Source organism: Physcomitrium patens, chromosome 2 (assembly GCF_059467195.1).
Source record: "Physcomitrium patens ecotype Gransden chromosome 2, ASM5946719v1, whole genome shotgun sequence".
Classification (NCBI taxonomy): Eukaryota; Viridiplantae; Streptophyta; class Bryopsida; order Funariales; family Funariaceae; genus Physcomitrium; species Physcomitrium patens.
This window is the reverse complement of record NC_143411.1, coordinates 16,881,136-17,025,314: the sequence shown is the minus strand read 5'-3', so window position 1 is coordinate 17,025,314 and position 144,179 is coordinate 16,881,136. Positions and strand designations below refer to the sequence as shown.

The following is a 144,179-nucleotide window of genomic DNA, read 5'->3' as shown; positions in this document are numbered from 1 at the left end:
GGCATCATCGTCCAGACTATCACCCCCACCCCACTCCCGGACCCACACGCTGCTCCCACTTGCCACGCTCACATTCCTCCTCAGTTGCATACACAGTGCTCACTACTTCTTCTGTAAACTGATTCATCCTCCCCGACGCATTCATCACCCTCGTTGTGGGACCCTGCTGACTACGACTTCAAGCCACAATACACACACTTCCATCCCCGAAAACTAACAAGCACGCGCCTCGTGCTCAAGAACGACAACACATTCCGACCACGCCCACGCCCACGGCCACACCCCCTATACCCGCAACCTCCTACACCCAGATCATAACCCGAAATAAATGCGCATATACCAGTCAACAAACGAAACGCAACTTCACAACCTTCTCTTCTCGCGTTTCCTAATCCCACAACTTCACCATAGGTACCCCAATACCGCTACTCCAACCATTCCCTCACAAACCACGCCAGTCAAACAACCTTCCCACATCAACCAAACTCCAACATTCCAACCGCCCCCAACAAACATCCCTCGCTACCGCGCGACCACGTTCACCACCCACACACCAGCACCCGTGCCTCCACCCATGTCAGCGCTCTCTGTTCTCACCCCCTATCCATCCAACGATTCTGTACTTCCGCCTCACAATGCATTCCATTCCATCCCCACCCGCAGCACAAACATCCCACCCTCCATGATAGAACTCACCCGTTCCTCCGCACCTCAAGCCACTTCTTAACTTCTACCAAAATTCCCCACCCGCACAGCCCATCTATTCCACCGCACACACCTCCCCGACGCGCTTCACACATGTCCCACGACCCAAACCATCAATGACCCTCACGCTGTTCCTCCAGTTTACCACAATCAGACCACCCCACAACCATGCGACCAAACCGTGCGTCCAAAAGCCACTTTATTCAACGATCTCTTCCCCATCAAATGCTTACCATTATCACCTACACACTCTCCACATATCCACAACACAAAAACCGCAAAATCCAGCCAGACACGAGATCCACACATCCCCCCCATATATTGACATACATCGAGGCCCCAAACTCCCAAAAGTTCTCATCTCAGAATCGGCTCAATTTTGTATCACCTATCTCAAAATTCTACCTACTCGCCAGAGACTTGCGCGTCCGCCGCTCTGCTCCAACCGGACGCCACCCGCAACCCTCCCACACCTCCCCGCTCGCCACCTCTCCTAAAGACTGCCACCCCGACGCCCGTGTCCCTACCATGCTACTTGTACATTTGTTACAAAGAATTCTTTCAGCACCTCCCTGCCACCTCTTAAACTCTCCTGCTCTGCGGGCCCATCCCTGGCTGGGCCCGCTCTAGCCTCTTATCCCACTAGCGGGGCCCAAATCCTCTCGTTTCCTTCCGCGCCTCCTCCCCCACGTCTTCGGAGCTCCACCCGCCTCACATTCCCTCCAGTAGCCTGCATATTCGGCCCGCGGCGGGACAAGACAACTCAAACCCTCTCTACCACACGACCCTACTTCAGCGCTTCGCAGCCCGTTGCTCGCTCTCGCCACCTTCCTCCCTTGCTCTCTTCTGCTTCGCAACCTCCAGCTCCTGTGCCGTCTCCACCACGTCGTCTTCTTCGTCCTCGAAATCCTCGTCCTCCACCTCTTCGTCCTCACCGGGCTCGAAGTCGCTAGCTCCCTCATCTTCCTCCGCCTGCGCGATGGGTTGCACCAGGTACTTCGTCCCGTACTCCTCTTCCTCGTCCTCGTCTTCGTCCTCCTGAGGATAAAAACCGCACCTTATGCATTATCAGGTACCCAGACACCACAAGGACCGCCAAGACCACCAAAAACCTACATCTCGGCCCCGCCAATACTGCTCACACCGTGCGCTATGCCCTGCACTCCACCTGGCTCCAACGAACTTGTCCGCAGAACAAACAAACGACCCAAATATAAAACAAGCCATCCCAACAGTGCGTCCAGACATCTACGGCACCACCTCTCCCAGACCAGGACACTCCTGTCTCGCGAGGACTCCTCCAAACCTCGTCGTCACTCCCCTAAACCCCTTCGTCCATCATCCACCCGAACCCCGAATGCTCCAATCTCCAGGGTAAAACGCTCCAAGCAACCCACCCTCCAACCCTCACACCCCCTCTCCTCGTTCCCACACTTCAAGAGCCACTCAGTACCTCCTCTTCCACCTCCTCCTCGTTGTCCACCGCGTCCTCCTCCTCCTCGTCGTCCTCCCCCAACTCCCCGTTCTCGTCCTCCTCGTCCTCGTCGTTTTCTTGCACGTCCAGCTCGCCCTCCGTGCTCACTACTGCACCGCTCGCTGGCTCTGCACACCACATACCACCTCGCCCTGTATCAGCCCACAAACAGTACCTTCCCCGCCCACGTTACCCCACATCCACCGGCCCCCATAGCCCCCCACCCCACCCACACACCTGCTCGTCTACTCTTCACCCATTCTCGTCATGCATCTCAACCTCACAAACCACCACCACTCCCCCTGGTGCATACCCACGCTAAACCGCACCACCCTCCTCACGCCCACACCACCACGTCCCCGGCTGCACCCTCACCCCTCCCACCACAGCCTCCCCGGCCGTCACCACATAACTCATCAAAGCCCCCGCGCCTCCACGCATCTCTCTCCGTTCGCGTTTGCGTTCGCGTGCAAGGTTCACGCACGGCGCGCCACAAACCACCCTCGCTACCGACCCAACGAGTAAGCCACATACCCTCTTCGTCGTCCTCGTCCTCCTCGTCCACCACCGCATCCTCGTCGTCCTCCTCTCCCACCTCCTCCTCGCTCTCCTCCTCGATGTCTTGCACCTCCACATTGTCGTCCTCTTCGTCCTCCTCCTCGCTGCCGTGCTCGTTGCCCACCTGCCCCGGCCCCGCTGCGCCGCGGTTCGACGCCATCGCCATCTCTTCTTGGTAGCTCCCGCCCTCGTCCTCCTCCTCGTCCTCCAACTCCTCGTTGTCCTCGCCCTCCTCATCCTCCTCCCCCTCGTCGTCGTCCTCCTCGTGCACGGCCGCGCCCTTCGATTCCCCCTCCACGCCCTCCTCCTCCTCATCCTCCTCCTCCTCGCCCTCCACGCCATCGCCATCGCCATCGCCATTCATGTCGTCCACGTCCTCCTCCTCCGACTCCGACTCCTCCTCCTCGTCCGACTCCGGCCGCTCGTTCCCGTTCGCGTCGCTCTTGTCCAGGAACCGCAACGACTTCATCATGCCGAACACCTTCGCCCTGTACCCCGCGCTGCGCGTCACCGGGCACTCGTACAGGTCCAGCGACTCCAACTTCAGCTCCGCCAGCGGCTTCAGGTCCTCCACGGCCTGAATTTTGTTGTTCGACAAATCCAACTCTCGCAGCGACTTCAGCCCCGCGCCCACCAAGTGCTCCAACCCCGACGCGATTCGATTGTCGCTCAGTACCAGCTGTTCCAGGTGCGCAAGCGACGGAAAATCCGCCAAAGACGACAGCCCCACGTTCGCGATCGACAGCCGCTTCAGCTGCGACAACGAAGCCAACACCTTGGACTTCGGCAGCTTGCCCTGCGCGCACTTCACCACGCCATCCAGCGTCAGAGACTCCACCTGAAACGCAGCCTGGCCATGGCACGCCTGCTCCACGGCCCGCTCCCAAGCCGCGTCGTCCATCCCCTGCATGGTGTGCTTCAGAGGAGCGACCCACAGCATCCACCAACAGCGCGAAGGCCAAGTTCGGCGTTCACGCCTCGACGTCACGCCTGCCCTCCCTCGCGACCCCGCTCGCTTCGCTTCGCTTCCCTTCCCTTCCCTTCCCTGCCTGTCTGCCTGGGTTGGTTTCCCGTCCAGCCCCGCCGCTTCTCCCCGTCCAGCCGCGCCCAAGCTCCCGCTCCGCTGCCCCTGCCCTGGCCTCCCTCCCTCGCTCCCGCCTCGCAGATCTCCCCCGCAAGCCCCGGTCACGAGATACCCGGCGGATGTTTTCGGAGGGGCGGGGAAGTGAGGGGAGTAGCAGGGTATAGGGGGCGGGGGCGGGTAGCGTAACGGAACCCCCGGAGGGAAGGGCAGGGAGGCAGGCGGAGATCGTCGGCGTCACGACTCCAGCGTGGCGGGAAGCAGGGCGGGCAGACGGACGGACGGACGGACGGGTGGACACAGTTGAGGAATCATCCGTGGTGGGGGTGGGGCCTGCGCGTGGACGTGCGGGGATGGATGGATGGTGGGTGGATGGCTGAGAGATAGTGAGAGTTCGTTGGATGATAGTTCGAAGGGAGGGGAGGGGAAGACAAGAAGAGAGAGAGAGGGGGGTATTTTGAGTAAGGCATGCCTCGCTGTTGAGCACAACGAATGCTAGGCATCATCTCTTGTGTGCTCATGCGTCATGGCGTTTTCATCCTTTGTAACGCTAAAGCTCTCTCGATTTAGGAAGTTACAAGAAGGGAGGTCAGTTCCAGTTGGAAACGAAGTGCTGAATGCTTCGTCGGAGTACCAGCTGCGTTGCTCTCCTACTTGTCATTTATTACTATACTATTAGTTGGCTTGTGTTAAAGCCTTGAGACCAATTATAACAAATGAATTGTTCATGTGGGTTTTTTTTTTTTTTTTTTTTTTTTTTTAAAAAAATCCTGTCTATGGATGGTTGCAAATTTTGCAACTATGCAAACATCCAGCATAATACAAGCCATTAACCAGTGGCTATGACATAATATTACATAAATATGAATCCACCATATTTTCAGGTTTCAATAATTCTATGGTGTAACCCATTGTTTAATATTACATGTTTTAAATATATATATATATATAAATTAAATTAAAATTTAAGTTTGGTAAATACATATGTTGGATGTTTGCAAAGATTAGTCGGCATTTTCTTAAAGACTGATGTTTAAAACCATTATCTCGTTATTTACTTTATAACATCATGTGAAGGAGATAATGCCATGATTATCACTAGATGATGACAAAGTCAGATGCAAGTTTATGTTCAATAAAGACTTTAAATTTAGTTTACATTGTGTCTTTCTACTTATTAAATGTTGAATTGTGTTGAAATAAAATTATTGGTAAGATTCAAGATCATTATGCTGCCACTGGATTTAATTCTTAAATAATTTTACATTGCAAAAGTTTTGCAATATAAAATGTTATGCAAAATTGAAAATCGTTTGAATGAATTTCATTTGAATAGGTTCTCTAATATTAAAAATTCCTTAGAAATTCACATAACCTATATATGCCTTTTAAGGCAATTGTTCATTGAATAGAAACCTCATGGATTTCAGTTTGTTAACAATCCTGCTTATTATTAGCATCAGAGTAAGAGCTGATTTTTACAGTTTTGTATCAAGATTTTAAACTTTTCATGAAACGGTTCAAATTTGGCACAAGATTCAAGATTAAACTCCAGTTTTATTAAATATAATAAGTACCCATGTATGTGTGTAGAACCTCTTTTTACTTCTACAATATATATATATATATATATATACATACATACATACATTTTATTTTAAGAATTTTGGTGTAATCCTATTATTGCAATAAATACAACAGATTGCCAAGTGGACACCCCATTTCACAATGGTAACACCCTTGTTTTACTACATCAACACCCTCCTATGCCACACCAATAATACACCAGTGATACAAGTTTGTTAACAAGCTGGACACTGATGTGGCTAAAAGATAGTGTCTACCTAGCAAAATTATTATCTAGACATCTCCTTTGATTTATTTGCTTTGTTTAGCCTTTGAATTGTTGATGTTCATAAGTTGTCCATTGAGGTTGTATATTGTTGTTTTTTGGTGTCTTTTTTACCTTTCAATCTCATTAATGTCTAGCTTGTTACAAGAATTGTAGTAATGGTTTATTATTAACATGGCACATGGATATCCCTAAACAATACACAGAAGGCATCTACACAGTAAAAGGGGATGTTCATCTAACAGTTCTATAAATATAAAGATAAAATGTTTTTAAATTATTTTTATAAATAATAACTTTTTATGCATGTTAGCTAACTGGATTTTATCATTATTATTGTTTTATTTTAATTTCACAGATGTAAACAGTTAAAGTTTTCATCAATTTAGTTGTAACATTGATGAAAATGGTTTTGATACATACATTCTCCAAAGGCAGCAGTTGTTTCAATGTTGGAATGTGATTCATTGGAAATGGAACTGTCATGAATCACAGATGTTGATTTTAAGCCAGTATGTGTGTATATGGATGTATGTATATATATATAAACATATTTTTAATTATAAATTGAAACTAATAAATTATTTCAATTTTCAACAACTCATTCTAAATACAACACTACATGCTCTCACAATTATAGTTGTTTTAATGTAAGAGTAGGCCGGAATTGATGTATGAGAGAAAAGAACTCATTTCCAAATGAATTTGCTTGTTTTTGTTTTTGTTTTTTTTGTGATTTTTTTCAAGGAGGAAACAAGAGATTTTTTTGTGTGTACTATGATAATGTTTAAAAAATTGTAATAGTGTTAAATATCCTAGTATATTTTTTATTCATAGTGAAATAATCTCTATGATAACCAAATGATCATACTTTTTCTTTATAAAACAAATTGAACTGAACATGTATAAAATTTGTATCCAAATCATTAAAAAAACATATGGAAGCTTAATTTTATAACTTCATTGTTAATATTTGTTAAGCTTTGGCCATTTCATTTTAATATAGTTTAATTAGTAAAACATCTGGTGGTAAAGATCAAATCTGCTTTTCTACTCGATATGTAAAACTAATAAAAATAATTTACATGGAAAATATCAAAAATATTATAACCTCAATGTATATCGTTTCAATGCTAATTATGAGAATGAAATTTTTTGGACTTTTAGGTGCCTTTTATATTACATGATTTTATTTATTTATTTATTTGTTTATTTCATTAGGGACTATTTTTATTATTATTTTAAATTTTATAATTTAACTTATAAACTCACTTTATTTATTACACTAATTAAATTATGTGCAAACACTTCTTCTTAGACACACAAATGCAAGAAAATAATAACCTGGTTTAAGGCCCGTGGATGCTTTTCAAAAAAACAAAAGTTCTTAAATCATACTGATTATATATATATATATATATATATATATATATCATACCAAGAATGCATGATAAGTTTTGATTTTATTGTAGAAATAAATATTTTTAGATAGGTCTCTAAAAGCTTTAATAAATATTTTTCTAAAGTATATTGTATTAAGCTAGTTAAACTTTCATATTATATTCATTGAACTCAAATCTAATACATAAAGTCTTTTCCAATTACACAACTTAGTTGCTTATATATATATATATATATATATAATGGAGTAGAAATCCATGCCATTAGGCACAAAAAGCAGATACATTTTAATTTTCTAAGTCAAAAATTACCATCTCTAAAAAATGATGTCAATCCAAGATAATAAAAATAATAATAATGATATAATTTTTTAATATTATTGGAAAAAACAATTCTTATTTACTTCTACAGCTAAAATAGTTATTTTAGTAAAATTTTAGATACATATATATATATAGATATATATATATTTTATTATAATATTTTTAGCTTTATTATCTTAATAATGAGGAATCTTGATAATATTTGAAGAAGTGTATCATAAAAAGAAAACATACAGTTCTCCATGTATAAATATACGGGTTTTAAGATCTAATAGGATAAGATTTAATTATATATTCTTTACTGATTTTCCTTAGAATTCGTTAATTATTATTATAAATGTCAATTTTATTGAAAACTTTCTTTGCTAAAACCTGAACAAAATCTTTGCAAATCATGGGCATAACATGATTCTTGGAAAATAAGCCAATTATTTTTTGTAGTCTCTAATTAAAAATCTTGCTTCTATAACGTAATTTGTTAGATGTAAAATGATTAAGTGCAATCTATTATAAATTATTTTATTGATAATAATAATTAAAAATGTTTTTGAAATAAATATTTAAAAATCAAAAATAAATGAGACATCTAACTTTAACAACTTTATTAAATACTGGCAATCCAAGTGAACTTAAATTATTCAAAAATTCACTTGAATTATAATTGTTATTGTAGGCAATATGTTTAATTACATCTATATTTGTATTGATATAAATACGTAGAATTCTAAGAAATATTTTCATAGTACATTTATTTAGATTATCAAAATGATTGTTTTTTATACGAAAAAAAATACTTTGATGAAATATTTATCTCTACATATCTTGACTTCTTGTGATTCTAAGTATACAACTTGAATTATAGCCTTTAATATTGGGCTTACTTTCATATGTTTTGAAGAATCAATTTTTTTAATTTATTAAGATAAAAATATTTTTTTAAAAAATAACATAAATATTCAACACATATTTTTAAGTATTTTTTTAGAAAATATCCAAGTTTTAAAAATTTATCTTCTAATTTCATATTTTTTATTAGCTTGAATATTTTAGTTCAAGATCAGATTTTGAATTGTTGCAAACAAACATCAAAAATCACTATTTTTGAGTTTTTTACAACAAAAAGAATCTGTCAAAAACATCATCTAAACAGTACCATAATTTTCATAATTTTTTTTGATATTGGGTATGTTCTAAAGTGTCCTATCAATTGTGTCAATATAATAAAAATGTTATATTGGTACTTCAATTCTAATAGCAAGCATTATCTTACTTAGATAACCAATCTATAATATATATTGTTATTTACTCAATCAACCATATTCAAAAAAATAATATATTGCTTATCATTCAACTATTATTTCTTTTAATTTATCATGATTATAAATTATATGCTTGTAATCAATTGATTTATAACATTCTCATTTTTTTTTTTTTTTTTTTTTTTTTCAATATAATACAGGTAAAAAATCAGTAAGCAATTTGCTTGAATCATGAAGATTTCTACTAAAAATTAAAGCCCATAATATATTATTGATATTATGTATAAATTTGAATTGCATAGGTTTCAACAAATGATAATACAAATCATTACTAAAGTTACCTTTAAACTTTTTTATAGCTTTTTTAAATGGATTTTGGTATATTAAAGAATAATAATAGCAAAAAAATCTTTAATTACTTCTTTGTTTTTGTTTTTGTTTTTGTTTTGTTTTTTTTTTTGTTTGTTTTTTTTTTTTTTTTTTTTTGTTTTGTTTTTTTTTTCCAACTAAATCTTTCTTCTTGGTGTCTTTTAAAAAGTCAATTGTTGCATGCAATGGCTTAAGCAATAAATAATTCCAATGAGTTTTCTTTTGGTATTTTTAATTATAAATCTTCAACATTATCTTGTAATCCATATTGAAATTGTATAATAAAGTCATTATCATTGTAATCCATGTTGTAAGCAAGGTTTTGCAATTCAATAGTATATATAGTAGCTGATTGTGATTTATATCATAAATATAAGAATTTTTTCTTTGTTATCTTTTTGCAATCACTTTTTCAAAATATATTTATAAACCTTTTTAAGAATGAATTTAGATCATATAAAAGCCATAAATCATTTTTTATCAATAATACATACCAAGAAAGAACACTTCTAGATATGAATGTGCTTATGAATCCAATTCAAGTAAATATATCAAAAAATTGATAAAGATGCAACCTTAGATAAAACTTGATTTTTTGTAAAAATTCTTGAAATTTTGATCTTATCCCATCAAACTTCTTTATCATACTAATTTTTATTTCTTTTATACTTGAATTATCACGGCTTTTTTGATTGAATTTAAAGTCAATCTACATGCTTCTTTCAATTATAGAACTTCTTAGCATAGACATTAGACCTCATTGTTAACTTCTTCTATAGATATAAGAATGGTACTTCCATAATTGAGATTGGTAATATATGAAATTATGACCTTAAAAGTATTGAAAAGCTTGTGAAGATTTTTAATAGTTGCAAATCTATTCTTAATACTAATAAGTGTAGCTTCCATAATTTTTTCTTTCATTTCTATAATAGAAAAGTTTAAAAAAAATCTATAAATTAAATCAAAAGATGGTTATCTCCAACCTATAATATTAAATAAAAAGATTCAACAAAAAAGATATTTCATTCTTTTTAATAAAAATAATAATATTAAAAATAAAAAATACTAATTTGAAGGTAGGTAGTTTGCAACTTATAAAATACAACAAAAGAAGTGAATTAATCCACTCACTTTTAAAAACAAAATAAGAATAGAAAATTAGAACTCTTGTCAAATTGTCAAAGACATGAATCACTAACAATAAAAATTTCCATATATTCTTGTTTCACTTTAAAGAAAAGATATTTATTTTAAAATAATATAACATGAAAACTAAAATAATTATTACCAAAAATAAAAATAAAAACTAAAGACTCTTAAAGCAAGATTGAAAATAAGAAAGACATTGAGAAGAAAAGAAGGCTTTACTCTTTTTAGCATATATATTACATAATTAGGAGTTATGTATCATTGTTTTATAAGTCCTTAGATGCATGTCTAATTTATAAGATATAATTTAGAATTATAAGACAAATTTCCTACATGTGCTTGACATGACCAACTTATTGGCCAAGTTTTCAATCTACATACCACCTTCAAATATGTATAAAGTCAAATCCATATCTATGAGGCTTCTAAAAAGCTTGTCTAAAAGATTTTATCAAGTTTACTTTCTTATATTTATTTCTATTCAATTCCATCAATCTAGTTAAATATGTATATGAATAATACTTATCAACTACTTTTGTAGAAAAGTAAGATAAATATATGTAGCAATTATATTTTAATGCATCTTTAACTTCCTCTATATGTCATCTATGCTTCTTATAGAATTTGTCCTTAATAGTAGGAATAATGTTACAAATATAATCAACACTTGTAATTACCTAGATAAGAAAAATAAGCTAGATGTAAATAAAAATAGATAAAATTATAAAACATCTTGTGAAAAAGATCCATAAAAGCGTCATAGACTTAGATTTAACTTTATATGAATTTTTAGATAATTAATAAATTAAAAACTTGTACAACAAGTTGGCTACATATTACACATGTTGGTCTTTTATGGTACAAGTTGGCTATGTGGAATTCATATAGAATATTTGTATTATAAGATTAACATGTGTCTTATAAATTAGACATGTATTGAAGATCCTATAAAATATTTTTATGTAATTCTTAATTGGATAATATATATATGGAGGTAAGAATAAGCCTCTCTTTATTCTAATTAATGCCTTTTTTTTCTTTGTGGTGTTTCAAGAATCTTTCGTCTTCTTATTTTTGTGAATGATCATTTTACTATTAATATTATATTACATTTGAGTGAATATATATTCTTCTTAAGTGGCACAAGAGTATATTTTCTCTTTGGTTATTAGAGATTCATGTCCTTGATAAGAAGATTATAACAAATAATATATTGATATAGAATTTATTATAGCTACAAAAAAAATATGGTTTTTTTTAAAAATAAAATTACATGTAAAGATTCATAATGTCATATGAATAGCAAAACATCTTCTTAGAATGCATCAAGTAATTTTTTATCACATTGATTATGCAAAAAGAATCTTTTCTTGTAATAAAAATTGAAAAATAATTTTAATGATATTTTTTAAAATAAGTGATTTGATAGAGATTACCAATAATAAATATATTAGGAATTTCTATTATATCTTATGTAGAATAAGACCACAAAGAAATTGACAATAAATTAATACATATTTATAATTAAAAGGTTATAATTTTCTGATTATGTTGTAAAAGAAAGATTCTATTATTTGCTTTATTTAACAATTACATATTGACCTTAATTTTGAATATTTGTAAATTATAAATAGAACATTTTGTTCAACTTTTAAGAGTGCATGCTTGATAATGGGATTATTAGAAGAAAATTTAGAGTGAAATCAATATTTAGATATAATTTTAGTATTAAGTCATGACAACAATATTTAAATTTTTAGAAATTTATTCACCAAAGCCAAATCCTATGCAAATTAATATGATATGTTTTAAACTTCTATTGAACAAGAAAAAACTTATTGTTATCAAGAAAAATTGTGCTTATATTATGAAGAACCTAAATACACTACTTAATATTTTTCAAAGAAACAATATAATCACAAAATAAAGAGTGTGGTTGCCAAAAAATATAATATATTGGAAAATAAATTTATCTAAATATAATAGGGACCAAGTCTTTAGAATCTTGTGTAATACACAATAAAGGTCTTATTTTTTTTATCAAATTCCTTATCTTGCTTTATAATAGATGTTTGTTTCTAACCAAAAAATTACAAAGTCTTTATCTTATTAGATTTGAGAGCCTTAGTTTATTTTATAAACAAAGGCTTTATTAAAAAAAATATACATATATCCTTGATAAAAGAAACTAAGCTTATACATATATAAGTCATAGATAATCATTTATATACTTATAGAGATATATTCTATGAAATTATTTCTCTAAATATTGCAAATAATGGTTGTTATATCTTATTATTATTTAATTTTATAATATTTCTCTCTAATTAAGTTTTTTTTTGGATTATTATGGTTATATAAGTATAATACTTAAATAGACTAAATTTCTTATAATCTCTATTTTTTGTATAGAATAATTTAGACTTTTATTAATTAAATAGAAATTCATAAGTCTAATACATCCAAATTCTTATTGATATGTACAAGAACATTTATGCATGCTGCAAAAAATGATTATTTATTTTTATTTTATGCTACATCAATTTTTATAGTAAAAAAACCTTAAGCAAAAATTTGAGTTAGTATAAAGATTATCAAGCCATTTTTTAAAAAAATTATGGAAATATTCTTCCAAAGCATTGTTGATATGACTATTTAATTGATTTTCAAGAAGAAACTCAATTACTATGTTGATAAATCTATAATTCATTGCAAAATGAGTTGCCTACACTCAAGGAATATATTGATGAGAATCTTGCAAAAAAATTCGTATGTTGTTGAAAATCTCCAATAGAAGTTTCTATCTTATTTGTGAAGAAAAATGAAAATTGCAGAAGATGTATGTGGATTATCAAGAGCTCAACAAGATCACTATCAAGAATATATAGCTTGTATAATTGATACTAGAAATTTATAAAGGTTCTTGCACCTAATAATAAGAATTTGGAATTGGCACATGAAATTCTTTATTGGTAAGTGCAAGAACTTAGATTATAAGATTAAAAAAAATCTTGTGTTTCTATTTTTATTTTTTATTCATCAAATATTGCATAAACTCTATCATAAATAATTTCCATAAAACAATTATCTTTTATTTTACTTTTCATTTATCTACAAATCAGTATAATTTTAAGCACAATGAACTAAAAAAAAAATCGTTGTATAATTAAATTTTAATCAAAATATGTATTATAAATAAGTAATTATTGAGTGTTCATTCATTGATTTTGAATTAAAATAATTACTGTTCTTTCTATGGTTTTATAATAATAGTACTCTTTTATATTTGTATATATTTAAAGATAAATAAAATAAAAGATAATAAGATATATATATATATTTTGGTATTATATTATTATATTATATTTTTGAGAAAAACATTTTATTAATAACAAATTGTAACATATTCAATAACAAACACTTCATTAATCAAACATAGATTCAGTTATTAAATCTTTATATAATGCTCTAAATTTCACACACACACACATATATATATATATATATATATATATGTTTCAAATATAAATTCTAAATAATGGTAGAATTCAATTAAATTAAATGAAAAAACATGTTCTTTAGTAATCAAAGAATTGTTTTTAGTTTAACACATGTAATACATTTCAATTGGATTTAAATGTTAAATTCAAAGTTTTTAAGTGTTTATATCTTATATAAATAAAAAGCAGTAACAAAATCAATATGTAAATGTATTAAAATTTTATATACAGATATAATAAAAAATATTATGATAATTTTTATTATTTTATTTTTAAAATTTTAACATCATTATTACTGTTAATACTTATATATTTATTATAAATCATTTTATGAAGTTCTTATCTATAATCTAAAGATATTTTGTAAGAAATTAAAAAAATTTCATGAGTAAATATGTAATGACACTATATAATGGAATACAACTCAATGAAAATCATTGTGAAGTTTACATTTGTTTGTTACCTAAATAAAAAGATTTAAATTCTTAAACCAGATAACATGATTAAAGTAAATTTTAAAATCCTTTAGACTTTCTATATATTAATAAAATTTTGAAAATTCTAAAAGATATATATATATATATATATATATATATATAGAATTATTTGGATTGTGATATTTTTTACAAACATATATTTTTTAAATAGAAAATATTAACTTAAGTTTTAAAGTATCACATATTATTTAATAGATCCAACAACCAATGTAAAACAAGATAATATTCTGATTTTTTAATTTTTTTATTACTTTTATTATTTCTAAATATATAAATATTTTAATATCAATAAAATTATTTTTTAAAGAATAAATTGGTATATTTAATTTATATAATTTATTTTTAAAAATATATATATTTATTTAATATCTAAAAAATAAGTTTATAAACAATGTAATCATATAGATTATGTATTTTTTCAAATTCAGTTTTCATTTTATTTATTTATTGTGAAGTTATTATTAAAATAAAAAAATCATATATATATATATATATATATATAATAACTTGAATATAAGATAAAAAGACAAAAATATATTAAATATTGACTTAATATTTCAATAATTTAAACGTATATTTCAATATTGAAAAAGGGACTAAGAGACCTTAGAGAACACAAAGACCTTAAAATCTGCTAATCATAGATTTTTTTGAGATGTGAGGATTTCCAGTAATTGCTTCTTTGCCCTCAAAGTCTATAGCCTAAGTATAAAGTGTTGTGCTTGCCATTATGTTGTACTTTTCATTCTAAGTTTTAATTCACTTTCTTTTCTAAGTTGTATTGTATTCTTCATTTTAAATTATGTTATGCTCTTTGAGACCTTGTAGTATGGCTTATAATAACTCTTATAAAAAATAATAATTTCTCTTGGATTAAAGTTTCTAATTAAGATAAAGATATACATTTGTAATTTTTTAATGAAAGATATGAATTTATTCCATACTAGATGGACCAAAAGATGGATGTAATATCAGTTGCAATGACATATAAGACATACTCTATGGAACAAAAACAAATGATAAATAATATAACTTATATAAGGATAATTTTAGGGCATTTAAGAGATTCAAAGTGTAAGATGATATGCACTCAAATATGTACATGTGCAAGTATCCTCATATACATAGCTATGATGTATATCCCAAGTTGTTGCAATGATAGATGAATTGGCAAATGTAAGATAATATATGGCTTTATGGCATGATCTTACTGGAAGTAGCATTATTGTGATATAACATGGCTAATAGATAAAAGAGTGAAGAAAATATAATATTATAATAATATTTATATAAAAATATTGTAGCAAATTATGTTAGAAATATAAATAATAGTTAAAAGGCAATAAAATTAAAAGTGCAAATGCTGTCTTTTTGCAATGTAGGCTTCTATTTATTTTTTTGGGCCATAAATAAGACAAAATAAGATATATTAGAAAAATAAAGAATAAAGGTATATGTTCAAAGTAATTAAGAGCTGATTTTAGCAAAAATTACCTCAAAAAAATAAGAATTGATATCCAAAAAGGACTAGTTGCCAACTAGGGTTGAAATTAGACTCCAAAGTACAAAACCATGCACCTTTGGTGACTTCAAGTTTTTTTTGCAAATCAAAGGGTGGAATTTGGAAGAAGACTTTATAAGATTTTTTTAAGTATATATTTTGAGCAATTTGAGTTTGTAATGACTTTGTAAGAGCTTGGCAAAATTAAAGTTGTTTCATTGAATTTGATTTTGTAAAATAAAAAATAGATTTACATTTGGAAAAATTTTGTGAGTTTCATAGTAGATCTAAAGAATTTTTTTTTTTAGGTTTGTGGTTATAGTTGACTTTATTGCATTTTATAAATTTAAGCATGATCAAAAAATTAGATTGAAGATTATTAAAGTTCAAGTAGATTGAAGTCTTAAAAATGAAGTTTTGAAGGTTAATAAGGATTTCTAAGATCTTCAGCAATCTATTAATTGGTTTAAGGTGAAATTTACATGCATGGATAGTAGACTTGATTTTCAACATATATATGAATTTTTAGAGGTATTTAATGGTGGAATTAAGAGTTTTTGGCTTGAGAAGATTGATATTAAGATTGGAAAAGGTGGCCAACCATCATCCAAGCAGATTTTAGGATTTATCTTCTATTTATTAAATTTGATTTTCTTAAATATATTTGTGCTTCTTGCCAATTTGTTTGTAAAATTTGAATTGAAATCAATGATTTGATTGTTAGTCATGGAGGTTTTAATTTGCTGTATGATTTGTTAAGGATATGTTTAATATTTAAGATTAGTTTAAGGTCTAAAATTTAATTAGGATATGAATAGGATTTATTTAAGATTTATATAAGATGTAATTAGAATTTGATTAGAATATTTTAAAGATTTGATTAAGATATGATTAGGATTTATTTAGGATTTGATTAGGAGTTGTTTAAAATTTAATTAGGATTTTTTTAAAATTGATTAGGAATCGTCTGAGATTTGATTAGATATTTTTTAAGATTGATTGAAATTTTTCTAGGATTTGATTAAAATTTGTCTAGAATTTGATTAAATTTGTTTAAGATTTGACAAGAATTTATTTAGAATTTGATTCGGATTTGTCTATTTTTTTTTTAGGATTTGATTAGAATTTGTCTAGGATTTGGTTAAGATTTGTCTAAGATTTTTATCATGATTTTATTAGGATTTAATTAAGTTTTAATTAGATTTTTTTTTTGTATTTTTTTGTAATTTATTTAAAAAATTAATTGAACTTGATCAATATTTGATTAAATTTTTTAAGCTTTTATTGTAATTTATATATAATTCTATTAGAATTTTTAGGACTTATTGTTGCAATTTTTTTAATCTTCTATAGCCAAGTGCCGAGCACATTCTCAAGCAAGTTTTTATACAATACAACAATGCTATTTCAAATTCTTGATAGAATGCATGAACAATAGGTAATGGCAATGGTTTCTTTTTACAAATATGCAAACAAGCAAAATAGGCAAATAGTAGTACCAATGAATCATGAAGCAAGTAGAAGTGATATAGAGCAATACAAACATACTGAGATTCCGATGGCCTAATTAGATAATACAAGTTTTGGCAATGATCAAGGCAAATAATAGCATATCAAAGATTGTATCAATGTAGTGCATTTGTGCAAATTTGATTAAATTGTGGAAGTAGTTTAAGAGAATAAGTGTGGTAATAGTAGTCTTTGGAGTGATAATAATAATAACAATTTAGGATTGAAATGCAAAAATGGATGGTGTTGTAGCAAAAAAACATATGATGCTGAAAAGTCATCTAAGGAGGAATTTATAGATTCAATTTATATATAAAAGTATGCATCTAATTAGTGATAAAATACCTTTAGTAAATTTATAATTCTGATATATTCTATAGAATTGTAATATTACTTAAAAATAGATGATTATGAATTGTATTACATGGTCTAAGGGGAGAAGTGATAAATTAGAAACATATAATATTGGACTTTCTTTAGAAGCAAAAATCACTTTTACATATGTCCAAATCCTTCATGTCTAAGCTTGATATTACTTCAAACTTTGAAACATACATTGAAGCATTTTAATTGGTCTAAGTATGTCTCTTTTTTAAATTGAATTTTATTTAAAAAATTACTTCTTCAAAATCTACTTCCAATAAAGTTGCAGAAGGTCCACCTTTTATTATCAATATTGAAGATAAGGTGAGAGCAGCATACAAGTCTATAATGCTCTATATATATTCATCCTCTACGTAGAGAAATTACAACTAAGCTTGGATAACATAGTAGTTGTATCAAAGATCTTCTTAAGGGCACATGGATTATCAATGTATCTGTATCAAACATTCATGGAGGATTGCAACTAAGTACTATTTGGGGTGTCACTTGAAATGATAAACATAATTTTTGCATAGGATGTTATTATAATATCCAACCAAAAAAACAAGGTTGCTTCAACTCCCTAATACATACAATGCATGCTCAAGAAAAAAATTAAATATAAATCTTGCATTGACATTCAAATAAACTAACATACAATTTTGATTTAATGTATTTTGAAGATATTAAAATATGGATATAATTTAGACACATTCCTAATGAATTTACTCTTAAGAGCAAATTTTGAAGTTTATACAAAAAATATATTTTATAGAGATCAGAGTCTAGAAATATAAACACAACTTTCATTGCAAAGGCTTAAAAAATGTGGAAGATGAAGAAGTAGAGGGTGATGAAGATGAGAATGTTAGAGGCTAGGAACATGAGGAAGAAGAGAAGTGGAGAAAGAAAATGAGGAAGTACAAAAGAAACATAGGAAGAGAAATTCAAATTGCAAAAACAATATTTTGAAATGAGAGATAATGATAGAGTATAAGTTGGATGCCTCATATATTAATATACATGGATGTATGAATATATATGATCCACTTCATCAATTCACATATTAAATCTTTCTTGATCAAGAATAAATACAATGCTTAAAGAAAGTTATAGCTTTATAATTATTTTGTGGCCAATACCATGAGTTTCTACTAATAGATATATAAATAAATACAAGGTTATTAGATTATATTTAATAATTTTTTTCTTTATATATATATATATATATATATATATATATTAAAAGATGGAATAAAAATCAGGCTTAATAAAGTTTATTAGATAGTATAAAAATAAATTAGGATATAAAAATCTATAAAATCAATCATTTCTATAAAAAAGTAAACAATAAAAAATATCTTAATCTTTCAAATTGAAATATCAACTAAATTTAATTTTATCATTTATATATAGATTTTTTTTAATGATGTGATATTTTTTAATTTTAATAATTTACATCTTTAATCTTTAAAAATAACTATTGGTTGTTTTATTATAAAGCCAAAAATTAAGTACTTTTGAATAATTTATATATATATATATATATATATATATATATAAACTTATGAAAAAAATTCTTATCTAAAATCAACGTCTTTTTAAAATTAAAATGAAAGAAAATTCTAAAATATAGATATTTACTTTAATAATATAAAAAAATATTTAAAATATCAAAATATTTTAATGAAATTAAAAGAAAACTATGAAAATACAACATAATAAATTATTAATAGAAATCTTATAGTTTTTGTTGTTGTTGTTGTTATTTTTATTTTTATAAATTATTTATAAATTTTCTCTCTAAATCAAAACTAATATTTTTACATGGTATGAAAACTCTCTTTGGGCAAGAAGCATGAGATTAGGTTAGTACTTTTTTGATATATCAAATAGAAAAGATTTATACATGTGTTTTGGTCAGATGTATAAGGAATTCAAGTCACATGAGAATTCCACCTCCATGGTTACACAACATTCAAGAAACTAAAATTAAATTAAGTATTAATTCACGTGGATTGAGTCGCTTCTGCATCCACACAGGCTGCTGTGCTGTTTCTTCGTTGGATGATGAGAGCCTTGTGAGGAATCTCACATTAAAAGAAACAGAAATATAACACAAAATAGAGCTGGGCTTGATCCAAGAGGACTTACTAGCTCAGTCTTGTGGAGCAGAGAAATTCGCTTTCGTCGTCTTCGCTGAACAGGAAATTGGAAGCATTGAGGGTTGCCGCTGGTAGGTTTGCTACCAATGGATCTAAACCAGTCACTATTCACTCTCCGATAGTGCCTCAGAATCGACGCATCGGCGGATGTCACTCGCCTGTGGCCCCCTTGCATGTCGATCTGTGATGTAATTTCAGGCAATTCCAGATATCCTACACCAGCAACTGATGGATCGGTCCTTGCGAGAGCTGATGGCCATTTCTTTGACGTATATCCAGGCTTCACAAAGGTGCAAGAGAGTTCAGTGGATTCAAAAAAAATCTCACTTGTAACGTTGAAAAATATGCTAGATCGTCAAGAAATGTCCGGTTGTACACCACAATGTTACTCATTTCCACTTTAATACGTGGTACTGGCTATATGTGGTGATTGAGCAAATTGTGCTAAAACTTGAATTCACCTATAATATGTGTACTAACAGTTTTTCTCGAAAGACCATTGCTGCAATTGGTAAAGCACAAGCAACAGGATCTGGTTTCCAGGATGGAACAGCAAAACCATGCCGCGCGAAAAGCCTGCTGTGATGTAACCATCCAGGGATTAGACTGCAACATAAGCGATTACCTGCTACAGTAGGATTATCTACAAAATACCAGCTCCATGGAAATACCTCGTGGTAGGGCTGGATTGATGCTAAATTCAGTACGTTGATATTGAGAGAAGACTAGGGCTGATGTCCTCCGCAGAAACACCGTTTTCATTAGTATGCGTGGCAACATTTTGGTCAAAATTTGGGTAAAAGACACCGGACCTTTGTCGAGGTGAAACCCAGTGGATTCAAACCTTGATGTGATTCTGCAAATGAAGATGCATCACACAAGTCGAGAGAGTACTGAAGAATGGTAGCTACTTGCATGTTGGAATCTATATTACAACTAACAAAGATTGTACGATTAGCTTCTCATCAACGATGAATTCTTGAAATTTCACTTGCAGCAAACGAGAAGCATAGTCTATGATCTTTTCATAAAAGATCAACACTTTACCGCACCAGGTTCAGAACGCCAGAAGCTTGGTTCCTCAGTGTGTGTATCCTTCCTCCTGCAATAATCCTTAATTCCCAAATCCTCCATCGCTCCACATACCTTTGCAATGCTTCATAATACCTCAACCCCCCCAAAAAGTGCCTTCAGGATTCAGAGGAAATTATCTCAAATGTGTGAAAGCTACCACGTGAAAACAAGTTTGGTAGTAAACCTATGCAAAACTGAATTCTCGCAATAGTCTTCACAAACAAATACATCTCATTTGGGCAATTTAGAAAATATATGAGCAAATTATAGCCTTCTAAAGTTTTAAACTCGTTTTCAACATCTCTTCTTATCACTGCTCCTTGAAAGTGTTCTTAAGCATGCATGCTTTAGGTTCCCCATACCATAATTCTAACATACACCCATTGTCATGTCAATTATTTGTATTTATGTTTAATTAGACCCTTAGACTTGGAAAGTTTTTTTTTTTTTTTTTTTTTTTTTTTTTTTTTTTCATATGTATAATTTAATTAATAGGTTGTTTAGTTTGTCTACTTGTGTCCTACGGATATGATAATTATTTCACTTCCTAGTTAATCAATCATGTTAAAAGATTAGAATCATTTATGTGATTATTTTATTTATTTAAAAGAATAGAAACAAATTATATTATTTGAAGATATCTTAGAATCTATAATGAATAATAATATATATGAATTGAGCTAAAAACATTAATTGTATTTAAATGTAATAAATATAACATATTACAAATAGAGTTTAATTTATTGTATGATAAATTTACTTCATCAGTATTACATTATATTCACTACTTTATCTAAGGTCGGATAACATACAAAAATTTAAATTCTATTATAAATTAAAAATTTATTTTAAATCAATTGTAAGCATAAACATGTTTTATCCAAAAGATATAAAGTATTGGATCAACTTTGCATCTCTTTCTTTATGAAATGTTTAAATAAGAGCATAATTATGCTTACAATTGATTAGACTAAAAGCTTGATATTATACAACAAACATGTGTTTGAGCTTAGAATTAGTTAATATATATGAAAAAATTATCACTTTTTTTTAAAAATATATTTATGGTCATTTTAAGTTTAATGATTTTAAGACAATAATATATATATATATATATATATATATACATTTTTTTTAATACAATAGATATTTTACAATTTATGCATATAGATTTTATAAATAATGTTTATCTAAAAATAATCACATAAAAGTATTTGATATGTTAAATCAATTCAATAATTTTTATAAAAGAAAAAAGATCATATATACCCTTAAAATATGTTGAAATATCAAGAATACCCCTATATTATTGATAATAGTTAATCTATCCCTCACTTTTGTGCTAATATCAAAACTACCCATCAACTTGATAAGTTATCACAAGTATTGTTGCGGAGAAATTGGCCGGCCCTCTCCCCCACTTATTGGCACAGTACGCCTCCTCTGTTTAGCATGGGGGTTGAATTTTGCTGGGATTTTGGTTGAGATGTGGAAGCATGGTGCAAAGAGAGCTCGAATTGGGCTTTTCATAGTCTAGGGTGGTACCTAGGTTGTAGACTTTTGCGACATTCGGATCGGTACTAATCCGACCTAGACGTGATTTGTTTCAGGACTGCTTAGGTAGCGCACAGACTCATCAAGTTCTGAGATTTTCTGTGTTCATTTTTTTAATACGAGATTGCATGTAGATTGCAGTATCTTTCCTAGAGCAGTTGCTGCAACATTTGAGAGACCAGCATTATTAGCTCTGCAGTTTGCCATTAAAGGTCGTATGAAGCACTTGCAGGGGCGGATATTGCACGACGTTGTCCTTCGGGAGAAGCGTTTTTGTGCAGCGTAGCCCAATGCAATCGGAATAGCTCAAAACCTTAATGTCGGTTTTTATCTTTATTTTTAAAAGAAGTGATTTCCTTCCAAATAAGAACACTTGAGTCACGGCAAAACTAGAACTACATTTAAGCAGAAGCCTTGAGAGCTTGGGTTCGCTTCTTAGCCTCTTCCACGATTGAAAGCTTGATACCCTTGCCACAGGGTAGAGTGATCCAGGGCTTGGTGCCCTACCCAACAGTGAACCTATATCCCATTCAGGTGGCAAACTGCTGCCCGGTAGAATTTGTGATGTGAATGATGTCAAAACTTCCTTTGTGCTTCTCACGGTGTTGAATCACACCAATGCGCCCTCTGTTACCATGACGATGTTACCAATATCAAATTTGAAGAACTCGACAACCTTTCCAGTCTCAGGTTGATATTGACGGTGTCATTGGCCTTAATAAGAGAGTCGGGATATCTAATTGTCCGACCATCGAAAGTGGTAGTGTGTGGAACGCCCTTATCACCAAACTGAGCAGACCTCACCTTGCACAACTTGTACTTCGCCTCTTCCGTGCTAATGTTGTGCAGGGTGAAACGAGGTTTGTTGTCATACAACAAACGGAAGTTCTCGTTTGTCTTGGCAATGGATATCATATCCATAAACCCTTCTGGATAACACTTATTGGTGCGGACCTTGCGGTCGATGGAAATAAGGCGTTGCATGACAATAGCAACCACTTCATGGTAAGTCAATGCATACTTGAGCCTGTTTCTTAGCATCACTACAAGAGGGTAAACATTCCCTCTCCTTGAGTGATCCTGGAGATGGGTTGGGGGCTAATGCATCACCCACCTTGTCTAGCATCCAATGCCTAGGCTTGATATTTCAACATATTTTAGGGATACACATGATATTTTCTTTTTATAAAATAGTTTTAAAAAAACAATAACTCTTAATTTAAAATAAAATTCTAATTTTGTGAAAGACAAATTATTCAAATGCCTATTCTGAATTTTTGAACATAAAAAAATACTTATATATATTTATACATATATAAATTTATAGAATATATATGTCAAAAAATAAAATAGTGAATCTAATAATTTGTACTCATCAATTTATAGTCATATTACTTTTTTAAATGCTTGTATATTCTTGATAATGTTTTTAGTGGTATTAAGCTTGGTATATATTATAAGAATCATATTATTTTCATATTTAGCAATTAAGTTTTATAAAATATCTATAATAATGTAATATCTTTAATAATATCACATATTGTGAGGTTCATAATAGTATGAGTAATAATACTATTTTATTTAAAATAAATAAGATATTTGATGATATCTTTAAAATATTCATTATTTAATTTTCAACAACTTAGTTGGTTTTTTATTGAAGAATATGAAAGGATTAGTTTCCAAGAGGATCATTTATATTATCTAAATAAATAAGAGAATTCCATAACAAATACTAATGCTTTTGAATATATATATATATATATATATATATATATATATAAATTTCAAATAATTCATTAAATAATTTTGTTTTTCTAATAGAACTTTTTTAATCATAGAAATTTATAGTACATAATATATGTGTTCTTTTAGTATTATTTAAAATAAAAATCAAGTTATAATTTAAAGACATAATTTAAGATTTTTTAAAATAAATAAAATAAAATAATCATTTACCAATGTCTAAATTTATATCATGTTTAATTGTAATAAAAATATAATTAAGGTTTTTTAAAGTAAAATAAATTTTAATATTACAATATTACAGATTCTTACATATTAGTGTTAGGGACATAATCCTTAGAACCTTCTAGAGACAAGTTTCTAGAACCTTCTAGAGATAAGTTTCTAGAACCTTCTAGAAGCAAGTCTCTGGAACCTTCTAGAAGCTTCCTAGTTGGTAGAAGTTGCTTGAGAAGCTTCCTAAATAGAAGTATATATTGGAATCGAGGCTGAAGAATTCTTCAGTCTCGACAACACATCTCTTGGAGCTCTAGCTCACCTCTCTAGTGTTGTTCTCATCTGATTAATCTAGTTCTTGTAAGTTCTTCCTGAACTTCTTCTTAGATCTCGAGTCTGTATTTCTGTGTCCATGACAATTTGTCGAGACTGCACCCACCTCAGATATCAGAGCTAGTTTCTTCTTTGTTAGAGTGTAGATTACCTCTCTGCTTGAAAGTGTACTAGCATTTTAGAGGTTGCAGATTACCCTCTTCTAAACTGATACTTCTTTTGTTACAATATTGGAGCCTTATTCTTCTTGGAGAGAGTGGATTACCCCTTTTCTTGAAGCTCTTAAGGCATTTTAGAGGTTGCGGAGTACCCTCTTCTAAACCAATATTGTCTTCTTGTAAAGTCATTTCTGCCCTTCTCTTAGAATGGCTGGAGGCCAAGACATTAGTATGACAGAAAGTTCAGAGTCCAAGTTGGATGCTATCATGAATGCCCTCGCTACATTATTGCAAAGAACTACAGAGATTGAAGGAGTCGTGGCAAGGCTTCATAATGATGGAACATCTGGAATGGCACAATCTAGGTTGTACCAGCCTCAAACTTTTGCACTTGGAGAAGCAACTTTGCCTCAAGTTCGACAAGCACCACTGGTTCTACAACATAAAGAGCCCCGAGTTAGCCTTCTAGACAAGTTTGATGGTACGCGTTCCAAGTTTCAAGGATTTGTCAACCAAATCACATTGATAACAGTTTTACAGCTCGAATGCTATCCAATGGAAGAGTCACGTGTTGGGCTTGTTGGAACCTTACTTACAGGACAAGCTCTATCATAGTTTGCTCCTTTGTTTGAGAAACGATCGTCCATACTAAACAACTTTGAAATCTTTTTGGAGGCGTTTGCGGAAGCATTTGGTGAACACGACAAGGTTCGATGGGCTACAACAAAGATCCGGTCACTATGATAAGGGATGCGCTCTATATCAGTCTATGCATCGGACTTTAGGCAATTATCATGCGACATCAATTGGGATGAAGAAGCGTTGATGAGTCAATTCTATTGGGATTTAAGGGACGATGTGAAGGATTTGTTGTTAATTCTTTCTGATCCACAAACGCTCAACGAAGCTATTAGCCAAGCTGTGAAGTGTAATAACCACCTATTCTAACATTGCCAAGACCAACATTCAAGACAACATACGATTCACCATGCCCCAACTATGTCGGCAAGCAGCGTGAATTCACATTCAGAGGTAGAAGACATGCAAATTGATGCGGTACGTGTCAAATCCCTTACTCTAGAAGAAAAAAAGCGACGTATGGAGGAAGGTCTATACTTGTATTACGGTGAAGAAGACCACAAAGTTGGAAATTGCCCCAAGAAGCAAAATCGACGTATTGTCAAGACTAAGGGTGCGTTTATTCAGGAAAACGAGGATGCCAAGCCACAATAAGAACTGTGCGGCTGGACAGTGAAATATCGCAACAACAACTAGGTTCCTTTCTTTCCGCTCAACCTGCCCTTTGTTTTACAATCCCTTTGCTTATTGGCCCTCAGAAATTGAGAACCTTAGCATTATTAGATTCAGGAGCATCTGCTTATTTCTTAGACAAAGAATTTACGAAGCATCATAAGATCCCTTTAGTACAAAAATCCAAATCTGTTCATGTTGAGGTCATAGATGGGCGACCTTTATTGTCTGGTAGTGTCACCCATGAATCAGAACCTATAGAAGTGACGTTTAAGAGCCATAGTAATCATATTATTTTTAATATTATTAGAACCCCATCAAATCCTGTTATTCTTGGTCTTTTCTGGTTGGAAAAGCATAATCCATCCATAGATTAGAAGTTGCGGAAGATGACCTTTCCCACAAAATCATCCAAGAGCAAGCCTAGTAGAAAACCCCGAATAGAGAAATCCTTATTTATTGGAGCAAGAGCGTTTATAAGATCGTCTAAGGAAGGCACACCGTTTGTCATTTATGTGGCTCCAACTATCGGGGAGAAGATCTCGACAGCAAGTATACCGGAGCAATATAAAGATTTTAAAGACGTATTTCAAAAGAAAAATGTCGACATGCTACCGAAACACAGACCATATGAATACGCCATAGACTTATAGGAAGGAGTACAACCGCCTTTTGGCCCAATCTACAATCTATCGCAGATGGAATTGGCGGAGTTACGGAAGTACATCGACGAGAATCTAGCCAAGAACTTCATCTGTCATTCAAAATCATCAGCTGGAGCACCCATCTTATTTGTGAAGAAGAAAGATGGGTCATTGCGGATGTGCGTGGACTATCGAGGCCTCAACAAGATAATAAAGAAGAATCATTATCCATTACCTTTGATTTCTGGTCTCTTAGAATAACTTGGACGTGCAAGGATTTTTTACAAAAAATTGATCTAAGGAGAGCTTACAACCTCGTACGAATCAAGGAAGGAGATGAGTGGAAGACAGCGTTCCGTACAAGGTATGGCCATTTTGAATATAATGTCATGTCCTTTGGTCTTACCAATGCTCTAGCGGTCTTTCAACATATGATGAATGACATTTTTTGAGAGTACCTTGACGATTTTGTTGTCATCTATTTGGATGATATTATGATATTTTCCAAAAATGAGGAAAAGCATGAAAAGCACGTTCGTTTGGTCTTGGAGAAACTATGCGAGCGAGGACTATATGCCAAGTTAGAGAAGTGTTTATTTCACCACATAGAGATGGAGTTTTTGGGGTTCGTTGCGACTACATAAGGCTTGAAGATGGACCCCAAGAAGGTAGAAGCAATCGTGTCCTGGAAGGTTCCGAAGACGGTGAGAGACGTACAATGCTTTCTTGGCTTTGCCAACTTCTATAAGATCTTCATCAAGAATTACTCTCAAGTTGCTGCTCCTCTCACTCGATTGACATGCAAGGATAAGCTGGAATGGGGACCTCTAGCAAAGAAGGCGTTTCAAGACTTGAAGACCGCATTTATTATGGTTCCAATCTTGGTACATCCAGACTTTACAAAGGCCTTTTATTTAGAAACTGATGCTTCGGATTTGCTTTGGGAGCTGTACTTTCACAAATGGAAGAAGACAAGAAGCTCCATCTGGTTGCATTCTATTCTCGAAAGTTCTCTACTGCTGAAATCAATTATGAGATCTATGATAAGGAACTTCTTGCTATAGTGGATTCTTTCCAAGAATGGAGTCATTTTCTTAAAGGAGTTGTACACCCAGTGATCGTATACACAGATCACAAGAATTTGGAGTATTTCATGTTGGCTCGAATTCTAAATCGACGTCAAGCTCGATAGAGTATGTTGCTATCTAGCTTCGATTTTGTTATCACTTATCGACCTGGAAAGCAACAAGGACTATCTGATGCCTTATCGAGGAGATCGTATCTTGTACCAAAGGTTGGAGAAGCAGCGTTTGATCAACAATGTATGATGTTGTTGAAGCCAGAGCAATTTCGGCCTTGCGCTACTATTGTGTCAATTGATGCTGACTTCTTGAATCAGATACGTGTCACAACCAATAAAGATTCAGTAGCCATTGATATCAAGCAATGTGCCAATGACGACAAATTCAAGGTGGAAGGAGATCTTTTATACTTTGAGGAGCGGTTGTATATCTCAAAAGGACCAGCACGACTCCGAGTTCTTCAATCTTGCCACGATTTTCTAGCTGCGACATATTTTGGATTCAACAAGACCTTGGAGCTTATTTCTCGAGATTTTTGGTGGCCCCAAATGTGGAAGGATGTGAAAGATTTTGTCCTCTCTTGCGACATCTGTTCAAGATCCAAGAATCCTCGGCATCACCCTTATGGATTCCTACAGCCATTACCGATTCCACGTCGACCATGGTCTTCAGTTTCCATGGACTTCATCACGGACCTTCTATCATCAAACTCATTTGATAACATCTTTATCGTAGTAGATCGGCTTACAAAGATCGTGCACTTTGTTCCTTGCAAGAAGACATCATCCAGAGAAGTCACAGCAAGGCTCTTTCTCGATAATGTCTATCGATATTATGGACTACCAGATGATATCGTATCAGATCGAGGAACCTAGTTCGTATCAAAGTTTTGGAGATCTCTCTTTGAGATACTAAAGGTGGATATCAAGCTTTCTTCGACTTTTCATCCTCAAATTGACGGCCAAATGGAACGGGTGAACTAAGTCTTGGAACAATACTTACGATGCAGCATCAACTATCAGCAAGACGATTGGACCACATATCTGCCGCTAGCCGAGTTTGCATATAACAACACCCTCCATGCGTCGACTCAATACACACCATTCTTTTCCAACTATGGGTATCATCCGAAGCTTGATTTATTGAGTCCGTCAACAAATAACAATCCTGCAGCTAAAGGATTTGCAAAACAACTATCAGAGCTTCAAAATACGTTGAAGCTTCAATTACAATCCGCTCAAGAATCCTATAAGGCATCTGCAGATAGATTTCGGAATCAAGCACTTACTTTCAAAATTGGAGATAAAGCGTGGCTTCTTCGACAAAATATCAAGACCAAGCGACTATGTGATAAGTTGGACTATCAAAAATTGGGACCATTTATCATCCAGAAGCAAATCAATCCAGTGGCGTACCATCCGGAATTACCGGCTTTTATGAAGGTACATCCAGTCTTTCATGTTTCTCTGTTAGAGCCTTATCGAGAGTCGTCTTTTCTTGGAAGAGTACAATGTCCGCCATCTAGTATTGAGATCGAGAACCAGGAGGAATACGAGGTTGAAAAGGTACTGGATTCACGGCAAAGGTGGGACAAGTTGGAGTATCTTGTTCATTGGTGCGGCTACGATATTAATGAGCGAACGTAAGAGCCAGCTGAAAATCTCGCCAATACGCCACAAAAGGTACAGGAGTTTCATCAACAACATCCTCATAAACCTAAGCTGGTTCGACGATAGCTTCCTTTTGAAGCTTGCTCACCCAAGAATATAAGAAAGGGGGAGAGCACCATCAAAATTCGTAGTTGACGTAGTTATTTTTTCCAAGATAAAATAGAATTTTTTCAGTAGCCATAGTTTGGTCTTTTGATATGGATAGCCAAGAGATAGATACTATGTCAGTCAGATTACCTCAACCGACTAGCTCACGAAGGCGACCCCGAGATGAAAAACCACCTACACTATGACAACGACGGAGGATACCGAGTAACCAATCATTGGTGATTGTATTTGAATCCGAGCTTACTTACAATAGCCAGCCAGAAGGCATATTTGCAAGATAATTTCTCAATGAGGACACGGAAGTTCATACTTAGTCAGAAGTTGAAGGAGTGGGCCACTACCGTTGGCTTCAAGGGCCGATGAACCACTTGCCTCGCGAACAACAGTTGGAGTTCATAGCAGACATTATGCGACAGATCTTCACTTTCTTGCGTTGGAACTGATCAAACAACATTGCTTCTCAGAGACCTCGAAGCTTAAGGAGGAGGTGATGTTAGGAACATAATCCTTAGAACCTTCTAGAGACAAGTTTCTAGAACCTTCTAGAAGTAAGTTTCTAGAACCTTCTAGAAGCAAGTTTCTAGAACCTTCTAGAAGCAAGTCTCTAGAACCTTCTAGAAGCTTCTTAGTTGGTAGAAGATATTAGAGATATAGTCCTTAGAACCTTCTAGAGATAAGTTTCTAGAATCTTCTAGAAGCAAGTCTCTAGAACCTTCTAGAAGCTTCCTAGTTGGTAGAAGTTGCTGGAGAAGCTTCCTAAATAGAAGTATATATTGGAATCGAGGCTGAAGAGTTCTTCAGTCTCGACAACACATCTCTTGGAGCTCTAGCTCACCTCTCTGGTGTTGTTCTCATCTGATTAATCTAGTTCTTGTAAGTTCTTCCTGAACTTCTTGTTAGATCTTGAGTCTGTATTTCTGTATCAGTGACAATTAGTCATCTTCAATTAGTAGCTAATAGATTTAGTAAATATTTTTTGATATTTCATCCTAGCAAAAGACTTTTTTTTAGCTACCTTTTAGACTATTTCTTATGATTTTAACTTTTTAATAGTTTTTGGAATAATTATTCTAAATCAAAAATAATCTTAATTAGATAAGACTTTAAAAGTATACAAGTAAGATAGATATATTGCTTTAGATTTTAATAAATTGTATTTTGAATTCTTTTATAAATTCTAAATAAGTATTTTTTAAATTTAAAAATAATTATAATATCAATTTAATAATATGCATTAAATTAATTTTATTTATTTAAATTAAAATTTTGGCTTTTCAAATAATTGTTTTATAATATATCTATCTTTAAGTTAACATCACTTAAATATAACCAGTATAAAAATATATGTAGAGTTTTCCTAGTAATAATATATATTTCTTAAATCCAAATATTTAATAATGTAATATAAATTTTCTTTATCAACGGTATGGATCATATTGCTTTATTTCTACAAGTTTAATAAAATTTTATCAAAAATAAATTTATCTTTTATACTTTAGAAAAAAATGCTTATCTATTTATTTTTTAATATATTCTTCATTCTTTATTAATTTATATTGAATAAAACTAGCAAAAAATACATTGCATCCTTTTTCTTTTTTTAAATACTCTATTTAGACATATGAATAATAAGTAGAATAATTTGTGATATTTTAATATAATATTTGTTTTAAAATATTTAAAATAAACATACTTAAATTTGATATTTATAATCTTTAAGGTTTTTAAACATAGTTGTTGTATCTATTTTAATGATTATCTATATGAAACATAAAATCCATCTAAAATAGGAATATTATATATTATATAAGTCTCTTAAAATGCTTTTAAGTTAGAAGCTTATAATCTACCATGATATGCACTTTTGTCTTATATTTTTTTATTTAATACTCTACTCTATTGCAAGCACCAAAAATATCCACTAAAATAGATAATAGTTAATATTAAGGGAGTATTAAATAGACTCATATATTTACCAAATAGATCCACCTTTGATGAAACATATGGTAATTATGATGAATGTAGTTGGTTTTTATTGGTTATAGATCAAATAATGAGGAATTGAATCAAGATATCCTTATTCTTTTTATAATAGTTAAGATAGGTGGATTGATTTAGTAAAAACTTGGGTCTATTTAACATTCTCTTGATATTATAATAAAAGCATTATATTCTTTTTTTTTCTTTGTATGATTGAAACATAACCAAATATTATGTAAAAAATTATATTATATAAATAAACAAATATTAGTACATAGAAATTAGATTTAAAATTCATGTTACTTTAAGTAGCCAAGTTAATAAAGATATATAAATTCTTATTATTTTATTCCCTTATTTGAATAAATTATCTTATACAAATTATTTGATTTAAATTCTCAATAGTTAAAATATAAGAATGAAATAAATTAAACTTCCATTTGGCCAATCCATCAATAATTATTTTTTTTCCTAAGAAATAATAATTTTAGATAATTAAAAAATATAATAATACATTCAAGAAGATTACCTATGTTCTTAGAATTATTAAGACCATATAATTCAAAGCTAAGAATGTTAAATTTTATAAATTTTAAATTAAAAAAAGATTTTATAGTAATACTAATAATTTCTTTAAATTACAGAGTTATTTTTAATTGCATGAAATTAATATCTTTTCAGTTTAAAGAAGACTTGTATTATAAAATTTATCTTTTTGAGTAAATAAAATATCATATTTAATCATAGTAGTACATTTAAAAGCAAAAGATTTCAAAAGAGCAAATAAATATAAAAACATTAATGTCAAAGAGATAAAATTATTCATGCTTACTTTAATAGCTATAATATAATTTTTATAAGAAACATTAATATTTAACAAAACTTGTATTTCTATCTTATTATTTTATACCATAATGTGTTTAACAATTTGCAAGCAATAAGTCATTGCTATTAGATTGTAAACTCTTTTAGTAACTTTGACCATCAAGATATTTTTTATTTATTTTTTAGCTATTTTTTATGATTTTAAACTTAAAAATTATAAATTGAAGCATTTTTTCTTTTAAAAATTTCTTTTAAATTTATTGCAATGAAAAATCTATAAAGATATTAAATCATTCAAAATTTTATAGTTTTGATAAGTTTAGAGATATTGATATAAATATCTATTATATAAAATACATCAAGAGAGAGTGATATAAATCAATGAAATAAACCATGGAAATAAATTGACCTTTTTATTGGTTGGATTTTTCAATCATCATTATTTTCATCAAAAAAATTGCTTCATTATTTTCATCAATACTTAACATAATTTAACTTCTCAATTTGCAGGGCCTTGATAGAACCAAAGTGACAGCTCATATTAAAGATGAAAATGTTAGTAAGGTCCAATCTCTTTTTGTTAAGAACTTAAATTTTGCAACTACAAAGATTTATTTGAGGAAGCATTTTAATCAAAAAATTGCTCATGAATTTGTCTAAAGTATCATAGTATGATTTTGTTTAATAAAGTTTTATTCAAATTCTTCTATATCATCAAATGTGATTTTACTTTATAAAAGAATAATTTAATTATTCTATCCAATAAGCTTGGACAATGATTGGTGAGCTCTATTTGGTTTTTCAATTGTTTTATAAGAGTTCTTCTATGATAACTTGATGATTAGTAGCCAACAACAATGTAGCCAATTAAATAGGTCTAATATGGATAAGAATAATTAAGTCAACATAAATATTTGAACACAAAAAAGAAGAGGATTGTGGCAAGTCGAATGACAAGAAAGAGGATTCAATTATTGTAACTATTATTGAGAAGGGTTCAAAGTGCAAAGCTTATGTTGAAAAAAAATTCTAATCTTCTACAACTTCATGATCAAGGTAGACATAATCAGATAAAGAAGATGTTAACAAGGATGTTTTGCATCACAACCATTTTCTCTAAATTACAACATGCCTCAAACAATCAAAGTTGGTACTATAGATGTAGCTTCTATTATAATTGTCAATAATAGAAAAGAAAGATTTAAGCTTTTGGTTGTAAAATTATTCTTTTCTAATTCAAAAATATATTTTTGTATTCCTTTAATATCACATTTTGTAGCTTTATCATCCCGTCTCACGGACATATGCATGTAAGCCATCAATTACATATATAAATAGGTAGAAGTAGGTAAAAGTAGATAAAAGTAAGTTAATTCTATAATATTTACTACGAAAGCTTCCTAAAAGCTTCATAGATGCTGCTTTGACTTTATAGGTGTCTTTAATTGATTCTTTGGATTAAAAATGTAGTTAAAAAGTTGGCCATGTGCTACACATGTTGTTAGCTTGAAGACCAAGCTAACTATGTGGCCCACATGTAAAAAAAACTTACTTTGTAAGTCAAGGCATGTGTCTTACAAAGTCAACATATATTAGAGGTCCTATAGAACGTTGCCACATAGCCCCTAGTTAGATAGTATACATAGAGACAAGAGTGAAGCCTTCTTCACTCTTGTCAACTCTTTTTTTGCTTCAAGTCTAGTTTCAAGGGTCTCTAGTTTTCTTGGCTTTTGGCAATAGCTATTCCGGTTTCTTTCTTAATATACATATCAAGTTATTTCTATTTTGTCATCTTTCTCTGAAAAAAGTCTCACTTATTTACTTGTGTTTATCATGTTTTTATCCTTGTACTTATAATAACAGAGCTTTGTCTAATCTTGATTAAGAATGGATTACTCTTTTCTCTTGATAAGACATAAGCATATTAAAAGTTGTAGATTACCCTCTTCTAAACTGATATTGTCCTTAGTATTTTCTTTATTCTCAAGTCTTCTCTTGTATTTGTCTTGAGCGATATTAGACATCTTCTCTTTTTTAAGTGTTATCATGGTAGAACTTCTTGAAATGAAGAGTGCAATGGCACAAATGCAAGAGCAATTCAGGGAGTTAGTGCTTGTAATACATCACCTCAATTTACCACTACAATGAGCAACAAGATTGGCAGGAAGTGAAGATATAGAAATGATTGGAGCTGCTTCAACATGTGTACCAAATCATGCCCTTTCTCCAATAGTGGAACATCCTTTCAGTATTAGAGAACTAAGAATTACTTTACTCGATAAGTTTGATGGTACCAGATCAAAGTTTTGAGGATTCATCAATCAAGTACAACTTGTGATTGAACTTCAACCTCAAAGCTATTCAACTCCAAGATCGTAAGTTAGATTTATTGGTACGCTTTTTTCAGGTTCAGCATTATCATGGATTTCAGCTTTTCTTGAACAACGAGATCCAATATAGGATAATCTAGAGGCTTTTTTGGAGGAGTTTTGAACCATGTATAGAAAACATGATGTAATTCGTGTTGCAACCAATAAGATCTGTATTTTGCGACAAGGCAATCCATCAGTAACATTGTATGCTTCACAATTTTGAAAACTTATAACTCCTTCAAGTGAGATGATATTGTACTTATAAGCCAATTTCTCTACAAATTACAATATAAGGTAAAAAAATTAATGCTCAACTTACTTGATCCTCAACCATTGAGTCAAGCAATTGACTTTGCTGTAAAGTGTCACAATCACTTTTTTGAATTTCGATCTCAGGACTGTATAAGAAGACCTCAACATTACTATGAATCAATGGCAATATCAACATCTCTTCAATACATACATTTGAAAGTAGAGGATATGCAAATTGATGTGATAAATTTCAAATCTCTTAATAAGCAAGAAAAGACTCATTTTCATCAAGAAGGATTGTGCTTATATTGAGGAAAACCTAAGCACACTACTCAACATTGTCCAAAAAAATGACGCAACCATACAATGAGGAGTACGGCGATCAAAGAAGATAGCGTGCTAAAAAACGAATTAATCCAGCTATACTAGAGACTATGCGGTTGAAACCTTGTACAATGCCTAGAGAAGGTCCTATTCTCTCTTCAGAACCCTCTCCATGTTTTACCATAAATATTATTCTAAGACCTAAATATCTTAAAGCCTCTCCCTTGCTAGATTCAGGAGCCTTAGCATGTTTCTTAGATGAAAAATTTGCTAAAAGACATAATATATTTTTAGTAAAGAAAACTGAACATGTTCATGTAGAAGTCATAGATGGTCATCCGTTGTCTTCAGGAGATGTTACTCATGAAACCCTTCCTATAGAAATAACAACTAATGGTCATAAATGTTTTATACTATTTCATATCATTAGATTTCCTTCTAATCCAATTATTTTAGGTCTATCATGGCCAAAAAAATATAATCCTAAAATAGATTAGACTTCTCGTAGTCGTAAATCTTTTGAAAGTATAACTAAGAGTGTAGTTAACCAAGTAGAAAATAAAAAGTCTAGTATAATTAAACCTATAATTGTAGGTACAAGAGCTTTCTTCCATGCTGCAAAAGAAGAATCACCTTGTGTCATTTATGCCACATGTATTTCTATTGGTGGAAAGACTTCAAGTCACATTTCAAGCCAATATCAAGATTTTAAAGATGTATTTGAGAAGAAGAATGCAGATACTCTTCCGGAATATTGTTCCTATGACTACTCAATTAACTTTCAAGAAAGAGCACAATTGCCATTTAGACCAATCTACAATTTATTTTGAAATGAATTGGTTGAACTCAAGAAGTATATTAAAGAAAATTTGGCCAAGAACTTCATATGCCATTCCAAATCTCTAGCAAGAGCTCCAATTTTATTTCTGAAGAAAAAAGATGGATTATTGTAGATAAATGTCGATTATTGAAGACTCAACAAAATCACTATCAATAACAAGTACCCGCTACCTTTGATATTGGAACTCCTTGATCAGTTGAATTAAACTAAGATCTAGACAAAAATAGATCTATAAGGAGCATTCAATCTAGTATGCATCAAAGAATGAGATGAATGGAAGACTGTGTTTCCAACAAGGTATGGACATTTTGAATACAACGTCATGCCTTTTGGACTTACAAATGCACCAGCAGCATTCCAACATCTAATGAATGATGTCTTTTGAGAGTTTTTAGATGATTTTGTTGTCTGTTACCTAGATGACATCTTAATCTATTCTAAGAATATAGAAAAATATGAACTTCATGTTCGTCATGTATTAAAAAATCTAAGAGATGCGGGACTCTATGCTAACATAGAAAAGTGTGTATTTTTTACTACTCAAGTCGATTTTTTAGGATACATCATTTCAAATGATGGACTTATGATAGATCCTAAGAAAATTCAAACTATTATGGATTGGAAGATCCCAAAAACGATAAGAGATGTCCAATACTTTTTGGGATTTATCAATTACTATCGGATTTTCATCAAAGACTTCTCTCAAGTTGTATCTCCACTTACACGTTTGACTTGCAAAGACAAACTTCAATGGAATCAAGAAGCAGATGTAGCATTTGAAGCTTTGAAGACAACCTTTGTTTTTGCACCAATCTTGTATCGCGTCAATTTTTCTAAGCCCTTTTTTATGGAAACAGATGCATCAAACTTTGCTTTGAGTGCCATATTGTCACAAATGGGAACATATGATAAACTTCATCCAATAGCTTTTCATTCTAGAAAATTTTCAGCAACCGAGATCAATTACAAGATCCACGATAAAGAACTTCTTGCAATCATGGATTCGTTTCAAGAATGGCACCATTATCTAGAAGGTGCTTCTAGTCCAATCACAATGTATACAGATCACAAGAACCTTGAATATTTTATATCAATGCATGTTTTGAATCATCACCAAGCCCATTGGAGTATGTCTTTGTCAAGTTTCGAATTCAAGATCACTTATCGACCAAAAAAACAACAAGGTTTATCAATTGCACTCTCTAAACGATCTTACCTTGTACTGAAGAAAGGAGATGCTGCTTTCGATCAACAACTGACAATTCACTTGAAGCTAGAGCATCTTCATCTTTGAGCAATGAAATCAACACTAACTATTGATTCAACTTTCATTAAGCAAGTTCAGTTAAGAATGTCTTCTGATCCCCTTATTCGTGATATTAAGGAAAATCCTTCAAAGTCTCATGATACTTCCAAGTTTGAATTTAAGAAGAATCTACTATATTTTGAGGGACGCCTATATGTTTCAGAAGGTGAAGCTCGATTACGTGTTCTTCAAGCTTGTCATGACTTTCCAGCAACATGACATTTTGGATACAATAAAACTTTGGAACTAATATCCAAAGACTTTTGGTGGCCACAAATATGGAAAGCAGTCAAAGATTTTGTACAATCTTATGATGTTTGCTTAAGATCAAAAACTCCTCGTCATCGACCTTACAGACTTCTTCAACTATTACCCATTCCAGAACGACCATGGTCTTCTATTTCTATGGATTTCATCATAGATCTTTCAATCTCAGGTTCTTATGACTATATATTCGTGATAATAGATCGTTTTACAAAGATGGCACATTTTGTACTATGTAAATAATCTATCACATGTGAAGAAACAGCTAAGCTCTTTCTTGATAATATCTATTGTTATCATGGATTATCCAAGGATATTATATCAGATAGGGAAATACAATTTGTATCAAGATTTTGGCGGACTCTTTTCAAGATTCTAAAAGTGGATATAAAACTCTCTTCGGCATTCCATCCTCAAATTGATGGACAAACGGAGCGTGTTAATCAAGTTTTGGAGCAATATTTAAGATATACCATTAACTATCAAGAAGATGATTGGATAACTCTTTTGCCATTGGCAGAGTTTGCTTATAATAACACAGTACATTCTTCTAAAAAATAAACATCTTTCTTTACCAATTATGGTTATTATCCACGACTTGATACTTTTGACTTTTAAAAAGTTGATAATCATGATGCAAAAGATTTGGCAATACATTTATCAGAGCTACATCCAACGATGAAGGCGTAGTTAAAAGAAGCTCAAGAACAACAAAAGGTCAATGTGGATGTCTATCAAAAGGAACAACCATCATTCCACATGGATAATAAGGTATGATTACTTTGTCCCAATATCAAGACCACTCGTCTTTGTGACAAGTTGGACTATAGAAGGCTTGGACCATTTTTTATTTCTACACAAATCAATCCAATTGCATATCATTTACATCTACTGGAGTCAATGAAAATCCATCAAGTATTCCACATGTCTCTTCTTAAACCATACAAGATAGTGGACATACCAAAAAGAAGGCAATTTCCACCTCATCCTATAGAAGTGGACAATAATGAAGAGTTTGAAGTGGAAGAAGTCTTAGATTCAAGGCGGCGCCAAAATAAATTAGAATATCTTGTCCATTAGCGCGGATATGATATTAGAAAATGCACATGGGAGCCAGTAAAAAATCTTGCAAATGCAACAAAGGTGGTGGAAGCTTTTCATCGACGACATCCATCAAAATCAAGATGAAAACCTTCTTTATAAAAGAAACAAGATCTAGGTAAGATAACATTCTACTTTCAATCCTTGTTTGTAGCTTCTTTGTAGTTGTGACTCTCAAGAGATGGAGAACCAATAACCAGCAGATTCGACTCAAAAGCCTTTGTTTGCTGATCTGCCGGACGAGACATTACGATTGTTACAACCTTCAAGATGATGCAATTGACATGAAGATCTTCAAGAACGACATGTTCTTCCTCAAATTGATGGCGAGATACAATGCATTTGGTATCACGACTTTGGAAGGGACTCCCGATGTTTGGTGATTTTAGTAGAGGTAGAAACAACTTCTAATGGTGTTCTAAATGTTTTATTTGAAGGAAGTTATGAAGGCCTCAACAATGATCAAATAACTGGTTAGCCTTCCCGCCTTAGTATGTGACACTACCTATAGTTGAGAGGCCCTATCAATCATCTTCGAAGAGAACAAAGATCAAAATATGTGGCTGGTAAAATTTGTTACATTATAAATTTCTTCAACATATGATGACCGCTCCTCATGGAACTCGTCTCTAAAAGGGAGGGTAATGTCATAGACATATGCATGTAAGCCAGTAATTACATATATAAATAAGTAGAAATAAATAAAAGTAGGTAAAAGTAAGTTAATTCTATAATATTTGCTATGGAAGCTTCCTAGAAGCCTCATAGATGCTGCTTTGACTTTATAGGTGTCTTTAATTGACTCTTTGGATTAGAAACGTGGTCAACAAGTTGGCCATGTGCCACATATGTTGTTAGCTTGAAGACCAAGCTAACTATGTGGCCCACACATATAAAAACTTGCCTTGTAAGTCAAGGCATGTATCTTACAAAGTCAACACATATTAGAGGTCCTATAGAACGTCGCCACGTAGTCCCTAGTTAGATAGTATATATAGAGACAAGAGTGAAGCCTTCTTCACTCTTGTCAACTCTTTTTTTGCTTCCAGTCTAGTTTCAAGGATCTCTAGTTTTCTTGGCTTTTGATAATAGCCATTTCAGTTTCTTTCTTAATATACATATCAAGTTATTTCTATTTTGTCATCTTTCTATAAGAGAAGCTTCACTTGTTTATTTGTCTTTATCATGTTCTTGTCCTTGACATCCTCTTAGTAGAATATACATGTGATTAATATAATTAAATTTATTCTAAATTTCTAAAATTTAATATGTTTGGGGCATCTTTTGATCATTAGACTAGGATTACATATGTTCTTTTAATTTGGATGCACTATATTATTGTTGGGGTTATACAAAGCAGTATTACACTTCAAGTATTATTATACTATTCTTATTTGGAAAGATGACAATATAGAGACATGGTACTAATTCAACCATATGTTTGCTTACCTTGTAATGCATGATTTGTTGCTTGTTTTCTATGCTGATGACATAAGTTCAACTAGTATAATATAATCTATGTAGACTTTAGTTTTTAAAATATATAAATAAAAAATAAAACATATAAATTTAATATAATAGCAATTTGATATTGAAATAAATCATAAATTTAGATTATTATTATTATTATTATTATTATTATTATTTTTTAGATGTAATAAAGTCACATGTTATGATTATGTCTTATATTTTTGTCTGTTTAAATTAATTAGATTATAGATGACTTTTATGTCATTTATTTTAATTTCTTCTATTTTAGAAAAGAAAGTATTGGTGGTACCATCTTATGATGGAATAAGCCTTATTTGGCAAGCATTGAGAATATCTTATGGATAATCTTGAGAAGGTTTAAGTTTATAAGAATTAATAAAAAAGTGATTGAAGTGATGTATTTATATTCAATATTTGGAAATAAAATTACTTTTGAAAAATTGAATAAAAATACTTGTTCTAATAGTGGTAAATTAAAATAGAATTGGACAAAAAATTCTATATAATGTTTTTGAAAATAATTCAATAATTCAGATCAATAAAGAATATAAATTAATTAACTTAAAAATTATAAGATAAAATTTAATTTAGCCTTGTATAGAAATGTTGTATAAAGTTTTGAATGAAAATTTTGCACCAAGGTATAAATGAAAATGTGGGAATTTTACATAAAAAAGTTCTTAATAGATTAATTATATGTAAAGCAACAAATCCATACAATCTATATGAAAGAAACTATCAATTTGTTGGATTACTTAAATATCTTTCACACAACCCTTTGTAATTGTACATATATTAATGCTAAATTAAAGAATAAAGATAAAATCTTATTTCTATTAACTTCTTTGCTTCTATTTTACAAACATGTGGTCATTATAATGTTTTTTTTTAAAGATAAAAAAGCTAGAGATAGTTACAATTTATTTTTTTTCAAACAAGAAATAAAAACAATAAATAAATATATAGATAATAAAACACCAAATAGCACGGTAATGAATTTTGAAGCATTATTTTTAAGAGTCATAATAAATTTAAGCAAAACCAACCAAAGCTTTGAAAATGCGTAAGATTGCAAACAAATTTTGTTGATTAAGATATAGATTTTATTAATTCTATTACTGTAAACACCAAATGTAATGAGACTTGGAATGCTTGGAGCTTTAGCTGTGAATTTTTTTATCATATATGTAATCAAAAAGATTGGCTTTATTCCTTATAATCATGTAATAAGATAAATTATTTTGAAAAAAGAAAGTGCCATTCAAAAAAATGGAAATTAACATTTTTTGGGTAAAACTGAGAGAAGTATTAGATCCAATCAAGAAGGAAAATCAATGATTATGACTAACTTGTGTCTACTGGCAAGGAATCGCTTCTGGAACTTTTGAAGCATTAATTCTAAACAAAAGTATATCTTTAAAAAGCAATTTTTTTGGATTGAAATAACAATTTTCTATTCTATGCATAAGTTGAATTTCAATTTTAAAAAAATTTAGGTAAAAACTTACTCATGTCACTCAAATTTATGATGATCATATATTGCTTATCTTATAAAAATATTATTATATTCAATTTTTTTGTGTGCATGTGTGTGTATATATATATATATATATACACACACACTCACAGATCAACACGAACAGTACTAAATAATAATACAAAAAAAATAATTGCCACTAAAAAGTTTCCTAAAACCAAACTAATGTGTAAGAGTTTTCTCAAAACATTCATAGATTTCATAATTTGGAAAATATATTACATGCAAGGCAACCCATTCCACGTCGGGTGGGGCAATGGACGTGGCGTTGTCCCCCGGGATGGTGGCAATGATGTTTGGGGGGGAGTGAGTGAGATGATGCCACGAGGCATGCCTTACTCAAAATACCCCCCTCTCTCTCTCTTCTTGTCTTCCCCTCCCCTCCCTTCGAACTATCATCCAACGAACTCTCACTATCTCTCAGCCATCCACCCACCATCCATCCATCCCCGCACGTCCACGCGCAGGCCCCACCCCCACCACGGATGATTCCTCAACTGTGTCCACCCGTCCGTCCGTCCGTCCGTCTGCCCGCCCTGCTTCCCGCCACGCTGGAGTCGTGACGCCGACGATCTCCGCCTGCCTCCCTGCCCTTCCCTCCGGGGGTTCCGTTACGCTACCCGCCCCCGCCCCCTATACCCTGCTACTCCCCTCACTTCCCCGCCCCTCCGAAAACATCCGCCGGGTATCTCGTGACCGGGGCTTGCGGGGGAGATCTGCGAGGCGGGAGCGAGGGAGGGAGGCCAGGGCAGGGGCAGCGGAGCGGGAGCTTGGGCGCGGCTGGACGGGGAGAAGCGGCGGGGCTGGACGGGAAACCAACCCAGGCAGACAGGCAGGGAAGGGAAGGGAAGGGAAGCGAAGCGAAGCGAGCGGGGTCGCGAGGGAGGGCAGGCGTGACGTCGAGGCGTGAACGCCGAACTTGGCCTTCGCGCTGTTGGTGGATGCTGTGGGTCGCTCCTCTGAAGCACACCATGCAGGGGATGGACGACGCGGCTTGGGAGCGGGCCGTGGAGCAGGCGTGCCATGGCCAGGCTGCGTTTCAGGTGGAGTCTCTGACGCTGGATGGCGTGGTGAAGTGCGCGCAGGGCAAGCTGCCGAAGTCCAAGGTGTTGGCTTCGTTGTCGCAGCTGAAGCGGCTGTCGATCGCGAACGTGGGGCTGTCGTCTTTGGCGGATTTTCCGTCGCTTGCGCACCTGGAACAGCTGGTACTGAGCGACAATCGAATCGCGTCGGGGTTGGAGCACTTGGTGGGCGCGGGGCTGAAGTCGCTGCGAGAGTTGGATTTGTCGAACAACAAAATTCAGGCCGTGGAGGACCTGAAGCCGCTGGCGGAGCTGAAGTTGGAGTCGCTGGACCTGTACGAGTGCCCGGTGACGCGCAGCGCGGGGTACAGGGCGAAGGTGTTCGGCATGATGAAGTCGTTGCGGTTCCTGGACAAGAGCGACGCGAACGGGAACGAGCGGCCGGAGTCGGACGAGGAGGAGGAGTCGGAGTCGGAGGAGGAGGACGTGGACGACATGAATGGCGATGGCGATGGCGATGGCGTGGAGGGCGAGGAGGAGGAGGATGAGGAGGAGGAGGGCGTGGAGGGGGAATCGAAGGGCGCGGCCGTGCACGAGGAGGACGACGACGAGGGGGAGGAGGATGAGGAGGGCGAGGACAACGAGGAGTTGGAGGACGAGGAGGAGGACGAGGGCGGGAGCTACCAAGAAGAGATGGCGATGGCGTCGAACCGCGGCGCAGCGGGGCCGGGGCAGGTGGGCAACGAGCACGGCAGCGAGGAGGAGGACGAAGAGGACGACAATGTGGAGGTGCAAGACATCGAGGAGGAGAGCGAGGAGGAGGTGGGAGAGGAGGACGACGAGGATGCGGTGGTGGACGAGGAGGACGAGGACGACGAAGAGGGTATGTGGCTTACTCGTTGGGTCGGTAGCGAGGGTGGTTTGTGGCGCGCCGTGCGTGAACCTTGCACGCGAACGCAAACGCGAACGGAGAGAGATGCGTAGAGGCGCGGGGGCTTTGATGAGTTATGTGGTGACGGCCGGGGAGGCTGTGGTGGGAGGGGTGAGGGTGCAGCCGGGGACGTGGTGGTGTGGGCGTGAGAAGGGTGGTGCGGTTTAGCGTGGGTATGCACCGGGGGGAGTGGTGGTGGTTTATGAGGTTGAGATGCATGACGAGAATGGGTGAAGAGTAGACGAGCAGGTGTGTGGGTGGGGTGGGGGGCTATGGGGGCCGGTGGATGTGGGGTAACGTGGGCGGGGAAGGTACTGTTTGTGGGCTGATACAGGGCGAGGTGGTATGTGGTGTGCAGAGCCAGCGAGCGGTGCAGTAGTGAGCACGGAGGGCGAGCTGGACGTGCAAGAAAACGACGAGGACGAGGAGGACGAGAACGGGGAGTTCGGGGAGGACGACGAGGAGGAGGAGGACGCGGTGGACAACGAGGAGGAGGTGGAAGAGGAGGTACTGAGTGGCTCTTGAAGTGTGGAAACGAGGAGAGGGGGTGTGAGGGTTGGAGGGTGGGTTGCTTGGAGCGTTTTACCCTGGAGTTTGGAGCATTCAGGGTTTGTATGCTGTCAGGACTGCTAGATGCTGGTCCGGTAGGTGTGAGGGAGGGCATACGTGGTTGAGTGTGCGCATGTGAGACAGGAGTGTCCTGGTCTGGGAGGGGTGGTTTAGTACATGCCTTGACGCGCTATCGCAATGGTTTGTTTTAATTTAGCTTTGATTTTGTTCGTGTGTTTATGCGTTGGTCATATACTGGATACTGGTGGACTGCGTAGCATTGTTCGCGGTCTCAGCAGTGGTGGCTGAGCCGATGTGTGATTTGTTGGTTTTTGTGGCGGCTCTGGGGTCCCTGACGACGCGTGTGGTGCGGTTTGTGTGTGCAGGAGGAGGATGAGGACGAGGAGGAGTATGGTACGAAGTACCTGGTGCAACCTATCGGGCAGGCGGACGACGATGAGGGAGCCAGCGACTTCGAGCCTGGTGAGGACGAAGAGGTGGAGGAGGAGGATTTCGAGGACGAAGAAGACGACGTGGTGGAGACGGCACAGGAGCTGGAGGCAGCGAAGCGGAAGAGAGCGAGAGAGGAAGGCGGGGAGAGCGAGCAACGGGCTGCGAAGCGCTGAAGTAGGGTCGTGTGGTAGAGAGGGTTTGAATTGGCTTGTCCCGCCGCCGGGCGAATATGCAATGTAATAGAGGGAGCGTTAGGCGGGAGGAGCTCCGAAGACTTATTAGGGGACGCGCCAGGTAACGAGAGGTTTGAGGCTGGTGGAATGGAGCATAGGTTTTATCGTGCCCAGGGAAGGACGGGTCCGGACAGTAGGGGAGCAGAAGAGGCGGAAGGGAGGTGCCATAACTAATTCTTTGTAACAAATGTACAAGTAGCATGGTAGGGACACGGGCGTCGGGGTGACAGTTTGTGAAAGAGGTGGCGAGCCGCGGAATGGGGTAGTGGGAGGGGGTAGGCGGGTTGCGGTCGGTCGGAGCAGGGCGGCAGACGCGGTAGCCCCCGGCGAGTAGGTAGAAATTTGAGATAGGTGATACGAAATTGAGCCGATTCTGAGATGTGAGCTTTTTGGGAGTTTGGTGCCTCGATGTATGTTTATTGATGGGGCGGATGTGTGGACCTCGTGTCTGGCTGGGTTTTGCAGCTTGTGTTGTGGATATGTGGAGGGTGTGTAGGTGATCATGGTAAGCATTTGATGGAGAAGAGATCGTTGAATAAAGTGGTTTTGGACGCATGGTTTTGGTCTCGTGTTGGTGGGTTGGTGGTTTGGTCGTGGGAAACCAGGGGCGCAGCGTTGGGTTGATGGTTTGTGTCGCAGGGCGGGTGCTTTGGAATTTATTGATTGTCCAGGGAATGGCGGTGGAACAGACGGGGTGGGGATGGGGTCGGTGCAAGAGATGAGCGGGATCGTGTAGGGATGGGATTTGTGTTGTTGGGGGTTGGGATGGAACGGGATCGGTATGAGGTTTTTGAGTGGAACATGGCGAGGCTGAAGGAGAGAAGAGTTGGGGGATTTGTGTCGTTTGAGAGCGTCGACATGCGAGGAGGCACGGGGGGTGCCATGTGGGGGACAATGCGGGTGGTGGATTTAGTCGCTTGCCGGCGTGGGGTTGTTGGCGGTGTATGAATGGCGGAGTGTGCGGCGTTGGGTGGAGTAGTGGTTTTGGGGTGATGGTGGTGAAGTTGTGGGAGTTGGAAGCGCGAGAACACAGGTTAAGTTGTGGGTTGTGGTTCTTGTGTTTCATTTCTGGACGAGGATTTTGTGTTATTGCTGTTTTGGGGGTTTATATCCGGATGTATGCGGAGTATGGTGATGGGTATGTCCGAGATTTGTGAAATCGTATTGGATCACTGGGCGCGTACTTGTGAATTGTCGTGAATCGAGGTGCGTGTGTTGTGGCTGGAGGTAGTAGTCAGGGGGTCCTTTTGGCAGTGTGGGGATGAATGGGTCGGGGAGGATGATTGAGTATGCGGAGGAGGTTGTGTGCGCAGAGTGTACGCAACTGAGGGAATGTGTGCGTGTTATGTGGGAGCAGCGGGTGAGTGCGGTGGAGGGCGATGTGGGTACAGAATGTGACATTGAGATTTGCGGCTTGGGACGTGGCATGGAGGAGGGGCATGTGTGGAGTGTTGATTGTCGGTATGAGAGCGGGTGCATTTGCGGATGAGAGTGGCAATGAGCATTTTCTAATCACATGTGACTGCAGAGGCTAACGAAGGTAATGGTGTTTGCAGGAATTTACGATAAGCTGTCTGTGAAAGGCAGAATTGGATATGCCTTGGAATCGCATTGAAGACTGCTTATTGTTGAAGCAAAAAAGTACACAACTACAATTCACTGTTCTGAATGAACTAATCAATTCTACGAACTTTTATAATTACTGTGAATTAAAAGAGATCCTCTTTAAAACTTGAATAGCAGAGTCTTTGGTGGTTTTGTTTTTGTTTTGTTTTGTTTTTTTTTGTTTTTTGTTTTTTTTTTTTTTTGCTTCGTTTTTGGTTGGGGTCATTCAAACTTTAGAATGGCAGTTTGATTGAGCCAACCACAGTAACATAGTTATGAGACTTTAGAGTTGACTTTGAAATTGGATTATGTAGCTGAGAAACTGAGTTTCTCGGTTGGCAATGTAATAACTTGTTTTAACATTCGTCATTGTGTACTTAGGATTTGGTTGAGTGCTTGGTGATACTTTTATGGATTGGCCTGCAAATACTGGTGTTCATCCTCTAAATTCTCTACCCGTTAGTAATGATTCTTGTAGTACTTTACCAAATGTGTTGTTAAATTGCTAAATTTGTTAGATAGTCTTGAGTTTGTTCTTATCTTAGGGATTTGAAATATGTGCCAGTTTAAATGATATGTTTATTTTATTAATATACAATAATTGACCAACTTGATCTTTATCTTAGACATTGTTTGTTGTCTTCTCAATTTAAATTGCCATGTGTATGAGTATAATTGACTTGCCACCTATTTCTTTTCAGAACTGTAAGGTTTTTGTAATTATTGAGGTTTATTTACAGTTTGAAGAAAATTTGTTGAAGAGTAAAGTTTATAAAAACACTTGTTATAGAAGAATTTTGGTTTGTCTTAATCCAAGTGCAAAATTTATTTCAAATTGCTATCAAGATATGATGTTTATGCATATATAGATATAAATATATGTATATAAATATATGTATATATATATATATATAAATATATGTATATATATATATATATAAATATATGTATATATATATATATATATATATATATATGTTATCTAATTGCAAAGTAAGATACTAATAAATTATTTTATGCATATCCATATATTAGATGTATTTATTTTAAGAATTTTTATTATATATTATATACTAATTTGTCTATATTAATTTGAGTGTATGTGTGTATATATATTGCTCTTCTTAATTAAAAATTTTAACTCATGTATTTATATAATAATATTTTTTAGTATTATTTAATTTAACATCTCTAATTTTAGTTTAAAAGTCACTTTTAAAGAAGTACAAAAAATGATGTTTTATTACTTATATGATTAAGTATTTTTTCTACAATATTAAAATATTTATTACTTAATAATGTAGGTTCTTTTAGATAATGCTTGTTATTTTTGTTGTCATTAATATTTATGTCATTTGATACATATAAATTTTATAGGTTTTATATATATAATAAGTATATTGTGATATTGTTATATAATTGCATCTATTAGTGTGGTTTTGTCATTGACAAAACCCATACTGGTAATTATATAGATATGAGGAGCTAGGTAGAAGTAAGTAAAAGTACATAAATTTGATAATATATTATTGAAAAGTTTCTTATAAGCTTTCTAGTGTAGATTTGATTTTCTAAGTGTTTTAGGTAATTGATAGGTTAAAAACTGGATTAATAAGTTTGCCACTTATTACATATATTAGGTGTTCGTGGTACAAGTTGGCTATGTGGTGCATATGTGAGAAACTTGCCTTGCAAGTTAGACACATGTCTTGCAAATTGAGCATATGTAGGACGTCCAATAAACATTGCAATATAGTTTCTAGTTATATAGAATACATAGAAGCAAGAATGAGGGCTTCCTCACTTTTGTCAATTCTTTTCTTGGTTCTAGTCTAGTTTCAAAAGTCTCTAGTTTTCTAGTCTTAGGTAATAGTCATTCTTATTTCTTCTTGAATATATAAATTTATTTATTAATTTATTATTTTTCTTCGATATAAATTTTACTTGTTTATTAACATGAATTGAATTTTTGTATTTAATAGCATCTTTGGAATAATTTAAGCAATAGATTTATATAATTTATACTCTCATAGTTTTTAAATTAAAAATTGTCAAGGACAAGAACATGATAAAGACAAATAAACAAGTGAAGCTTCTCTTATAGAAAGATGACAAAATAGAAATAACTTGATATGTATATTAAGAAAGAAACTGAAATGGCTATTATCAAAAGCCAAGAAAACTAGAGATCCTTGAAACTAGACTGGAAGCAAAAAAAGAGTTGACAAGAGTGAAGAAGGCTTCACTCTTGTCTCTATATATACTATCTAACTAGGGACTACGTGGCGACGTTCTATAGGACCTCTAATATGTGTTGACTTTGTAAGATACATGCCTTGACTTACAAGGCAAGTTTTTATATGTGTGGGCCACATAGTTAGCTTGGTCTTCAAGCTAACAACATATGTGGCACATGGCCAACTTGTTGACCACGTTTCTAATCCAAAGAGTCAATTAAAGACACCTATAAAGTCAAAGCAGCATCTATGAGGCTTCTAGGAAGCTTCCATAGCAAATATTATAGAATTAACTTACTTTTACCTACTTTTATTTATTTCTACTTATTTATATATGTAATTACTGGCTTACATGCATATGTCTATGACATTACCCTCCCTTTTAGAGACGAGTTCCATGAGGAGCGGTCATCATATGTTGAAGAAATTTATAATGTAACAAATTTTACCAGCCACATATTTTGATCTTTGTTCTCTTCGAAGATGATTGATAGGGCCTCTCAACTATAGGTAGTGTCACATACTAAGGCGGGAAGGCTAACCAGTTATTTGATCATTGTTGAGGCCTTCATAACTTCCTTCAAATAAAACATTTAGAACACCATTAGAAGTTGTTTCTACCTCTACTAAAATCACCAAACATCGGGAGTCCCTTCCAAAGTCGTGATACCAAATGCATTGTATCTCGCCATCAATTTGAGGAAGAACATGTCGTTCTTGAAGATCTTCATGTCAATTGCATCATCTTGAAGGTTGTAACAATCGTAATGTCTCGTCCGGCAGATCAGCAAACAAAGGCTTTTGAGTCGAATCTGCTGGTTATTGGTTCTCCATCTCTTGAGAGTCACAACTACAAAGAAGCTACAAACAAGGATTGAAAGTAGAATGTTATCTTACCTAGATCTTGTTTCTTTTATAAAGAAGGTTTTCATCTTGATTTTGATGGATGTCGTCGATGAAAAGCTTCCACCACCTTTGTTGCATTTGCAAGATTTTTTACTGGCTCCCATGTGCATTTTCTAATATCATATCCGCGCTAATGGACAAGATATTCTAATTTATTTTGGCGCCGCCTTGAATCTAAGACTTCTTCCACTTCAAACTCTTCATTATTGTCCACTTCTATAGGATGAGGTGGAAATTGCCTTCTTTTTGGTATGTCCACTATCTTGTATGGTTTAAGAAGAGACATGTGGAATACTTGATGGATTTTCATTGACTCCAGTAGATGTAAATGATATGCAATTGGATTGATTTGTGTAGAAATAAAAAATGGTCCAAGCCTTCTATAGTCCAACTTGTCACAAAGACGAGTGGTCTTGATATTGGGACAAAGTAATCATACCTTATTATCCATGTGGAATGATGGTTGTTCCTTTTGATAGACATCCACATTGACCTTTTGTTGTTCTTGAGCTTCTTTTAACTACGCCTTCATCGTTGGATGTAGCTCTGATAAATGTATTGCCAAATCTTTTGCATCATGATTATCAACTTTTTAAAAGTCAAAAGTATCAAGTCGTGGATAATAACCATAATTGGTAAAGAAAGATGTTTATTTTTTAGAAGAATGTACTGTGTTATTATAAGCAAACTCTGCCAATGGCAAAAGAGTTATCCAATCATCTTCTTGATAGTTAATGGTATATCTTAAATATTGCTCCAAAACTTGATTAACACGCTCCGTTTGTCCATCAATTTGAGGATGGAATGCCGAAGAGAGTTTTATATCCACTTTTAGAATCTTGAAAAGAGTCCGCCAAAATCTTGATACAAATTGTATTTCCCTATCTGATATAATATCCTTGGATAATCCATGATAACAATAGATATTATCAAGAAAGAGCTTAGCTGTTTCTTCACATGTGATAGATTATTTACATAGTACAAAATGTGCCATCTTTGTAAAACGATCTATTATCACGAATATATAGTCATAAGAACCTGAGATTGAAAGATCTATGATGAAATCCATAGAAATAGAAGACCATGGTCGTTCTGGAATGGGTAATAGTTGAAGAAGTCTGTAAGGTCGATGACGAGGAGTTTTTGATCTTAAGCAAACATCATAAGATTGTACAAAATCTTTGACTGCTTTCCATATTTGTGGCCACCAAAAGTCTTTGGATATTAGTTCCAAAGTTTTATTGTATCCAAAATGTCATGTTGCTGGAAAGTCATGACAAGCTTGAAGAACACGTAATCGAGCTTCACCTTCTGAAACATATAGGCGTCCCTCAAAATATAGTAGATTCTTCTTAAATTCAAACTTGGAAGTATCATGAGACTTTGAAGGATTTTCCTTAATATCACGAATAAGGGGATCAGAAGACATTCTTAACTGAACTTGCTTAATGAAAGTTGAATCAATAGTTAGTGTTGATTTCATTGCTCAAAGATGAAGATGCTCTAGCTTCAAGTGAATTGTCAGTTGTTGATCGAAAGCAGCATCTCCTTTCTTCAGTACAAGGTAAGATCGTTTAGAGAGTGCAATTGATAAACCTTGTTGTTTTTTTGGTCGATAAGTGATCTTGAATTCGAAACTTGACAAAGACATACTCCAATGGGCTTGGTGATGATTCAAAACATGCATTGATATAAAATATTCAAGGTTCTTGTGATCTGTATACATTGTGATTGGACTAGAAGCACCTTCTAGATAATGGTGCCATTCTTGAAACGAATCCATGATTGCAAGAAGTTCTTTATCGTGGATCTTGTAATTGATCTCGGTTGCTGAAAATTTTCTAGAATGAAAAGCTATTGGATGAAGTTTATCATATGTTCCCATTTGTGACAATATGGCACTCAAAGCAAAGTTTGATGCATCTGTTTCCATAAAAAAGGGCTTAGAAAAATTGACGCGATACAAGATTGGTGCAAAAACAAAGGTTGTCTTCAAAGCTTCAAATGCTACATCTGCTTCTTGATTCCATTGAAGTTTGTCTTTGCAAGTCAAACGTGTAAGTGGAGATACAACTTGAGAGAAGTCTTTGATGAAAATCCGATAGTAATTGATAAATCCCAAAAAGTATTGGACATCTCTTATCGTTTTTGGGATCTTCCAATCCATAATAGTTTGAATTTTCTTAGGATCTATCATAAGTCCATCATTTGAAATGATGTATCCTAAAAAATCGACTTGAGTAGTAAAAAATACACACTTTTCTATGTTAGCATAGAGTCCCGCATCTCTTAGATTTTTTAATACATGACGAACATGAAGTTCATATTTTTCTATATTCTTAGAATAGATTAAGATGTCATCTAGGTAACAGACAACAAAATCATCTAAAAACTCTCAAAAGACATCATTCATTAGATGTTGGAATGCTGCTGGTGCATTTGTAAGTCCAAAAGGCATGACGTTGTATTCAAAATGTCCATACCTTGTTGGAAACACAGTCTTCCATTCATCTCATTCTTTGATGCATACTAGATTGAATGCTCCTTATAGATCTATTTTTGTCTAGATCTTAGTTTAATTCAACTGATCAAGGAGTTCCAATATCAAAGGTAGCGGGTACTTGTTATTGATAGTGATTTTGTTGAGTCTTCAATAATCGACATTTATCTACAATAATCCATCTTTTTTCTTCAGAAATAAAATTGGAGCTCTTGCTAGAGATTTGGAATGGCATATGAAGTTCTTGGCCAAATTTTCTTTAATATACTTCTTGAGTTCAACCAATTCATTTCAAAATAAATTGTAGATTGGTCTAAATGGCAATTGTGCTCTTTCTTGAAAGTTAATTGAGTAGTCATAGGAACAATATTCCGGAAGAGTATCTGCATTCTTCTTCTCAAATACATCTTTAAAATCTTGATATTGGCTTGAAATGTGACTTGAAGTCTTTCCACCAATAGAAATACATGTGGCATTAATTATTGAAGAAAAAAAGTCTAAAAGCTACAAACACTTAGCATCAGCAAAGATTGTAGTCTAAGAGAAGTGTGGAGAAAGATAATTCTTACTTCCAACACTCTTTACTTAAAGGTCGTGGTTTGCTCACCAACAAAGCAACTTCTACCTATTTGATATTACATCCGTTTCTACCTCATCTTATTAAAGCCTCGCTAGTACCACAATAACTTACTTTACTTCTTTGCTACCTTTTTTCTATTAGCAACTTACTATGCTTAAACTTTATGTAGTTGTAACTAAGCAAATACTTGTTGTTCTTCAATACTTCCACTTTGCTAATATTCAAAAGGCTTTTATTTCTAATCTCTGAATCAAGTAATGATGTCCATCCTTAACTAATGCCATTGTAAGTACATCAGTAAGCATGTCATTTGTAGCACAATACTTCATATCTATTATTCCATCTTCAATCTTCTCTCGTATGAAATGATGTTGAACATCAATGTGTTTAGTTCTTGAGTGGTGTTTTGGATTCTTGGCAAATGCTAGACATCCTTGATTGTCTCACATAATGAGAGTTGCTTCTAATTGCACTAGACCAATGTCTTTTAAGAGTATCGTTATCCAACAATAGATCGATTTGTTAGAAGAGGTGCCAATCTCCATATACCATTATGCATAAGAGATTGGTACTATTCTTCCATAGCCTTCTCTTATTTCATTGCATCTTCTCACTTCATAGCATCACACAAAGACAATGGATCAGCAAGAAGAATAACATTTGCATTTTCTTCACTTACTTGAGGGAAGATGTGATCCTTCCACCATTCGCCACATTGCTTTCTTTCTCTCAATGGATATCTCCTTTCATTGATTGAAGAACATTCACCTTGTTCTAGTCTTTGTTCTTTTCCAACTTTTAAACCTTGTTATTTCTCACTCAATGGTTGGTATTCTTCATCATTATTATCATCCCAATCTTCAACATCTTCATTTCTTTCATTGCTGGTCGTAGCAATTGTAAGAACCTTCATCTTTTCAACCTTCTTTGGCTTTTCGTCTTCATCATCTTTATTGTCTTCATTTTCTTGTTTCTTTGCTGAAGTCAAAGATGTATCCACAAATACACCATTACTCTCACTTGGACACATCTCCAAGTGCTCACAAGCACTCTTGTACTCCAAAAATTCAACATCACCACTTTTGATGATCTTCTTGGTTGTCAAGCACATTAACATATATGCCTTAGTACCTTCACAATAACCAAGAAACACACACTTTGTACCTTTTGCATCAAGTTTGGACCTCATACAATCTGGTGTTTTTACATATGCAATACAACCAAAGGTCTTCATATGGAAAATGCAAGGTTGTGTCCCACTCCAAGCTTCTTGTAGTGTCATTGATGCAAGTGCACTTGTTGGACACCTATTTCTTGTATACACTGCATTCACCACAATTTCCACCCAAAACTCATAGCCAAAGTTTTGAGCAGAAGCATGCTCCTTACTATCTCTATAATGGTTCGATTTGCCCTTTCAACAATACCATTTTGTTGTCGAGTGTATGGAGTTGTAGTTTGTCTAGCGATTGCTTCATTCTTCAAATAAACATCAAATTACTTAGACATGTACTCACCTCCATTGTTCGTATGCAACACCTTGATCTTGCATTTATTTTGGTTCTTTACAAGTGCTTTAAACTCCTTAAACCTCTAAAAGCATTCACTCTTGGCTTTAAGAATGTAAATCCAAATCTTTCTTGAATAATCATCAATGAAAGTAAGAAAATTCCTTGATCCTCCAATACTTGTGTTCTTCATAGGTCCACATACATCACAATCGACACTCTCCAGCAACTTAGTAGCACGTGTTGCTACACTCTTTGGAAATGAGGCCCTTTGTTGTTTGCCTTGTATGCATCCTTCACATGCAAGTTGTTTTGCATTATGGCTTGTATTGCCAAGATTTAAGCCACTTACAATGTTCTTGAGCTCTCTCATGCTCTTCACATTCAAATGGCCAAGGTGACGATGCCATATATTCAACTTGTCTTGGTTTGATATAAACTCAGCAAATGCGGCTACCTCCACTCCATTCACCCTCTTACAAATGATGTAGAATAAATTTCTTTCTTTCAAGCCTTTGAAGACCTTGTCTCCACTCAATGTTCTTACAAAACATCCATTCTTATCAAATTAAACTTTAAAACCTTCCATTACAAGTTTATTCACTGAAAGTAGGTTTTGTTTCATCTTAGGCACATGAAAGACGTTTTTTGAGTCTGATCCCATTGATTTGTCCATTCACAACCACCTCCACCATAATAGAGCCAATTCCAATGGCTTTATATATACCACTATCTGCCAATACCACGTTTGATGCTGGAATAGCCTTATATGTGTCAAATGAATACTTATAAGGTATCATATGCTTGGAACAACTTGAATCCACAATCCATCTTGATATGGGAGTCCTAGAGGTCCTATTTATTGTCGTGAATGCATAATCTTGTCCTCCAAACTCATCTTGCATACTATTTATATTCTCTTTCTTCATCTTTTTACCTTTGTAGCAATTTCGAGCAAAATGGCGTACTTTGCCACAAATGAAGCAAGATTTGATATTATCTCGTAGATTTGAATAGTTGTCCTTGCCTTGACGTGAATAGAGTGCTGAATCTTCACTTTGAGGCTTCTTTTCTTTCTTCTTGGTTACTTCATGGGTAAGTCTTGTCGTCACATAATCCATTGTAAGCTCTTTTAGCTTGATGGACTCCAATGCCACAATAAGGTAGTTGTAGGATTCGGGAAGGCTTATTAGCAAGGTCATGACAATATCACTTTCTTCTAAAGGCTTGTCAACAATTGCTAGTTGGTTTGCAAGAGCCTTTACCTTATTGATATAAGTCATGAGGTCTTCACCTTCTTCCATCTTGCAAGTAAAGAACTTCCTCCTTATATAGATGATGTTGGATAAGTTTTTGCTCTCATAGATATTGCAAAGAGTCCTCCATGCTTCCGGTGGTCCTTTGTAAGATATAATGTGGGAGAAGTTGGCTTCATCCACATTAGTTGCAATCAATCCAAAAGCCTTTTTTTCACGACATTTGAACTCCTTCTTCTCTTTTATATCAGCATCTTTGCTTGGAGCCTCTTCACTTTCATCTACAATATTCCAAAGATCCAAAGATGCCAACAAAAGCTCCATTTTTATCTTCCAATGGTAGAAATTGTCACCTCTAAACTTCTCAATAACTCTCAATCCTTCATCCCTACTTGAAGCCATGTCTAAAAAAGAGTTGTAACAAAATAGATTGTAAGAAGAAGTCCTAATGCTCTCAAAAATGAGCAAGAAGGTTTTATTGCCTTCGAATCGAAGAATCCTTGTTTGTGAACAAACTAGTGTTTTTACTCTCAAAAACACTTGCAACTTCATTTTTAAGACTTGTCACAAATCTGATGACTTATCTAAGTGTCTCAAATCTGATTTGCCACTCTAATATCTCTCTTATGCTCACAAATCATCTCTATACACTATAAGAGGCCTTTTAAGCACAATCAGTAATTTTAGGACATGAAATCGTAAAGTTAGATTATGAAGGATCTATCTCAGCAAAAGCACAATGCAAACTTTGTCTATAGGTGAAAAACAAGAAATTAATACCAAAATGCTTTTAACGACAAGTAAGAGCAAACTATGATTTAGATTTCGATCTGAATCTGAAAGATAGGTTCTTCCAAAGCCTAACATCAGCAACAACAACTTGATCTACTCCACACTTACAAAACCACTTCAAAGAACTTCAAAAACTACTCAAGTAAATATGAGTGGGCCCATAACCTATTGAAAAAAAGAAGTCTAAAAGCTACAAACACTTAGCATCAGCAAGGATTGTAGTCTATGAGAAGTGTGGAGAAAGATAATTCTTACTTCCAATACTCTTTACTTAAAGGTGGTGGTTTGCTCACTAACAAGGTAACTTCCATCTATTTGATATTCCATCCATTTCTACGTCATCTTATTAAAGCCTCGGTAGTACCACAATAACTAACTTTACCTCTTTGCTACCTTTTTATTATTAACAATATATTATGCTTAAACTTTATATGGTTGTAACTAAGCAAGTACTCGCTGTTCTTCAACATAAATGACACAAGGTGATCCTTCTTTTGCAGCATGCAAGAAAGCTCTTGTACCTATAAATATAAGTTTAATTATACTAGACTTATGACTTTCTACTTGATTAACTACACTCTTAGTTATACTTTCAAAAAATTCAAGACTACGAGAAGTCCAATCTATTTTAGGGTTATATTTTTTTTGGCCATGATAAACCTAAAATGATTGGATTAGAAGGAGATCTATTGATATTAAATATTATAAAACTACTATGACCATTAGTTGTTTTTTCTATAGGAAGGATTTTATGAGTAACATCTCCTGAAGACAACAAACGACCATCTATGATTTCTACATGAACATGTTCAGTTTTTTTTATTAAAAATATACTATGTCTTTTAGCAAATTTTTTATCTAAGAAATATGCTGAGGCTCCTGAATCTAGCAAGGGAGAGGCTTTGAGATATTTAGGTCTTAGAATAACATTTATCGTAAAATATGGAGAGGGTTCTGAGGAGAGAATAGGACCTTCTCTAGGCTTTGTACAAGGTTCCAACCACACGGTCCTTATTGTAGCTGGGCAAATTTATTTTTCGGCATGCTATCTCTTTTGATTGCCATACTCCTCATTTTATAGTTGCATCATTTCTTTGGGCAATGTTGAGCAGTATGCTTAGATTTTCCACAATATAAGCACCAACCTTCTTGACGACGACAAATCTTTTCTTGTTCAGTAAGAGGTTTGAAACATACTGCATCAATTTGCATATCCTCTATTGCCAAATGTATGTGTTGAAGAGATGTTGGTGTTGCTATTGAATTGTAGTTATGTTGAGGTCCACTTTTATGATTCTCAAATCGAAATTCAAAAAGACGATTGTCACACTTTACAACAAAGTCAATTGCTTGACTCAATGTTTGAGGATCAAGTAAGTTGAGCATTAATTTTTTTATCTTATATTGTAATCCGTAGAGAAATTGGCTTATAAGTACAACATCATCTCACTTGATATGAGTTGCAAGTTGTCAAAATTGTGAAGCATACAATGTTACTGATCGATTGTCTTCTCACAAAATACAGATCTTATTGGTTGTAACACGAATTACATCATGTTCTCCATACATGGATCGAAACTCCCTCAGAAAAGCCTCTAGATTAACTATTATTGGATCTCGTCATTCAAGAAAAGATGAAAACTCTGATAGTGCTGAACCTGAAAGAAGCATACCAATGAATCTAACTTGCAATCTTAGAGGTTGTTAGCTTTGAAATTGAAGTTCAATCATAAGTTGTACTTGATTGATAAATCCTCAAAACTTTGATCTGGTGCCATCAAAATTCTCAAGTAAGGCAATTCTTGGTTCTCTAACACTGGAAGGGTGTTCCACCATAGGAGAAAGAACATGATTTGGTGCAGATGTTGAAGCAGCTCCAATCATTTCTATATCTTCACTTCCTGCCAATCTTGTTGCTCCTTATGGTGGTAAATTGAGGTGATGCATTGTAAGCACTAACTCCCTGAATTGCTCTTGCATTTGTGCCATTGCACTCTTCATTTCAAGAAGTTCTACCATGATAAGACTTAAAAAGGAGAAGATGTCTAATATCGCTCAAGACAAATACAAGAGAAGATTTGAGAATAAAGAAAATACTAAGGACAATATCAGTTTAGAAGAGGGTAATCTACAACTTTTAATATGCTTATGTCTTATCAAGAAAAAGGGGTAATCCACTCTTAATCAAGATTAGACAAAGCTCTGATATTATAAGTGTACTCTTGTCAGTATGTCAAGGACAAGAAAACGATAAAGACAAATAAACAAATGAGACTTCTCTTATAGAAAAATAACAAAATAGCAATAACTTGATATGTATATTAAGAAAGAAATTGGAATGGCTATTGCCAAAAGTCAAGAAAACTAGAGACCCTTGAAACTAGACTAGAAGCAAGAAAAGAATTGATAAGAGTGAAGAAGGCTTCACTCTTGTTTCTATATGTACTATCTAATTAGGGGCTATATGGCAACGTTGTATAGGACCTCCAATATGTGTTGACTTTGTAGGATACATGCCTTGACTTATAAGGCAAGTTTTTCTATGTGTGGGCCACATAGTTAGTTTGGACTTCAAGCTAACAACATGTGTGGCACATGGCCAACTTGTTGACCACGTTTCTAATTCCAAAAACTCAATTAAAGACACCTATAAAGTCAAAGCAGCATCTATGAAGCTTCTAAGAAGCTTTCATTCTAAATACTATAGAATCAACTTACTTTTACTTACTTTTATTTACTTCTACCTATTTATACATATAATTATTGGCTTACATGCATATGTCCGTGACAAAAATCATATAAATTTAAGATTGATATGATAATAATAATAATAATTATTTTTTGAACTTTATACATCATTTAAATAATATTAAATAGTTTTTTAATTTAATATTTTAATTTAAAGTTAAGATCATGTATATGATTTTTGTTTAAATTTTTTGATGATAGATTTTTTAAAAGAAAAAGAATGCTATTACAATTTTTTATTTTGATAATTTTAATATTTTTTATTAAATATAGATGATAAATAAATTTATAAATATTAAATTCTAAATAATATCCATAATTAATAGAATATTATTGAATAAAAATTATATTGAATGACTATGGCTAATTTTAATTAATGAAAAGAACTTTGATAATTATTCATATAAAATTGATAGTATTTTCAAAGTTTTTCTTTGTACTCAATACAAAGATTTTAGAATAGTTATTCCTGTATCCAAAAAAATAAACAAAAAAAAATAAAATAAAAAAAGATTTTTCATTAGTTTCTTATAAAAAGCTATCTAGATTTGTTTGTCTTGTTTAATAGAATTTTTTAACATTATAGTATATTTCTAAGCAATATATAATCTATATACATATTAGTTTTAAAGGTAAATTTCTTATTTTTTGTTCTTTTTTAAAGTTTTTAATATATACTAAAAATAAAATTATCTTAGTTGTTGTTTATATGATAAGAATAATGATAAAAATATAAAATTTTGAAATTGAAAGATTTATGAAATTATTGATTTTTAAAGTAAAACAACATCTTTCTTTGTATAACATTTTTTTATTTTATTTCATTATAATAGAATCAAATATCTTAATATAATTTTTCATTACTTCAAGAATATAAATATGTTATTCAAAAGAATCAAATTTTAAAATGTCCTTTTGATTAAATAATTTATATTTAAGATAAATTTTTATTAATAATTTGTAATAATCTAGGATTTATCACAAAATAGATTTATTGCTTGTAAGTAAAAAAATTTATGAGTATCTTGAAGATAGAATTAATCAATATTCAAATTTCTTTGCAATTTGATTAGTCTTCTTTGTATAAAAACTTAAAGATTGTTTTTGGATGTGTGGAAATTTTTACATATTAAAGAATTTATTATATTTTTTACTAATTAATAAATTTGAGATTTTTAATCAATCCAGTAAAACAAAAATATACACTAACATAAATTTCTAAAAAAATATGTAATAATTTCACCATTAAAAAACTTTCAAATAATAAAAGTTATATTAAACCAAAAACATTATAAACTATAATAGAATAGATAATTTATTAAATTTCTGAATACATGTAGTGTTTTTTGATTTATTTTCACATCTATTTGATTTTATAAAAAAAATATTATAATTTAGGATTTCACATATAAATATAAGTTGTTAAAACAAACTAAATTAGCCACAATTATAAAATAATATTTTAAGGATTAAAAAATAAAAGGTATTAAATAAGAGTTAAAATTAAGATGTGTTATATTTTTTATTATAAAAATTATTATTAACAGTTATAGAAATTTGATATTACAATTTAAATTTTAATTTATATTTAAAATTTGGTCTATATATATATTTATTTTTATTTTTAAATATTAAGTACCAAGAAATCTTAAATGAAGATAAAAATATAAAATAACACCAACAAGAGAGAAGTTGCCTTAAACTTGCTTTTGTATATGTTAGTTTAAAAGTAATTTTGTAAATATTTCTTTAAAGTAATAAAACTATTAATTTAATGGTAATGTGCTATAAATAAGAATTAAAATCAATTAATTGAATAAAAAATATTATTTTTTTAATAGAATAATATGTGGGTAAAATTTACCTTTCAGTCCAAATATAAAATGGCCTCAGTTAAGAATTTCTTATAATTAGTGGTGTGAAGAGAGAAAAACAAATAACAAAAATAAAGTATAAAAAAAATTTAAAAAGTGAAAAAAAATATAACCAAGCAATTACACACTTTAAAACTTACTCTTTATTTATTCTCTAGATTTTTATTTAATTAAAAATTTAATCAAAAAATTTAAAATTATGTTTTTTAATAAGTTGTTTTATGATCTATTTAGTAACATAAAAAATATGTAAATCTAATTTACTATAAATAAGTTATAATGATTGAAAGATATAGATTAAATAATTAAAAATCAACTAAATAAATTTTACCACAATGATAGAATATTGAAAGATTAAGATTTTGAGCCTCATTAATGTAATAAAACTTATTTTTAATAAAATCTTAAAAATTACTTTATAAATTCTTTAAAAAATCTACATAAATTCTAAATATGATTTTAAAATTTACATAATATTTTTATAATATATAAATTTTTTTATATTCTTATTTTTATTGAAATTTCATAATAATAAAATAAATTTAAATCAATTATGAATCTTATATCTTATATAAATAAGTAAAAAGACATAGAATTCTTTTTCATATTTCTTTGAACTTCTCACTAATATTAAGAGGTTTACTTATAAGTGATATATGTAGATAGAAGGCCGTTGTAAACATTGATTTTGAAAACTAAGCATTAAAATTTAATAGTAATAAAGTATTAAATCAACTAAAATAAATGCTTGCAAGATTTATTAAGACACCATTTTAATGATTTTTTCTGTACGAAGACTATTTCAACTTAAAAATACTAATAAATTCTAAAAAATACTTAAATAATCTAATAAATTCTCTAATATTAAAACTGTTATGTCTAAATAATATAAAATTATATTATTAACCAGTCCACCAATCAAAATATTGACAAAAAAAAAAAAAAAAAAAAAAAAAAAAAAAATTAAAGGAATTTTTTAGTTTTCTTAATAATAGTTAATAATACTTAAAAAAATATGGTTTGAGTATTTATTTTATATTTAAGGATAAGTCTAAAGAATAAAAAAAATATTATTAATATTATACCATCATCTTTTAAAATGTATATACAAATCAAAGTCTTTGATATGATTTGACTTTTTAAAAATTCTAAAAATAAGCTTGGTGGTTTATATATATACATATATATAATCGCTTTTATAAAAGTCACAAATTTTCATATTATTCTTCTGAAATATTTTATTACATAAATATAATTACAAAAAAATTAAAAAAATTAAAAAAATCATAGATTTATAATAAAATCTATTAAAATTGATGACTATTGCGGTTTAAGAATAAATGATATTTTAAATATTCTATGTAATTGATATTTTAGAATCTTTGATTAAGATCAAAAATTTTATGATTGTGTAAGTACTTTAAAAAAATCATATTTTAAGTTACCTAAAGTCTTCAAAAACATAATTCAAAGTTATATCATATTCAAATTATTCTAATGCTAAAAACTCATATTGAATTCAAAGACATATAATTGTACTTGCTTGTTTAAAAGATCTGAACATCCTTTAAAATAGATTATATCTTTAGTGAATGCAATTATATAAATCTAAATTCGAAATAAAAATTGTAACAAAACTTATTTTTTTATAATGTATCTTTAATCTATTCTTTCTTTATAAATCATTGATATGAGTAAAATCAAATTTATAAAATATATTCTTAGTATTCATTTAAAAGTAATTTCTTAAGTCTAAAAATCATAGAATATCTTATATAATTCTAGGATTTTTTGTAGTTTTAATAGACATTATCTTTTTTGTGTTTTTTGACAAAAATATTTTTACACTCTCATTTAAGTTTTAGAATTTTAGAATTTATTTTATCTTATTAAATAAGCTATTAAAATAATTTTAAAAAAATTATATACATATATATATAATATTTTTTTTAAAATAAATTAGAAAGAATCTAATAATTTAAATAAATATTTTACACATCAAATAAAATAAATAAAATATATAATTATGTTTATAAGACTAAAAATTATTATATTATATTTAAATTTTGTCTAAATATTTTAAATTATAATCTTTTTTAAATATCATTCATTAATATATACTTATATATACACACACACATATATATATATATATATATATATATATATATATCTTCCTAGCTGAACTTAATTTAATCTAAAGCTCAAAAAAATTAAAATAAAAATAATAATAATTAACTTTTAGAATCCACAATTACTTACATACATTTGCAAAGATCTAAATTTTTTAGTGACAATGAATATTGACACTTTTTTTTAAAGAAATCTGAATAAAAAATAAAATGTTTTTTAAATTTTACTTTAAAATAGTTATTCAAGACAACTAATATTTTCTCTAATATATCATGGATTCGTCTAAATAGTAAATTACCTTTCTTTTGGAGGTCAATAGTGCTACAGTAAAGATAATTTTTCATTAGAATTCTGATTTTTTACGAATAAGTATTAAAATTTCCTCTCTTACTTTGCAATGATGTTAAAAACTTTATTAGGAGAAATATTAGGTTTTGGATAAATATATTTTTTTTATTGCAACTTACATATATTTTATTATTTTAACAAATAATTTTTTAAAATATTTATAATAATAAATAAATAAATAAAAATAAATATTATTATAAGGTATTTAAGTTATGTAAATATAGCACTTTTAAAATTAATATATATATATATATATATATATATATATCTATTAAAAATTATAAATTATTTTATACTAAGATAGTTTTTTAATCTTTAACAACTACATCTACCAATGGGACTTAATAGATGACATTCTAATATAGTAAACTAAATATCTAAAATATCTCTAAGTATATGGATATTTTATTTTATTTTTTATATTAAAGGAATCTTGTGATATTTAATATCTTTTAGCGAATAAAAAATTATAAATTTTTAAATTATGTATTATAAAAGCATAAATTATGTAGATTTTAGATTCTAAGCAAACTTATTTTATGTAATAAGAAGTGAATTTGAATAACAACATATAACTTTTATAAGATTATGTAGTACAAGAATCAAATTCTATTATTCATATACATTCTAATAAAGTATATATATATATATATATATATATATATATATATATTTTATGTTTTATAATTGCATAGCTTTGTAAATGCTAGTTTAGCATTCTTTTTGCCACTTGAATATTCTAATTCCATCACATATCTAATTTTCTTTTGAGCACATCAATCTTAATTTGCTATGAGATATCAATTGAGTTTAATACAATAAGTACCAAATTCTAATCCAACTTCTTGATTATGTTGCCAATACTTCTTAAATTTAATTTGGAATGTTAGCAACAACATGACTCCAATAGAATAACTAATTATCTTTAACTAAGGAATTTAGTTTTCTCTAATTGTTGCCAGTTGTAAACTCTTTAGTGACAATTCACTTCTTTTTTGATATGACCTTGTATATGTATTTAAAGCATTCAAAGGTACTTAATTTAGGAAAAGATGTTTAATTCCCCAAAACATGCAATGTTTCTAAGTTGATAACATCTCCTTGATTAGAGTATGTTTCCTAGTAGGATTCTATTACCTTTATTTGTTCTTAAATTATAACTACTAATTAATTTGTAACAACCTAGTTAACAATCTATATTTATCTAATGACCTATTAGTAAGCTATTTAAGAACTAACAATCTAATTTAGGAATATTTAAAAAAAATAAAAAATAAAAAAATAGATCTATTGGCCTAAATACATAATATTTATACTTAGAAAATATTGAACTATATATATAGATATTTTCAAAATCTAATAAAAAACTTCTTATTCATATCATTTATTATTATTATTATTATTATTATTATTCTTGTTTTTTAGTATAAGAATTAAAATTATGTAATATTAATCTTTAGATCCTTTATTTTTTATTATAAATTTTGAATAGCATAGCTGTTGCTACAAGAGTTTAAAACCATTTAAATTCAATCGTATTGCATTTTTTTTTAAATCAAAGAATTAAGAATCGTTTTTAATAAAAAGATAAAATAACTAACTTAGTACTTAAAGACCAAGTAAATTTATAGCAATTATTTCATGTCAAATTTTATTTTGTAATAAAACCAATTAAAAATTATTACATCATTGTTAATTAGTTTAGTTAATTTAGAATGAGACTTAAATTTGTAAGATCCAAGCAATAGAAAAAACTTATATCAATAGGATCTAGATTGTAAAGAAAACTTCGACAAGGAAGTTTTGGATAGTAGAAAAAAAAAAAATGAATGGCATGTGGATAGTAGTCCAAGGTGAATCAAAAATATCTAATTTACTTAAGAACCAAATGCCTTCAATTGAATTAAGATTTAGACTATTAAATATTAGTTAGAAGAAAACTATTTAATTCACTTAAGAATTGGATACTTTAATTAGATCACATTAGTATAGAAAAATAAACTAATTTTTTAGGCCAAAATAGCTAGTAGCTATAATTAAATAGAAATAGTATAATTTTACAATAAACTTAGATTAAAGAGATTTTGTTGATTTGGTATTATTGTTATCCCATTTAAACTATTTGATGCAAACTTGATTTTAATGTTGTTTTTTTCTTTTTTCACTTCTTATACCAATCAATGCAATACTATTACAAACTATCTTATAACTATAGATGATGCAAAATTCTTCTTAATCAAAGTTTTATTTCAAATTATTTTATTTAATAAAAGATAATTGAATTGAATTGTGCTGATAACTATTTTGGATTCACAATAATATTATTCGTACACTTATTAAATTTTATTATTAAGTTTTAATTGAATCATTTTAGGATTTCACTTACTCCAAATTGCCAAACTTTGGATTAACAAAAGTTTATATTACTAGAATCCAAACATGAGGCTCTATGACAAAATGTCCAAACCTTAGGCTAAGAAACGTAAGATTTTTTGTATCCCATTCTCTATCAATCTTGTATCTTCTGAACTTAATGATTCATTTAGATAAAGTATCTTTTTAACTAACAAAATTTCTAAGATTAACAATCATTCTACTTAATATAAATTTCTGATTATTAAAACTATTAAAATATTTATATGTATAAAAAATAATTAATTTGTTGTAAAAAAAATTGTATTGATTATTATATACAAATCAATTTTTTTCAAAAAATATATCTAAGTTTTTTATATTATTTTTTTTTCTAAAAATAAAAAAATAAAAATGATATATTAAATATAATTTAATTAAATATAATTCAAGATACTTAGGTTGAATAACTTTGAAATTAAAGATTAGTATTTATTTGTACTTAATTAATAAATTTAAAATTCTTTAATAGATTTCTATAAAAAAATATTTAATAATTTTTTTTTTGATGCTCTAATAAGAAGATTTTTTATTCTATCACAATTTAGAGTAATATTCAAAAAATAAAAAAATTATTAAATATTTCTTAACATAATAATAATTATATTATAAATCTTATACAATAGATATTTCTAATCTAAGTAATATAGTGAAAATTTTCATAAAAGAATATATTGTATTGATGTATATGTATGTATATATATATATATATTCACTTATTTAAGATTTTAAAATAAATATAGCAACTCAAAACAAAACTTAAATTGCATTACAATGATTCTATTTAATTTTAGTTTTTAATTTGATATTACTCTTTATTTTAATAAATTATTATTTTTATTGTTACTAATATATAAACTCCATTTTTTTTCATTTTTTACATCTTCATAAATTATTTATTTCTTTTAACTATTAAGAAAAAATATTTTTAAAATTCAACATGAATATCTATGATTAATAGTTAAAAAAATAATTTAATAAAGAAATAATTAATAGAAAAAAAAATAATAAAATAATAATAAAAATATGTTTTAAATTCAACACGAATATCTATGATTTTATTATTTATATTTTATTTTAAAAAATCTTTCATATTTTAATTTTAAAAAATTAAATGATAAATTTTTATTATTATTTTACATCAAGGATGTTATTATTTTTATTTGTAATATATTTTCTTGAATATTTTTATAATTTCTTTTAAAGCAATAGTAATAAATGAGATTATAATCTTTTAGCTTTTGATACTCTTCATTATAAGTTCAAAACAAAGTTTAGCTTCGTCAATATAAAAAAACATAACAACATGATAAATGATTAAGAACTATCAAAATTTATATATAGCTTACATTTAATTTTTATATATTATAAATTATAAATTATTTATTAAATAAAAAACTTTACTTGGTTTTATATTCTAGTAATTAAAGTTCGTAGTGTTAACAAAATAAAAAATTTAAACACTTTTTTTATAACAACATGTTAATTGATTGTTGATATATATATATATATATATATATATATATATATATGGATGTGTGTATATATATTCTTGAGGGATGATAGAAATTAAGGTTATTAAAATTTTGGAAAGATTTCATATTTAGAATTTACAAGGCCTTTAGATTTTTATTTTAATTATTAATTTTTAATATTAATTAAAAATTATTATTATGTTTTCAACATAATGAGGTTTTAAAAAATATTTTGATAAATTATTATAGAAAAATTCCACAATTTTATTAGTGCTATCTAATATAGTGGAAAATTTTAGTTTTATTAATATACTTAAAACTACATTTTAAACTTGATCTATAGTATAAAATAAGCTACTTTATTTATTTTTTATTTATTTACTTAGTTGTGATGAATTTATGCGAGTTTTTGTAAGTTGGCAATAGAGAAATGTATCATTTTTATGTGCATATTATTTTAAGGTAAGAATATATAAATTGCATCATTACAAAAATAAGTATTACTTTGTTAATTTTTTTAAAAAAATATTAATATCATTTTTGCATGGCCATAAAATAACTTCATCCAAAATCTATTTTAATTTAAGTTCGTGTTTTATATTCAATTTATTTTATTTTTAATTGTAATAAGATAAAAAATATTGGATATTTTTATTTAATTAAAGAACCAAAAATTTCTTGTTCTTCATTTTCTATTTAAAATCAAATGTTATTTATTTCTGTTTTGAATGATCTACTTAATTCATATTGATTTTTAAAAAGAAAGATAATATTTACAATCTATATATTGATTTAAAAACATAAATATTTGATGCAATAAATTCCTTTGTGAGTTATTTGTGGATATATATATATATATATATATATAATCTTGCAAGCCCATAAGTGTATTGTAAATATCCTATAACTTAATCCAAGATTAAAATCAATTATCTAATCTTAGAGCCCATACTTTTTGTTACTAAAAAGACAACACCAAAAACCATAAAACTTCAACATCATATTATTGTTGGAAAAGACTACATTGAAGAAGGCTCTAAACCAAAGGCTTAAGGCAAATTTCACATCAATATTAGAAAAAGACACAACCTAGAAGAGGGTTCAAGAACTAACTACCCCAATCTAAAGGTCTTAATTTTATTGGAAAAAAAGAACAAAACAAAACAAAAACAAAACAAAAAAAAAACAAAAAAACAAAAAAAAAACAAAACAAAACAAAACAAAACAAAAAAAAATAAAACAAAAACAAACAAGAACAAACAATCTTGACCAGGGTGTCTAAAATCATAGACTCCGAGCCAAAAAAAATCACATTATGATGGGAGGGAGAAACATCCAAACGGAAGAACCGAAGAACCCTAAATCAAAGGTGATGGTTTTGATAGAAGACAAATGAATGGTAGAGGTAAGGGAGGGAGGGAGTGGGGCAGAGCATTGAATGCCAGCGCACACAATCGCTTTTTGGAGTTCTACCAGCGATTGGGGAGCCAAGTGCCCCGCTCTCTCGCTCTCTCTCGAGACAGCAGCTTCTTCGTCTTCTTCTTCTTCTTCGATGATGGATGTTGATGATGCATCCATCTTTCTCTCGCTCTCTCGCTCCCTTGTCGCCAAGCCAAGCCATCCTTGCGTTGCGCTGCGTCGGGGTTTCAATTCGATCTCTCGCTTCCAATCGATTGCCGTTGTGGATTTTGCCTCGCACTGCTCAGAGTTCCTTTCTGGGTTTTTGAGTGGGTAAATTTTTAGGTCGCACGTTTGGGAGAAGGGCAGCACAGAACGCAACCATGTCGGCTCGTAAGAGAACCTTGTTGAAGGTCATCATCCTCGGCGATAGCGGGTACTGTTTCCCGTGTTTCCGATTCTGTTTTTGTGTGGAGTTTCGATTTTTATTTTTATTTTTTGTTTTTTGTTTGAGTTTTGAAGTGGGTTATGAGTTTGTGAAGCGGCGTGTGCGGGATGTGTGCGTGGAATCGTTTTTCCGGAGATGAGGAGGTTGCTTTGAGGTGTCATTTGCGGATCAGCTTATGATAAGCGTATTGTTGGTCTGGATTTTTGGAACTGTGAGGGTGCTGTTATTGTGGATGGTTTGGATCTTGTTGAAGTATGATTCTTGCAGAGAACCTTGTCGAGAATGTTTTTGTTTTTTTCTGGCTGTGAATTTGTTGGTGTTCCAATTTTTCCTGCCAGCTTTGCAGAGATATTGCTCCTTTCGTCTATCTTGGCGAGTTTCTTTTTCCGTGTTTGATGAATATGCTAAACGAGCGCCATATTATTGAGGTGGCTAGTTCAGAGTTTTTCGTCGGAGGGGTCTATGTATGTTCGTGCACAAGCTTTTGAGCAAGTAGTTGAATACAAATTGTTCGAGTGCTGTGGGGTTAATTAGTCGCCTTGAGTTCTCAAGGCTGCACAGATCAGTTGAAAAGTCCTTATTGAATGTACGTTCGAGTGTGTCAGGTCTTATTGTCTTCAATTCCTTTGAATAACGTGCTCTCTTCCAGTTTAATTGAATCTCTCAGCTTCTTTTCTTTTTTAAAAAAAATCGTTGCAGGGTTGGGAAGACATCGCTGATGAATCAATATGTTAACAAGAAGTTTAGCAACCAGTATAAGGCCACGATTGGAGCAGACTTTTTGACAAAAGAGGTGCAAGTCGAAGACAGACTTGTGACAATGCAGGTCCGTAACTCCCGCATACGATGACTGTCTTAAGTACGTTGGTTTTCAAAGTTGATGTAGTGTGAATGGCTTCCATTCTCTGTGCTGGTTGGATGAATTGGATTTATTATGTGGATTTGAAGGATTTCAGAATCTTTCTTTTCTTTGCTTTTTCTTTTTCTGATGTGAAAAAAGATGAGGAGGAGGGTCTTTGGTCCAGCTTTTATACTTGTGACTCATTCCGCCTGTTCTTCCTCAGTTCTAATATTCGCACGGCTTGTTTTGCTGACAGATTTGGGACACAGCCGGACAAGAGCGGTTTCAGAGCCTTGGCGTTGCCTTTTATCGGGGTGCAGACTGTTGTGTTCTTGTTTACGATGTCAATGTTATGAAGTCCTTTGATAATCTGGACAACTGGCGGGATGAGTTCCTGATTCAGGCAACTTTTACTCTCCGTCTGACAGTTCCAAGAACTTTTATATCTCCTTTTATTACATTCATTTCTTATCATTGACGCATTTGAATATTCCACTCATACAATTGTTCTGCCAAATCCTATTAAACTACGCTCTCCCACCCCGACTAGAATTTTGTGTTCAGTACTTGTTTTGGCTGTTTCAGGCAAGTCCATCGGATCAAGAAAACTTCCCTTTTGTTGTTCTTGGCAACAAGGTGGACGTAGATGGTGGCAACAGTCGAGTGGTTAGCTTACTTGATCTTAACCTTTGGTTCAAGCTACGAATGGATGCGGCAAGCATCAATTTACTCATGTTCTAGGTTATTAGCATTTCAGACATGATTTCATTTGCTGATGGCGAGTATCGTTTTAAATGTGATAAATTATACTATTTGTTGAAAGGAACCTTCATTTTTCTTCAATTTTATGGACTGTGTAGGTTTCTGAGAAGAAGGCTAAAGCATGGTGTGCAGCGAAAGGAGGCATTCCTTATTTTGAGACATCTGCCAAGGAAGACTTCAATGTAGATGCGGCATTTCAGGTTATTGCTAAGAATGCATTGAAGAACGAGACAGAGGAAGAAATGTAAGTTACCATTCCATTACTGTAGTCTTTATTTTGCAGATTACCTTCTCTACCTAGGCGAAAATAAAGTCAGGGTATGGTTTTAATGAAGTGCAATTTCTGGCATGTGGTTGCAGTTACCTGCCCGACACAATCGACATGAACGCCAGCAGGCCACAAAAAGCTTCCGGTTGTGAGTGTTAAAAGAACATTCGAGAATCTTCCAATGGTGCCAGAGTTGTCCAGCTAAACAGTGGGGTGATTGATTTTCAGGCATTCATGTAAAAAGCCAAAACCTGTCTCAAGTGACGTTGTATGGTCCCCGAAATCTCAGATCGTGTTTTACACCAATGCCATGGTAGTGTTTTTAGTGGTGGGCTAATCGTGCAGATAGTTGACCCATTGTGTAGATTGTTGTGATTTGCTTGGGATAATGGTTTCAAGCTATAGTGGAATAAGGAAAAACAGATTCTGGGTTGGTTCTAATTATTCCTTGTTGGAAATGCTTACTAATTTTTTGAACATATCAGTAATGTAAAACCAACACTTGTAAAAAGAAAATGTTTTGTATCATGTTGAATAATGTCGGGAATAACACTCTTTCAACCTTATCAAAACCATTGTAGAGAATCTTGCAAATTGTATTAGTGGATTGTTTGAATGATACGAAGTTTTGTCTTCTTCCTGTTCGACCACTCTGAAGTGCCTGTCATTATCAACCATACAAGTGGAAAGAGAATCTTACATACATTCACAATGTTGAAGACAATTTTGTGCAGCATGCTGAATAATACGAAAATGGAGGCTTATATTTGTATCATCAATAGCACACAACGACAGAACATATAAGTGATGGGATAAGTCGGCTCGTTAAGTCAAGCGATCCGCGACCGCATGTTGTTCACCAACATCCACATTGTACGGCCAGGCAAGACAACATTTCCATTCAAAGTGAATATCTGCTGTAGTGACTCTATCACACATGCCTGTCTTGGGTCTACCCATTAACTGAAGGCATTTCAACAAATGCATACATCCAAACAAATATCCAATTTTTCTGGACCACACATCTCCGTTCTAGACACCAGCATCAGAAACGATTCGAAAGATACCTCCCAACAGTACAAAAACACCACGAAAAATTCTATAATAATAAAAATTCCTAATGCACTCGACGAGAATAAACTTAAGAAAGAAGTTCAGTCACCATTTTGAATAAACAATGCGAAACCTTACCGGTTCAGGAGAGCTGTAAAGCTCTAGAACCACAACCACCACTCCCAGCCTTGGCTCATGCCCGTGGCTGACTGACTCGTCCTTCGTCCTCCACTTGAAGTTCGTTCTAATGTACTTAATCTACAACACTATTTATGTGTCCTATCTTCGCAGAACACAAGTGGCTCCTGAACGTATAACTAGTCATCCTAAACTGCTTTTAAGACAGGGCAGATTCTTATACAACCTTGCGTAACCTAAATGATGAAACTCAATGAGGATCGTAGCTAGTTGACCTAAGCCATGGCCATACGCTCCACTCTCATCACGTCAGAGTTAACTTGTGAAGCTGGGTACCGCTGATGATTATTAGCGGTAAAGCCAGAATTGCGGAGCGAGGGAACTCTGGGCTGCCATAGCTTCCAAAGCCTGTCATGGCTTGCAGTTACGAGGAAGTCTGCCGTGGGCGACCATGCCACGTCGAACACATGATCCGAGTGTGAGCTGCATTGATGAAATCCACCACTTAGACAGGATTATGATATGCACTGGTCATAAGTGAGCTAATGAAAATCATTACCTATGAAATGATAGAGTCCCATCCACATACTGTGTCACCCAGGAAAATAGAACAACAAACACAATTAATAACCTCCAACAGCCTCAACATTTTAACCTATATAGACATCAGAATACACACCATATGATGAGGTTAATCCTAAACGCTCTAAATCAGAGAAACACATACCTGAGTATCTGAGCACAATCCCAAGTAGTGGTGTCAAAAAGTCGGACCGTGGTATCTCCCGACGTTGTAGCCAGCAGCTTGCCATACGGTGAAAACACAACACGTTTCACTTCACCTGAATGTGCCTTCAGCACAACTATTGGATGGCCCATGCGCAAGTCCCAAACTCGACAAGTTTTGTCATCGCTCCCTGTCGCTAAATACGTTCCTGAGTCATCAATATCTACACCTATAACATCTTCTAAGTGACCGCGAAGAGTTTGGACGTCTTCACCAGACCGGGGGTCCCAGAGTTTAGCGGTGAAGTCAAAAGACGCTGTAGCCACTAAATGACCTCCACCGGGCTGGAAGCAAACACCATAAACCCCATGCCGATGACCCTAAAAAAATAAGACAACAACCGAATGATACAACATGGTCAGCATAGAATAGGAAACAGCTTGAGTGATGTACGACACCAATTATTCAGCACCTGGACTTCAGGGTGCAAAGCACGATAGTTTACATCTGCTTTTTCACATCGCTTGTGTAATTTGGCAGCAGATACAGCGGGAAAAAACCATCAAAAAAGTATCATTACATACGACGAGAAAAAGAATAAATTGCCACCTGAGTCCTACCCAGAACCAAAAAGCGGAACAGTAGTCAGCAGAGACACTTTAGACTTTGATAAAACAACGATAAGTAGTCTGTGCAGTACGTACTCAAGTTTCAATGTAACCACAATTCTTACATTCAGAGTAGTGATTGGGATCCCTTTTTCAGCATCCCAAATCATGCTCGTAGCATCGTCTGACGCTGTTGCCAGAAGATGCGTACCTGGCTTGAAAGACAATCCATTAACCTGGATTACAACATCCAACAACAACTATTTATACATTCGTTGTATCTTAGAAAGAATCGTACACATTTTTAAGCTTAACACAAATGACTGACGCAACTTTTAAAAATTTGAAATTTGGTACATAGATGAGATTCAGGTGAGATGAAAACCTCATCAGTGTGGCCTTCGAGTACACGGAGGCATTCTCCAGTATCTGTGTTCCACAGGCGACAAGTCTGATCAGAGCTAACAGTCCCAACAAGATCTCGCTTAGCTGGAGAGAACTTCACAGCATAAAGACCCAGCATATGACCGGAAAGTACGGCGACTTCGTCTTCGAGGTGTACATCGTATACACGACATAAGTGGTCCCAAGAAGCAGTGGCCACAAGGTTCCCTGATGGATTAACTGCAATTCCATGCACAGGACCCATATGCTTAGTGAATGTGTGGGCAAGTTCCCATTTAGAAGCACTGAGTCGCTCCTCAACTTTTGCTGGAGCTCTCGACCAGCCTCTGACCGGAGGGTATCCTGTATCATTATAGCCAATCTGTGATATGTTCAGACTGGTAAGATAACTACCCATGGCATTCATCTCACTTTCTCTGTCTAACCCCTGAAGGCGACTGTCTGAATAGTAGCTGCTATCCTGAGCGTCGTAGTCAAGGTCCCAACGAAAATTAGATGCACCTCCTCGTGGTCGAAATCCCATACTCATCGCTTGTTTCATTGCTTCATTCTCGTCAGTCAAGGCTTGAACTCTTGTTGATAGTTCTTGCTTAATTTTCTCAAGCGCTGCCACTTGGACCCTAAGCCTTGCTCGCTCTACCATAACCTGTTGCCATCTCTCAGCAACTTTACTCAACACAAACTTTACCTGCATAAGTAGTAAGGAGATTGTATAAGACAATACGATTCAAAATAAAATTCATCCTTGATCTGTTGCTTACAACCATACACGCTGTGCTTCAGTGTAGAAAAACAAGCTATAATTACTTAAGAAAATAGGTAATGCACGAGCCTTGAGAAACACTACGGTTCGATGACGAATTCTTGAAACAGGATACTATCGCACCACTCCTGAGGAAGCCCAATAGGCCAAACCAGACATACTCATGTCTAAGAGAATTGTGGACTAAATCCAACATACCGGGAATTCAAATCCTCGAGCATTTCAGTTCTAGTAGAGACGCTTGTACTCCCATGTTTCCAAGCCATGCTAAGCACTATGAGAGGTTCAAATGCCTGTAATGGATACTCAAAAAGCCACCAACCTGCACATCTTCGTTGTCGCAATTTCTCCGCTGCAAGCAGTCAGCTACACGACTTCGATCTGCACTTGCCCCAGCTCCCTCTGCACTGCTCCTACCTGTGGAGCTTGGTTCCCCTCCCGCAATCTGAATTGCTCCACTTTCTCCTGATCCACTGGTCCCAACCCCACTAGATTTTGCCCCGTTCGGACTATCGCGCACCTGCCCATCCTCACATCCTGAAGTCCCTACAATTTCCCCTCGGTTTTCGCAGATTTCATCGTCGAATCCAAGAGAAGGCGATTGCAATCCGGCATCATGGTCGAATAGTGCAATCAACCTAGAAAATCCTGCTACCGGGTTCCGACAGACTGGACAATTCGTTTCCGTACGAAACCAGATAGTTGCACAATCGTGACAGAACACATGGCCGCAGGATGTAATTCTAGCTTGCTTGCCTTGTCCAGAGGCGCTTTCGAAGCATATTTTACAAGTGAGACTCATGATGTGTCTATCCTCTCCGCTCAGAACACCGTGCAACACCCCTCAAGCATCGCAGATTCAGAGTCTCTCACCCACTTCACTGATGGGTATTTGGAAAACCATGTTCGTGACTAAAACTTGCACTCAACTAACAGCCTCATCAATGCCAGTTTACGCTTCAGCCGCAAATCTTACAATCTAACCTTACACACTACAACGACACCTTCAGTCCCCGGATAGTCCGTCCTGTAACAATCTACCCTAGGGAACCAAATCAACGCTGCAAAGCCATGAAAACAAGTCGGTGCCGATTACTTCGACAGTACGACATCAAGAGACGCCTCTAATACAATGCAAACGTTCACTTCACCGTTAAATTAAATCCAACCCTAAACTCCCAACACCGATCAACCACAGTCCACACCCTCCCAGCACAAACCACGTCAAATTCCTTCAACTACAAACTCGGAATTATTACCAATTCCCACAACTTCACGCAAATTAACGTAAAATCTTAACTCCCAATCCAGCACTCAACCTTTAAAACTTAGCTTCCTCATAGAACTTAGACTCGCCTAATACCAATTTTCGATAACATCCGCTGAACCCGAAGCTCTCAAGTCTTAAACTTCGAACCGCCTCAAATATTCCTCACTCCGAATCCACCAACTCCACCGCTCTAATGTACCACCATGGCCAGACCAACATTCCAACGTCAATCATCAGCCCCATCCCATGTTTGCCTACCCAGTACTCGAGTCTCAGGCCTTCCACCCTGTCCTACTCCCAAACCCGACGAATGCGGGATGATGTCACTGAGTTTCTGGCTATGTTAGGCATATTCACAGTTTGGCAAGCCCGATTAGAAATCTGGTGAAACAATCCAGGAACGCAATGTCTGTCGACCTCGTGTTCCAACCCTAGCAAACCCTAAAATCTGCCTTCGACGAAGCAGACCTCCACGGAAAGAGGACGGACCGACCGCCCAGATTCGGTATCACGTGTCAACCTTTCATTTGCAGACCTGGAAAAGAATATCATAAGCTCGATTAAAGAGCCATGCGCGGTGCTGACGTGACCCCTTGAAAATTGTTCCACCTCCCTCCTGTGAATTCCTGTGTGACGTTGTGGAAGCATATTTTGCACATCTACATGACACGGAAGAAGAAACCTCACCCATGTTTGAGAAAACACCGCAAGAATAGGATTGGCATGTGGTTGAGAATCTGTCTCGTTGAACTTTATGAGATTGTCCCGAAAAATCACATGACCAGGAAATTAATACGATAGATGGAAACGAGGTGATAGGTGGTGCAACATGCTACCAATAACGGTAAAATAGTTTCTTGTTGTCGATCAATGTGGAAGTGATTCTCAAAGATGGCAGCACAGAACGCTGTTAAACGAAACAATTATCCTAAACCCTAAAACCTGGTTTAGGGTACACAAGCATTCAACGAACATGAACCCAGTTTTCGAATGACGCTGGCTGCAACTGTTGGCCACTTTGAAGGTTCCTGAGTGATCCTTAGGAATCCCAAGGTTGAGCTAGAGGGAATCACTGAACCGATCCACCAAGGTAGGCCCAGCGCAGAACACACGTGGATTTGCATTGATCATGTTTTTGTCCTTTACGATTGGCAGCAAAAGCTTTAAAAAGTGAGTAGAATTGAAATCGAGATCGACCGAACCAGCAACATCAATGTCGTTTTCCGATGTGGTCTTCGCATTCAGCAACCTGTATGCAGTGATTTGCGGAGCTAGAAACCATTTCATAAAGGTGTACGCATTCAACAAGTCCATCCACTTCAGCAACGGGGATGTGCCTACCTGCAGATATAGGTGGCACGTATCATTTGATACATGCATTTAAGAGTTTCATGAGAAGCTCATCAACCCCTGTTGAATGATGTTTTGTATATAGATTAATAGTATTCATGTAAATGAGCCCTTTTGAAATCGATACTAAAAATAATTGACAGAGATGTTTACAAATTTAGATACACACAGCTGGGCTAATATCTTTGATTGAGAGCGTCTAATCAAAAGAGACAGGGAATGCCATGAACGTTCAAGCGATTAAAATATGCAATTTGTTAATTTTGTGAAGGGAAGTAACTACCATAAAAAATCATTATTTCGAGCTTACATTATTTAAACGTAAAAGTTGTTCTGTTCACATCATCAAAAATAAAATACTCTATAACAGAAACTGACAATCCTCATGACTGATTGTACTACTATCATCAATGCACATCCAAATCCGCTTAATTTAATCCATTGATTATGCATCTGAAAATTCTATATCTCGCAGTACACAAGCATAAATCGAGTCTACATTTTCAAATCGTAGCAATCCATGATTTAAGGCCCTTGTTTTTTGCAATCTTAAACCCAGTACCCAATGTACAAGCCTTGTACAAGTCCTGTTTCAATAGATTCCATTCCGAGCAGTCATTCTCTCCATCAATTCAAAGAAGATTCCACACGTAGCTTAAAAGGACGCATCCTAATGGATTATAAGTTGCTAGCTAAGACTCTAAATTCTTTCGACTAATTCCACCTTTCACCCTCGTTTTCATGAGCGATTAGTAAACGACGCAACTGTGGGATTTTTCTAAATTGATCTACAAACTTCCACCCTATCAATTCCATTAGACAAAGCACACAGTGTATCAATCCTAAACATACTCAGCATACATATCCATAGTACACTTGTCCACTTCGCAACAACACCCACAACAAGAAAGATCCAGGCATCCACGCTGCACCAAGTACGTATATTGCTATCATGCGGGTCACGCTCAAATTCAAATCTCTAGAAGCTTGCCAATTCCATCTGCAACTCCGTAAGGTCGCAATATGGACGGATAATAAAACCTAAAACTAGAGAGATGAAGGAATAGGCAAAATTCGACGCAACACAATATGGCTTTTCCACGTAATCACGAGCTTTACTGGTAAGGGGGCTGAATTGGGCAAAGACGAAATGGTGATAGCAGCCATGGTTCGATAGAACAAACCCAACGACAAAATACACTCATCCTGCACAGTTATCAGTTCCTACAAGAATAGGATTTTCTAACAACCCACATCATATTTGCAGAAACCTTAGAGCTTGAAAAGTATATCTCATGCCAGATGCCAGGAATCCAAGCAAAAGAAGTCACAATTTCTGTTTCCCGGAAGCCTCAGCTTATCATTAATAATGAGTACTGTTGCATTCCAGAACAAGTCTCGGAGTCAATTCCTGCTGCACAGATAGATTCCTACCTTAGAAGGAGCAGCTTTATTCCCCAACTCTGAGAATATTGAGTGCAAAATCCAGATGACTCTAAAAAAAAAGACACATCACCTGCTTCACCTCCATCTAGTTGGAAGAGGGAGCGCCAGTCTCCCGCACCACTGCATGACGCCACACAAATCACAATGCAAGGTTTAGGAACTCACACTCGAAGAACGGCAACAATCATCTTAACGAGGCTCACAAGTAACAGGCCATGCACCTGCTTTCTGTGGAGCGCCTTCTGCGTAGGGCTGGAACTTGTAGTATGCATGTTCACGTTGGAGCGCCTTGGACTTGAACGGTTCCTTCAAGCAGTTGCGAACCATAGCTGCGCATGTATTGGCGTAAGAAAGGTAAGTCATGCCTGCTGTTCTCCAGTAAGGAGCAGCAGCCTGCGCTACTGACGTCGCCGCCGCGCCCGACATCTTAACAGGAATCACACAAAACCCAAAATGCGAAAAAGCTGAAAATGTTGGGTTCACGATGCAGCGGTCGAATCGACCGATCGCACCTCGCTCCTTCACGGGAAAATCTTACAATCCTACAGACCTCGGAAATTCTTCTGCCGTTTCTAGGGTTTTCAGGTTTCTAGCCCTCCCTTCGGTTCGGGCCAGGGACACCAGACTGGGTTTGGATGAACCATTTGGATGTTATGTTCGCTCCCGATTTCATCCTACCTTATTAACGGATGAAAGGTCTATTCTGGCTTGGTCCAATCCACGTACATAATCTACACATAATCTGAAGAATTTTTCCTTGGTGAAATACCAATGTTAATATCCAACGAGTTTTTATATTATTTAAATCTTAAATTTTAAATTATTTTTGGGTCTGAAAATATAAATTATTTGTGGGTCTGAAAGTATAATTTATTTGAAATATTCTAAGCAAAATATAATTTGTAGATTCATATATTGGGATAAGCACAAAAAACGGCTGAAAATAAATTCTGAGATGAAAAAAAAATATATATATTATTGACTATTTTTTAACTCGTTTGGTGGAAGATGTAACCAAATTTAATGGTGCAAATGACTCAAGTAGGAGAGTAGAGGGAGCAGTTTGTGTAAACATAAACCTAACTAATAGGTTCTCTATTTCTAGAGGTATGAGGCAAAGATGCTCCCTTACCTCTTCTTAATTATAACAGAAATCTTCAACATTCAAGAGGAAATTTTAAAAAGAATAACTTATAGAATTTCCTTCCTTAGCAATGCAATATGTAAATGATTCTACCTTCATCTTAAAAGGTGATGAAGGCTCTATATTTCAAGTTGTGAAAATCTTCCACTAATTTAGTTATGCATGTAGATATCAATTGGTCCAAATCAGTGGCATACTAACAATACAAATTCATTGCCGAATTTCATTGGATTAAAAAATTAAAATAGACATGGGCATAAAAGAATAAATATATTAAAAATTTATGACATCTCATTTAGACTAACTATGACCATCAATAATATTGATCAATTTTTATATGACAAAATAAAGAAAAAACTTATTTTTTAGTATATTATAAAAATTAATATGGTTAAAAGAGTTATTATAGTATACAACATCATCATATCCTTTATCCACTTCTTGACCTCAATTTTGAATGGTTCTTTAAAAAAAAAAAAAAAAAAAAAAATTGATATCCTACCAAAAATATTTTATAAGAGAATATTTAAGAATTTACTTATATAAAGGTGGTTTAGAAAGTTTGTTGCAAATCTTAAAAGTGAATAGCCTAAGTATTATAGACCTAAAAAAAGCTTTAAATACTATTTTATTTAAATGAATATTTATAGCCTTTTATATAGGTGATTCAATTTTTAAACATTCTTAAGATGTAAGTTAATATATCATCTTCAAGATTTTTTTATTTGAGTTCACTATAAAATAGATGTTTCTTCTTTCAATAAAGTTCAGTTTTATCTTGAGGATGATCTTGCAAAGGTTACAAGAGTCGGAATAGTTGATTTGATAATATTGATATGAAAAGTTCCAACTTTAGCTCTACTTTGAGATTTATGATCTGAAGTCTTTTTAAATACTCTTCAAATTGACATATTGGATCATAAACTAGATACACTAAATTCTAAGGTTACTGTGAATAATATCTATTTATTTTGTTATATATAACATCTTAGTAGTAGCTTTATAAAAAAATCATCCTAAAATAGGTTTAGTTTTTTGAGAATAGCATAGATGAAACTCTTGTATCTTTTGCGGCACATTAATTAGATTTTTTATTAGTTCCCATATACACTAATTAACATTGTAGTTGTATCAATGAATAAAATACTCTAACTGTCACGGCCATAATCATGTAAGCTAATAATTACATATAGAAATAGGTAGAAGTAAGTAAAAGTAGATAAAAGTAAGTTAATTCTATAATATTTAATATGAAAGCTTCCTAGAAACTTCCTAGACGCTGCTTTGACTTCATAGGTGTCTTTAATTGACTTTTTGGATTAGAAACGTGGTCAACAAGTTGGCCATGTGCCACACATGTTGTTAGCTTGAAGATCAAGCTAACTATGTGGCCCACACGTAGAAAAACTTGCCTTGTAAGTCAAGGCATGTGTCTTACAAAGTCAACACACATTGGAGGTCCTATAGAACATCGCCACGTAGCCCCTAGTTAGATAGTATATATAGAGACAAGAGTGAAGGCTTCTTCACTCTTGTCAACTCCTTTCTTGCTCCTAGTCCAGGTTCAAGAGTCTTTAGTTTCTTGTCTTGTCGCAATAGCCATTCCAGTTTCCTTTTAATATACATACTTGTTTATATTTTGACTTATTATATCGAGATAGCCTTTTTGTGTATATTTTCCCTCATCGACTCTTTGTCCTTGACAGATTGACAAGAGTACACTTACAATATCAGAGCTTTGTTTTTCTTGAGTAAGAGTGGATTACCCCTTTTTCTTGACAAGACATAAGTGTATTAGAAGTTTGTCGATTACCCACTTCTAAACTGATATTGTTCTTAGTATCTTCTTTGTTATCAAGTCTTTCTTTTCTTTTGTCTTGAGCAGTATCAAACAAATTTTTCTTCTTAGTGTCATTATGACAGAGCTTCTTGAAATGAAGAGTGCAATGGCACAAATGCAAGAGCAAATGAGGGAGTTAATGCTTGCGATGCATCAACTCAATTCACCAACACAGGAAAGAATAAGAATAGCAGAAAGTGGAGATATAGAGATGATCGGAGCTGCTTCAACATCTACAACAAATCATGTTCCTTCCCCAATTGTACAACACCCTGTAAACACTAGAGAACCAAGAATTGCCTTACCCGAGAAATTTGATGGTACGAGATCAAAGTTTCGAGGGTTCATCAATCAAGTACAATTGGTAATTGAACTTCAACCGCAAAGCTATCCAACTCCAGGATCACAAGTCAGGTTTATTAGCACTCTACTTTCTGGTTCTGCATTATCGTGGTTTTCGTCTTTTCTTGAACAACGAAATCCAATATTGGACAATTTGGAAGCTTTTTTGGCAAAGTTTCGATCTATGTATGGTGACAACGATGCAACTCGTGTTGCAACAAATAAGATCCGAATTCTGCGACAAGGAAATCGCTCTGTAACAGTATATGCTTCACAATTTCGACAACTTGCAATTGACATCAAGTGGGATGATGCTGCACTCATCAGTCAATTTCTTTAAGGATTGCAATATGAAGTAAAGAAATTGATGCTCAACTTACCTGATCCTCAAACTTTGAGTCAAGCAATCGATTTTGAGATAAAATGTGATAATCGACTTTTCGAATTTCGATCCGAAAATCATTCACGGGAACCTCAACGTTATTACTCAATGGCAACATCAACATCTTTGCCAAACGTACATTCAGAAGTAGAAGACATGCAAATTGACGTGGTGCATTTTACACCCCTAACTGAGCAAGAAAAGATTCATCATCGTCAAGAAGGATTATATTTATATTGCGGAGAACCTAAGCACACTGCTCAACATTGTCCAAAGAAACGACGCAACTATAAAATGAGGGGTACGGCGGTCAAAGAAGACAACATGTCAGAAAACGGATTCGTCCAGCTACAATAGGAACCATGCAGCTGGAACCTTGTACAATTCCTAATGAAGGTCCTATCCTCTCCTCAGAACCCTCTTCTTGTTTTATAATAGACTTATATTTAGGACCTAAGAATTACAAAGCCTCTGCTTTATTAGATTCGGGAGCCTCAGTATGTTTTTTAGATGAACAATTTGTTAAAAGTCGTAAAATATCTTTTATACAGAAACCTAAACCAGTACATGTAGAAGTCATAGATGGTCGTCCCTTGTCTTCTGGAGATGTCACTCATGAAACTCATCTTATAAAAGTAACAATAGATGGTCATGATAGCTACATAGCTTTTAACATAATTAAATCCCCGTCCAATCCAGTTATTTTAGGTTTATCCTGGCTAGAAAAATATAACCCTCGAATAGATTGGAATTCGTGTAAACTTGACTTTTCCCAGAGCGTTATTAATAGTTCTACTAACCAAGTAAAAAATTATAAGTCTAGTATAGTAAAATCTGTACTGATAGGTGCAAAAGCATTTATGCACGCAGCAAAAGAAGGATCAACTTTTGCTATTTATGCTGCACCTATTTCTGAAAATGTAAAGACTTCAAGTGGCATTCCAAGTCAATATCAGGAGTATCAAGATATTTTTGAGAACAAGAATGCAGATATTCTTCCTGAGCATCGCCCATATGATTGTTCAATCAATCTCAAGGAAAGAACTCAGCCACCATTTGGACCAATTTACAGTTTATCGCAAGATGAGTTAGCTGAACTCAAGACATATATTGACGAGAATTTAGCGAAGAATTTCATACGCCATTCAAAATCTCAAGCAGGAGCTCCAATTCTATTCGTAAAAAAAAAGATGGATCTTTACGAATGTGTGTTGATTATCGAGGACTCAACAAGATCACAATCAAGAACAGGTATCCATTACCTTTGATATCAGGACTCCTTGACCAGTTGAATCAAGCTAAGATCTATATAAAAATAGATCTAAGAGGAGCATATAATCTAGTATGGATCAAAGAAGGAGATGAATGGAAGACTGCGTATCGAATCAGGTATGGACATTTCGAATATAATGTCATGCCCTTTGGACTCACGAATGCACCAACTACTTTTCAACATCTCATGAATGATATATTTCGTGAATTCTTAGATAATTTTGTCGTTTGCTATCTAGACGATATCTTGATCTATTCTAAGAACGTCGAAGAACATGAAATACATGTTTGTCAAGTATTACAAAAATTTAGAGATGCAGGATTGTACGCTAAGATGGAAAAGTGTGTATTTCACACTACTGAAGTTGACTTTTTAGGATACATCATTTCAAATGATGGTCTCATGATGGATTCTAAGAAAGTCCAAACAATCATGGATTGGAAGATTCCAAGGATAGTAAGAGATGTCCAATGTTTCTTGGGATTTACCAATTACTATCGGATCTTCATCAAAGATTTCTCACGAGTTGCAGCTCCACTTACACACTTGACTAGTAAAGAGAAATTCCAATGGAATCAAGAATCGGAAGCAGCATTTGAAGCCTTGAAGACATCGTTTGTCTCTGCACTAGTCTTATATCGTCTTGACTTTTCCAAGGCATTTTTTATGGAAACAGATGCATCAGATTTTGCCTTGGGTGCAGTTTTATCACAAATGGGATCAGATGACAAACTTCATCCAATAGCTTTTCATTCAAGAAAATTCTCAGCAGTCGAGATCAATTATGAGATCCACGATAAAGAACTTCTTGCGGTCGTGGATTCCTTTCAAGAATGGCGTCATTATCTAGAAGGCGCTTCTAGTCCAGTCACTGTGTATACAGATCACAAGAACCTCGAGTATTTCATGTCAGCACGCGTATTGAATCATTGTCAAGCTCGTTGGAGTATGTCTTTGTCAAGATTTGAGTTCATTATCACTTATCGGCCAGGAAAACAACAAGGTTTGTCCGATGCCCTATCTAGACGTTCTTATTTTGTACCAAAAGAAGGAGATGCAGCTTTTGAACAACAAAGAACGGTCCTCTTGAAACTGGAGCAATTTCATCTCCAAGCAATGAAATTAACATTGACTGTTGATTCAACTTTTCTCAAGCAAATCCAGTCCAGTATGTCCTCAGACCCTCTTGTTCATGATATCGAGAATAATTCTTTCAAGTCTCATGATCCTTCTAAGTTCGAGTTCAAGAATAATCTATTATATTTTGAAGGACGCCTATATGTTCCAGAAGGAGAAGCACGTTTACGTGTTCTTCAAGCACGTCATGACTTTCCAGTAGCAGGGCACTTTGGATATAATAAGACTTTGGAACTCATATCAAGAGATTTTGGTGGCCACAAATGTGGAAGTCAGTCAAAGACTTTGTACAATCTTGTGATATTTGTTCAAGATCAAAAATTCCTCGTCATCGACCTTACGGACTTCTTCAGCCATTACCTATACCAGAACAACCATGGTCTTCTGTTTCTATGGATTTCATCACAGATCTTCCAAGCTCAAGATCTTATGATTCTATATTTGTGATAGTAGATCGTTTCACCAAGATGGCACATTTTGTGCCATGTACAAAATCTATCACAGGTGAAGAAACAGCTAAGCTTTTCATTGATAATATCTATCGCTATCATGGATTACCTAAAGATATCATATCAGATAGGGGAACTCAATTTGTGTCAAGATTCTGGAGGACCCTTTTCAAGATTTTAAAAGTGGACATAAAGCTATCTTCGGCTTTCCATCCTCAAACTGATGGACAAACAGAGCGCATAAACCAAGTCTTGGAGCAATATTTAAGGTATACTATCAACTACCAACAAGATGATTGGACAACCCTTCTGCCATTGGTAGAGTTTGCTTATAATAATACGGTACATTCTTCCACGCAACAAACACCTTTCTTTGCCAATTATGGCTATCATCCACGACTTGATATTTTTGATTTTTCAAAAGTTGATAATCCTGCAGCAGAAGATATGGTAAATCGGTTGTCAGAATTACATGCAATAATGAAGACGCAATTGAAGGAAGCTCAAGAACGACAAAAGATAAACGCAGATCTATATCGTAAGGAGCAACCACAACTCAACATGAGTGATAAGGTATGGCTACTTCGTCGCAATATCAAGACTACTCGACCTTGTGACAAGTTGGACTATCGTAGGCTTGGCCCCTTTTCTGTTTCTGAACAGATCAACCCAGTTGCATCTCGGTTACATCTACCGGAGTCAATGAAGATCCATCCTATATTCCACGTGTCTCTTCTTGAACCATATAAGACAGTGGATATACAAGGAAGAAGACAAATGCCACCGCCTCCTACAGAAGTAAATAATAATGAAGAATTTGAGGTGGAAGAGATATTAGACTCAAGGCGGCGCCGAAATAAGCTGGAATATCTTGTTCATTAGCGCGGATATGATATTAGTAAACGCACATGGGAGCCATCCAGGAATCTAACAAATGCATCAGCTAAAGTCAAAGTTTTTTATCAACGACATCCATCAAAACCAAGATGAAAATCTCTCTTATAAAAGAGACAAGATTAAGGCAAGATAACATTCAATTTCCTATCCTTGTTTGTAACTTCTTTGCATTTGTGACGCTAATTAGATGGAGAGCCAACAACCAGCGGATTCATCTCAAGAACCTTCGTTTGCTGACCTATCGGACGAGACATTACGATTGTCACAACCTTCAAGACGATGCAATCGAGATGAAGATCTTCAAGAACGACATGTTCTTTCTCGAATAGATGGTGAGATACAATGCGTTTGGTATCACGATTTGGGAAGGGACTCCCGATGTTTGGTGATTTTGCTAGAGGTAGGAACAACTCCTGATGGTGTTCCAAATATTCTATTCGAAGGAAGTTACGAAGGCCTCAACAATGATCAAATAACTGGGTGGTCTTCCCGCTCTGGTATGGGACACTACCGGTGGTTGAGAGGCCCTATCAATCATCTTCGAAGAGAACAGAGATCAGAGTATGTGGCGAATACAATTCATCGCATCATAGATTTCTTCAACATATGATGACCGCTCTTCATGGAACTCGTCTCTAGAAGGGGGGGTAATGTCACAGCCATAATCATGTAAGCTAATAATTACATATAGAAATAGGTAGAAGTAAGTAAAAGTAGATAAAAGTAAGTTAATTCTATAATATTTAATATGAAAGCTTCCTAGAAACTTCCTAGACGCTGCTTTGACTTCATAGGTGTCTTTAATTGACTTTTTGGATTAGAAACGTGGTCAACAAGTTGGCCATGTGCCACACATGTTGTTAGCTTGAAGATCAAGCTAACTATGTGGCCCACACGTAGAAAAACTTGCCTTGTAGGTCAAGGCATGTGTCCTACAAAGTCAACACATATTGGAGGTCCTATAGAATGTTGCCACGTAGCCCTTAGTTAGATAGTATATATAGAGACAAGAGTGAAGGCTTCTTCACTCTTGTCAATTCCTTTCTTGCTCCTAGTCCAGGTTCAAGAGTCTTTAGTTTCTTGTCTTGTGGCAATAGCCATTCCAGTTTCCTTTTAATATACCTACTTGTTTATATTTTGACTTATTATATCGAGATAGCCTTTTTGTGTATATTTTCCCTCATCGAGTCTTTGTCCTTGACACTAACTTACCTCTTCTTTGCCAAGAATTAACAACCTTTTCTATCTCATATTCTATTATATTATCTATTTCAATGCAAGGCAGTGATGGTTGTATTCTTTTTAGAATAGTTGATTTGGAATAAGCCTCTTAAAGAGAAATATGAAAGATTGCATATAGCTTCATAGATGTGAGTAGTTTTAACTAATATACTATTGGGTTGATTTTCTTTTGAATACAGAATGGCCCTAGTTTTTGATAGTCCAACTTATTACAGGGTAAATTAGTCTTAATATATTATCAAAGAAGCCATATTTTATTTCCAAATTAAAAAGAAAAAGATTCTTTTCTAAATTTTTCTAAGGATGCTTTATAAGAATTTTGAATTACTTCTTCAACCTTTAGAGCAGGATATGATCTTCTTGATAAAGCATCTTATAGTCCTTGTTGCTTCCGCAGTCGATATGTAATTACAAAATCAAAACAAAATAATGACATATTTCAACAAGTTTGGCGGTAATTTAAAACCAAAGTTGAAATGAAATACTCCAAGTTTTTGTAATTTGTATATACAATGAGATGATGTATAGCATCTTCTTGTAAGTAATGCCATTCTTCAAAAGAATCTACAATTATAAGAAGTTTTTTATTATAAATTTCATAATTGATCTCTGCAATTCAAAACTTTTTAGAATAGAATGCAATTTGATAGAGCTTTCTTTCTTTTCTCATTTGTGATAGTACAACTTTTAATGCAAAGTTGGAAGCATCAATCTCCAAATAGAAGGCCTTTGTTAAATCTAGATGTAATAAGATTGGAGCTATAATGAAAGTTACCTTTAAATCTTGAAAAATTCTTTGTACTTGAAATCTCCATTTTAATTTGTCTTTGGATGTCAATCAACTGAAATAAATAGCAATTTAGAAATAATTTTTAATAAATATCTAATAGAAATTAATAAATCCAAAGAAACATTATATATCTTGTATTTTTTTTGAAATTGCCTACTTTGTTATAACTTGAACTTTCTTCGAGTCCATCAACATGCCTTCATTGGATATAATATGTCCAAGAAATTCTACTTTTAGTTGATAGACTACACATTTTTCCAATTTCGCATATAATCTTGTATCCCAAAACTTTTGCAAGACTAATCTCATATGGTTTTTATGTTCTTCAAGAATTTGGAATAGATTAAGATATTATCAAAATAGCAAATAAAAAACTTATGTAAGAATTCTTAAAAAGCATCATTTATTAAATGCTAGAATATAGCTCAAGTATTTGTAAATCCAAAAGACATGACATTATATTCAAAATATCCGTACCTCATCTAAAATAAAGTCTTCTATTCATTTCTTTCTTTAATTTGCACCAAATTGTATGTTCTATAAAGATCTATTTTAATGTAGACCTTCACTTGACCGAATTGCTCCAAACATCCTCATATTAATGATAATAGGTAACAATTCTTCATTGTTATTTTGTTGAGGCTACAATAATCAATACACATTTGCAAACATTCATCTTTTTTCTTCAAAAAAAGTATTAGTGCACTTGTTGGAAATTTGAAATGTCAAATAAAGTTTCGTGCAGGATTTTTGTCAATATAATAATTTAATACTAAAAGCTTATTTTGTGATAGATTGTAGATTGGACCAAATGGTGATTCAGCCCCTTCTTGAAGTTTGATGGCACAATCATACAGTTGATGCTTTGGCAATATATCAACATTTTTTTTCAAAGACATTTAAATTTTTTTTTATGTTATTTTATTCTATTAATACATTTCTTTGTAAAATTCTATGAAAATTGACCTTGATAACATTGAAATAATCAGTTATTATGCTTCATACCTTAGCTAATAGCTCCATTGAGTGTTTGAAGATTAAGTAATAATAATAGGTCTTAATATCATTTCTTAGTCTTTATTAGAATTGGCTTATAAGAGCTTGTTTATCCCAATTGATGTCATAAGCCAATTGCCTAAAATCAAATACATAAATTGATGTAGAACATGACCTTTGATGTAATGAACAAATCTTTATTGTTATTCATTGAGCCTTGTCATGTTTTCTAAATGCCTCTGCAAATGCTTCTAAAAAAGCTTCAAAGTTGCTCAAGATTATAAATATCTTTTCAAATAAAGAAGCAAATCAAGATAAGGCTTATCTTATAAGCAAGATTTTAACTAAATCAACTTATAACTCTTCTATTGGATAGTGCTCAAGTTATAAAAAAAATTACCAATTGAATTTGGTCAACAAATCCTTGAAACTTGAAGTATATACTATCAAATTTAAGGCTTCTTATGTTGTTGAATATGTAAATTTTTTATTTGAGGTACAAATATCACCACCTCTTTAGATGTAGAAGCTTAGGCAAGTAATTACATCACAAGTTAAATTACTCCAAGTCTTTTATCACCATGAAATCTTACAAAAAATCCCTCTATTTTAGTAGTTCTATGAAATAAATCATTTAATGTCTTTATAATAATATCTAACTTGGACTCAGCCATAATAACATCTTTATCTTCAACCATCTTAAAAGAAAAATAGGAAGTTTTTAAACAATATTAATTAAGAGGATGATACTTCGTAACTTCTAAAGTACTTAAATGCTTTCAAGGAGGAAAATAATCTATTCTCTATTAAAAAAGATTAAACTTTAGTATTAATAGGAGGACATTTTTTACAAATTATTATAGATATACTATACAAAAGACCAAACAAGAAATTGAACAGAAGAGCTTTAATAAGAAAACAAATAAGAACTTAATTAAATGGGATGAATACAAGATTAAGAAAATAAAATGTAAGCCAGAGCTTCAAAAGATGTGTTGTCAAGATTGAGGATCCCCTCAACGTCAACTCCAATATATACTAGGTATTATGAAGCTTTTTGAGAAGTTTTCATATTGCTTGAAGATGAAGCAACCTTAAGAAGCTTCTTGAAAAGTTTCCATATTACTTTAAGATGAAGTAACTCTAAAAATCTTCTCAAATAACTTCTTTAATTTTCCTAGAACTTTTTAAAATCTATTAGAATATTCTAAAAGCCTTCTAAAACTTTTAAAAATATTTTTAAAAATATTCTAAGAATATTTTAAAATATTTTAGAACATAATAGAATATTCTAAAAATATTTTCAAAAACTTCTTGTTGTATGTTTATAACAACTTCTTCTAAAGCATTGGACAAATAAAGTCTTCATCATACTTAGGCTTTACTCTTTAATTGCAAATGGAGCAAAGGCTCTAAGTTTTGGATATACATATATATATATATATATATATATATATTTCAAGATTAAAATAAAATAATTTTCCACTTTTAAATCAATATTCTTAGATACTTCATTAAAGTAAAAAATAGATTTTTATAAAATAGCAAAGAATCTTTTTTAATTGATATACTTATTTTTATTTTTAAAATTTTAAAATTTTACAAAAGAAAAATGAAAACTATTGAAGATATTTGTAACTAAGAATTTAATTACTTCATGACTCTTGGCAAGATTAGCCAAAGTTTTGATTTTAAAGACAATGAAACAAAAATTTGGCATATTTGTTAAATTAATATATTGGTCTTTGGAGATTTATTATATACTTTAGGTATAATATTTACAATCTAATGATTAGATTAGATTATAAAGTTCAAACAAATTTTCTTATTAGACTATATCTTTTAGTTTAATAATACCAACTTCAATACACTTCTAACAATTAGTTTATTATATTAAGATACTAAAAAATTAAAATATTTGTCATTGAAAAGCAATCAAGTCTTTTACACCAATACAATAACCTTTCAACTTTTCAAAATACACAACCTCTTGTTATTCAAGCACAAAGCTTAGAAAATGTATAGTAATATATATTTAAAAGATTATATTGGTTATAAAAGTAAAAGTTGTGAATGAAAATGATAAAAATATCCAATTATTTTTTTGATATGATTGCATGAAAAAAATTTGACCCTTAATTATATTCATTGGGAGTTAAGAATCAATATTACAACTTATACCACCAAATTTGGTAGATAATTCCTTCAAAAAAGTTTTTTTAGAAATTTTAGAATCTAATTAGATTTAAATTGATAAATAATATAGAAAAAAACTACAATTTTATTTAAAATAAATTTTGATTTAAACCAATGACTTATAAAGAAGAAACTTTATTTTGATTCATTTATCATAGAAATCAAGTTATTTATGTTTAGAAAACATAATTATACAAAGATATCTCATCTTTTTGCCAACTTTGCAATTTATGACTATGAAAAATTATTCTATAGATTTTGGAATTGTTCTCAAGCTAAAAGAATCAAAAATTAGGTCACCTCAATAATGCATAAATTAGCCATTAATTCCAAAAGATATAACTATTGTCAAATATTAATATAGTAATAAGCCATTTTTAACAAAAGTTCCTATTTAAATTTAAAAGACTTAGAACAATTTGGTCTTTTTATAGAACCTATTTATGGATGATATTGAGGTAATATAATAATATTTTTTATCAACATTAAAGCATGATGCAATAAACAAGTAATTTTTTATATATGGTTGAATTTTCAAGACTATGATTAAATATTTTAGAAATTCATCCATGACAACTAAATAAAAAATCGGATAATAGTGAATCAATGTTATATAATTTGAAGATATTATACATAGATAAGAAACTTCTAGACTTTTGACATAAAAAATCCATAGTATAATTTCTATTATAATAAAATAATTATATATATATATATATATATATTAATTCAATAACTATCATTGATATATATATATATATATTTAAAATAATTAGGTAGAAATAAGTAGAAGTAAGTAAATTTAATAATACTTTATAGGAAAGCTTCTTAGAAGCTTAAATAGACACGGATCTGATTTTATACATGTCTATAGGTAATTGGTAGGTTAAAAATGTGACCAATTATTATAAACATCCAATAAGAAGATTTTAGAAATATTCTATGAATATTGTATTAGATTCTAGAAGGTTTTATAAGATTTTAAAAAGATTTCTATAATATTTTAGATAGTTCTTAGAATATTTTAGCGGATCGTAAAAAGTTTTAAGAGGATTAATGAAGTTGGTTGAGAAGCTTCCTAAAATTGCTTCATCTTCAAGCAATATGGGAACTTCTTGAGAAGCTTCTTAAAGTTGCTTCATCTTCAAGCAATACAAAAATTTCTTAAGAAGCTTCCTAATACCAAGTATATATTAGAGTTGAGGTTGAAGAGATCCTCAATGTCAACAATATATCTCTTAGAGCTTTAACTCACTTTTCTTGATGTTGATTTTGTACTCATCTAGTTGAATGAAGTTCTAGTTAGCTTTCTTGTTAAAATTCTTTTGTTCAACTTCTTGTTTGGTCTCTTGTATAATGTATCTGTGACACCAACAATATGTGCAACACATGGTCATGACCATGTGTTGCACATATTGACTACTTGTGGTAGAAGTTCATCATGTGATATTTATGTGAAATATGTCTTGTAAGTTAAATATATATTTGAAATGCTATAAAACATCATCATATAACTTTTAGTTAATAGTACATATATAGGCAATAGTGATGCCTTCTTCACTCTTGTCAACATCTTTCTTATTTTTAATATTGTTTCAAGAGTCTTTAATATTTTTATGTTTGACAATAACCATTATAGTTTTGATATTATACTATCTTTGAGTAAATATCTATTGTATTCGAGTGACACAAAGTATTAAAATTTTGATTGTTTGTGATTCATGTCCTTGACAACAACTAACATATAAATTGAATGGTTGATTTGTAGAGTTTGTACTTCACTCACCATCCAATCATTTGGATTCCTAATTTCTAAATGCCATGTACTTAGTTTCTATTAACCAATGCATTTGATATACTTTGATTATGTTAGATAAATAAATATATAAAATAAAAAAATTGAAAAGAAAACCAATGAGGTAAATTCTTTGGAACAAACAATGAGTTTGAGTTGAATTTTTGTTCTTTAATATGAGTTTTTTTACATATACTTATTTTTGAAGAAGTAATTAGTTGAGTAAACAATCCTACATGCATATGTGGAATTGTTTTTTTTGTTCCATAAAGGTATGCAAAGAAAGAAAAAGAAAGACTCAAATTCACAGTGGAGCTAATGCAGAACGAATCAGGGAGACTTGCCACGTCACTTCGCATTCCGGATACTGGTGTCATGGTTATTATCACATGTGTGATTCATGGCCGTGTATGACACGTCATTCCACCCTCGACTTCGAAATAGGTCCCACCCGTGATAAAACAATCTCACGGCAACCAGTGTCTTAACCTCATGACCGCGGATGCTTATCGCGACGTCTTCGCAGAGGAAGTCCATTCACTGTCATTTGGCTTTGTTTCCCGAGCTTGGGTTAGGGTTTCCAGATCCGTGCTCGGTGTGTCTCCGGCCTCTTGCTGCCCGTCAATGTTGCATCTTCCCCCTCTTTTTCTGGTGTCCTATGGGTGAGTTCATGTTTATTCTTTGAGGTCCCGTTTTATCTTGATTTTGGATAGTGTGTTCAGTGTGTTTGGGTACATAACGAGGTTGGTTGTATCGTTGAGCTCTAAGGTCATGGGCTTTAGAGAGTGAATTTATTGGGGTGACGTAGCGAGGGTTGGGGTTTAAATCATGAGAGGGGGTAGGATGGTAGATTGTGGTGCTGGTAGAGTGGAGGAGGAGTAGGAGGAGAGCTTTGCAGTATTTTTATTTGAGGTTTATGGGGGTGATTATTTTTAACGATTTAGAAATGGTTTGAGGTGTGAGTGTCTTTTGATAAGCCGCGAGAAGTGATACGTTGGGGAAATTTACATCTTTGTTACGAAATTGAGAACGCAACGGCGGTTTGGGGGATACGACTTGCGGTGGATATTGGCGCCATTCCTGAGAAATTTAGTCGTTTTTGTTATCTCATTGGTGTATTCAAGCTTGGGAGCGTCTAGGAGCAGCCTTTCCAGTTCGTGCAACCACTTGGGAATATGAGTACAAGAATTGACAGACCTGGATGTGTCGAGCTGCTTTTCTGCTCAGTCACGGAGGCATCTCCGTTGTAGTGTTAAGGGGAGGGATTTTTGTGGCCAGATTACGGAGGGAGGATGTATTATAGAGCTGGCGGACGGATTTAATTTCAGCGAGTAGTGATTAGGTATCGTGTTTCGCTCTTGGGACTATCACTTTGACGCCTTTGTAGATGCGATGTCTGTCCCTGAGTCTAATGGCAGTACTTGTCTGTTTAATTCATGAGATTCTGTTTTGGCCCAGTTGTGCAGATTAGCCTAACCCCCATGATCCTAGGGTGGCTCAAAACAGGTCGCCACCACTGTGGCATTGAGTTGATCCTATTCAATAATGGCAGGGGTAGGAGACGAGTATGACAGCAGGAGAAATTTTTATCCTGATCCTGGAAATGCATGGGATGGTCAACCTTACGATCCAGTGTCCCAGCAACAACCCAATTGGTATAGTTATTATCCGCCCCAACAGCTTGATGACAGGGGGCAGGCTGGTCAAGAAGGGATAGCAGTTCCTCCTTTACCCGCAATGCCACCTCCGCAGGCACCTCTACCACCGGGTTTGACCACAACACCAACCTGGTCAGTAAGCGATCAGGGGGTAGCAAATGGCGGCAACAACACCACATACACTGGCCACAGCAGTTACAGTCATCTTCCGCAGCAGGGTCAAGAGTATACCGGCTATGGAACAAGTGAAATACAGCAAGCTGTTAACTATGCCCACCCTCAGACGGCGAATGGCTCACAGCCATATGCACAAGGATATGCGGGGTACAATTACATGCCCGATCAGAATGCATACAACCATCAGGGATACAATAATAATTGTTTTCAGAAACATGGAACGGAATCATATACCCAGAATGTAGGTGCTCCTTACGCTCCCCCCAACCAGTATCAGCTCACGGATGCAACTTTGTATGCAAGCACCTCCAACTACTATGATCTCAACGGCTATCAAAGTGCTGGCTCTCGGGGTGAGGGTGGACAAGGTCAGGCCTCCTGGAGTGATCCCAAACAGGGGCAATACAGTTATACAAGTTACGCAGTGCAAAATGTGGATACCAACGCCGCCTATGGTACTGCCAAACTTAATCCGGAAGACAATGTGCAATTTGCACCAGACTATTCGCAGCAGTGGGCTGATTACTACGCGAGTTTGAATGCCGTTCCACAAACTGACACTGAAAGTACAGTCGCTCTTCAAGCAGCTTCGAGCGCTCCTGCAGCCCCGACGCCTGCTCCATCGTATGCTAGTGTTGTTGCTGCTCCAGCTGCTCAGCAACCTCCACCTCCCGGTACAGCAGCACATCATTATTCTTGGCAAGCCGCTGCAGCGTCGTATGCTGTATCTCAATCCTCTCAGGATTCCACAATCGCTGAAGCTTCTGGTGCAGGAACTCCTTGGAATGCTAATGCTAACCTAACATCTCAAACCCATTGGAATCCTAGTTCTAACCAGACTTCTCAGAGCGACCATTTTAACCAAAGTCAATTTCCACCTTTAGATAAGCATCCAAGGACACCTGTAAATCAGCATCATCAACAGTCTCAGGTCACCCACAATCTTCAGCAGCAGCAGCAAAGTAAATCACCTAAGCTGCATATCGTGACCAATCCGCGTATTACAGCTACTATCGGTAGTTTAGGGTCGGGTAAAGAAACACATAAACCAGCTTATATAAGTGTTCCTGCTAAGAAATCCTCTTCTAGTGTTTCTACAGATGCTGTTGCTGATGCCACGCTACAGGCTGAAAGTTTTCCGTCGTCGTTGCGGACTTATGTGGAAAGAGCCCTGTCACGTTGCAAAGATGAGTCGCAGAAAGCAACTTGTCAGGAGATAATGAAGGACATGATTACAAGGGCTTCTAAGGATGGAACTTTGTTTACTAGAGATTGGGATACGGAGCCACTTTTTCAACTACCTGCTCCGTCATCTTCATCTGTTAAGAAGGAAACGGTACAACATAATAACTCAACTAAAAGCGAGTGGAGTCCTGCCAGGCGCTTGAAAACTCGTTGGGAACCTCCTGCTACGGTGAACTCGGATGATAAACCAGGACGAGTTCATGGTTTTCACAACTCTTTCAGGGAAGGTGGTCATGACTTGTCCAAAGAGGACAGCACGCAATCCCATTCCAAATGGGAGAAGCGTGAGGATTTATGGATTAAGAGTACCATTGCAGGCAATGAACACTTAAAGAATATGTCAAAAAGAGGCTTGAAAAGGCTTCGTAAAGGGATTCTGTCACAGGGAGGTGAGAATGGTTCCAGTGACAGTGAAGAGGAGCATGCACACGGAGTTCATCTTGGATCTTTGTCAACGGCTGATACTCCGGAAGAGAAGGAAAGACGGCAGAATCGGTTTAAACGTTTTGATCGAGGTAAGGATTCAGGCAGAGGAGGGAAGGGATCTGGACGAGGAGAGCGGGGACCAGCGGCGGGGAGTGCAAGTGCACGGAGAGCCACAGCTCTACAGTTAGCTCTAAATTCAGGGGATGGGCAAAATGGACGTGCTGTAGAGGATATTGACTGGGATTCTTTGACTATACGAGGGACATGCCAAGAGGTTGAGAAGCGGTATCTCCGACTCACTTCTGCGCCAGACCCCAACACAGTTAGGCCGGAGGATGTTTTGAAGAGAGCGTTAGAGATGGTTAAAAGTACAACCAAGAGTTATTTGTTCAGATGTGAGCAGTTCAAGTCGATACGGCAAGATCTAACTGTACAGCGGATTCGCAACGAATTTACTGTCCAGGTATATGAGACGCATGCTCGCATGGCATTGGAGGCTGGTGATTTACCTGAATACAACCAGTGTCAAACACAACTCAAGTCCCTTTACGGAGACGGCATCAAGGGTTGTAGCAATGAGTTTGCTGCTTACAGTTTGTTGTACATTTTGTTCAACCGCGGCAATAGCAGAGATCTTTTGTCTGCTATGGCGAAATTGACAGAAGAAGGAAGGAAAGACGAGGTAGTAAAGCATGCTCTGGAAGTACGTCATGCAGTGGCAATCGGCAACTACACGACTTTCTTTCGCTTGTATAGAACAGCTCCAGTTCTGAGCCCTTGCTTGATGGACAGTCACGCTGAGAAGATGCGATTTGAAGCTGTGAAATTTATGACACGCTCTTACCGTCCCACCATTCCTGTTGCTTCTGTGGCGCGGGTTCTAGGCTTTATTATCGAACCAAATTCAGAAGGAGAAAATGAAGAGCTCGAGGAATGCGAGGAGTGGTTGAGGGCCCATGGTGCTTATCTTCAATTCGATAGTACCATAAGTGAGCTAGTTATGGAAGCGAAGTTGAGTCAAACAAGCTTATTCATGCCTGAGCCTGAAGACGCGGTTCCCCATGGAGATGCAAATCTTGCGCTTAATGACTTCTTTTCTCGCTCTTAGAATTCATTGGTCCAAATGTTAAGCAATGTTTGACACATTTGCAAACTCATTAGGCAAATTGACCTCTCAAGTTTGTTTGTTTGTTTTTTTTTCAGAAAGCTATTGATCCTGTAACAAGTACATAACAGCTGTGGAGGCACAGTAGGGAGCATGCTTGAACAGCTTGGTTTAACTCCATACTATTGTGCAGAAAACTGCAGAGACCTTTCCCTACTAAAGTTTTTCATTGTGACCCGTCATATAGGGTCGCACGAGGATGAAGTTGTGTGGCCTCCAAACCCCTTTTTCTACATGTCACAGCTTTCTGCAATCTGGACGTTTTTGTAACAGACGAGGTCTGAACATCTAATCATTTTGTACAGGTATATATCATGGGTATGTAAAGTCAAACGACTGTCATACCATCTCAATTGAAGAAACATTACTTGTGATTCAAGGACAAGGCAACTTGAAGAAATATGGTAAGTGTTGGTGGCTTCTTGTGCAACAAGTATAGGAAAAAGTGATTTTAGGGCAAGTCGGACAATATTGTAAAATGTACGAAGAATATTGGATAGTACGATGATGCTTTTGTACGCACTTTTCCCATTAGTAGTTGCAAATTTGCACACAATATAATGTTGGTTGCTTTCATCTTACCATATATCTATATATATACAAAAATGTACATGTCAGTGAGACGATAATATTGGAAATTTAGTAGCGAGATCGGTCATGCTCATCCTTAAATATTTATGCACTGTTTACCGGTATACTCTAATTGTGATCGTTGTGAAGGATGAATAAATCTATAAACCTTGCTTGGAAGTTAGTTCACGGCAACAGCTGAGAATCTGATAGCTGACTGATCCTGAAGAGTGATTTCACTCCAATTTAATTGTTCCTGACCATCAAGAAGGTTTTGTTAAGGTTATGTCAATGGCAATTCGGTGGATGTAGAAATTGTCGTCGAATCTTCTCCTTGTGAGTGAATTATTCACTTGAAGAAGCATAAAAAATGTAGGATAAGGTACTTCGGTGACGATGCTGAAGTGTTGAAGGCCCGTATACCTCGTGATAGCAGCGACAACGTCTTCGGCGTAGTGCTGAATTAGTCGGGATCAGTATGAAGCCTCCTTCTCCTTCCAACTGAGTTGGCGAGCTTTGACGCCGATCGCTCAGCGTAATCGATATAATAATTCAATGAGGACTAACAAATCCTGGTTGAGAGGGACTAGATGTTTTGAGCTCAATCACCACATGTACGTTGCTGGATGAGACTCCCAATTTGTTAGTCAGATTTTCCGGGGAAAATAAATGCTGGTCAGCTGGAAATTGGAGACACCCTCAGATCGGTCTAAAGGGCTGCTTCCTAGGCGTCGTCTTACTCGGAGCATAATGTCCCGAATGACCGGAATTGCTTTCCAGAGATGGGCACCTGAGCAGCCGGCTGGTGCTCCGCAGGGGACTCGTCCTGCTGCTGGAGTTCTCGATCACACTGGATCGTCGGGTGGCTCTGAAATTAGGAGATTTCGCCCTTGTGAGCGCCGGTTTGCGAATCTCAGGTGACGAGGGTGCAGGCCCTTGATAAAATCGTGGGACGGGATTAGCTTTGTAATTCAAGCTCTTCCGCAGCTCCCTCAATTGCGCCTCTTTCTCCTCTTGCACTTTCTGCTCCTGCCGTTTCTTCTCCACTTCCTTGACTTTGAGCCGCTCCTCGACCTTGGCGTTGTAGTCCTTACGTCGCTCTGCTCTCTGGTCCGTCCTGAAATTGAACCCCATGCACTCTGTAACAGTGGGATTGTTCTTGGCGTGGTCTGGCTTCGCAGGTGCATGGTGTTCCTTACGAGTTTTTTTCGGAACCACTCTAACTGGAGTCGTGATTCCAAACGCTGTGTGCAAAGAGCCTTTGGACGCGGCCTGATTGGGAGTTAGAGGCGGTTTCACAGCTTTCAGAGCTGCAGCTCGTGTAGGAGTGAGAAACCGTGGTGGTGGCGTGGTAGGACCCTCTATGGATAAATTTGGCCTTTTGTCCTTCGGCATATCGCTGTATACTGTGTCCTTCCACGATGAGCTGCACACCACTGGTGACACTGACCGATCCGAAGCAGCACGTGCCAGACCTGAAGTGACGGTACGCCGTGGGCTGGACAATTTTTTAGGAGTTGCGATGTTCCCAACTGAGGGAGAAATAGTACGGTGGCTGGCACCGTTGGCCTGCTCTTGCATGTGGGAAGAAATGGGCGATCTTGAGCGGTCTGCCATTATCCGTTTCTCGGAGAAATTCCTGGGTGCAGGCTTACCTGAGAGCGCACGTGCGGCCTCCTCAAGCAACTTATTTCTAGAGAACCTTTCACCAAGCGGACTCACGCTAGTCTCATGTCCCGTTTTGGCCCGCTCAGGAGTCTTCGGCCCCTTTGACTGTGTCTGCGTCGCTCTCGAAATGAGACTTAACCTTCTAATCTGAGGAATTTCAAGCACCTTCGCCGCCTCAGAATGCAAATCAAATCCATCCTGCAACTCCTCATTCTCAGATTGTTTGATAGCTACTTTCAGACTTTCAAACCTCGTCGGCGAGGCGGCTCGCCCTCCTAGAATATTCACTAAGCTCTTGAAAGAGGGATTAGATTGCAACACCTTCCGCCTAGCCCCTTCAAGGATAGCACTGGCCGGCTTCGCCGCTTCAGTGACAACATGCTTGCTAACTTCAGGTTGGGCTGGTTCCTCCGAGAGCGGGGCACTTACGCGAGCTAGCAGCGAGTCGGTGCTACCTTCATGATGAGCCGGAGGCATCTTCTGTGGGGACACGTCGACGGACTTCCCAGACTCAGTACAGACCAATGCCATGCTGGGACTGGGGATTTCCCCGTCACCCCCATCGACTGGAAACTCAAACTCAGGAAAGTCGGAGTCCTCATCGTCGGACGGTACGGGATTCAGGGTGTGATCATTGTTGGTGACGACCTCGACCTCTTGTGCCATGACTTCTGAAGATCTTCTCGGTCCCCGAGAGAGCCCGAGGCGCCGGAAATGTTCACTGGCTGCAACGAAACCTAATCCCAGAAAAATCGAAACCTGCGCCGAGCACAACATTCAGTTTTTTGTATTGTACATCATCGTGCTACAAATGAAAATTTCAAACTAGAAGAAGTTCGATTCAAAGAGAGCATATCTACGGAGATTGTACTAATAGCACCCAGAGAATCACACATCCTCATCCCTAACCTTTGTTTCAATTCTCGTTCTAGTGGATAAGAAGCAGATATCATGAGACGATGGACTGGATATCTGGGATAATTCGGGAGAGAGAGAGGAAAGAAGGAAAAAAAAAAAAAAAAAAAAAAACGTAAACGTAAACGTAAACAAGCACACAAAAATAATAATAATAATAATAATAAAACACGATCACAACCACATAGATTTCGCAGAAGACAGACAACGATGAGTAGCAGAATGGCTAGATGGACATACTAGGGTTTCCCAGAAACCTGTCACACAAGCTCTCTAAACAGCCATGTCAAAAAGTCAGCACACCATGTAAAAAAAACGCGATAAATCTCACACCTAAGATGGAACGAATCGGTGGATTGAATGGAGGCCAGCGCCAACTCCACCGACTGGGATCAGCGATGCAACTCAACCTAAACCAACTCAACCCAAGCGGTCGATCAGGTCACACGTTGAGTGAATTCGCCACAACGAGAGTGCAGTGTGGAAACTCCAGGCAGGGGAGAGTCCCGGGGGGTGGTACATGAGCAGAGCAGCGCAGTGGTCGAAACCACCGAGCACTTCCTGGACTCATGGCCTGGCCAGTGCATCCGAGGGTGGCATCGGTCTAATTCCGGACCCCTCCGGCGCCATTGCCAAGTCCACCTCATCCACCCCCCCGCCCCCGCCCCCGCCCTCCCCTTTCACATTCCCATTCAATTTCAAATCTGAGCACGGCGCGCGCGGGAGCGCAACGCCCGGGCGGCTTGGGCGGGGGTGCCACCCCCCCCCTTTGGGGCTGAACCCGGGCTGGGCTAGGCTGTGTGCCCCTCTTGCTCCGTATAGTGAACCCCACCTTGTGTATTTCTAACGCACTGATGGGATTGAACCTGATGGGGTTGAAGACTCGGACACTATCAAATGTTTGGATCTTCTACAAAGTTCATTATGCATGGAATGAAAGGCCATGCATTCACACACTTGTAGATAGATACATATATATATATATATATATACCTTGAAGATTTCAGTTATTGGTATAATACAATTTACAAATAGAAGCATACTTCTCTGTGTGCGTGTGTATATATATATATATATATATATATATATAATGCAATTGGTGAATTTGAGTAGTTTAACGGAACATGTTCTTATCACAAAATTATACAACACTAGAAAATCAAATCTTCTAGTGCGAATGAATGGAGTTTTGATAATGTTTTTACCAAAATATTGTCACCCTGAATATTTACTTTTCAGATTTCCAAATCTCTCTTACACACTCTCTACATACGTACATATACATATACATATACATACATACACACACACACACACATACACATATATATATATATACATATATATATATATATATATACATACACACACATACAAATACATCATAGCCATTTTGCAAGCACTACACCTCTGAAACTAGAACTCCAAAAGGGGTGCCACCCAAAGTGGAACACACACATACTAAAACACAGATCACAACCCAGAGAACAGTCTCCAATAGACGAAATGCTTCAAAATTGACCCCCAACCAGTTGTCAATCACAACATTGTGCTGGAAAGATGGGTGTTGAAAAGATAGTATTTTGAAAAATGGGTCCGGTTCAGAAGCTGCAACAGTCCGAAAGCATCACCGGAAGAGTCGGGGGGGGGGGGGGGATAGCAGAATCCCAGAATCTGAGAATCCAGTGCAGGAATTCAAAACCCCGACGGACCTCAGTACCTGACATGCCTTCCTTCTTCCGCTATATGCATCCCCCTGCTCCGGATGCGCATCGAAAGCCAAAGCTACAGCTAAATTGTAAACTAGACCCATGAAACTAGAATAACAACACACACACCTACACACTCTCCTGCTCCAGTGCTTAGTATAGCAACAGTTGATGATTCTGGAGAGACAAACTCGGCACCCATTGGGGGGAGTTTTGTGCTTCTAAACCCAGCTCATATCTGGACTCCCTCCTTTCCTTTTTGCTATTCTGTATTGCTTGCTTTTCTTTCCACTGCACCCACTGAGACACTGCCACATCAAGCTTTTGTCTTGCATACAGAGCATGTCATCAAGGATCTTTGTGATATGAAAAAGCAATGGATCCATTGGCCACATGCTGAACAAAAGAAGATCTTTGTGTTCTTGGAAAAAAGAAGTCTTCTTTGGTTATGTTGATTTTTATGGCTAGAACAATGTTGCTTCTTTACCAAAAGCCAACAACCAACGGATCTTTGTATCAAAACATGGAATACATGTATTCAATATCTCTCTATGTAATATTTGACTCCAACCAACAATTCACTACTTTTCCACTTTGATTGGATTGATTTTGCACATGATTCTATCATGTATAAGAGTATTTTTTTTTTATAAGCATTTTAAAACTATTTTAGCAAAGAAAAATATTTGCATGTTGATTCACCTTACAACTAATCCAATACATTTTTTTATTTTTTATTTTTCATATTGGTCACTAACTACTCTTTGAAAGAGAATATAAAGTTTAATTAATATATAGAAATTATAAGAGTAAGGAATTAACATAGCATTGGTATTGCAAAAGACAAGTGGTGTTTTTTTCAAGAAGTAAGGAGATTATTGAAGGATGCTAAAGACATATCAAAGATAAAAGAATGGTTTATGGCTTGCTTAATATTGCACATGTTAATAGATTTAAGAGATTTTTGGATTGAGATGTTCTAAGAGACACCTAATATGGAGAAGGAAGCTCAAGGAGCACAACTTTCCTCTTGTCATACTTCTTTTAGACATGAACTTAAGCCTAAAATGTTGTCTATAAACTATGCAAAATGCTTGTTCTTATTATGTAACTAATACAGAAGAAGTATATAATATTTAAATATGTATTCTTTAATTAATTTTAATAAATTAATTTTTCTTTGCTCTTTTCTTTTGTTTCTTCTTTTTCCAGGTGTAACATGTAATTATTTCTATAGTACAAAAATTAGATGCAACATTAGATTTTTGTACTATAAAATAGAAAAAAATAATAAAAATCTAATATCTCTAATTTTACTAGCATGTGAAATAAGCTATTAGATACATGAGGTGAAATATTTATGCATACAAGGCTATGTTATGGACATCTACCAAGAAGATTCTAAGAATATTTGTATAATATTCTATTAGATTTTAGAAGGTTTTAAAATATTTTAAAAAGATTCTTATAATATTTTATTTTTTAAAAATATTCTTAGAATATTCTAAAAAGTTCTAAAAAACTATAGGAAGATTAAAGAAGTTTTTTGAGAAGCTTCTTAAGGTTGCTTCATCTTCAAGTAATATGGAAATTTCTCAAGAAGCTTCTTAATACCTAATATATATTAGAATTGAGGTTGAGAAATTTCCTAGTCTCAACAATACATCTCTTAGAGCTCTAATTCACCTCTCTTAGTATTGAACTTGTATTTATTAGATTTAATCAAGTTCTTATTAGCTTTCTTGTTGAAACTCTTTTGTTCAACTTCTTGTTTGGTCTCTTGTATATTATATCTGTGACAAGCTAAACACTCAGATATGATACTATTACTTTGAACTATAATATAAAAAAAAAGAATACACAAACTTACAATAGCATAATAACAACATCTCCTTTTTCAACCCTCATTTCTCAATCCAATCTTCTTTACCTTTCTTAATATGATTATAAGAATCTATCTTTGGTTGCATTAAACTCATTAATTCTATAATTCCATCCATCTACGAAATTGATTTTTCAGCACTAAAAAAAAAAATTAAAAATCTCAAAATAACATTAATAACAATATTTTCAAATCTACTAGCAATGCATCATCATCATGACCACCATTCTAGAAGATTTTTTACTTTTATTTTTTATGATGACAATTTAATGTTGTCGTATTATGTGTATTCTTGCTTGAAAATGCACTAGACACCTAACTATAGAAGGTAAGTAAAAATGCAATAATAATCCTACCAAGTCTAATAGATTCTTAAATAAACTTTAAGTACTCCTTAATAATCCTAATCAAACTTTAATCAATCTAAAATAAATTTAAAAGAAGTTACAAAAGAAACAAAAAGAAGTTATAAAATAATCTCAAAAAAAATAACAAAGAAATATTAAAAAAATATAAAAATAAATCTTTAATGAAATAAAAATAATTTAAAAGAAATAATAGAAATAGAAACTTTTGAAGAAATAAAATATAATTCTAAATAAATACTAAAAATAAAATCTAAATAAAACTCAAATAAATCTTAATCAAAATTTAATTTAATCCTAATTAAAATTCTAATTTTATTTTAATTTAAATTCTAATGAATCTTAACCAAATTTTAGGTCAATGCTAATTATAATCTTAATTAAAATCCAAATTAAAATCCAAATAAATCTTAATCAAATCCTAAATCAAATCCTAATTAAAATCCTAATTAAAACTCTAATAAATCTTAATCGAATCTTAGGTCAAATCCTAATGAAACCTTAATAAAAATTCTAAATCTTAGATCAATCTTAGTAAAATTCTAATCAAATCTTAAACAAATACTAATCAAATTCTAGTCAAATTCTAATTAAATTCTAATCAAATCTTAATAAAATCCTAATCAAATTCAGACAAAATCCTAAATCTTAACCAAATCATAAAAAACCTTAAATTCTAATTAAGTCCTAAAAAAATCCTAATCAAATCTTAGATCCTAAATCAATCCTAATCAATCTTTAATCAAATCCTAAATCTCAAACAAACTCTTAATAAATTTTATAGCAAATTAAAAATTCAATTTTCTAATGATTAAATCATTGATTTTGGTACGAAATTTTCATACCTTGTAACAACTAAGTTACAAACAAGTACAAAAAATTTGAAGAAGATTATATATACTAAATAGATAATGATTCCAAAACTCCACTTAGGAGTTGGCTAGCCTCCATCTCCAATCTTAATGTTGATATTCCTAAGCCACAATCTCTTAATTTCACTGTTCAATTCATTTCAATTTTTTATAATTATTAAAAATTAATCTAACTATCTTTAAAATAATTGTATTTCAATAAAATTAGCAAATTGATAGATATCTTAAAAATCCTCATTAATTCTCTGAATTCTAATTTTTAAGACTATAATCCACAAAACCCTCATATGCTTCAATCTTATCACTTGATTGACTTCAAATTTCTAAAACATACTCATAACAAGTACAAAAACAAACTACTACATTTCGACCCATAAATATGCCATAAAAATCACAAAATCTTAAAATTTGTAAACTTATTTTTATTTCTTAAAATCTAAATCTATTGAGTACATCACTTTCTTTGAAAATCCCTCAAAATTTCAATATTAATCCAAATAAAATGAAATTAATATTCAAAAATCTCTCTTTAGGTGTGCTTTCTAATTCTATTCTTTAATTTATAAAAGAACCTCAAAGTTACTATTGGTACAGTGTTTTGTGCCACATGGTCTAATTTTGATCCATGTTGACAACCAATCCTCTCTAGGTATGAAGTTTTGATAATTTGAGGTAATTTTTACTTTAATTTATTTTTAATTCTCTCTTAAACATGCCTATATTATTTTTTATTTTATTTTATTTACTTTGATTTGACTCATTTATGCCTCTAGAAAATAAATAGAAGTTCCTTCTACAAAAGACAACATTAAAAGTAAATTTTTTACTACCTTTCTATTATTTATCCTTATTTTTTTACTACATCTTAATATTGGGCTCTACTAGAATAACATCCATATTTTTATTTTTAACTATATAGTCGTGTTATTTCAAAATAACATTTCTTATATTCATGCACATCAAGATCATCCCTATCTTACAACTAATGGCATTTGAGCATTTCTAATTGAGGTTCATGCTCATCTAACTTACTCTTGATCCTTTCAATAGCAACTACTCAAATCTATTTCATATTTTTACTATTCTTATATCACCATTATCTTTTCTTGGCTATTATTATCACCTCTTCTTATATCTATCTCTTGTTCATCTAAGAGTGATGTAGAATCCTAGACATAGAGACTTTGCTTTAAATCCATATATGGTATAATATAATATAATTTTTTTTTAGAAAAAATTCTATATATAAATATTTAATGAATTATATCTACTTATCAATTATGCATAGAAAATAAAACTAAAACCCTAAAGCACCACCATCTGAGCTTTAGAAATAGTTTTATAACCACTATATATCAAAAAAAGTCTTCAAATCTTATCAAAATCTTCTAGACATTATATAGACATTGGTTGAATCTAAGAACACAAAATCAAATCCACTATAATATCAACTTGGTAGTCATTTGCAAGCACTTTTTTAATAACTTTAAGAAATTAAGAAGAAGCACAAACTACTCTACCAAATTTGTTACGTATATGATTGAAGTGGATAGTAAAAATACATTATTGGGCTTTGAAGCCATGATCAAAGACCACTCATTTGGATTCAATGCAATCACTCCAATATGAGAATAATTTAGAAATACTATCATGTCTCTATAATTGCCTATTATCTCAATAAATATCTAATGCATCTATACAACACTAATTATTTTAAGCACTTTGAAATAGTGTCTAAAGGTTTAAAAAACAAAGTTAATACAAAACAAGAGACATTATTAATCAAAGAAAGTCAAACTTGATTAAAAAGTATACATAAAAAATAATTATTGAAAACAATCATGTATTATGATTCTTATTTTTTTAAAAAAATATACATAAATACTATCAAGGATTAAATAAGAATTCTTTGAAACTTGAAAGGTGGTCCTTTATCTTTAGAATATGAAAGAAAAGTGAGGAGGTTGTTTGGATGTGGCACAATAATTGAAATTTAATATTATATGCGAAATATCCTTTTGCTTCCTACTTACACCGCACATCTCTCTCTCTCTCTCTCTCTCTCTCTCTCTTTCTCATCCTTTTCTTCTTTCTCTCTTCTCCCCTGTCCTTCTCCCTCAATCTCTTCTATTAATTTACTAGATTTCAAATAATTATTAAATTGCTACAAAAATTGACATTGGATGAAATTAACTCTAAAATATCCAACTTTGTTTTTCATTCTCTAGGATTTTATTTGCAAGGTAGTGCTCTAGTAGAAGAACATGTTCTTTATGCATTGGTACTTCATTTCTTTTATATGAATGATCAATCAATGAAGCCAATTAGAACTTGCCTTCTTTGTCTTGTTGTATCTTGAGTATCAATAGAGTACATCAACTTTTTTCTTTCTTTAATTATTATAGAAGATTACAACCTTATAATTTGATTGTAGAAATCAAATTAAGGTGACTTATTAGTATTACAATTGTGAAAAAATATTTGATTAGGAATAGATTTTTGTATAATTGTAGATGATTGAAATATAAACTACAAGGGAGTAGAAAATAAATGGTAGAAGGGAGGATTGTGATTGATGAAGTGTTTGCAATGAAATTAATGGTGATGAAATAATTGTGGATATGGATTTTTAAATATTATGTGGTAGGAGGAAAGAGAAAGAGGGTGGGTGTACCGAGAATATGAAGATGAAGGTTTGGTAATTGATTTAAAGAAGGAAGTGATTTTAGTATTGAAAGGAATTAGAGTTTGGAGGTGGAGGAGAAGTAAGTGTGGTTACAATAATTAGCATGCAGAGAGTGATTGAGTTAGAACAAGAATGGAATTTCATGCATAATAAGTTTATAAAGCTAAAGAATCTGTTGGAGGGTGTACCTAAAAAATATTTCAACTTCAAAGAATACATATTATTTTATATGTATCCAATGTCAATTGTGATTTTCTTTATGGTTTAGGTTTTGAGAATTAAGACCATATAAAGATCAAGTTAGATGATAGGATATGAATGTTTTGCTTTCATAATTCTCTGTGAATATTTTGTTTTAATAGCCTTATTATTTTGAGTATTTTTTTTTTATATATTAAGTTTTGACTATTACTCTTATAGTCTTTTTTTAGAATGTATAGGATTTTATAAATCAAATGATGTTGTGGACATGAATCAGTTATTAACTACCATTTCTAATTACAAAGAAGATTGTAGTTACCATGAGTCCTCTTATTAGATTCATACAAGATCAAGTATGCACTTGCTCCATTTGCTTTAAATTTAAGAGTTTTTTGTTTCATGTTCAAATAATTTCACTTTATTTTTATATTTTCTATTATATTTATTAATATTTGTGTTCAATTTGATTTTAAATTCAAAAAGATATGTATGTTAGATAGTAGGTAAGTGATGGATTTGCAACAAAAAGGTATACACGTTGAACATATGAACAATGTTCAAATGGATAAAATTATGAATAATAAGGTAAAAATTGGGAATTACAATATGCTTTATATGATCATTAAAAAGGAGTGTTCTATATTCTAGAAATTAGACATATAATTTATTTTTTAAATTAAATATTTTATAAAAAAAAGGTTTTTTACTCATTTTTTTATTTTTATTTATGACTCTATCTTTTTAATTTTAAAATCTCCAAATGACTATTATATTTTATTGTGCATTTTTTAAACATCACTTCTTAATAAATGGATGTCACTAGTGTTTTAATATGTTGTATTTGAGAATTGTAAAAGAAGTTGAAAATATTATTTTATTTGTATTATGGACCTTCCCTTCTTTAAACTCAAAAGAACTATGGAGTGTTTTTTGTTGGTTTTTTCTTTGTCTTGCCTCCAAAGAAACTCTTTCTTTGCCATATTCCTCTTCTTGCCACTCTCCTCTCTTTTTGCCATCTATTTCTTCTCTTCAAACAGCTTTTCATCTACTACTAATTTCATTTTTTTTGCTTCTTTTATGGCTTTAGCCTTCTCAATAGTTGCATTTGTCTTTACCTTTTGCCAAGCTTATAAGGATTAGCGTCTTTCTTTACCTTTTGCCAAGCTTATAAGGATTGGCATCTTTCTTTACCTTTTGCCAAGCCTCTATTCCATTTGCATCCTCAAGTTGTAATTCTATTGTTTCAACCATGACTTCAAATTCTTCAATATCAAATTCTCTCTTGACAACTGTTTCATCATCTTCTATATTATTGTCCTCTTTTGACATTGGACTAGCTAAAGTCAATTGTATACAAAGGCTTGACAATAGACTTCTCTCTAAAGAGCTTCATCATTTCAAATTGGAAATAACTTTTGTTGAGCTTCTGCTTAATAGTGAAAATTCTTTTTTTATTTTTTATTTTTTTTGTTGTCTTTAGTGATACCATATCCAATATGCACAAATTCTTTTAATTCATTCACAAGCTTTGCCTTATAAGTTTAAAGTTTCTCTTTTATGGCCTTATGATTAAGATGGAGGCATTTTCAACTCAAAGTGCTAACCACTTACGCAAGCATGTGATAGCTTGCTATTTTTGTCTATAGATCAACACCAATATTTGTTGATCTAAAGATGCCAAATATACTATTAAAGTTTTCCTTCAAGCCATGAGATGATGTAGAAAAAGTTACCGTTTATAAGATTAGCCTTACTAAAAAGTGCTTTCTTTGATATAATAGGAGTAGATATGGTGAACTATGGATGGATATTGATTGAACAAGAATTGGTATTAAGAAAGCAATAAAAGACAGTGAAAACAAGCATAATGACAATAGCTTTGCCAAAAAAATTTAGAAGATATAATATAAATTTGGAAAGAACAAAACAAAAAGGAAAAGATGGAAGTCAACTAATATTTTTTCACAAGCTATTACAAAACTTTATGTTTAAAATTTCAAATGTTTAAAATAAAGAGGGATATATCAAAGCATATCAGCAACATTCTTGAGGTGATATAAATTGGTCTTTCAGGTTTGGAAGGGCTTGTATTAAATGTGGACCACTATTGATATTACACACACTAATCTGAAAAGATACAGGAGCATATATGATTTTGGGATTTTTAAGTTTTACAATTTTTAATGTTTAAAAATACAAATAATTGTTATATATGTATATGTATATACACATATTTCTAAAATTTTAATGTTATTTAAAAAAAAATCTCATTATATGCTATTGCATAATAAATAAGTTGAATCGTTATAAAATTGTGTTGTGTAATATAAATACAAAGGTGCAAGTTCAAATTTGGACCACTAATAATAATCAATGTTTTAAACAAATACAATTTGTAATTTGTAAAATATCTTCAATTCAAGATATCAAAATTTATTTATGTTTCATTCAAAATTCAGAATTAAAACTTGCAAAGAATTTAAAACATTTATTATATAAAAAAGCCACACACACACACATATATATATATATATATATATATATGTTTATTTACAGTAAAAATAAAATAAAATTACTTGGAAAAATTATTTTGTACTAAAATGCTAAAAATTACAACATACAGTAGCGAAAGTGCTAAAAAATTAAAAATAAGAACAATCAAACACAAAAAAATTCTTTGGAATTATCATTTTAAATTTAATTTACAAAATACAAATTTTGGTACTTATAGTGATTAATGTCTAAGTAATAAGTACCTAAATTTCTCTATGGTTTAGAATGCTATAAATAATAACTTTTTTGGACTCTTACTCTATTGTATGGAAAAAATTCACATATCATTTCAAAATCATCATATGTGATGTAATAATCCAATGCATTTACAAATATCAAATTATTGTTTTGTCACAAAATAAGAAGCTCATTAATTACTACAAAAAATACTTTCCATATTTTATTTTTTTTTCTACGACGAATGCAGTTTAATAATAAAAAATTAGATCTTATTGCTCCAAAAATAGTAAAACCAAGATAATACAAGTTTATTTTTTTTTAATATTAAAGTTGGCAAAAAGGTACTAGTGATAGTTTCATAAAATGCAATAATAAATCGTTTAAAAAAACTATACATGATTGTATACATGTGTGTGTATATATATATATATATATATATTTATACATATACATACATATGATAGAATTTACTTTTTAAACTATAAGTTCATATTTTTTGGAATTTCAATGCTTGTTTATTTGAATAAAAACCGTTAGGATCATAATCATGTATTAAATGAGATCATAAATTGTATTTTTCTGAATATTTGGAGCAGATAAATTGATCAAGAGCAACAACTATCACAATGCCAACATTGTTATACAAACTAATAAATCCAAAAGCATTTATTTATTTTTTCATTCTATTTTTGTTATGAGGTTGAGATTGAATTTGAGGACTTCATTACATTTTATTAATTACATTGCCAACTAAAATCTTAAATTATTAACTTACCAACTTGCTACATAAACATCCCGAAGCTGACCCAGCACCACTCGGCGGTCAAAATAGTGAGGAGAACAGAAAAAGTATATGGGCTCAGTCATTATGATGATTTTGCCCTTATCATGCTTAACCCTGGTACCCATTTACGCCAAAACCAAGCCCCTGCCTCACACACTTCCCCATACTGCGGAGTAATTTGGAAAGAGGCCATACTCATGAGACTAGTGTCACCCAGAATCAAAATACATCCATGATCAAGGTAAATAACTTCATCGATTCACCAAGTTTTATGGACAGTATTGGAATAAAAAAATCTTAAAAGCTAGCCAGTCGCTCAAATTGTTTGAGCATTTGCTTAATTATCACCAGACCTGAGCTAATAATATCAGGAGCGAAGTAATGGTGAGGACAAAAATGTAACGCACAGATTTGAGAAGTCATTTATGCTCACGAACCGACGTTATCGCACCAAGAACTCGCACTTAAGCTAGAACTCGTACTTCTACATTCATCTGATACTTGTGCACCACTTCTGATGCAACCAACAAACACACGTACTTTACAAAGGACTCCTACCCTATTGAAGGATACATATTCTTGCTATGTGTATACATTCAGCAGAGGAGATTCCTCCATACCTAAGGAAAACTCTTCAGCATGTGCAAGAGCCAGAAGATACAGGAAGGGGAACATGCCACGTACTCATACCTACTATACTTATGCCTTTATGAGATCTCAAAGCGCAATCGTCCTTATGAGAGAAATCCTCCCATAAATTCATCAAATGCATCTTGTCCGAACTCGCCCCCGGAGCCATCGTCACTTGAAAACGTACCCCTAGGACCATCGTCACCGTCGGAGATAAGTTCCAAGTCCCCCTCCCCAAGACCATCGTCACTGAAATCGTCATCCGTAGAAATACTATCGTTGTCCCCAGCTTCGTCCCCATCATCTTCTTCACTGTTCTCATCATTGTCGTTACTTATGAGATCGATGTCGTCGTCTTCGTGAAGGTCACCGTCGTCATCGTCATCATCCTCATCATCTTCTTCCTCCTCTGTCTCTCCCCCATCATCCGGGTCTGAATCATCATCAGTGGGACGCCTCCTCCCTACTTCATACAGCCTAGCGAATGAATCCATTTCGTCGTTACTTTCAACTGCTACTATTGAGATGAAAGAGTCTGTGGGTTCGGTCGCAAGGTCAAGGACACAACGGTCCACAATTGTAGTAGTGATGTCAGAGTAGTCCACTGCATCCATAGTTCTGAAAGCACTGAATAAAGGGTGCCGCATCCTACGTGGATTAAGTGCGGTCATGATGTCATCTGAGTTACGACGTAGTGTTGCATAGATGACATCGCCCGTTGTATTGAAAGTTATGGCAGTTTGGTCCAGAGATGGTACACTTCTCAGAAGCTTATACGAACGTAAATCCCAGACTTCTGAATTGATGATGACCTGCATAAACCAAGAAAAATATAAACCACGAGATAAAGAGATCTCAAGTTCTATTTAAACCAAATTATCAGCACTAAAAGACTATGGAGCAAGGTTACGTTCGACACACGAGACTAGAGAAAAGAAAACTGGAGCTAGCATGATCATACTCAGGTAAGCATAGAAGATAGGCCACAAGAAATATTTAAAATGAACAAAGCAAATCACACGAGCGAGAAGAACATAGAACCAACTTCATTACACATGATAACATCAACTATATAAACAGAAAGAACTCCAAAACATACCTCATTTCCGGCAGGATGGAAGCCACCTCCACCGTAGTCAGTGAACTGGTCAAATCTATGAATTGCACGTTGGACTCGGGGATCCCACAATACTCCACTCCAAAGGACCAAGACATCGTCAGGACTAAAGTGGACAATTGATTGCGTATGGCTGCGTGGCAAGCCTGACTGACTTATTGAACTGTCAGACAACCTTTGCTCCAACCTGTAAGAGCCAACATCGTACAGCAGGACTGCTTTGTGAGGGGACTCACAAGTGATAGCGCCAAGTCTACTTCCTGCATGGTTAAATCTTGCTGCTTTGCAGCTATCAAAAGCGTGCAAAGGCCCATTGCCAAGATTGGAGGAGTCCCACAATCGAACATCATGGCTGGCAGAAGACAACAGTAACTGCCCCACTCGTGTGTCGTTTCCAGCCAGACAATGTGGAGCAGATTGCAAAGCCGTGATTGGTGAGTTGTGTCCCATCAATTGCACCTCCAAGATGTTTCCTGAACTTGAATCGAATAGTCGAATATCTCCAGCAAGACTACCAATAGCAAGACAGGACGCATGACCTAGGAAGGTGTTAGCAGTAAGAAGAACTGCATCATCACGGCATGTGCGCCAGGGACGAAACCGGCTGTATACAAAGTGCCGATCTCGTCTTCGTCCATGCATACCTCCATAAGGTGGACTAATCTGGCGCACAGCTAGCCTTGAAGCGGTATTTAAAGGAGCATCAAGTGCCCTACTAGGTTCTGGGCAAACATGTGGGTGAAGAAGGGATAGAGGAGGAAGGGTAGTAATGGGAGCCGGACACTGACGATGTTGGTGTTTCAGATACTGGACCACAAGTGAGTCAAGTGTTGCATGTTCCGTAGTATTGGTGCGAGGTTCTAACAGACCACCTGTTGATGGGACAAGGGAATAGCCCGGGGTATTGAGATATTGTTTAAAAGGAACGTAGGGTGAATGCTGAAAATCAAAAGTCGATGAGTCAGTTTGCAAGTTTGCCGTATCTACTTTCTCAGGCAAACCGTACTGTCCAAAAAATGATTTGGCAGGAGTGAAATCACTAGTTGAGGGAGCTGGGGTAGATTGAACAGGTGCGGAAACGTCAACAAAATTTGTCTTCAAGGGTGCATGGCCAGGAGTAACACAAGGTGATGCCATGAAAGGATCTGTAAAAGCCATCCGCTTACTTGTTGGGGATAATGGAGGCATGTCCCTTTCACCGCTTTTACGCTTGCCGGAGACAGGTAGATTGCGATATGCTCCAGGTGTTTTGAAAATGCTATCTGTATCATCTCTGGGCTTCCCTTGGCTGAGGAAATAATCCTGGGTATCAAGTCGACTGCGGTTTTCTTTCACGCTCTGAGACTTTCTCAGCGAAGCTATAGCTGAACCCGACTTCCCACCAGATGTCAAAGAAGTTGAGAATGCTGGCTTTTTGCGGGAAGAAGGAAGAGATTGAGAACTGCTCGCATCATCCTCATCCTTGGCAGGTTTCTTCGAACCGCCTCCAAGAAATCCGCCGTTAACTCGTCCAGCAGGCCACTGCATAACGTTTTTGACTACTTCAGTCGATGAAGCTGGGAGTACAAGAGAAGTCGGAGGTAAAAGAGAAGGTAAAGGTTTCAAATTTGCTTCTTTGAGCAATGCAGCAGCTGCACTCGGGAGTCCTGATCCAATTAGATGCTCATGAATAAGCTGTAACAACTCCCTGACAGTTTCATCAACGTCCAAGGTGTCAGTACGTCGAGAATATAAAGGAAAAATAAATAAATAAATAAATAACGTAAATTTAAGAAAGGAAGAAGGCATCTGTTACTTCGATGCTAATAAAGTATAAACTATTACCTGGGGTGATAACTTATAGGTGTGGCTGCAGCAATGGCTGCTCTTTCAATTCGTCGTAGAGTAGGTGCTGCTGCTTCACTAGCTGCTGCAGTATTTGCACGCCCCACGTTGGTAACAATCTGCACGTGACAGCAGAATGAAAATACAATTAATGAGATGAAGCTCACAAAGAAGAGAATTCTCATGAATTCAAGTTAAGACAAACATCCAAGCCTTTATTACATGCAATAACATGAGAAGAGGAATGAATCATCAAAAGCAGATAACAACAAAGAAAATGCTTACCGCAATGAGCTCCAGAGCCACTCTGCTAAGTTCCGCTTGCCACCTCCCTTGCTCCCCACCAATACCACCTGCACTAGCTTGACGGCCAGCCTGACTACCACCATCTCGCAATAACTCTGAGAGTAACTTCCCTACCTGCACATATATTATCTCCAAACTAAGCTCAACAAGCTCTCACACGACCAACGCTACCTATCAAAACCCAACACCGTCAGTACCTGCGTCCTCTGATACTTAAGGCATATAGGACTAAAAACTGCCTCGAACAATCTTTTGCTCTCAAGTTCAATGGCAAGCTTTTATTATATTCCTTCGCATTCTGTGAGCCAAGTTAGGACTCAACATATCTGTTAACTCAGTTGTGTACATAGAGAAAAAAAACATGTCCCAGAGATTCTCTGCTAAAAACTCTAATTGCAGGAGCAACCAAGACTGAAGAATATGAATAAAATTTGAATAGCAAAACTAGTCCATTTTGAATCTTTTAAAAAATGTGAGCTACCATACATTTCTTCAAATCAAAAAACAATGTTATAGTATTTGTTTTCATGATGAAAGAGTTCAAATCAAATATTAAATTTTTTATCATGAAGACAATAGGTTTAACAAAATGGATGTGATGTCAAAACTTCTGCAACCTTAAGTACCCATAAACCCGAATTGCATCTCTAAGTAATATTTTGGAGACTCGAATTTATAGACAGGCTGCAAAAGTGTTGAGGAAGTGGGACTGCAAATCCTGTAAAAAATAGAAACATATATATAACAAAAGTTGCGCATGCACTCTACGATAGCAGTCGTGAATATACCTGTAATTTGGTAAGAATATGCGCAATGGTGTCATCTCGAGCCAAGCCCAATAAAACTCGACAGGAAAGGGCTCGTATACAATCCAAGGCAGGAGGGGGAAGAACAGTCCTCGGGTAAAGCAGATGAAGCAACACTTTGATTCCATTGTTTGCCCGTACTGCTTCACGGGCATAACGATAACCCTGTTCCATGTACGCTGCCAAGCCGGAACCACCAGCACCTGGCCCCAGGGAAATTCGCCGATCTCCGACAACCCCCGCCCCAAAAGCGCTTGGACCTGAAGCCCCTTGGGCTCCTCCATTTCTGTCAACGTTGCTTTCTGCTCTACCAGTCCAACCCTTACTTTCTAGATTCACTGCTGTGCCTGTACCCACAGTTGTTGCTTGAGAAGAACTCCCAGCTCCACCTTGACTTGATTGGGCCTGTTGAGACTGTGCGGGAGTGGCAGCAGCTGCCATGGGCCGACTGCAAAGCGAAGGAGGAGGACAAACCAGATTGGCCAATACAAGAAGAGCTGTTTGAATCACCTGTCCAGGACAAAGAGTTCTATTTATTGATCCATCTATTTCAAGCTGGGAATAAAAAGTAGAGAACGGCATCCACCAAATCGGACTGACCATATTCAAACATCTTAGATTACCTTTCGAAGGAACAAAAGTTACGTCATCCAGTTGAGAAGCCAATAAAGCACAAGCGTCACATGCAACAAAACTGCAAAGCTTACTATGAACATCTTTATGAAACAGTGGGTCAGATAACCTTCTAATGCACACCAAGATGGCAAGGAGAAAATTACCTCAGGATCACAAAAAGCAACTCCACTAACCGCATCGAGAACAACAGCCATAAAAGATCGTTCGTTGCTTAGCGTAGAGTCAATAATCAATCGTCGTGTGTAAGGCACTAACGTCACAATTTGCAGAACTCCAAGAGAATGCTGCACTATCTCATGCAAGTACCTTTCTCCAGGTGCTGCTTGCTGCACAGAGACAGTCACATAAAACTTAAGAATAATCGAGGAAATTCTGAAGTGTTTCTTTTCAACTTAAAGCCACAGCGACTTGATTAAAAGAATAAACTAGGAAAAAAAAGCACCCATCTATAACAACATCCCGTACCATTACAGAGAACATTTAAAAATAAATGCGAAAACAGACAATCCAGAATCTGACTACCACACATAAACGCAGAAAACTTGGCACAGAGAGTTACGACTGCCACAAATTAGTATCAAAAGAAGTTACATACAGCTAAATGCACAATTCTATCTCACATAGGCAATATCCTCGAAAATAGTAACCATTGAATAAATAAAGTAATACCTGGGTAAGTTCTAGGAGAACAATGTGACCATTGTACTGCATAAATGCATCAAGTGGAGGCCAACGCGACCTGACAAAAGCAGGTCCTAATTTTCGATCTCTTTGCAGTTGGACAATAATTGTGTCCATTGCTTCATTGCTGATGTCAAGAGGTTTGTATGTGGCTTTCCCGTTGGGCCCGTTTCGTGAACCACCCTTGTGACCTCTACTAGGTCTTAAAGAGTCAACCAACAATAGCAAATGGGCCCGAAAATATTGCCGTAGTGCAACACACGTAAGATAAGCAATCTGCTTCCCACTTGATGTCAAAACTTCAGCCGATGCCAACGTCCGATCACGTGAACCTGAGAAAAACACAAGGTTTAGATGAAGAAAGTAGGGCACATAATTGCAGATATCCATTGAAACCCTGTCTCGAACCTAAAGTAATGATCAACTACAGACCCTTGAGTATCCCCAAAATCTATGACACGTACGTTTCATCCTGAATCACTAAACGTTTGACACAAACAAAAAGAAAAACGAAACAAATAACAAAATTCTTTTAAAGAAATTGTTTAAAAAAATTAAAACAAAAAAAGAAGGAAAGCAAGAGGAGGTGCCTGCTGATGTTGCAGCAGTGCCTGAGTTGCTTGACCCTCCTGATCTCAAAGAAGCTGTATTCCGCAACAAATTGACTATTTTACGCAACCCATCTTGACCATCGAAGGCCTCCAAAATTGCTCGGAAAACAAAAGACGCTCCAAAAAACAAAGCAGCATTGCGCCTAGCTGGATCCTGTGGACAAGATAAAAGATGAAGTGCGAGAGCAACAACATCCTGAACCACTGGTGCTGGCAAAGTACAGACTCGCTCCATCACGCCCTGACACAAAACCAGTTTGTTAATATTGCACCTTAAAAATAATCATCAATACCTAGGGTACCCGCACTCAAAATGGTGGCTTGGTATTCATAATTAATACAACTGCTTACAGATCATAAAGTATAAGAAATAATTGTGCATAAAACATCATAAACCTAGTAAGAAAATCAGAATCGTGATCAGCAATCGAAACATCAACCAATTTCACCAGCAAATGATCATACGTAATCCTCTTCAAAAACAATAAATTTGTATTCCTAAGAAATATTACTAAAAATTAAATGAATAAGACTCTAACCTGCAGCGATGCAAGTGCGAACAGACAAAGAGAGATGCCCGTAAGAGTTTGAGACACTCTAGGAGTAGCAAGAAGCTGCTCTACACCACCTCGATCCACAAAAAGAGCAGCAAACTTTCGATGTGCAGCAAGTGCGCATATCAATTTCAGTACATCTGAAAGCACTGCCAAGTCTTTGTAGTTATTATCGATTGGCCGCCGTTGAAGTAGGGCCAAGCAAACGTCGACACCTCTTTCATGCAAAACGGGACCCAACACTTCCAAATACTCCCCCATCTTTTCAAGACACTGTACGCAATAACGTTCCCTAAGTGCAGCTAATGCCTCCATATCCACACCACTTTGCCCTTCATCTCCCACTTCATTTTCCTGTTCTTTCTTAGACTCGATTTCTGCTACTTTTTTAGCTTCTTCCATGGCCATCTTTTTCTTTTCCAGCTGTTCTCTGCACAAAGTTGATTTGCAATCCAACATTGTCATTTAGTCTACAGACCCAGGTTAGATGTTGCTGCAAAAAGAGGAAAATATTAGGCTTTAGTTTTAAGGAGAAGAGGAGGGAAAGAAAAAGAAAAAGAAAAAGAAAAGATGAATAAAGAGAGAAGAACGCTACTCTCCCAAATTAGGTGAAGTTCACCCAAACAGGATCGTTCCTACATACCTTGTGACAGTGGATGAAAGAGCAGCATCCACAACTGTAAGAGCTGCTTCATTTGCTGCTGCCAATATATCTTCCTCTTTGTCTGTGGTTGCGAGAACCTGCATGCAATATCCAAAACGTCGTTAGGTTGCAAGTCACGTAGTAAAATAGCACCAGGATTGTAAAAAGCAGGTTAATTACAACCTGCGACAACTAGACATTACATAGGGGTCAAAAGGCGAAACACATATAGAAGTCCTGGCTGGAAAGTTAGCCAACAGTAGCAATACCTCTGTGGCAGCTGCTCTAACAAGGTCAGCAGCAGCATCTCCGGCTGCTTTTACAGCTTCCCAGGGAGCATTTTCTGTCCTCGCTTCGGCTTGAGCTGCTCGCATGGCCTTTCGCATGGACAGTGAGATATCCGCCTTACCAACCAAGACGCACTGAATTGTTTGGTTCTCCGAATCACTGTCATCCTTAACTCCACCCCTCGGAGCCTCAGACCCAATTCCTGTCAATTTAGAAGTTTTCTCTGAGGATAATCCCCTGCTCTTGTGACCACTTTCTTTGCGAGCTGATGTTGGAGCTGATGTTGGAGCTAATGATTGGCCTCTTTCAGATTCTGCAGCGCCATCACTATGTCTTCCTTTTCCTCTTCCTTTTCCGCCTACTCTGTGGACGTCAATCCTGCGTTTTGACGGCTCTGCTCTACTCATCTCTTCATTTTCATCTTCTTGCAGTGGACGAGTACTATTCAACCACTCTGCTGTCCTAGTTTTAGCTTCTCGCCTATCTTTTCTACGCCTTTTATCTTCGTTCATACACTCGTCCCCATCTTCATCGGCATCATATGTACAGAGACTCAGGTCTGGAGTTCCTTCTAAGTTCTCAGCATCCTCCTGGACAGCTTCCTCGTTATCTTTCTTCTCTCCTATAGCATCAACCAACATTTCACCACCCCTTTCTGTTCTTTGCTCATCGGATACTTTGTCAGAAACACGAAGATCTTCCATCCTTGATACATCTAGAAGTGGCCTAACTCGCCCTCTAGCTTCATCCCTTCCCCTGCTTCCACTCATTCCTATATTTGTCTTACTTTCGGTATTCGCTTCTGCAGACGCATCTCCCAGTACACGAACGCGCAGGTAGTGCATAAGCTGACCTACCATACCCGTCGTAAGTACATCCTCCACAACATCAGACCTGCGCAGAAGATGCACTGATTATGTACCTAGTCCTCTACACATGGACTCAAAGAAGCCACAATTTAATATCGGACATAAGGAACAGTAGATGAATCAGATTGCAGCTGAAAGAACCCAGGGATCGACCACAACTTAATTAAATTGCTAATCAAAAATTGCCGATCTAAAGCAAGAAAGTGAAAACAGCACATTCGTACCCTCCCAGAGTTACTGCGAGAAGGCCGGTTGAATAGGTCCTCAACATCTCACGATGGACTGCATCAGCATCCTTGGTCCTCTTACTTCTAGATGCCCTGCTGTTCGCTATATCTTTCGGTGAGTCCTCCGTTACCCACCGTTTGATATTAACAAGGACTTCTTCTTCAAACACATGAGGATACTGAATACAAAACACGATTTATAAAATTAGTAGGTAATTAATTAAACCGTCTGATAAGCACGCCAAATCATGCTATCTCCAGTTTTCTATACTAAAAAATACATAATTAACGCAAAACCCCACAGACAATCAGGACAATACGCATCTAGTATGTAATTACAGCACCTGATTCACTAGAATTTCACATGACGTGGAAACAAAACAATGGACGCGTGATACCACAACAGCCATGACCGCGACGGTGACGAACAATTGCCAATCCAACTGAAAAAGATGCAAGGTCACATATGCAATAAGCCAAACTGCCAGTAATGATAAACTTCAATCATAGACTGCTGTCAATGCATGATTACCAGCCAGCTCGAAACGCAGGCAAGCAACAGCCTAACTGCAGCTGCACGAACCATCGTAGAATGCACTGGCCCAACCAACAGTCTTTTGGACAGCAGCTCAAAAAAATCATCATCCTCCTGCCATTGCGCGTAGAGTTGCACACTTTAGCCAAGGTAAACTAGCAAGCCTAAAGCATCATCATGGGCAATCAACAAAGCCAAGTTGTCCTATTAAGCGCCACACACCACTAAACCCTAGCCAAGCCACTGTACGGCATGAGCTTCAATGAGTGAGCTAAAGCCCTAATCGCGTCACATGAATCACAGCAAATTGTTGATTGTGTAATATTGCAGTTTTATCAAAACCAATTACATTTGGACATGGACCATGCCCGAACATTATTATGCGGACACTCCCGTAGCCTCAAGCCACGCCATCAACCTTCTGTCTCTGTCGTGCCCAAACTATAATCATATTAACACTCACAAAAAGAAACCTCCTTGAGAGTCACTGAGCGTTTACCCTGAATAAGTTAACAAGGCGCCCTATCAAGTGTGAAGACCGTGAATTGTTGGAATAGGGGTGCCCTGTATACTGTTCATACCTGCAAGGCCACAAAGCAACGCCAAAGGATCAAACCAGGATCTTACTCCATAAATTTTTCTGGAACAAAAAGCCTCCGAAAGTACCCACGAAGCTAAGTATTTGATAGTCGAGAGAAAAACAAATTAAAAATTAAATAAAGAGAGTAGTATCCCAGCTATCGTAGTATAATAATTGAATCGCACGCTGCCTGATTAAGAAGCATGAAATCAAATCACCTAAACCATGGAAATGGGACTCGCGACGGGACTGTCACCCGGCCCAGAGCCAGATTTCTAAAACATGAATCTCAAGCAGAAGCTCCAACTTTACTACAAACATTTCTCCACTGCCTAAAATGTTGATAATTCCACACCAAGGCACAGCGAACACCTTGGGTGAGTAAGTGAAAGAGTGAGTATGAGTACATATCGAAATTCACAAAATTATCCAGGGTATATTGTCTCACACCCAATTACACTCCACCAACAAACTCTCCCCGCACCAGAGAACGCCCAACCACAATCACTACACAGCTCCACGAAATCCAGCAACCCTACTCTCACTCCACAAATCTTACAAGCTCCAGAATCACGACCACACTCCTCCCCGCAAAACATCTCTCAAATCCACCCCACCCCCGACCGGCAGGTTTAAAATTCAAAGCCAGACCTAGCTTCTTCCTGCTCCAGAATCGCAGCCAGGGAATGCAAGAGCGATGGGTTGGGCGAGTCACGCTCCGCTACGATCCGGCGCATTAGACTCCTAGCTGTCTGCACTACATCCTCCCCGTGTGCACCCGTGGTGGCGTTGCTGGTGGTGGCCACCGCGGACGCCTCCCGAAACACTCTGCTGATCTCCCCTCCCGCACCATTCCCCTCTGCCTCGGCGGGCGCGCTGGGGGTGTCAGCTCCCCCGCCCTCCTCCGGCATCCCGCAAACCCCCCCTCCCCCTACCCAAATCCTACGACGCCTCCGTGACGAGACGACAGTGATGGTGATGGTGTGTCCCTGTTGCAATGCGGTGAGCAATCGGTCGAAATACGAGATACTCCAACAAGACTTTCTAAACCCTAAGTCTCCTGCTCCTACTCGTCTTCCTTGCTCTTCCTTTTCCTTCTCCTTCCTTCCTTCACTGCTCGCTTCATGCGTCCTTACCTGGTCTCCGCGCCTTGGCTTGCCTTCCAGCCGCTCGGTCACTTGCCAGTGTGTCACCTCGCTCCCCTATTACCGTCCATTCTGTCTGCCCGCTGCATGGCCTCCTATGCCCGCTGTCTGCCATGTTTAGGGGTATTCGCGTTTCAGTTATACGGTTAACCGGTCAAAAAATTCTGGAACCGGTTACTAACCGGTTAAATTCTCCTCGAACAGATCCTCATATAATATGGGTCATATTCATATCGATTTAGGGGTGGAGGATCGCAACCTGAGTCAACGTCATCGTACCTGCAATCCTGAGTCATATTCATCTCAATTCTGGTGATTCATCTCCATTAATCAATGGGTAAGCTCTCAACTAGTATGTTTCACTTGCACATGCTTGTCCTTCCACATTAAAGGGAAAAATAAAACAAAGTGATTCCAACGCAGCCAGCTGCATCACCCTCGGGAGTCCTCTCCATGTCTCCACAATATAATCTCATACTCTCTACACCCACAAATCCAGCTCTTCCTCTTGTGTGCTAGACCGTGGTTCCCTCGATGCAGGCTTGAAGCCTGATTGAAGAACGGAATTGCGAGCAATTTCGCAAAGATCACAAGAGCTCAGCTCTCACATCCGAGAGAGACGCACAACGATCTACGCATGAGGTTGACGTCAGATGTCTGAGGAAATTTCAAGAATCAAACCTCAGCATGCATGGTCTCAAAAGAATAATTTGAGAAAATGGACACAATGCTGTACTCTTCATCAAGAGGCTCCTTGGTAAGATGAATTTGTAGAGGATCATCCCCTAAATCGGATGACTCAACCAATGGGGGGATCAACAAGAGATTCAATAAGTAATGAGATCAGACACACCGCACGATCCGCAATGCTTGCGAGCACGTTGACGGGAAGTCTCCTCTTTCAGCTGATGCGCTGAAATGTATCAACCCCACATCGTAAATGCGTGCTACGGTGCTAGCTAAAGCCTGTATCAACCTGTTTTCTGATGATGGGAGAAGTCTCAGAAGAGGTTGTGGAGTTTGAGATGGAGACCGTGGAGTATGGGAAAGGGAGGAAACCTGGTTGCAATCTACATCACTAAGACAGCGCTATGATGGCATGGAGTGCAGGATTTGGCATGAGGACCGCAAACTTGGATGTCCGATGTCGTAGGGCGGTAGTGGTGTACTGGTGGTGACTGCCACTGACTGGTGACTCACCAAAGGTGCCCATCTGCAAGATAGCGACAAACGATCATGAGAAGATGATGAGCTCTGCAAATTACGATTATGCCCTACGTTGAACATTTCAAACATTTCATATATATATAGATGAGAGTTTAAGTTGGAAGTGCAACACTGTTCCCTCCTGCCCCTCGTTTTCTCCTCATCACTATATTGACTGTTGCAGTGGGAAAATATCATTCGTGGAGGAGACTTATCAAGACTTTTGTTTGGCTTCACGAGAAGATGAGAGGTAATATTCCTTATGCTTGAATTCTTCCGTTATCTGATGTGTGATTGTGATGAGAGCAATTCGCATCACATTAATACAATTCATCTGATTTAGAAATTCTAGCAGGTAAATACGGGCTAAATTGAAACAGCAGTTTTGGAAAATAATTTTCTTGCTTCACAGATACTTGAATGTGTTGATTTTTACAGAAGTGATGAATCTAAGGAATGGAGCCTAGAATCACTGTTGAACTTGTATTTTCAGGTGTGTTTTCGTTGTCATCTCTTGTAGTGATCTGATACTCAATCATCTAATCATAGCTGGTTTGTTATCTTGAATTATTTGTCTCTACTTGATTTCTACTTCGTGTATATCATGTCTGCATGATGCAATTGCAGGAGACTACTATTTGTCGCAAGTGTGAAGGGTGTGGTGCGGAAGACTCGAAGGCTAGAGCTCAAATCCTTCAGCTACCACACGTGTTAGTGCTTGAATTGAAGCAATTACATATGGACCGCGATTTTCCATGCACCAAAGTAACATCTCATGTGAAGCTAAACTCTCGCCTTAATATCGGTGCGTCATAATTCTCATTCTTTCACTCATTCATGTGATGCTTCTGTTCGTAATTCGTTCACTGTCTATTCCTTTTGTATGTACCAACGAATTGAGATTTAACTGAGGCATTTGAAAGTTTCTGTTTGTTCAACACGAAAGCTCCTGAGTATGAGACTGGATTGTGGATCACAAGCAGGCTTTCAATATGGTTGAGGTACCGCTTTCAAACAACTGATAAAAAATAATAAATAAATAAATAAATAAAAATTTAACAGATGGTATCAGTTACCTAACCGGTTCGTAATTGTTTTCTTCAGTAGACGATGAATATGCCAAAACAGAAATGAAATTCAAAAGGATCCTCCACAACACTTGTGAAGTTGTTACTTTAACTGCAGATGGATGTTTGTCTCAATGACAGGATACTTTTTTGTCACAATTCATTGTATCATCAATGAGAGTTGAAGTATTCGACTTCAAATATTTTCTCCAGCCACACAATACTTAGTCAACACAAAACTTGGTACTTGAAGTTCTAAAGAAATACAATCTTTGCACTCAGAGGAGTTACAACAGACAAGAGAATTGAAATTTACACGTAAATCAAGTTCAATATGAAAATACTGATAATTTTAATATTAATCATTCTACTCCAGGCATAGAATAGACTTTAAGTAAAAAACTAAAATTTTATGCACCTTTTGTATATTATTTTTTGGTACAACCAAAGTTTTAAAATAGGCAATATGTGTTTTTTACTTTTCCAATCAAATTAAATTTTGGAACTTTTTTTTACTTTATTTTATTTTATTTTATTTTATTTTTATATATTATTTATTTCATTTTTATTATATGCCATATCTATAATAAATTAAAAAATAAATAAAATAAAAGGTTATAATATTTATTTGATGAAATTTTAATTTAGCATATGATTCCTTGGACTAATTATTTTAAAATATAATTAATCTATTTATAAATAACTTCTATTTTATTTTTTTATAAATATAAATATTTTATATGTTTGATATATATATATATATATATATATATATATATAAAATACTTCTACAATTAATGAAACATAGTTATAAAATTCAACACGTCATGTTTTTAAATACGTCAATATATTTTTAAAATGTTGATGGTATATTTAACATTTGGAAAGATCTCTGATGAATTTGTAAATTGGAGACAAAAAAATATAGTATTAATACCTTACATGCCTACTAATTTATATAGTACACCTTGTGTAATTTGTAAGTTACCTTCAATTATGTGCAAGAAATACATTTCGTGCTTTTGATATTATCTTTATTTCTTCACACAATAATCTTCACAATATTGGTGATAACTAATTGGAGGAATGCATTACAAAGTAGGACAAGGACAAGAAGTGTATTGTAAGAATCATACTACTTTGGAAGCAAACTTTGTAGGAATCAAACTTGTCAAGAATTTTTTGAATAAGAAACATACTTCAATATGACCAATTTTCTTATTATGGATGTTATTTTCAATAGTAGTAATAAAATAAAAGAAGCTATTTGTTATGCTGCAACCAACAACCATTATGAAATATCTTTTATCAAGTGTGACCAAACAAGATATATTATAAAGTATTGCATCAATACTTGCAAATTAAGATTACATGCATCATGTTTTCAATTAGTAGATATAAGTATATTTGTCATTTGTATATTTATCTTTAAATACACATGCATTAGTATTGAATACTTTGGCAACCAACATACTAGTACCAATTGCATAGCGAGTAACATGAAAAAAAAATTGGATGATACATTGCAATATAGAATTGTAGATATTCAAAAAGATAATTGATATTATGAGGATGTTATGTCATCCTATTTGATGTCATAGTATTGAATTAAAAAAGTTTTTTATGAATTAATTGACTCTTATACAAATATCTACACCAATCTGAAATTATATTGTCACTAAATCAAAATAATAAATTCAAAGAACTATGTAAAATTACAAGATGATAAACAAAATGACTTTTTTCAATTGTTTATTATTTATAATATAAGCTTACATTTCTTGCAATAGTATCCACTTATCATTGGCATAGACAACATTTATTTAAAAAAAATACATTAGAATATTCTTTACTACTACAAGAATTGATGTAAAGCGGTAACTATTTTCTATTGCATTTAATATTGTGAATGCTGAAAATGACAACAATTGGCTATGGTTTTTGGAGAAGCTAAAGACATTAATTCTTGCATCTTATTTACTAAATTACAAACTTTTGAAATTCACATTTTTATTTAATCAATACAAAAGCCTTATTGATATTATTAATCATGTATTTGTAGCATGCAAATGCATATTTTGCATGTGCCATTTAATTAAGAATTAACAACAACAATTCAAAAATTCAATGCTTATAGGACATCTGTGAGCAATAGCACAAGTACCAATTTTTTCAAATTTCAACATCAAACTTTCAAAAATTCAGATTGTATCCAAAGAAGCTATAGAATATTTAATCAACACTGGACTATAATATTGGACATTATTATAGTTTGACAAAAACTGATTTGGCCATATAACTTCAAGTATTGTAGTATCAAGGATATGAAACTTGAAGAAAGAAAATCCTCAATACACTCTTATGTCACTAAAGAGAAGTAGAAAGTCACTTAAAAAATGATGTAATATTAAACTAGAATGGCTATTTCCAAAAACTAAAAAACTAAAAAATCTTGAAACAAGACTAAGGAGTAGAAAGGCATTGACAAGAGTGAAGAAGGCTTCACTCTTACCTCCATATATACTCTTAAGTAGGAGCTACGTGGTAATGTCCTATAGGACCTCCAAAACGTGTTGACTTTGTAAGATACATATCTTAACTTACAAGACAAGTTTTTTATATGTGTGCCATATAATTAGCTTATTTTGCAAGCTACCAACACGTGATTAACTTGTAGATCAAGTTTCTAACCTATTAATCAATTACAAATATATGTAAAGTCAAGTAACGTTTATGAAGCTTTTAGGAAGCTTCTCTAAAAGGTCTTATGAAATTAACCTACTTTTATCTATTTCTATGTAATTATATAGGTATTTAATAGAATACTTATGTATGTCCATAATATTATTCCCTCTTTTAGAGACAAGTTCCATGACGAGCGGTCTTCATATGTTGAAGAAGTCTAAGATACGATAAATTTTATTTGCCACATATTCCAATCTTTGTTCTCTTTGAAGATGGTTAATAGGCCCTCTTAGCCATTGATAGTATCCCATACTAGGGCGAGAAGACCATCATGTTATTTGGTCATTGTTGAGACCTTTATAACTTCTTTCAAATAAAACATTTGGAACACCGTCAAGAGTTGTTCCTACTTCTAATAAAATCACCAAACTTTCGGAGTCTCTTCAAAGGTTGTGATATCAAACATGTTGTATCTTGCCATCTATTCAAGGAAGGACATATAATCCTTGAAGATCTTCATCTTGATTTTATCATCTTGAAGGTTGTGACAATCACAATGTCTTGTTTGATAAATCCGCAAATGAAAGCTCTTGAGTTGAATTTGTTGGTTGTTGATTCTCCATCTCTTTAGTATCACAAGTACACAAAAGATACAAAAAATAGAAAGTAGAATATTATCTTTTTTTGATCTTCTTTCTTTTATAGCAAAGGTTTTCTATTCTTCATCTTAGTTTTGATGGATGTTGTTGATAAAAAATTAAAACTCTTTTTACTGCATTTATAAGTTTTTTTGATTGTTTCCATGTGTATTCACTAATATCATATCTACGCTAATGAACAAGATATTTCAACCTATTTTGGCGTTGCTTTGAATGAAAAACTTCTTCCACCTCAAACTCTTAATTATTATCCACTTCTATGGGAGGAGGTGGCATTTATCTTTTTCTTAGGATATTTACTATCTTATATGACTTAAAAAAAGATACATGAAATACATGATGAGTCTTCATGGACTTTGGTAGATGTAATTGATAAGTAACATGATTGATTTGTTTACAAATAAGAAAAGGTCTCAGCTTACAATAATCCAATTTATCACAAGGACAAGTAGACTTGAAATTGCAACAAAGTAACTATACCTTGTCACTTATGCTAAATTATGGTTGCTCATTATAATAGGTATTTATGTTGGTCTTTTGTCATTCTTGAGCTTCCTTTAATTGTGTCTTTATTATTGCATGTAGCTTTGATAAACGATTTGCTAAATCTTCCGTCACAAGATTATGAACTTTTGAAAAGTCAAAAGTATCAAATTGTGGATGATAAGCATAATTGGCAAAAAAATGTGTTTATTAAATAGAAGAATGTATCAAATTATTGTATGCAAACTTTTTCAATGGCAAAAAAGTTATGTAATCATTTTGATGGTAGTTGATGGTATACCTCAAATATTACTCCAAAATTTGATTCACCTATTTTGTTTGCCCATCAATTTGACAATAAAAAGTCAAAGAGAGCTTTACATCTACTTTTAGTATGTTGAAAAGGATTTTTTAAAATCTTAATACAAATTGAGTCTCTTTATCTGATATAATATCCTTTGGCAATCTATGATAGTGATAGATATTATCAATGAAAAGCTTAGCTGTTTCTTCACTTGAAATAGATTTTTTATATAGTACAAAATATACTTTTTTGGTGAAGCAATCTATGATTATAAATATAGAGTCATATAAACTTAAACTTCAAAGATCTGTAATAAAATCTATAGAAATAAAAGACCATGGTTGTTCAAGTATATGCAATGGTTGAAAAAGTTTATAAGATTGATGATAAGGAGTTTTTGAACTTGAACAAATGTCATATAACTAGACAAAGTCTTTTACTGCCTTCCACATTTGCGGCCTCCAAAAATCTCTAGATATAAGTTCTAAAGTCTTATTGTATCCAAAATGTCCTGTTGCTAGAAAGTCATGACGTACTTGAAGAACATATAAATATGCTTCTCCTTCTAGAACATATAAGGGTCCTTTGGAATAGAGTAGATTGTTCTTAAATTTGAACTTCGAAATATCATAAGACTTAGAAGAAAGTTTCTTGATATCATGAACAAGAAGATTAGAGGACATACTTGATTGAATTTGTTTGACAAAAGTCGAATCAACAGCCAATGTTAATTTCATTGTTCAAAGATGAAAATGCTTTGGCTTTAATATGATTATTTTTTGTTGATAAAAAGATACATCTCCTTCTTTTGGTACAAGATAAGAGTGTCTAGAAAGGGCATTTGATAAACCTTGTTGTTTTCTATTTCTTATTTTTTTTTTGATATATGATTTTGAAATCAAATCTTGATAATGACATGCTCCAATGGACTTAGCAACAATTCAAAATACGTGTCAACATAAAATACTTGAGGTTCTTGTGATTTATATATATTGTAACTAGACTTAAAAAGCCCTTCTTGATAATGATGCCATTCTTGAAATGAATCCATAATTACAAAAAGTTCTTTGTCATAGATCTTATAATTAATCTTGGTCATTAAAAATTTCCTGGAATAAAAAGCTAATGGATGGAATTTATCATATGTTTCCATTTGTGACAATACTTCACCCAAGGCAAAGTCTGATACATATGTTTCTATAAAGAATGCTTTAAAAAAGTTAACACGATATAAAGTTGGTGCAATAATAAATTCTTTCTTTAAAGCAACAAATGATGCTTTGGCTTCTTTATTCTACTTAAGTTTGTCTTTACAAGTCAAATGTATAAATGGAGCTACAACTTGAAAAAAGTTTTTGATAAAGTTTTGATAATAATTAACAAAGCCCAAAAAGCATTGCACATCTCTTACTGTTCTTAGAATCTTCCAATCTATGATAATTTGGATCTTCTTTGGATCTATCATAAGGCCTTCATTGAAAATGATGTATCCTAAAAAGTCAACTTGAGTAGTTTAGAATATATATATATATATATATATATATATATATATATATATTTTTTATCTTTGCATATAATATTGCATCTCTTAGTTTTTATAATTTATGATGAATATAAATTTTATGGTCTTCTATGTTTTTGGAATAGATTAAAATGTTGTTTAAATAAAAAATGACAAAATCATCAAGAAACTCGCAAACGACATCATTCATTAGATATTGAAAAGATATAAGAGGAGGTCAAGGACCAAGAGTCAAAGTCAAGAAGATAATGTATGAACAAGGAAATATCCAAAGATTAGGTAAGAGTAATTAGTATTTGATATAGGATACTTTTGTGGTTAATAAGATGCCAAAGGATCCAAGGACCATAAGATACCCTCGAGGTACGTTAGATACCAAAGGATCCTAGGACCAAAGATCATGTGTGTAAAAGTCAATGAATAGAAGTTGTCTTATAGGGCAACAACTACAAACTATAAGTATTAGGTGTTGGAAGTGAAAGATATCTTATTCCATACTCTCTTTATGTACAATCTTGCTGATGCTATGTGTTGTAACTTCAAAGTTCTATTTCTTTAATAAAAATAATTCTTTATTGGATCATATTTTTAAATTCATTGCGATCTTTCTTAGTATGAGAAACATTGTTATACCAAATATATCTTTATACATATTCTTATTTAGAAATAGCTTTCAAATTGGTTGTAGAAGTCTTTTCTTCAAGTCTTGCGAATTTCATTTGAAGATCCGCCATACCTTATGTAATTCATTCAACTCCTATATCTTCTTTCTTTTATGTAAATGCTAGAGATTGGATAATAGGTATTATTGGTCATATTGTATGTACTTGAGCTTTAAGTGCTTATACTACTATTAGAATATTAACCTTGTCCTTCTTCTTCTTTTATTTTGTAAGCAAACCTATAAAATCTTCAATATTTTTTCACTTTGTTGTCAATTCTTTATCTTCTTCTTTGCCTTCAAGAATCAACTTTAATTTTTTTTTTTTAATTTTTTATGGGCTACTTGAAGAAATAATTCAACCTTTTTTGGATCCAATGCCAACTTCTATACCTTTGATAATTGAGAATATTGCCTTTCAAACTTCTTTAACAATTGTGTTGCTTATAAATTCTTATTAGGTCTTTAATCTATTTTAGAAATTATTTTTTAATAACACAATTAGTAACTTTTAATGCATGTAAAAATATCTTCCATGAACTCCTATAATGCTTCATAATTGATATAATATATTTTCATATCTCTGATATTGTGGTAAATTCAAATAGCTTAATTATCTTTTTTTAGAGATCTAATTTAATTCTATTTCTTTTATATAACATCTTATATACTTTGAAATATCTCTTTTATCAAATTTATCAATCTTATTAATCATTTCTTGTAATGTTTTGATTGCCAAAGCTTTCTTATAATCATTGCTCTAATATTATTACATAAATAATGTGAAAACTTAAAACATGCTTACATTGGTTGGATTTATATATATACCTTATTTTTTAGTAGAAACTCCAATAATAGCTCCACTCCAAGCTCTTCTCTTAGATCCTTCAAAATTCTTATTTTTTTTTCTATTAAATAATTAAAAATAAAAAATAAGCAACTCCAATATCTTCCACCTCAAGCTTTCATGTTGGGTTCACCAAATACATTGTATTATATGTATTCTTGCTTAAGAATATACTGGACATCTAATTGTGGAAGATAAATAGAAATGCAATAATAATCCTATCAAGTCTAATAAAATCTTAAATAAACTTTAAATAAACCTTAATAATCCTAATAAAATTTTGACCAATCCAAAATAAATTTTAAAGAAGTTATAAAAAAAATAAAAAAGTCCTAAACTAATCTCAAAGAAAAACAACAATAAATCTTTAAAAACATAAAAATAAATCTTTAAAAAGTAATAATAATCTTTAATAAATATTAGAAATATAAAACTTTGAATAAATATATATATTTTTTAAAGAAATATATATATATATTAAAGAAATATATATATATTTTAAAGAAATATATATATATTTTAAAGAAATATATATATATTTTAAAGAAATATATATATATTTTAAAGAAATATATATATATATTTTAAAGAAATATATATATATTTTAAAGAAATATATATATATTTTAAAGAAATATATATATATTTTAAAGAAATATATATATATTTTAAAGAAATATATATATATTTTAAAGAAATATATATATATTTTAAAGAAATATATATATATTTTAAAGAAATATATATATATTTTAAAGAAATATATATATATTTTAAAGAAATATATATATTTTTTAAAGAAATATATATATTTTTTAAAGAAATATATATTTTTTAAAGAAATACTAAAAATAAAAACCATAATTGAATCTTAACCAACTCTTAGATCAAATCTTAATTGAAATCCTAATTGAAATCCTAATTGAACCTTAATCAAACTCTGTGTCAAATCCTAATAAAATCCTAATAAAATCCTAAATCCTAGGTAATTTTTAGACAAACTTTAATTAATCCCTAGTCAAGTTCTAAACCAAACTCTGAGTAGATCCTAATCTTAACCAAATCCTAGACCAAATCCTAAGCCTTAATCAAATTTTAGACTAATCCTAAACCAAATCCTATAGAAAAATGTATCATCAATAATTGATCATCAAACCATTGATATAAACTCAAAATTTACAAACTTCTTAATATCTTAGTTGGAAATAAGGACAAGAAAGATGAAATTGATCATACTTACCAGTTGAAAGAAATGCAAGATAATCCAATCAAGTATTAGGTAGCTTCCTACTGTAACTTGAATATTGAACTTCTAGTACTAATACCTCCTTTTTAAACTATTGAATTCCTTTCAAATTCTACCTAAACATTGAAAATGAGTCTAGTATTTATATAAAAAGAATTTACTTCAATCCAATTGACAAATTTTTGAAGATCTTAGAAACATTTATTGACCTTCAAAGTCTAATTTTTAAGACTTCAATCCACAAAAATCTTCATATGCTTTGATTTAACGATTTGGTTGACCTTAAAATTTTCATACACATTTATAACTAACATAACAATACATTATCCAAAATTCAATCATATGCACATTATAGAACTTAAGAAACCCTCAAACTTGTAAACATATTTTTATTTCTCAAAGTGTAAACTATTGTGAACTTCATTAATTTTGAAAATCTCTCAAAAATTTAATATTGATTTAATTGGCATAAAATCAATATTTTAAAAAATCTTTCTTTAAGTGTATTCTCAAATCCCACTCTTCACATACTTTGATCTACCAAAGAACTCCAAAGTTGTTGTATGGATATGATTTTATGCCTTAGGGTCTAATTTCAATCCAAGTTAACAACCAGTCTTCATTAGGTATCAAATTTTAGTAATTTGAGATAAGTTTTGCTTTATTCTATTATTAATTCTTTTCTAAATATGCCTATATTGATTTCTTATCTTATTTACTTTGATTTGGCTCATTTATGTCTCTACAAAATAAATAGAAGTCTTTTTTAGAAAAAAAGTAGAATTAAGATTAAGTCTTTTATTACCTTTTTTTATCATTATTTTTTTACTACATCTTTCTGCTAGGCTCTTCTATAATAATATCTATATTTTTTTATCTTTCATTGTATAGTCACGTTCTACATGACAACAAAGACCTATCAACCACCTTCAAAGGGAACAAAGATTAAAGTATATAACAAGCATAATTTGTTGCATTTTAGACTTTGTCAATATTTGATTATTGTTCCTTGTAGAACTTGTTTTTAGAAGGAAGAATAATATAATGGACATACATATTTACCTAGATAAAAGGTATTAGGTAGAAAATAAATGTTGATAGATATGATAATATCTTAAGGCAAAGCTTCTTAGAAGTTGCATAAATACAGATTTGACTTTATATATGTTTGTAGTTGATTGGTAAGTTAGAAATTTGGCCAATAAATTAACCACATATTCCACATATTAATAGCTTGTGGTACAAGCTAATCATATGGCATAAATGTAAGAAACTTATAAATTTAAAATATGTCTTATAAATTACATATATATCACAGGTCTTATAGAATGTCACCATACAACTCCTATTTAAATAGTATATATAGGAGTCAGAGTCAAGCCTTCTTCATCCTTGTCAATACCTTTCTTATTTTTAATTCTTATTTTAAAAGTCTCTAATTTTCTTGTCTTTGGCAATAGCCATTCTAGTTTAATATTATTCTACCTTTAAGTAATTATCTAATCTTTTTGAATGACATAAGAGTGTATTGATCTTTTGATTTTTTGAGATTCATGTCTTTAATAATTGTTGTGCCTTGATCATGTTTCTAATACATTATTATATTAGAAGATATATTTGCTATTATCAATAATTTAAAGGATAGATTTTCTATTATTAAGAATGTAAGAATGTTCTTAATAAATTTTATATATTTAAGAATATATATGATATTTTTCTTATAAAAAATAAGTACATAAAAAAAATGAAATGATAATAAAAATATTTTTTTATTACATTATTCTATTAGAAAATATTTTTTAAAAAATACTTATCATGCCAAGTAGAAATTTAAGCTTGTATTCAAAAAGATTTTAATATATCAAAAAAATTATCTTTTATTTATTTATTAGTTAGTTAATTAATTAGTTAGATATTTTATTTTATTTTATTTTATAAATAGAACATATTAGCTACTAAAATTGCTATTACAAAATAAGAAGTAGAGAACTTTCAATAAGTATTTATTTCTATTATATATATATATATATATATATATATATTAAAGATTAATAAAATATTCCAAAATAGTATTTACTATAAATTAAGAAAAAAAAATCATAATATATTTCTAACTTATGATAAATTATTAAGTTTTTTTAATATTATTTGAAACTTCTATTGGATCTAATTCTCTATCTCCTATGTACTACAATTCTTTTAATCTTTTAAGTAATTTTTTTCAATTTAAAAATAAAAACTGCTAGATAGACACATAATGTACCACACATTTCAATTTAAACAAAATCAATTCTAGTTCATTCAAAAAAAAGTTTATTTTATTATTTTATTAAATTGCATTTTATGTGTATAGATGTTAATATAGTTGATTTTGTTTACACTAAAATTCAAGTATCAAAACACAGTACAAGAGTATTCAGACACAGTTCTAAATGATGATATTCACAGGGTTGTGCTATTTTCGGGATGCATGAGAACCATCTCGGTGAAATTCAAGTGCGGGTCCTGGTTCGGGCAGGCTCTCTAGCTAAGGAGTATTACTCTATAGCAATACACCTCATTTCATACTGTTGTCAAATAAAATCTTTCCTCGGAGGATGTAGCTCCGAAGGCCATGCCAGGCGAATCCTGCCGCTCGTAGAACGACTTTATGAACCAGGACCCACACTGGAATCTCACATATAATTCCAGTGACACATGCCATTTGTAAGAGTACTTTAATTTACCGAAACAGTAATCACTCAGCAAACTGTGACATTTTCTAAGCTTGCTGTGAGTTTTAAATGTTAGTGGTGGCTTGCCCCTTCACACTTGGACAAGTTGGAAATATTGTAAGCAATTTTCACATCCTGCAGTCATTTTGATTCGAATAATAGATTTGGAAATAGTCGTTTATTTCCACAGCGCGTAGTTCTAGTTAATCTCGTGGACACCGGATGCTGACATTGCACTATTTTTGAACTTGGCAAGGGGAACAGCTTTGCTAGGATCTTGACAAAGTTCTTCGAAGGTGCTAATTCGTTTTCTTTGCTACTCTCGCGATCTCAAGTTCGCGTTTAGACTTGCAGGCGGAGTTGCTTTTGTGCTTTGTTCTGAGACGGGAATATCTTCTTACAGTAAGGAGTTGCGGCAAGGTGGTTGTTTCGGGGTGCACCGATCGTGGCGTAGGTGCTGCTGGTGAAGATCGCAGAGATGGCACCGGTGTGGGATATGTCGTGCCCTATCAGTTGCTTTTTGTGGTAGTAGTCGACAGAATCTAGTTTGGGTAGTTGGCGGAATTGTTGGTGCTTTCTGTGTAGCTTTTGCACCGTGTAGATCGATTTTAGGCAGCCGGTTTGTGTGATCATCTCTGTTCTAAGCAGGTCTCGGTAACAGCACATCGTGGCTGTTTACTTCAGAACTAAGAAGACAGTTTAGTAGGTTGTAGTGGTTGATCGTTTTCCGTGTTACGGTGTCTAGAACATTCTCACACATCCGAATATGAAGCTGTAGCTGGTGTGGTGTAAGTGCCTGGACTGTATTGTGCTGACTCGAGAGTTCCATAGTCTGGGAGCAAGTAAGTAGGCTTGGGTATAGCAGCGGTGGAGGGTCGGTACGCAACGCTCTGTGCAGCTTAAGAAGGAAACTCTTACGATTTCCGTGGTTTTATCGAATAGGTGTTGTTAGCGCAGTTTGTGGTGGGGTACCAGGGTGCACTGCAACTATGTTGTTCCTGTTTTTCAGGAAGAACTGCATGAAGGGGTTTGAGTACTTAGTTGGATCGAAGTGAGCTGTACACAGGTAGTTGGTAGTCACAAGAGGTGTTGATTCCCGATCATGACCTTGTGATGCGTTTGTAGGGGCTGTGGTGTTAAATACCTCTATTTTCATGAATTTGGTAGCTGGATTATTAGCTCGTAATGGTGGTTGGCTCATTTGGCATTAGATCAGTTTGTTGCTGTTTCGTGACAAAAATGTGACCTCGCTGGATAGATGGTTTTCGCAACGATGACTTTGTCTCACAAGTCCGGCGCTGTCTTGCTGGCATAACTGTATTTTAGAATGTCTGAAATCGTTGTCAATTCTGATTCACTCGTATACGGCAGCTCCGGTTACTATTTTCCGTATTCCTGTGGGCAGTTGTATAAATAGTTTCATAAGTACAAGCAAGTATCATTTTCTTATCGTCGATGAGTGACTTGGTTTGTACTATTTGAAAGTGTGGAACGAATGCTCGTACCTGAAACTGCCGCAGATTGTTTACTGGGCTGTGAAATACGAAATTGGTTTAGGGAGTTGGTTTGATGAAGGGATCTTGAAGATTATCAGTTCGGGAAACAAATAACTTGGATGGTTAAATCTTACTTCGTACAACACATGTAATACCATGGGATGGTAGTGAGTTCATTGTTGAGTTTAGAATGTGAATCTTGTGTCTGATTGCGCACCTTTGTTGTCATTTTCGCGTTAGAGAAAATGTGGGCTGGAAATAGCCTATATGACAACATTTTGAATTAGATCGAAGATAATATCGAAGCAAACATTAGTGTAACTTTCTCTAAGATCAGGGATCTTTCGTTGGAGATGAAGTTATTGGGATTGGAGGTTGAAGACAGCCGTGTTGTAGCTGATAATTACTTCAATGCAAAGCAATGCATTAACTTGTTGGTTAATTTACAATCAGCTTTGCAAGAAGTGCAAGTCATTTTTGAATCAAACCAGCATATTTTACAACCATTATTGGAGGATTTTTCACAAATTGTTTTGAAAGCAATGATGGTGGTTAAAAGTTTAGAAAATTGGCAAGAAGTTGCTTTGATGCAAAGAAAAACAAAAGAGACTTTTTGAGAATAGCTAATAGAATTAAAGTAGATTTGTGATATGATTTATGAAGCTGGTCAAAGAAAGGATTGTGAGAAGAAATGGATCTTACAAGAGTTATTTAATTTGATCCATGTGATTGGCATGAAGTTGAGAATGATGATTTAAGATCATTTTAAAAAGATTAATGGACATAAAAAAAAAAAAAATTGCCCTTGCAGATCAACTTACAAATATTGGCTTATGGCAATCAAACCATGGATTGTAGAATTTTCTTCATTTTCTTGATTTGATTTTACCTTGCAAGCTTATAGAAAAAGAAAAATTAAAATCTAAAATAATACAAATAATAGCAGATTAATTAATTCCATTCAAATGTAATTTTTTTCTATAATTTTTATTACTTTAAGATGTAGATATTTTTAGTATTATATGAATAATATTACTAATTTCTTCACAAAAAATTAAAATTTTCTTACATATCTTATAATATTATTATAGAAAAATAAATATTTATATCTATATATGCATAAAAAATTATTATATAAATTTTAATAATAATTATTATATTATTAATTAAATTCTAATTTTTTGTGTTTTTTTTTTAGATTGATAATAATTTTTTAAATTATTGTAAAGAAGAAAGTTTACAAGCAAGGATTTTAGAATTAAAAAAAGTGCTTGAGAAGAATTCTATAGTTGGTGTAGTTAGAATTTTTGGTATTAGCAAGACTATATTAGTAAATTCTTACAAAGAAGATTATCAAGAAAAAATATAAACAAAAAAAAATCCTTCTTTGTTGCAAGTTACCATATAAAAAAAATATCTCTTGGTAATATAAATTTTATACATGATATAATTATAATAGATCTAAAAATTAATGAATTAATAGATGTCACAATGTTTGGCACAAATAGAAGCAAATTGATTGCTACTAGCCAAATACGAAGAGCTTTGAAAAATATTATAAATAAAAGAAGTAAAATTGAATTGATTTCACTTAAAAGCAATAAAGCGATGGAAATATTTTTTAAATATGTCTTCAAAGATGGATGTCTTAATATGCCTCGCTTATCCAAAATATCCACAGGATTTATCAAAGCTTGTGCTTGACATCCTTTGACATTACAAATTATGGGATCTTCTTTACATAATCAAATAAGCGTTTATGTATGGAAGCTAGTTATTCAAAGATTAAAAAGGGCTTCAAAATTTCTTACCTCTAATGACATTTGGACAAGATTAGAGCCTATTTATGAAGCCCTTAATGATAAAGAAAAAGACCATGTTTTTGGATATAGCATGTTTCTATTGTAAGGATATATGGCATGTAAATATCAATCAACATATAATTATTCAATTTTATGAATATAAATTCAAGAATGCTGAAAACATTATTATAAGTCTCAAAACAAGTCATTTATCTAAATAAATTTATTTGGATTTTTAAGTATTCATGATTTGCTTTGTCATATGACTCAAAGAATTTATAGAATTTCTAAATTTGTTTTTGATGGAATTCAAAGATGGAATAAAAGTGGTAGATTATTTATTCATCAAGAAAAAATAGTATTATATTAAAATAATTATATTATCTAACATAATTATATTTGTATTGTTATAGAATTCTATTTCTATAAATGATAGTAGTAAAATATTCTAATACATGTCTACTTATATTTATTGATAAGTAATAACATATTGTGCATCATATACTACAAGATAATTTGGACGTGAATAGTCTTTGTTTTACAAGTTGTCAAAGGTGTATGAAGCCATATGATAATATAAAAGTCAAATTTCAGCATCTCCATCTTTTAAGTTTCACAAAATACTCAAATATAAATATGATAAGCTTATACATAACAAATACTTGTGAACTAAGGTGGTTGAGAGTTCAATTTTCTAAAAAAATGAATATATTAATATTATATGAAAATATAAAACTAATATCTAACATTACATATTTTAAAAATATTCAAAAAATTATTATTTTAGAACTAATTGTTATAAAATATTTAAAATAATTTTCTATTGATGCATCTAATATGATGTATTTAAAATATTTAAGCTTAAAAAATTTTATAATTTTAGAAAATATTAATCTTTATGGAAAACAATTTTTTTTATTAAATATTCTTAATCTTGAAAGTTGTAAAAAATTAAAAGATATTATAAATTTATTTGCTAACATATAATCCTTACAAAAAGTATATATGAATAATTGTACAAACTTAATAAATAGTGAAAAAATATATATCCTTTGTCTTTATTAATAACAATACACTTGCAAAAATGTTAGAATTTAAGTAAAATTCACAAAGCTTTTCAAGACTTGTATTATCTTTAAAATCTTATTTTATCAAATTGCATTGATATAAAAAAAAGTACATGCAAATTTAATTAACATGATTGAATTGAAGATGGTCTAGCTTGATAGATATAAGAATTTAGAAGATATGCCATTAGGTTTGAAGATACTATTATTATTGGAGTCTTTAAATCTATAATATTATAAAAAAATAAATTTTGACAATGATGAATTTTATGCATTCTTATCTTTACAAATATTATCATTTGAAAGTTGTTTGGACTTAGAAGAGGTTTATAAAGGATTTAATAACTTGACATCTATAAAAACAACTTGGTTATAAAAATTACAAGAACCTAAAAATCATCTATACTAGTTTTGAGGGCATGACAAATTTGAAGAAGTTATGGCTTTATGGATGTGAGAACTTAGAAGACATACCATTGGATTTGAAAATACTATCATCATTAGAGTATTTAAATCTTCAATATTGTAAAAATATGGAATTTGATAATGATACATTTGATGCACTTTTTTCTTCACAAATATTATTATTAGATAGTTACTTGGACTTGAAAGAGGTACATAAAGGATTTAACAATCTCACATCTATTAAAGAACTTAGTTTTACAAACTGTAAGCATTTGAAAATTATCTATGCTAGTTTTGAAGGCATGACAAATTTAAAGAAGTTATTACTAGATGGATGTGAGAATTTAAAAGACATGCCATTGGATTTGAAGACACTATTATCATTAGAGTATTTAGATCTTCAATATTATAAAAACATGAAATTTGATGATGATATATTTATTTCAATTTTATCTTTTCAAACATTATTATTAGATGGTTACTTATTTGTACATTATTTTCACATTATCAAACATTATCAAACATTATTTGCACATTGAATTTTATTCATATAAATGTAAATCTCTAATAATATATATATATATATTTTTTTATAAATTTAGCATTAAAAATTTAACATATCTAATATCAGTTTCTTTTATTTTTTAATAAAACTCAAATATCTAATATAATTTTGTAAATAAATTCTATAGAAGTTAGAAATTCTAATATATAAAAAATAATAAAAAAAAATTCTTGATTAAAAAAATAATTTTGAGAAATTTTAAAAAGTCATCTATGATGAATAAATAAAAAAATATGTATAATCTATCTTCAATCAATAAATCTTATATTTAATAGAAAATTCATTATATTTTTTTTAATTTCAAATATAAAAAAGTCCTTTTATAAACCTAAAAACAAATGACTTTGTAAGCAAAATAACTAATATCTAAGCTACTTTAAAGCTTCAATTGGAAAAAGTCCAAATATGCTTTGAAAAATGAGTTGATATTCAAATGAAGGAACTACTCCTATTTCAAGTTAGTAATAATGTTTTTTTTGTTGTGACATAATATAAAGACTACTTGACCATTTGATAAGTTATACTATAAAAAATTAAGATCATTTTCTATTCAAAAGGAAACAAACTTTGTTACTTATCAATTAAAATTATAAGTATCTAAGAAGCTACATTCTATTTTCTTCACCTGTCTTTTAGAACTTTATAAAGAATGAAGCATATTAAGAAGAATACAACCACTACTTCTTTGTATTATTATGAATAACCATAAAAAATATAAAATAGAAGAAGTACTTGATTTGAGGCTAAGACATAGACACTTAAATGATTTTAGACATTGGTAGGATTACAAAATTAGTGAAAGCACATAGAAGCTAATTTCAAATTTAACAAATACCTTGTAAAAGATATAAGAATTCTATTAATAATATCTTTATAAACCTAAACTGACAATATATATTAGGTAATACTTCCACTAAGTATATTCAAATATATTGTATTGTAGACTTTGTAATTTTTCTATTAGAGAGGAGGAATTATTTCCAAAAAGTTTCAAGATCTCAATCCTTATATAAATTAATAGATCCTAAAATAGTCATTTTCTATCTTAAAATTACAATATGTCTTTCATTTAGTTTAAACAGTCAGCTATGGATATCTACAAGGACAATACTATGCAAATTAGGCCATTTCAACCAAATATTTCACGTCATTGATATTGATTAGAAGTATTACTTAAACCAAGTAGATATCAAAGAATACCTATCATTGACTTTGTAGCAATTTTTATCGAAGTAGAATTTTTTTGGAGTAAAAAAATTACCATTCAAATACATTAGACATGTGGCTTTGAAGGATTTAATCTTATTTTGAAGATAAATTCAAAATTCAAAAAAATGCATAAAGTGTTTAAAAACACTTATTTGGAAATCTTAAAAAATTAAAAAAATCTTATCATATTTTATTCAACTTCAAATAAAACTAAAAAATCCTTAAAAAAATTCTAAAAATTAAAAATCCTAATTGATTTTTTAAAAAAAATCATAAAAAAATTACAAAGAAATCCTTAAAAAAATCTTATTAAAATTCTAATTGAATTATAATTATATCCAAATAGAATTTTAATCAAATTTTAATAAAATCT

General features: G+C 33.7%; 9 protein-coding genes, 2 long non-coding RNA genes and 1 pseudogene across 13 annotated transcripts in view; 5 read left to right on the top strand and 7 right to left on the bottom strand.

Moving 5' to 3' along the window:
- Window positions 1–1,248, bottom strand: part of LOC112279034 (uncharacterized) — a 1,701-nt gene extending 453 nt beyond the window's left edge. The window contains exon 1 of the mRNA XM_090248113.1: window positions 1,115–1,248. Coding sequence (XP_090104239.1) covers window positions 1,115–1,235 — 121 coding nt within the window. The 5' untranslated portion in view covers window positions 1,236–1,248. The remainder of the gene's footprint in view (window positions 1–1,114) is intronic.
- LOC141044412 (uncharacterized) lies at window positions 888–3,811 on the bottom strand. Its single transcript, XM_090248112.1, has 3 exons — window positions 2,714–3,811; window positions 2,159–2,307; window positions 888–1,743 (listed from the first exon to the last, which is right to left on the bottom strand). The coding sequence occupies exons 1-3, from the start codon at window positions 3,675–3,677 to the stop codon at window positions 1,498–1,500; spliced, it is 1,359 nt and encodes a 452-aa protein (XP_090104238.1). The 5' UTR covers window positions 3,678–3,811; the 3' UTR covers window positions 888–1,497.
- An 18,716-nt stretch (window positions 3,812–22,527) lies between these two features.
- LOC112278983 (small ribosomal subunit protein eS4z pseudogene) lies at window positions 22,528–23,469 on the bottom strand (annotated as a pseudogene).
- Window positions 23,470–42,651: 19,182 nt separating this feature from the next.
- LOC112278791 (uncharacterized) lies at window positions 42,652–45,581 on the top strand. Its single transcript, XM_024512560.3, has 3 exons — window positions 42,652–43,743; window positions 44,150–44,298; window positions 44,727–45,581. The coding sequence occupies exons 1-3, from the start codon at window positions 42,780–42,782 to the stop codon at window positions 44,964–44,966; spliced, it is 1,353 nt and encodes a 450-aa protein (XP_024368328.1). The 5' UTR covers window positions 42,652–42,779; the 3' UTR covers window positions 44,967–45,581.
- A 140-nt stretch (window positions 45,582–45,721) lies between these two features.
- Window positions 45,722–46,995, top strand: LOC149989766 (uncharacterized). Its single transcript, XR_016501225.1, has 2 exons — window positions 45,722–46,059; window positions 46,583–46,995. It is a non-coding gene; the product is annotated as an uncharacterized LOC149989766 (long non-coding RNA).
- Window positions 46,996–68,983: 21,988 nt separating this feature from the next.
- On the top strand, window positions 68,984–71,633 carry LOC112295384 (ras-related protein Rab7). The gene is made up of 6 exons (XM_024546899.3): window positions 68,984–69,234; window positions 69,946–70,072; window positions 70,344–70,490; window positions 70,673–70,753; window positions 70,948–71,093; window positions 71,210–71,633. Exons 1-6 carry the CDS (start codon window positions 69,182–69,184, stop codon window positions 71,274–71,276), a joined length of 621 nt encoding a protein of 206 aa, XP_024402667.1. The 5' UTR covers window positions 68,984–69,181; the 3' UTR covers window positions 71,277–71,633.
- A 625-nt stretch (window positions 71,634–72,258) lies between these two features.
- Window positions 72,259–76,458, bottom strand: LOC112295374 (uncharacterized). The gene is made up of 5 exons (XM_024546888.3): window positions 75,134–76,458; window positions 74,029–74,736; window positions 73,769–73,879; window positions 73,036–73,415; window positions 72,259–72,791 (listed from the first exon to the last, which is right to left on the bottom strand). Exons 1-5 carry the CDS (start codon window positions 75,611–75,613, stop codon window positions 72,584–72,586), a joined length of 1,887 nt encoding a protein of 628 aa, XP_024402656.1. The 5' UTR covers window positions 75,614–76,458; the 3' UTR covers window positions 72,259–72,583.
- A 2,285-nt stretch (window positions 76,459–78,743) lies between these two features.
- On the bottom strand, window positions 78,744–79,427 carry LOC112295391 (ATP synthase subunit epsilon, mitochondrial). The gene is made up of 2 exons (XM_073529028.2): window positions 79,099–79,427; window positions 78,744–78,997 (listed from the first exon to the last, which is right to left on the bottom strand). Exons 1-2 carry the CDS (start codon window positions 79,301–79,303, stop codon window positions 78,963–78,965), a joined length of 240 nt encoding a protein of 79 aa, XP_073385129.1. The 5' UTR covers window positions 79,304–79,427; the 3' UTR covers window positions 78,744–78,962.
- A 14,469-nt stretch (window positions 79,428–93,896) lies between these two features.
- On the top strand, window positions 93,897–98,565 carry LOC112294229 (SAC3 family protein A). Of its 3 annotated transcripts, none has more exons than XM_024544519.3 (2): window positions 93,897–94,022; window positions 94,819–98,565. In XM_024544519.3, exon 2 carries the CDS (start codon window positions 94,906–94,908, stop codon window positions 97,972–97,974), a length of 3,069 nt encoding a protein of 1,022 aa, XP_024400287.1. In that variant the 5' UTR covers window positions 93,897–94,022; window positions 94,819–94,905; the 3' UTR covers window positions 97,975–98,565. The 3 variants fall into 3 exon arrangements, 2 of the variants coding, with proteins under 2 accessions (XP_024400287.1, XP_024400267.1); XR_002973271.3 differs by having other exon boundaries at window positions 93,915–98,235; window positions 98,337–98,565; XM_024544499.3 differs by having other exon boundaries at window positions 93,930–94,702.
- LOC112294251 (uncharacterized) lies at window positions 98,501–101,780 on the bottom strand. Its single transcript, XM_024544537.3, has 2 exons — window positions 101,518–101,780; window positions 98,501–101,028 (listed from the first exon to the last, which is right to left on the bottom strand). The coding sequence occupies exon 2, from the start codon at window positions 100,933–100,935 to the stop codon at window positions 99,301–99,303; it is 1,635 nt and encodes a 544-aa protein (XP_024400305.1). The 5' UTR covers window positions 100,936–101,028; window positions 101,518–101,780; the 3' UTR covers window positions 98,501–99,300.
- A 10,872-nt stretch (window positions 101,781–112,652) lies between these two features.
- On the bottom strand, window positions 112,653–124,142 carry LOC112295494 (DDB1- and CUL4-associated factor homolog 1). Its single transcript, XM_024547203.3, has 16 exons — window positions 124,128–124,142; window positions 123,375–123,925; window positions 122,643–122,724; window positions 122,141–122,257; window positions 121,606–121,787; window positions 120,494–121,406; window positions 120,225–120,322; window positions 119,567–120,011; window positions 119,007–119,268; window positions 118,405–118,748; window positions 117,879–118,061; window positions 117,082–117,609; window positions 116,273–116,407; window positions 115,988–116,106; window positions 114,146–115,850; window positions 112,653–113,858 (listed from the first exon to the last, which is right to left on the bottom strand). The coding sequence occupies exons 1-16, from the start codon at window positions 124,140–124,142 to the stop codon at window positions 113,151–113,153; spliced, it is 6,387 nt and encodes a 2,128-aa protein (XP_024402971.2). The 3' UTR covers window positions 112,653–113,150.
- A 12,951-nt stretch (window positions 124,143–137,093) lies between these two features.
- Window positions 137,094–139,245, top strand: LOC141045049 (uncharacterized). The gene is made up of 2 exons (XR_012216965.2): window positions 137,094–137,379; window positions 137,598–139,245. It is a non-coding gene; the product is annotated as an uncharacterized LOC141045049 (long non-coding RNA).
- Window positions 139,246–144,179: the final 4,934 nt, after the last annotated feature.

Coding starts and splice junctions, on each gene's coding strand:
- LOC141044412 (XM_090248112.1), bottom strand. CDS start 3,677: ATGCTGTGGGTCGCTCCTCTGAAGCACACCATGCAGGGGATGGACGAC. Junction 2,308..2,713: donor GGACGAGGACGACGAAGAGG/GTATGTGGCTTA, acceptor TGTGGTGTGCAG/AGCCAGCGAGCGGTGCAGTA. Junction 1,744..2,158: donor AGGAGGAGGTGGAAGAGGAG/GTACTGAGTGGC, acceptor TTTTATCCTCAG/GAGGACGAAGACGAGGACGA.
- LOC112278791 (XM_024512560.3), top strand. CDS start 42,780: ATGCTGTGGGTCGCTCCTCTGAAGCACACCATGCAGGGGATGGACGAC. Junction 43,744..44,149: donor GGACGAGGACGACGAAGAGG/GTATGTGGCTTA, acceptor TGTGGTGTGCAG/AGCCAGCGAGCGGTGCAGTA. Junction 44,299..44,726: donor AGGAGGAGGTGGAAGAGGAG/GTACTGAGTGGC, acceptor TTGTGTGTGCAG/GAGGAGGATGAGGACGAGGA.
- LOC112295384 (XM_024546899.3), top strand. CDS start 69,182: ATGTCGGCTCGTAAGAGAACCTTGTTGAAGGTCATCATCCTCGGCGAT. Junction 69,235..69,945: donor ATCATCCTCGGCGATAGCGG/GTACTGTTTCCC, acceptor AAATCGTTGCAG/GGTTGGGAAGACATCGCTGA. Junction 70,491..70,672: donor GGGATGAGTTCCTGATTCAG/GCAACTTTTACT, acceptor TGGCTGTTTCAG/GCAAGTCCATCGGATCAAGA.
- LOC112295374 (XM_024546888.3), bottom strand. CDS start 75,613: ATGAGTCTCACTTGTAAAATATGCTTCGAAAGCGCCTCTGGACAAGGC. Junction 73,880..74,028: donor TCGAAGGCCACACTGATGAG/GTTTTCATCTCA, acceptor GTTGTAATCCAG/GTTAATGGATTGTCTTTCAA. Junction 73,416..73,768: donor TCCCAATCACTACTCTGAAT/GTAAGAATTGTG, acceptor TTATTTTTTTAG/GGTCATCGGCATGGGGTTTA.
- LOC112295391 (XM_073529028.2), bottom strand. CDS start 79,303: ATGTCGGGCGCGGCGGCGACGTCAGTAGCGCAGGCTGCTGCTCCTTAC. Junction 78,998..79,098: donor AGGCGCTCCACAGAAAGCAG/GTGCATGGCCTG, acceptor GGCGTCATGCAG/TGGTGCGGGAGACTGGCGCT.
- LOC112294229 (XM_024544519.3), top strand. CDS start 94,906: ATGGCAGGGGTAGGAGACGAGTATGACAGCAGGAGAAATTTTTATCCT.
- LOC112294251 (XM_024544537.3), bottom strand. CDS start 100,935: ATGGCACAAGAGGTCGAGGTCGTCACCAACAATGATCACACCCTGAAT.
- LOC112295494 (XM_024547203.3), bottom strand. Junction 116,107..116,272: donor TGGCTCTGGAGCTCATTGCG/GTAAGCATTTTC, acceptor TGTCACGTGCAG/ATTGTTACCAACGTGGGGCG. Junction 113,859..114,145: donor TCCATCCTGCCGGAAATGAG/GTATGTTTTGGA, acceptor TGGTTTATGCAG/GTCATCATCAATTCAGAAGT.